This window comes from Mustela lutreola, chromosome 1 (genome assembly GCF_030435805.1).
Source record: "Mustela lutreola isolate mMusLut2 chromosome 1, mMusLut2.pri, whole genome shotgun sequence".
NCBI classification, from domain to species: Eukaryota; Metazoa; Chordata; class Mammalia; order Carnivora; family Mustelidae; genus Mustela; species Mustela lutreola.
In genome coordinates this window covers 204,651,357-204,795,535 of record NC_081290.1, presented here as the reverse complement: position 1 = coordinate 204,795,535, position 144,179 = coordinate 204,651,357, and the positions used below count along the sequence as shown (strand labels likewise).

Genomic DNA, 144,179 nt, shown 5'->3' with positions numbered 1-144,179 from the left:
AGGTTTTGTTATAATCAGGCATGGTAAGGCTACCAAATCGGAAAATTGTTGCCACTGAAAAGACAGTTGATATTTACAGTTCCTAAGAGAAAGGCATATGCCATACCACACAAGGCCACACAAGGAAGCACTAGAATCTGTCAGGAGTCAGAAGGGGCAAGAGGAAAACAACATGAACAAAGCTTTATTGTGGTTGTTGGGGGAAGTCATGGGTGAAGCAGGGTGTGCAGCTGAGCAGGCTGGGGATTGGATAGTTTGAGGATTTGGGCAGGCTCTAGGTTATAGAGGTGATCACTGCTAGTCCAGTACCTGGCCCTGGGGTGATTTAGGGCAGGGGATAGTATCTCAGACTGCAAGAGCCTGATAATAAATAACAGGCAGTTAGGAGTATGGGCTCTGGATTTGTTGGTTTGACTATCAAAGACATGCACTCGGGCAAGTTGTTTGCTATCTCTAGAAATTAGTTATTAGTTAGGGCCATCCCTCCCCTTACTAGTCACAAGGCTCCAAGATGTCAAAGCAAAATACAGGGGGAAAAAACAACCAATAACATGATTAACATAACCCTTAGTAATGAATTGCTGTTATTTGGATATATTTGCTTTTGGATTATAAAATACTGTATACTCAGTATTTTTTTAGATTTATTTATTTATTTATTTATTTGACAGAGAAATCACATGTAGAGAGAGAGGCAGGCAGAGAAAAACAGGGAAGCAGGCTCCCTTCTGAGCAGAGAGCCCACGGCAGGCCTCAATCCCAGGACCCTGAGACCATGACCTGAGCTGAAGGCAGAGGCTGAACCCACTGAGCCACCCAGGCACCCAAAATATTTTATAAGCAATATTATTGGCATTATTATTGCTGTGCACAGTCTTTCTACCTATAAGCTTCTTTTGGGCTCATTACTAACATAATGCTTTACGTGGTCAAGGGGAAACCTATAGGTATTCTCTACACAAACCTCACAAGGTGGCTCTGCATCTCACCAATCCCAGGGTTCTCATGTTCCAAGACTGAGGTAAAAGCATGCAGTTCTGCTATGAAAGCATCTCTACCCTCAGTGAGCTATTGGTTCTGTTTGGAAAAACTACATCTCCAAATTACCTGATGCTGCTGGTAAGAAACATACTTTCAACAAACCCATAGTACATTTAGTGTCTTGGGTAAAAGGAAGGAGAAAGAGAGCTTTGGGTTCCATGGACCAGGAAAAAAAAGCCAGTCCTCTTCTCTTCTCTTTGGGCCCTTTATTTTCTTTGTTCAAGAGTTGGAGGTGAGGGGTGGGGGAGATCCTCCTCAGTGTCTGAATCCCAGGACTCTGGCTGACCAGAGGCATATCTTTGGCACACCCCAAAGCAGTGTGTTTGACTCTAGAGATAATATTTTAACTCACAAAGCACAACACACTTATTAAATTTTTATTATTTCAAAATATAACACTCAACTTTGTGTGTTTGTTTTTGTTTCATTTTTAAATGTTGTCTGTAACCTACACGTTAATTTTAGAATGAGTATGGATTTTAACCTGCAATTTGAAAAACCTTTTCTAAAAGAACAATGCCTTCCAGAAGTCTCGATCAGAAGTTGTAGCCAATACCTTACTGATAGTTCTTTCAATTAAATGTATTTAGTGTTTTAATTAAAAATCCAAATGATATGAGTTTTGCCCCCAGAACAGGAGAGAAAAAGAGCTTCCACACCTGGAGACTCCCACCACGTACTCTTCAGTGACATTCCCTCCAGATCATCCCCATGCATATACAGGCGCTCATATGCATCTAATTTTCTACAAGTGGTCTACTATACACATTGTTCTGTGCTCTTATTTCATGCAAAATGTCATTCAGGCATGTTCAGTTTGATCATGATTTCTGAGAGTGACAATGTTTTGTTATAAGTTGCCATTATTCGTTCTACTAACTCAGTATTGGTGGGCATTCTGGTTATTTCCAATGTTTTGTGGTACTAGATAATACTTTTATGAATATCCTTGAGTACATATCCTTCTGCACTGTGGTAATTCTCTACTTACAGTAAATCTGAAAGTTGATTTGTTTCATAAGGTAAACACATAAATTTGATGCATATCACCAAATTACCCCCAAAATATTACAATAACATAACCCTTACTAACCAGACTGTCCAAATGCTCACAACATCTCTAACATTGGGTGTTGTCCAACTCTAAATTTCTTTCTAATATGATAAAGGAAAAATATCTAATTATTGCTCCTATTTGCATTTATCTAATTTTTAGTGGAGGTGAAAACCTTGGCATAGGTTTATTTGCTTATGTATCTCTTTTGTGTCTGTGTGCATGCAAATTACCTGTTCAAACCCTTCGTTCATTCTTCTGTTGGGTTGTTCTTGTTCTTGCTGATTTGGAAAAGGCAGTGATGCTCCATGGCTAAGAGGTTCGGCTCTATACTGCATAATGTGTAGAGCTGTCAAATCACTATGCTGTGTACCTGAAACTAATATAACATTGTATGTCAATAATATGTCAATAATAAAAATGTAAAAAGAAAAAGAAAAGATTGGGGGCAATTTCTCTGCTTTAGTCTTTTCATTGTATTTATGAAATTTCTCTGTAATTTTAGCTGTTCTATATTTTTGACTTATTGACTTAGTGTCTTAGTTCATTCAGGCTTTTCCAAAAAAAAAAAAAAATCAGGTCCAAAGCCAGACTTCCTCAGTTCAACCTCACTCCGCCTTTCTCAAACTATCTAACCTTGGCACTTGAGTAGTTGCCCTCTCCATATCTCCATTTATCTGCAACCTGGCATAGTATTAATATCCTCTTGCCAAAGCTGTTGTGAAGATTATATGAGTTAGAGAGTCTAACATAGATCAGACAGTGCCTAGCACGTAATAAGCATTCCATAATGTGATGTGAAGAGTAGGGTAAATTCTAAAGATTTTGACAATCGCGTAGCATGGGCATCATCAACAAATTAGGGCAAAAATCAGCTGTTGCATTGGAGCAGGATCCTAGAAGCATTAATCTCCAAATTCCTGGATGTTGGGAGTAGGGCTGGTCCGAAAGGAGCCAGAGACGGGGCATATGTCCGTCAGAGGTTCAGGGAAGCAGTTCTTTACCAGCTGGTGCAGAAGACGGGCAGTACCATGCATGGCGCTGTTCGGTTGCCCAGCCCCTGTTGGCAGGGCTCCAGCAGCAGCCCGCCACCTGTGAGGCAGGAGTCGGCTGGTTTTTCACTTGTCACTCAGCTTCCTTGGTGGTTTACTAAAGCTCTAAAATTTCAGGTGACCAGAATTATGAATCGTTCCCTTCATGTTTTGAAAGACCTTATCTGCCCAAAGATTATACATTCACTTGTGTTTTCTTCTAGTATTTCCCAAGTCTCTTAATACGTTAAATCTTTGAGAGTGAATTTGCATTTTCTGTCAATGTTCACCTTTCTAAACAGACTCATTCTTATTGCCAGAAATCATACGCTATGGATCGCAATTTAAAATATACATATATATGTGTATACATAATATAATGTATATTACTTAATATATACAGTATTATAAAATGTAAGTGTATATGGCATTATGAATATAGAATATAACATTAGTTTACCAACAATACAGAATAAAATGTCTTGAGTGCTCTAGTTGCTGGAGCATGTGCCCACCACCCTGAGGCCCATCAATGAGATCAGCCCACAAGTCACAGCTCCCTGCACCCTTCCCAGAACAGTTCCTAATTACACACTTGGGTGCTTATTTGATTAATGGTTATGTCTCCCACACACTTGGGTAAATTCCATGAGATCAAGATGGAATCTGAGCTCACCATTCTTACCCAGATCTGAAACAGGGAGTCTGAGTAGAGTCAGAGCACAACCAATATTTGTTGTTCAACTGAATGAAAAAGGATGAGAGGAGAAAGGGAACGAGAGGGAGGGGGAGAGAGAGACAGCCTGAGCCAGGAGCGGGGGAGGGGTGAGCGAGGGGGTAGGAGGAAGGAGGGCAGAGGGTGGGACAGAGAGAGAAAAAGAGGAGGAAGGAGGGCAGAGGGTGGGACAGAGAGAGAAAAAGAGGAAGAGGGAGAGAGGAAGAAAGGATGAAAGAGCAGCTAGCCCTGTTGACACATAACACCACAGTCTTTGCAGTCTCTGCTTCCCCACATCCAGCCCATGGCTCCACACTGCTTTTCCCAGAAACAGGTGCTCGGCACTGGTGGCTGGATTAAATTGGATACAGATGAATCAAAGGGGATTGTTCGGCTCCCTGGTCCCAAAGCACAGAAGCACTCTATGAGGACCTCACACGCAATCTCAAAGTCTAGTTGTTTCTCTCATCAGACTAGAAACTCTTAGAAGACAAGGGTCATTATTATGCACTGTTATATCCCCACCCTCAGCCTCAGGCAGCAGGGCATCCAGAAACCCCAGCTCAGAGCCCCAGCTGTAGGGAGATGGCTCCCCCACAAGGTTTTGGCATCTGCAGCCCAGCTCCAGTCTCATCACCCATGCCTCAATCCACACTAGCTATAGTTATTGGATGTGTAAATTACCATCAATGGAGTGACAAAGACTCAATTAAAGCAGCAGATCTGAAGTCAAAGCTGTCACCTCTGAGAATTCAGATCTGACAGAGATGACAATAGCAGCTCTCTGCACAGGTGAGTGCTCCAAAGCTAAGCTCTTGCAGGGGTCCCTTCCCTCAGCAGACTGATGTCACCTTCCTCCCTGCTCACACACCTGTGCAGGGGTCAGACCTGCTGGACTTTGCCTGCTTCATGTCCTGGACCAGGCTGTGAGGGCCTGGAGCAAGAGAAAGCCTTTTATTTAAGCATCCATGCTCCAGGCCCTCTGTGAATGTGTGCTCTAAGGGGAGATGGGGAGAACACTTGGCTGAGCTGTCACATCCAGAGCAGCACAGCGTCCTGAATAAGGAGGCCCTGGGACAATCCGTGCTCATCTCTGCTGCACACTTTGCTGCTTGTCAGCACTGGTCTGGGTACTAAAAACAAAAGAGTGAACAAGTCATGGGCCCATTAGCCAGCCAGCCACTCCTCCCTGGTGTTAACCCCAGGGTAACTGGCTTGCAGTCCCCAACTTCTCCTTGCTTCCACTCCCCACTCATAATATGGGACACTTTTCAAGAAGAAGGCAATGAAAGAACCAAAGATTGGGGGTTTCAGTACTCACCCCACTACCGTCTAACCCCTTTGGGGCTTCAGGCAATGCTCCCCTTGCACATTAGCCCCTCCTTTTGATTCCTGGTTTCTCCCATTCCAGCCAGAGAGGGTCACGACCCCCACTCCCTGCTCAAATGTCTTCCAAGGATCCTCACTGCTCTCCAAGTACAATTTTCCTAGGCTGGTGTTTCAAAACCTTCAGCCTCTCTCAGTTCCCAAAAGGAATTTTAGCCTCATCGCCCACCCAGCCCTCTCTGTCCCCTATGTACCAACCACAGCAGACCACTTGCCATTCCCAGGGAATAATACTCAAAATTCCCATCAGATTGAGTTGCCCCTTTCACGTGGGATCCCACAGCAATTTTTACCTCAGGGCTGATGTTATTCCTACATTTTACTTTTTCATATTTTATATTTTTATATTGCCATATTGTATTTTGCCCATTGGATTATGTGCTCTCCGAGGGCATTCCTTACACAATGCAGCTCAGAGATATGTACGTATTATATATTCAGCAAACGTTTCTTGAGTGGATGAATAAATACATACATAAATGAATGAATAAACCTACCTTGCCCACTTCTGTGAAAAGGGGACTACAATGAATGTCACAGTGTTAATGTGAGAAGCAGTCGTGATATACTGAATAAGAGTGCTTTGCAGTTTGGAAATAATTATTCAAAGTGGATGATTCCTGAAGGTGTCATTTACAGTGTTCCTCCCTCTCTGTGTTCTCTGGCAGCAAGGGTGGTGTGAAGGCACAGTTACGGAGGCCTTAGGGGGAAAGAAGTCATGGAAAAGCTAGGTGTTCCGTCTCACTGATGCAGTAGTTTGGTTTTGGTGTTCCAAACCTTAATAATTGTTATTCCATGAGGACACCATCTCTTCCTGGATCTTACCACTCACTGAGGCCTCCTCCATGTACAGGGATGCCTGGAAAATAGGCTAGAAAGCGGAAGAAGAGACACAGTGAGGCATAGACTCCACCCATGACTCTGCTTGGGGAGAGATGAGGCTTATAGGACATGATGCAGGTGTCACAGCCCACAGGGAAGTCTGCTTTTCCCCCACAAATCCCACAGAAGGGCCTTCCATCCCCAGCCTTCCTACCTGCTGGCATTGTCTTTCAAAGCCCCTCTAGCTTATATAAACGGCTACTGAAAAAGGAGGGACTATATGAGTAAATGGAGAAGACAAGACAAGTAGAGCTTGAACTCATCAAAGTTGTAAAGAAAATTCCTGACGTGAGGTGAAGCAGTTACGCTGGAGGCTGGAACTGATGGAGACCAGGCTAAGAAAACCAGACCTCGCAGTGCCTCTCTTCACCATAAAGACAACAGAAGTCTTTCCTTAGGTGGGAAATGTTCCTCCTCTGCTTCTGGGCTGGGGACACCTGCTCTTCCCAGAAACCTCTGGGAACATAGCGGAATAGGAGCTAGAGTACAGGGGGAAGTCGCCACCCCAGCTCTGGGGATTCCCTTGTCTATACGGGGATGTGGACGTGAGAGGAAACATCACACTCACAGAGACAATTAAATAACCATTCAGGGGTCTAGTAGACACCGCCAAGCTTGAGGAAAAGGAGGCAAGGTTATTTTGGCTTCATTTACCATGACCCACCCCTCTCTCTCAGGTTACACTGATAAACATTTATGAAATCAAATGCGTCTTACACATTTATCTTACGCATCTTAAGATCCAGAGAGCAAGAGAGCAGGCAGAGAAGTAAGTCTGAACAAAGGTGTTTTTACATGTGTTTGTAAGAAGAATAAAAAGAATACAAAGTAGCCATCCAACAGAAGTTTCAATTGGCTATGTCTTTTGGTCTTTAGTATCACATAAGTAGAGTTTTCTCTTTTATGTGAATTCATAATTTTCACCAATAATATCTTCCGAAAGATAACCCCATAGCAGAACATTGGAAGGAAAAGTAATCACACATCCTGGACATAGCCATTCATTTACCTGTGGTGTAATGACAGGCACCTGAAGCTCCCCAGCCTCGAGCCTAGACTGCAGGGCCCTCAAAGCTGGGATCGGATGGGACCACAGAACATGTCTTGAGGGACTATCACTCAGGAGCAGAACAGCATCTGTCAAAAGTATTGGACTCGTTTCTGAGACAGGCTGTTTTATTTCCAGCAATACATAAGATAATATGGGGGGTGGGGAGAAAGAAAAAGAAAAACTGAGTTCAATCAAATAGCAAAAGCAGAGGAAATAATGGTATTTTTCAATATTCTTGAAATTACATTGGCAGTCTTAAAGTGTTCTAGGGGTCTGCATCAAGCATGCCCCAAGGAACACAGCTGCCATCGCAAGGCTCTGAAGAACCGTCAACACAGTTCCTGTGGTGAAGAGCATTTCCCTTCCAAATGTAATGAAGGAAGACACAAGCACTACTCCCAGTCCTTCCTGAAGAACACATACAGTGGCTTAGATGACTGCATACCATTTCATTAGTCAAAAAATAATTGGGCAGACAAGTAATGTGGCACGTCCATGTTCTCCTACAATGCAAGCAGACGGCATGTTTTTAACCTTCTGGAATTTCCTTAGAACCAAGAGAATACAGTATAGTATTTGAGGATTGACTCTGGACCAGGCACTGTGTGAGGCACCAGGACCAGCCATGGTTCTTAACCTCAAGAGACTGCCAGGTCTATGAGGGGACAGGTGCACTAGCACGTCATCTGAGAGCTGTGTAGCAGGGGCTGGAATGGAGATACTTAGAGGGCCCTTCAGGAGCACCCAGCTGGGTCTCCTCTGTTGTATCCATGGAAGGTCATGTCTAAGCCAAGCTTGGACTCAAGGAATTGGCCAAGACAAGGGAATGAGAAGATTACAGGAAAAGGGAACCGGAGATGCAAACATCCAAGGAAGAGAGAGTGCAGTGCTTTAGGGGAAGTTTCATTTGTCTGGAAGCCTGGGCAGCAAGGTAGAGGGGAATGATATTGGAGCAGTGAGTGGATCGTGAAGGCCCAGAAGGTTGCATGGGACCTTATCCTGCAGGCAGTGGGAAGTCCCTGAAGGATTAGAACAGAGAGATAATGGGCATAGATTCACAAACTTAACAAGAGCTCAGGGGTCTGTGAGGAGTCTGCTGCTACAGACAGATGAGAATTGATGGTAGAACCAGAGTGGTGATATCAGGGCTGAAGAAAAGAGCTTAGGCTTGAGGGAAGTAAAATCTGCCCTCAAACTGGAACTTGATGTGTTACAGTAGGGACAGCAGTGACATGTGCCCTTGGGGAACAGGTATCAAGCAGGGCCGTACACCAAGATAAGGAGGAACAGGTTTGAACGAATAGGTATGGGGGGACAGTTTGAGTTCCAACTTGCTATTTGTCTGACCTGTGGTTTGACCTCTGTGCACTGAGTCGGCATGTACTGAACAGCACCTGTGAGCAGGGACCTGTGCTGGTCACATGAAGAGAAGATACAGCCCCTCTTGGAGTCCTCAGGCTTGCAGAAAACACAGCCCAGGGATTTTACATTCACCTTCCAAGCTGACCTCAGCTGGCCATCTCTGCTATGTATCCCAACTACCCTAGGTCATTCCCTGGACCTTCATGCTAGCTTGCTCTATGTGCTTCCGTGTCTTATTAGTATGTCCTGAGATTAGGCAGTGTGAAAGAAAAGAGGTTTCTGCAGCTTTGTGATTAATATGTTCAGAAATTTCCCCCAAATCCTCCCTTCAGTCTGGGATATAGGTAACAGTTCTAGAATGGGGACCTCCAGGTTCCTTAGTACCAGGCAACCAGACTCTCTTCCCCTGCTCTGTTCATCCCAACAGTACAAGAGCTCATACCATGTACACACACGCACACACACACACACCACAGCAAGTACACAGCTTCTCCTCTGAAACTGATGGCTACTTCAACAGATAAGTTTCCTGTTTACTCAGCACCCTTTTTCCTTGTTTCCTATATTGGAATCTTCAAGATCCCAGATTTGTAAGGACCTTACGTAACCTAAAGCAACCTCTCATCCATAGGGAGACAACAGGAGCTGATAACAAGCCCACCCCCACCTCTGCCCCCAGCTCTGCCCCCACTTCCTTTGTCTCTCAGGGGCCAATGCATTCTTCCAACCTATAGACCATATCCATGGTTCTTTCTCCTCCCAGGGCCAAAAGGAGGGAAAGGTGTTCTTGGGAGCTCTCCACTGATTATGTTGAATCAGCCTTACAACCTGTTAACAGGGACCCTTCCCAATTCCACTGCAGGCACAGTGCTGGCCTGAAAGCTACTCTGCAGATGGGCTCTCAAGCCTTTGGATGAACTGCTACAGGGAAAGCAGATGATTCATGCTGCTTGGCCGCCATAGCAGCTACTGCATGCTCACAGGGGCTAGCCCCGCCAATTTGGCTGGACTAAATCCCTGGTTCCCCCTTGGCTGCTCCTTTGGCCTCCTCCCATGCCTTGCCTTCTTCATCTCTCCTAGTTCAGACCCCCAAACACCTCTGCTGACATGAGTCCTCCTGCCTTTCTCCCTCTGGTTTAGGTAAGACCTGTGGTGCTTAGGAGAGCTCTGCAGACAGGGCAGCTGCACCTCCAGTAGGAGCTGTCTTCACAGGAGCAGCTATCAAGGGTAAAGTGCATTGCCCCCTAAAGGGAATGGGTGGGTGGAACTTTCCCAAAACAGTTCTTTTCCAGGCCTTCATTAAGGGGATATGGCAAAGGACTCCTCCTCTCTAAGATGCAGTTTGGGCTTCTTCATCTGTAGATGGGAGGTTCGAAGAGGCTTCCAGAGTGTAGAACAGGAGCAGTCTCTGTAGAGAGAGGCAAAGACGGGGAGGCACGGGTGGCAGTGTGCACAGGCACCCTACGTGGCCAAATCGGAGCTCATTCCCTAGCAGAAGCCTGATTTTTCAGAACACAGTTCCTCCCAACAGGGTCTGAGCTGCAGGGAGTACTTCTGTATCAAGATGTCTTTACACAACACAATTTGGAAATGGCCTGGAATGAAATTAAATGGCAGTTTGGTTACACTTTAATCACCACAGGCAGATCAAGATGCTGCTGTGATTACAACAAAGGAATCTATATTTATTGTCTTGTGGGGATTTGCATCGGAGATACAGTGATCTTTCTGCAAGGCACCCAATTTATTCATAAAGCCATAGCAAGGTGTTGCAACTGTGAATCCTTCAAGTGTGTCTTCCTCCTGCCTCCAGAGCCAGGAACTGGGGAGCAGAGCCCTGTCCACTCAGCAGGCTTCTCTGGATCAGGCCCTAGTCTAGAAGATTTGGAAGGAGTTGTGAATCCAGCCCCCAGCAGGGGAGTGTGGGGTGGGGCAGAATCACTTTAGAGCCAGCCTGCCATGAGCACAGAGAGACTGAGTGGTCTGTCACCACTAAATACAGAAGAGGAAAAAGTAAGCTCCTGAGTGAGAGCGCACAATGCTGACAAGAAAGACAAAGGCCTTTACAGGCTTTCCCAGGGCTTGGGTAAAGGGAACCTTCCAAGGTTCTTTAATTTTCCTCTCCTGTGCCCACGGGTAACTCGTGATTGAAAACGCCTGTCATTGAACAGACATTCATAAAACGCCTACAGCACGCCTGGCTATGGACCAGTAAAGGGTGGGAGGGTGGGGAATGCAGTTACAAGGGTGGTAAATGCCACCCAGCAGAGGACAGCAGGAAAGCTACTCCATGCAGGAGCTCAGAGATCCAGGGGCTGGGGCATGGGGCCACTGAACCAACCAGTGCCACCATGGGCTCCAGCCCTGGAGTAAGGTACTCCAGAAGTAGCTGGAGTATCCCCACTTTCAGCACAGCCTGACAGCTTGGGGTGGGATTACAGGTGGCTATTAAGGGGATACTGAACTACCAGGGAGCTTAAACCCCACTTAAAAGTTATCTACAGCTCCCCAGTGGTGCCAAAGCCCACTCAGACCCACTCGTGAGAGCCAGTCATGCTCATCTCTTCCAACTCCAACATGAGTGACCACACTGGGCAAGAGTATTTACTCCACTGAAACCAGCACACACAACGTACCAAGGCTCCCCCAACCCCAGCTAGGTGATAAACATTCATCAGCACAGTACCACACTCCCAAGTCTTAGTGGCTAGAATAAAGTGAACTCTGGTTGTCTCTAACCTAGTCTTAAACTGATTCTGACCCTTCATGTCCTTAGGCCAGTCAGATGTGATCTAAAAACAAGGCCACCCACCCACCCAAGGCATGAAGAGAAGATGCCATCTTCCCCAAGGATGCAACTTCCTGCCCATGTTGGGGGAACTCACAAAAGTGAACTCTCTCTCTCTCTCTTTCTCTTTCTCTCTCTCACACACAGACCACATATTTATTGAGCACTTCAACTGATTACAATATTCTTTTTAAAAAGAATTTAATAAATAAAGACTTGTTTTGCGCCTACTATTGTATAGATGAGGAAACTGAATCTCAGAGAGCCCTGGTCTAGAACAGATCTAGTTCCATAGCTAAATGTAGGATCATCCAACACTGTGGTGATAGGTTCTAACCTCAGGAGCTCCCTGGGAACCACTGCAAGGGCCTCACCATACCCCCAAGCAAGAATATGGCAGAAAACTGTTTTGTGGGCCACTGACACCAAGTTGTTGGATAACAATGAGTCTCCCAGAGCTAGGTCCTCATGGTCCTGGCCCCACAAGTGCACTCCTCTTGGTCTCTGGTGTGGGACAGGCCACCCATAAAGTGACAACAGGATGAGAGTCAAACTTCACCAGGTAGAGCCAGGTGCACTTCTCAAGGGGTAGCTGCCTCTTCAGTGGGGCCAGAGACTTGTGGGGGCAGCCAGACTGGAAGACTTTGGCTGCTCTAATGATGACTCCAGCATCCTCCCTTAGCCAGCTGAGAAGTTGGTGAGTATCTAAGCCCAAAAAGCAGCAATAGCCCTGACCTGGGTAGGGGAGCAGAAGAAAGCACACTATGCTAGGAATTAGGAGGCCATGTGTACATCCCTGGGAAGCTTCTGGATGTAGAAAGGATTGAACTGAATATCCCTGAGTTCCCTTCTAACTCACATTTTGTTGCTCAGATTCCTCCTACTTCCTGTACTCCTATCATCAGGCTCAGGAGACAAGACCCAGGGGAAGAATCCATTGCTGCTTTAGGCACTGGCAGCTTTCCTCCTCTCCCTCCTTGGACCTCTGCCCATGGACAGGTACAGCTCCCACCCCCTCAATGTGATTGAGCCATCTGAAACCATTTGGCAGAATTATTGGCTAAAGAGTGCTAAACAGGCATCGGAAGCTGAACACTTAAGACATCCAGGGTGACAGGAGACAACAGGCTGTCTGATCTGTTGTTTAGCAATAGATTGTAATTCTAAACACGGTGTTCGTTATTCCACTGTGTGGATTCTAATTAACTGTCAGAAATACATTGTTGAGGGGATGATGGATTATGCTGGGGAAACTATTAATACAGCTCATTCACTTCTGCCCATGTGCAGCCTGCGCCCAGAGCAACTGACTCGGGAGACATTGAGCTACAAAGAGATGGCGACTCCATGCCTGACAGCACCATCACACTTGAACAGGCAGAAGTCACTGCTTCCAGGACTTTTGGGTCCTGAAGATATGAGGGTAGCATCACGTGATGGCCCACTGAGCTATAAAAGATGCCCAGAGCCTGAAGCAGCAAAGGGCACAGTCAATGAAATGGAAATTATTTGGGATGGATATAGGGGTCTGTACATGGTAGTGAGAAGGTGTGGGGTTTACAATGAGAATCACTAAGTAGAGTCAACCTGGCATTCAACAAGCTGTGCAAAAATAGTCTGCAGTAAAAAAAAGTTCTCTCTACATATAACTCCAAAAGACTACCTTCCTCCTCCTGTTTCATATTAGTCATACTGTTCAACTCTATCCAATACATGTTAAAAGATTGTATTACTCTGGGTTCTGCAGAGGAAGAGAACCAATAGGGAAGAAAGAGGGATTTCTTTAAAGGAATTGGTTCATGTCTGCAAACACCAAACCAGCTCTACAGGAAATATTGAAAGGGGTCCTCTAAGCAAAGAGAGAGCCTACAAGTGGTAGATCAGAAAGGAACAGAGGCCATATACAGTAACAGTCACCTTACAGGCAATACAATGGCACTGAATTCATATCTCTCAATAGTTACCCTGAATGTTAATGGGCTAAATGTCCCTGTCAAAAGACACAGGGTATCAGAATGGATAAAAAAATAAAACCCATCTATATGTTGTCTCCAAGAAACTCACTTTAAGCCCAAAGACACCTCCGGACTTAAAGTGAGGGGGTGGAAAAGAATTTACCATGCTAATGGACATCAGAAGAAAGCAGGAGTGGCAATCCTTATATCAGATCAATTAGGTTTTAAGCCAAAGACTATAGTAAGAGATGAGGAAGGACACTATATCATACTCAAAGGGTCTGTCCAACAAGAAGATTTAACAATTTTAAATATCTATGCCCCCAACGTGGGAGCAGCCAACTATATAAACCAATTAATAACAAAATCAAAGAAACACATCAACAATAATACAATAATAGTAGGGGACTTTAACACTCCCCTCACTGAAATGGACAGGTCATCCAAGCAAAAGATCAGCAAGGAAATAAAAGCCTTAAATGACACACTGGAACAGATGGACATCACAGAAATATTCAGAACATTTCATCCCAAAGCAACAGAATACACATTCTTCTCTAGTGCACATGGAACACTCTCCAGAATAGATCACATCCTCGGTCCTAAATCAGGACTCAACTGGTATCTAAAGATCGGGATCATTCCCTGCATATTTTCAGACCACAATGCTCTAAAGCTAGAACTCAACCACAAAAAGAAGTTTGGAAAGAACCCAAATACATGGAGACTAAACAGCATCCTTCTAAAGAATGAATGGGTCAACCGGGAAATTAAAGAAAAATTGAAAAAAATCAAGGAAACAAATGATAATGAAAATACAACGGTTCAAAATCTGTGGGACACAACAAAGGCAGTCCTGAGAGGAAAAATATATAGCGGTACAAGCCTTTCTCAAGAAACAAGAAAGGTCTCAGGTACACAACCTAACCCTACACCTAAAGGAGCTGGAGAAAGAACAAGAAAGAAACCCTAAGCCAGCAGGAGAAGAGAAATCATAAAGATCAGAGCAGAAATCAATGAAATAGAAACCAAAAAAACAATCGAACAAATCAACGAAAGTAGGAGCTGGTTCTTTGAAAGAATTAATAAAATTGATAAACCCCTGGCCCAACTTATCAAAAGGAAAAGAGAAAGGACCCAAATAAATAAAATCATGAATGAAAGAGGAGAGATCACAACTAACACCAAAGAAATACAAACTATTATAAGAACATACTATGAGCAACTCTACGCCAATAAATTTGACAATCTGGAAGAAATGGATGCATTCCTAGAAACATATAAACTACCACAACTGAACCAGGAAGAAATAGAAAGCCTGAACAGACCCATAACCAGTAAGGAGATTGAAACAGTCATTAAAAATCTCCAAACAAACAAAAGCCCAGGGCCAGACGGCTTCCCGGGGGAATTCTACCAAACATTTAAAGAAGAACTAATTCCTATTCTCCTGAAACTGTTCCAAAAAATAGAAATAGAAGGAAAACTTCCAAACTCATTTTATGAGGCCAGCATCAACTTGATCCCAAAACCAGACAAGGATCCCATCAAAAAATAGAGCTATAGATCAATATCCTTGATGAATACAGATGCGAAAATACTCAACAAAATACTAGCCAATAGGATTCAACAGTACATTAAAAGGATTATTCACCACGACCAAGTGGGATTTATTCCAGGGCTGCAAGGTTGGTTCAACATCTGCAAATCAGGCAATGTGATGCAACACATCAATAAAAGAAAGAACAAAAACCATATGATACTCTCAATAGATGCTGAAAAAGCATTTGACAAAGTACAGCATCCCTTCCTGATCAAAACTCTTCAAAGTGTAGGGATAGAGGGCACATACCTCAATATCATCAAAGCCATCTATGAAAAACCCACCGCAAATATCATTCTCAATGGAGAAAAACTGAAAGCTTTTCTGCTAAGGTCAGGAACACGGCAGGGATGTCCATTATCACCACTGCTATTCAACATAGTACTAGAGGTCCTAGCCTCAGCAATCAGACAACAAAAGGAAATTAAAGGCATCCAAATCGGCAAAGAAGAAGTCAAATTATCACTCTTCGCAGATGATATGATACTATATGTGGAAAACCCAAAAGACTCCACTCCAAAACTGCTAGAACTTATACAGGAATTCAGTAAAGTGTCAGGATATAAAATCAATGCACAGAAATCAGTTGCATTTCTCTACACCAACAGCAAGACAGAAGAAAGAGAAATTAAGGAGTCAATCCCATTTACAATTGCACCCCAAACCATAAGATACCTAGGAATAAACCTAACCAAAGAGGCACAGAATCTATACTCAGAAAACTATAAAGTACTCATGAAAGAAATTGAGGAAGACACAAAGAAATGGAAAAATGTTCCATGCTCCTGGATTAGAAGAATAAATATTGTGAAAATGTCTATGCTACCTAAAGCAATCTACACTTTTAATGCAATTCCTATCAAAGTACCATCCATCTTTTTCAAAGAAATGGAACAAATAATTCTAAAATTTATATGGAACCAGAAAAGACCTCGAATAGCCAAGGGAATATTGAAAAAGAAAGCCAATGTTGGTGGCATCACAATTCCGGACTTCAAGCTCTATTACAAAGCTGTCATCATCAAGACAGCATGGTACTGGCACAAAAACAGACCCATAGATCAATGGAACAGAATAGAGAGCCCAGAAATAGACCCTCAACTCTATGGTCAACTAATCTTCGACAAAGCAGGAAAGAATGTCCAACGGAAAAAAGACAGCCTCTTCAATAAATGGTGCTGGGAAAACTGGACAGCCACATGCAGAAAAATGAAATTGGACCATTTCCTTACACCACACACAAAAATAGACTCAAAATGGATGAAGGACCTCAATGTACGAAAGGAATCCATCAAAATCCTTGAGGAGAACACAGGCAGCAACCTCTTCGACCTCAGCCGCAGCAACATCTTCCTAGGAACATCGCCAAAGGCAAGGGAAGCAAGGGCAAAAATGAACTATTGGCATTTCATCAAGATCAAAAGCTTTTTCACAGCAAAGGAAACAGTTAACAAAATCAAAAGACAACAGACAGAATGGGAGAAGATATTTGCAAACGACATATCAGATAAAGGACTAGTGTCCAGAATCCATAAAGAACTTAGCAAACTCAACACCCAAAGAACAAATAATCCAATCAAGAAATGGGCAGAGGACATGAACAGACATTTCTGCAAAGAAGACATCCAGATGGCCAACAGACACATGAAAAAGTGCTCCATATCACTCGGCATCAGGGAAATACAAATCAAAACCACAATGAGCTATCACCTCACACCAGTCAGAATGGCTAAAATCAACAAGTCAGGAAATGACAGATGCTGGCGAGGATGCGGAGAAAGGGGAACCCTCCTACACTGTTGGTGGGAATGCAAGCTGGTGCAGCCACTCTGGAAAACAGCATGGAGGTTCCTCAAAATGTTGAAAATAGAACTGCCCTATGACCCAACAATTGCACTATTGGGTATTTACCCTAAAGATATAAACGTAGTGATCCAAAGGGGCACGTGCACCTGAATGTTTATGGTGCAACATTTTTAAAAGAAAGTATATGAGAACTAAAAAAAAGATTTGAGAGCTCTTATGGGTCTTGCAACTATGTAGACTAACCAACTTTGACTCTTGCTTTGGGAAGTTTGCTAACACAGGCCTGATTCATCACGCCCAACAGTTTGGTCCCTGCAGATTAGAAAAGTCCATCTATACTGTCCCCTTGGTGGTTTTCTAGGCCATTGATACCAGTCTGTAAGTTTGGAGACTGAGGCTTTGGACCTTTGTACATGTGCAGGCAACAAGCCCAGTGTCATAAGTCACCTAGCTGAAGATACCGTGAGAAGTTGCGATGCATTCCTACAGCAGAGGTGCTGAAATCCGGGGGCAAATGTGCCTTCCATATCAATGACACATTCACATTAAGTAATTGCAGGGCTCTTGCGATGTGGCTGTCACTGGCCCATGAGCCCACACCTTGCTCCATGTGGTCCACGCAGCAACAATGTCAAGATGGCACTACCACCCCCCATCTTACAGGTGATATAACCAAGGATCAGAGAAATTAATCAACTTGCCCCCGTTTACAATGCATCAGTGAAGAAAGTGGGCAGTAGCCCAGGTCTGTCTGACAAGAACAGTGTTTGCTCTCAGCATGCCTCTCAGAGGAGATGGTAGTGGTCTGCCAGCACTTAGAGGGCTCTTCTGTGTAGGGAGTTTGGATGATCCCACTAAATTGCTGGGGGAAACAGCTCAAGAACAGTAGAACCTTACAAGGGAAGGGCTGGATCTGAGGGCATGGACACCCCCAGCACTACACTGGTATTTCCGCCTATAAGATCTGGGCCAGGCCTGCACTTTATTACCCATCCCAGAGTTGTTACAGGGCTAGGTGAGATGCAAGGGAAAGAGTGCTGTGTGACACAGTGCTCCACTCTGGACAAGTTAACATCCCATTCACAGAGTTCTGGGGATTACATCTCTGATTCACCCTCCTTGAGCCCTTGGTGAGGAGATTAGCCCCCACCTCAAACAAGAGAATACTTCAGGTCAGTAGTAGAGAAAGGAAATCAGCGTTCAAATAACCAAAGGATAATTAATGTTTTATTTCCCTGGGTAAACACTATGAAATCCTCATTGATGTTAAATATGTTAACTGGACAAATTGTATCTTTCGAAAAATGGAAATTTGCTCTCTGATGATGCAGAGTTTATCTTCCTCTCGCCTGCTGGATATCACAAGATCATTTCTCTGCGATATGAATGACCCCAAGGGAATGCGTAGCGGGGTCTCAGATTAAAGGTCTATATGAACAAAAGCCTATAGTGACCATATGTGTGTAATGGTCCCCAGCATCAGGCTGGTGAGCATGTCCCTTCTCCTTCTTCGAATGCAGTTCTCACAAAGACAGTCTTACTTTAAAATCCTGAGTATGGTTTGCCCCTGGCCATTTACTCAAAATCGGGTGAAGTCTGCAGCCCCAATATCTATGTAAAATAATATCTAGAGGGCTTGTTTACTCAGGACCTAAGGAAGACAGCAAAAGCATTTACTGAGAATGCTCTAGCCCACACTGTATAATGAGAAATAGGTAAGAGTTGATTCTATAGGGTTACATACAGAAGCTATAAAGAAACACTGTGGTTTTCGTCTCCAGCTCTCCCTCAATGTAAAATACTTTGTATATTTATCAGAATCTCTCATATGGTCCTTTGTTTGGCAGGAGAGTCTAATCCAGTGTGGACCTCTTCTGGGAATGCTGTGCTGGCATGGCCCCTCCTTTCTTCTTTCTTCACCAATGCACAGACCATATCAGCTGATAAAGTGCCACAGCTTTACCAGCTGATATCAATCAAGGGCTTGGCCCACCTCCCTTTCCTCTGCAAATGTCACAGCTTTTGTCTTTCCATACTGGGAACCCTAAATTTGCACCTGTGGTCTTAACCCTTCTGGGTTTCTGCTGGTCCTGAGCAAGGACCACCCCACCCACCAACAACGTCACCAACACCTCTCTCCCTCCTGCCTATTCCTAAATGATCCAAAATAAGACACAGAAGACCTGGATTTGATGGCTGGAAAGGGGATCTTGGGCAGGGCTCTTTAGTTTCTCAGAGCTTCAACTCCCTCATTTGTAAAGTCAGAATAATTAGATTAGCCCTTTGCCTTATCCCCATGATGGTTTGGAGAACAGTGTGTGTGTGCGCGCGCGCCCGCGCGTGCATGCACACACGTGCAGGCATGCTTTAAAGAGAGAGCATGAGCAGCAGGGAAGAGCAGAAGGAAAGGGAGAGAAAAATCTTAAGCAGACGCCACACTCAGTGCAGAGCCCAATGCGTGGCTCAATCTCATGACCCTAAGAACATGACCTAAGCTGAAATCAAGTAAGATGCTTAACCAACTGAGCCACCCAGGTACCCCAAGAATATCTATATTAACAATTGTTTATAAAGACATGAATTACTATCACCAGGGTTATTCTCATTATGTAGACGTGGATTACCACCACTATCACCATTGTCATTGAATGATGGTAACATCAATACTGTCATTTTTTTCCTATGGAAGTCACATCTGATGGCTGAGATAAGGCCTTCTGGGTTCTTGACCTAAGGACTCATTCAACAGAATTTATTAGGTTCCCATGTAATTGGGACAAAGCTAGGCAGAGCACAAGCAGAGAGCTTCTACCTTTGAGGAGATAAGGGTTTGACCCTGAGGGTATACAGGAGCTAAACTCTTTGTGATGGGATTAAATATCATAGAATTCAAATGTGCTGGAAAAAGTTGAACCTCAGAATCACAGAGCTCCAGTCTCCACTTTCCATCACGAGATCTAGAACAATCCAGCACGACAACTATGCTGGTCCAACTCCTGGCATGGAAGTGATGGCTAGCTCAGGAATGCATCCTTGGAAAAGCTCTCCTCCTTTCCTGTTTCATTTGTCCCAGCGTCTCACCCTGGTTCCTTGGTATCACTATCCAAACAAATGGTCTGTATCCAAGACCTTTTCTCAGGCCCTGATTTCAGGGAAAACCTGGACAAGACAAGGACTATAGTGTCATGAATTTGGACTCCAACTGCAGAGAAGAGAAGGCTCATGTCATTGGAATAGGTGAGTTGTCAGAGAAAAAGGAGCAGAAGATGCAGGCTCTACATAAACTTTTGGGAGAAATCCTATTAATAGGGCAAAAAGGGAAAGGACTGGCTGGTCCTGACAATGTAGAGAATAGACCTTCCAAGAGAGATGCTGGAGCTTTTGGATGTTTGACAGCCTTTGAGATGCTTCTCTGCCTAGGAGGCTTGAGGGACAGCCCAGGCAGTCTGGCTTTCCTGGATATTTGCATTTCATCCAAATAGCTGATCTAGAAAACAGGGTCTGTTCACTAACCTGTTCCCTACTGTTTCTTTAAAAAACAAAGCACATTTCTGCTACTGAGGATGTTCCCTACCCATAATGCAAAGAGATAAAAACCAAAGGGGGAAAATCCAAAGATTTAAAGGTAGCTAGACAGAAGCTCTTGAATCTAAATACATAGAAGACTTGGTTCCCTGGCTTTTCCACTCAGGCTCAATCCCACTTTCCTACTACTTTTCATTCCCCAGACAGACTTCTCCAACAGTGATAAAAAGGAACCCCCGGGTGGTAGAAGGGAGCAGAAGAATGTGGTGTCATAGACACACGAGACAGGAAGAGGAGTTGCCAGAATAAAAAGCGATTATCATTGTCTGATCACGCAGGAGGCTGAGGGAGGGGAGGGCTGAGGAAATGCCACTGATCCAGCTTTTCAGTTTTTGGTGACCTTTAAGAAAACAGGGCCCAGAGGGTGTGAAGGTGGAGACCAAGAGGGATGGGAGGGCCAGAAGGAGCACCAGAATCAGATAAACCAGGCAGTGAGTGAGAGGGAATAACAACCAGGTGTAAGGGTATATGGCAGAGATTTTATAGAGAAGAGGGGCTAAAGAGACAAAGCCAGGAGGAGAGAGAAATGTGGAAGATCTGGGGGACAGAGGGCCTACATGGAGAGAGTCAGCTGAGTCCCTGCTTACCTCCTGCCAGGTCCAGCAGTCTCCAGGTGGAAGAGAGCTGCCTTCTTCTTCACCCACACTATACACCCCCATCACCTAACAGTGTGTCCAGCATAAGCTGGGCAATGACCAAATATCTACAAAAAATTAGGAGGCCAGAAAGAGACAGAGATGAGGAATGGAGAATTTGAAATACAAAAGAACGGAAATGGAAATTTCCACTGAATATCTCAACTTTCTCAGTACAATCAGAGGAAAATGTCATCTGCTCAAAATGAGACAGATGGAAGAAGCGCTAGAGGGTTAAGTAACGTGGAGAAGATGTAGAACAGCCTCTGGAAGCAATATGCTAAGCAGAGCTTCCCAGCCAGGGGGGACCAAAGCAGGGCCATGTGCCATAAGTCTGTGAGCACCAGCCCTGAGGACAGAGGGCCAGGTTGGCCCTTGCAGCCCCAAGTAGTGCAGAGGAGATTCAGAAGAGTGGTTCCAATAATCACAGGACATGGGGCACACACTACGCATTGGTATGCTCAGAGTACGTCTGAGGAGGGGCTGGGTCACATGCACATCTTCTCCAGCAACTCGTGCTACTGGTCAACAAAAGGGCCCATAGAAGTATCTGTTCTCCTGTCACCCAAGGGTTCCAACTGCAGCCAAGGTACAGCCAGTTGTGGTGGGGGCATGAGAGGCTCAGCAGGAGCCTGTGGCAGGTGCATATGTAGTCAAAGGGTCTGTATGTATATGTCCACATACCATTGCAGCTGATACGCCCTTCAACAGTAGATGAACTGGATGTTCTAACAGTGCACGCACATTCTTTATTTTGGAATACTTGATATGAAAAAGATAAGAAATCTATTTAAAATATTACAAGAAATTCCAACATTACTTTTGTCAGTGAAAGAAAAGGAAGAACCGTTTGATCCTTTAAATATAATTTCAAATGTTGTAAATTTTTGAGTGGTTATAAAAAAATGGTTTTAAAACTTTTATCGCCTACTTGTATGAACAATTTCCAGTCAATGGTACCTATCAAGAATTGGAAAAAATTATCACCAAGTCTGAGACATCAATTGCATTGTAGCTATTTTAAGCACCAAAACAGATACATTAAAAAAGTTATGTTCATGGAAACCAGTTCAACTTTCTCATTTAAAAATTTTCATGGATATCTAGAATTCTTATACAAATTTATTATTTAATTTATTTCTTAGAATTGTATGTTTTTTTCCATTTTATTTTATTTTATTTCTTCTTATGTTCCAAAATTCATTGTTTATGCACCACACCAATGCTCCATGCAATATGTGCCCTCCATAATACCCACCACCAGTCTCACTCAATCCCCCACTCCCCTCCCCTCCAAAACCCTCAGTTTTGTTCTCAGAGTTCACAGTCTCTCATTTTTTGTCTCCCCCTCTGATTTCCCCCATCTCACTTCTCCTCTCCATCTCCCAATGTCCTCTATGTTATTTCTTATGCTCCACAAGTAAGTGAAATTATATGATATTTGCCTCTCTCTCTGCCTGACTTATTTCATTCAACATAATCTCTTCCAGTCCCATCCATGCTGATACAAAAGTTGGGTATTCATCCTTTCTGATGGAGGCATATACTCCATTGTATATATGGACCATATCGTCTTTATCCACTCATCTGTTAAAGGGCATCTTGGCTCTTTCCATGGCTCTTAGCAATCGTGGCTATCGCTGCTATGAACATTGGGTACAGATGGCCCTTCCTTTCACTACATCTGTATCTTTGGGGTGAATACCCAGTAGTACAATTGCTAGGTCACAGAGAAGCTCTATTTTTAATTTCATAAGGAATCTCCACACTGTTTCCCAAAGTGGCTGCACCAACTTGCATTCCCACCAACAGTGTAAGAAGGTTCCCCTTTCTCCACATCCTCTTCAAAACATGTTGTTTGCTGTCTTGTTAATTTTGGCCATTCTAACTGGTATAAGGTGGTATCTCAGTGTGGTTTTGATTTGAATCTTCCTTATGTCTAGGGATGATGAACATTTTTTCATGTGTCTGATAGCCATTTGTATGTCTTCATTGGAGAAGTGTCTGTTCGTGTCTTCTGTCTATTTTTTGGCGTGATTATCTGTTTTGTGTGTGTTGAGTTTGAGGCGTTCTCTATAGATATTGGATATCAGCCCTTTGTCTGTACTGTCATTTGTGAATATCTTCTCCCATTCCATAGGTTACCTCTGTTTTGTTGACTGTTTCCTTTGCCGTGCAGAAGCTTTTCATCTTGATGAAGTTCCCAAAGTTCATTTTCACTGTTTTTTCCCTTGTCTTTGGAGACATATCTTGAAAGAAGTTGCTGTGGCCAATGTTGAAGAAGGTACTGCCTGTGTATCCTCTAGGATTTTGATGGATTCCTGCCTCATGTTGAGGTCTTTTATCAATTTTGAGTTACTCTTTGTGTATGGTGTAAGAGAATGGTCAAATCTCATTCTTCTACACATAGCTGTCCAATTTTCCCAGCACCATTTATTGAAGAGACTGTCTTTTTTCCACTGAATATTTTTTCCTGCTTTGTCAAAGATGATTTGACCATAGAGTTGAGGGTCCATATCTGGGCTCTCTACTCTGTTCCACTGGTCTATGTGTCTGTTTTTGTGCCAGTACCATGCTGTCTTGGTGATCACAGCTTTGTAGTAAAGCTTGAAATCAGGCAACGTGATGCACCCCCCACCCAGTTTTGTTTTTCTTTTTCAACATATTCATTGCATTCTTTTTATATTAAAGTTGATGAGAAATTAAAAATATACAGTTCTGTTGAAAAAGAATTTTACATTTTCAATTTTTCATCAACTTTAATATAAAAGGAATGTAATTAATATTTCACCACATATATAGATACCACCAAATGCCTCTGTTGCTCCAGTGCACCATTCAAATATTATTTTCTGTGTATACCATGACATGAAAAAGAAGCAAGGTCAGGAAGCATTGTGAAAAAAATCAAGGAGAAATGAATAAAAGATGATATATATGCAGTGGGCCACTCGAGCCACAATTCAACTATCTTCCCAGCAAAGCCAATTTCTGAAGAGCAAACCCCCAGGAGGGAATCACATGGAGGACCCAGAAGGAGGTTCAAAGAGCAATTGCGGGCAACATTGCAGGGTTGTTCACCCTACTGGGGAGCCTGTATTTGGGGTTCAAATCCAATCCAGGTGAACAAGTCTTTCTAGGGATGTCCCGGAAGCATCCTTCCTTGAGACATTACCATGCATCACACAGACATGAAGCTTTTCCATTTTTAAAGTGTTTCTTCTCACCCTGGATTTCAATCATCTGAAATGTCACTGTATTCCCTGTTCCAACTGTGACTACAATGTGCCACATAGACCTTGTAAATTATCCACTCACGGACACCAAGTCTAAGCCTGGAAAATCACAGCATGAGGTTTTGCTGCACCATGCAGCAGGAAATGCTGGACACAGACTTGAGTTCAGGTCTGTTTGGGCCACTGATCAGCTTAGGGACCTCTGGCCTCCTGCATTTCTTTCCCATTCTCATATTCCTCATTTATGAAATGTTTTACTATATGATCTTTAAGGTCCTTTCCAGGCTTGACATTGTCCATTTCTGTGGTAACCAATATCCAAAAGATTTAAATATTGATTCATACCACCAGGTTAGAAATGCCATGATGCAACCCCCTTGACGGGAGCTATATTCCTGCACTATTCCCAGCTAGATCTCTGGTGCTGAGAATCAATCTGGGCATACAGTAGGGACACAGTAAGTACTGGGTAGATGGGTGGATGGATGGATGGATAGATGGATATGCTTTCTAGGGATATGTTCATGTCGGAGTCCTGTTAAGATACTGTAAAGTTCATTCATTTGAAAAAAAAAATCAGTAGGGCATAGGGAGTCAGTCCATTGTGGACTAAAGTAACTTGATAGTGGCATATTTAACATCAGAACCACACTGGGAAAAAATGGACCGAAAGTGGGGTCCATTTTTGGATATGAAGACATATCCATCAGAATTCCCAGACCAATTTTAGAAGGTTTCTAGAAGGACTGAAGATTTAAAACCCGGTTAGGAGGATGAAACTCTGCTGGACAGTGGAAAAGAACATATGGCCTGCTTTGAAGAAGTCATTAAAGGCTGAGTTGAAGTTCAGGCCTCACTGATGGGTGGAGGAGGCAATAAGGAGAACCAGTACTTCAAGTTGAACAGTCCAGTCTGAATTTAAACAGTGGCCACAACTTTCTAGCCCTTGGCCCTCCTCTGAGTCCTCATAAGAATGGTAATGCCCAAAAGGTGCCTGCCTCCTTCCACCCTCCCTAGAGGAAAACGCTTCCATCCTCTAAAGTCAGCACAGAATGCCCCGTTAGAGGTTCCCCCATCCTGTGTTTTGCCTACAGCAGCGAATATCTGCCCAACTCTTGGGGGCTTCTGTATTGTCACCAGGGCTGGTCTGGGAAATGCAAAGACCTCAAATGACTGGCCTAAACAAGGTCCTTATGAAGGTGTTCTTCTTGGAGTGGCATCACCCACTCCTCCCCAGGTAATTCCACTTTCATGGAGGGGAGAGGTGATTCCCTCCAGATGTTCCAATCATGTCTGCTTTGCTTACCTGTCTTCTCCTGCTGGACTCCTGACCCTGGGTCACTCACCAAAACACAATGTCCTTTATCCTTTGCTGTTCACCTGGCAACCTCACCCTCTCTATAATCCACTTCTAAGTCATGAGGAGCCCAGGCTTCCCAACCTCCAATTCTGTTCTGTCTGATGGCATCACACACCTGAATCATTCAGAGGATTGCCTACAAGTTATGGAATGCCATTCCTGACCACTGTATTTGCTCCCTGTTGCTGTGGGACCAAATCATCATAAAATTAGTTGCTTAAAGCCACATATATTTCTTACCTTATAATAAATATTCAGGAGGTCAGGAGTCCAAAGCAGGTCAGTGGAGCTGTTTTCAGTGTTTAGAGGTGCCCTCATTTCTTGACTGATGGCTCAATCCTCCATCTTCAGATCTCTCTGTGACTCTCTGACCCTACTTCTGTAATTGTATCTCCTCTATCTCTGACTGTCCTGCCTTCTCTTACAAGGATCCCTATGATCACACTGGGCCCATCCAGATAATCTGAGATTATCTCCCTATCTCAAGATCCTTAGTTTGGTCAACTGCACACATTCTAAGGGCCAAGGAATTAGAATGTGGACATCATTGGGGGCCACTGTTGCCTACTATTATGTGGCTCTGGAGGCTCAAAATTACTCAATGGCCTCCTATTTTAAAGAAACTAATGCCCTGACAAGACCTGCACAATCAAGTTCCCAGTTACCTCTTTAATGTCAATATATACTATTCTCCCTTGCTCACTTGGTTCCAACCACATGAGCCTCACCAGGATTCCTTAAGTATGCCAGGTCTGTGCTCACCTCAGGACCTCTTTGTGGAAAGCCCTTCTCTCACACATGCACATGGTAATACCCTCTCCTTCAAGTATTTGGCTCAGTATCACCTCAGTGACAACTTCTCTCACCACTCTTTTTAACATTGTCACTCCCTCCCTCCTCAGTGATGCCGTGGCATTTGCTATCTCCCTGTGCATTGTCCTTCTTCACCCTTATCACCTTCCAGGATGCTATATACTTCCTTTTCTCACTTGTTTACAGTCCATCTTCCCTCATTAATGAGCTCCATGAGGGAGTTTTTGTCTCTCTTGGTCTAACCATAACCCTAGAGGCATCCAATTGTCCCCAAAACTCAGTGGACACTCAATAAACATCTGTGGAGTCTCATTATTCATTCAAAATAATCTCTTAAGCACATACTGTCAGGGCCACTGGATCCTACAACTCCAGGAGGCATCGTCCACCTCATGACCCATGGACTAGTCCATCTGGTGGGAGAAGCCCCTGAGCTTTGTGTTCCAGGCAGGAAACAGATATGAAGGAAGGCCTCTGCCCTCACAGAATAGGACATTTAGTGGGGGAGGTTGATAGAAAATCAAATAACAGCAACGTAATGAGGCAGACACTAATTCAGGCAAGTATAAAATATCATGAGATTATTCCTCACTTCATCATCTTGTGTATGTGCTAACATCACAAGACACCATGCATGTCCTCAGCCTTAACAGCCTCCTGCAGTAAATAGCTGGCCTCCTTCACAAGGCCCAGATAGAAGATATGTGATGACTCAGAAAGTTTTTCCAACAGGAGTACCGTAAAGCAACCCAATATCGCTGCTGCAGCCTGTCACGGAACTGGGTCAGCCCATCAGAGGCCATCAGTCACAAGGCCACCCATCAGTGAGAAGCTGGATCCCCACACCTCCTGCCCCAGCTCACCAGGAGCCATGGAAGACAGCCAGAGCCTGGGACTGGTGGTGGCTCCCAGCCCCTGTGCTTGTATAATTGAGTAGACCCAAATATATGAGAAGGACATTTGTCATTTTTTATGAGGGCACCTCTCCTTTTGGCTTCAAAACCCACATTTCTCTTTCTTATCTCCTCTTGGAGATACAATACACAGTTAAAATGAAAGCAATTAATTGAGGCCTTTTCCTAATACTGAAGCTTTTTTGTAGTACCAACTTAATTATTTAATAGCATAGAAAGCAAGTTGTACAGTGCACAACAGAGGGTGCGATGCACACATGTGAGAGGCCCCATTGGGAGGGGGCCTCTCAATGACTCCTCAAAGTAAGGACACTCCTGATTGGGCTGCCACTGCCTTTGGAAGGCCAGAGGCTAAGTCCAAACCTGGAGCGTTCCCCTGTACAGCCAAGGAAGCCTGTCATCTGAATCAACTGCTCACATTTCTCCCACTAAATGGACTTCTTGGGGATCCTTCTTCTTTCTTATCCCAGGAAGGTGAGGGGCAGAAGAGCCTGCTGGACTCTGCTCTTTCTGATCCTACCAAAAGAAAGATTGCTTTGGAAGACATTAGTGAGAGAAAAAGGCAGAGCCAATATTAAGCTTGTGACCAATGCCCCACATAGACCAGTGCGTTCTTGGTCCCATAGTCCCCAATGGCCACCAGGTAGCAAGCACAAGACTTCAGAAGTGAATTAGCCCTAGTTAGACAGAATTCCTGGAGTACTTAGGATCATTTAGGATCACACACTTAGGTTGAGGCAGACTTTAAATAGAGTCTGTGTACTGAAGATTACACAGTCAAAGTAGTTGGGATAACAAGTCCTGCTCACTTGGATACATATACAACTCTGGGAGGCACATAGGAAGTGGCAAGTAGACAGTTGGAAGAGTAAATCCTTGGGACCCAAAAAATGCAGAGGCCACGGTGAAGCAGTCATAGAATGGCTTCCTGAGGACATGAAGTTGGGCTTGCTCTATAATCAGGACTTGTCAATGCACTCCAGTGGGGGAGAGTCATGCCATGTGCACAGGCAAGGCACAAATGTGCCATGTCAGGAGGACAACCCACAGAACCCTCTGCCTAGGACAGCAGACTTATGCCAGCAAAGTGCAGGAGGCAAGTTTACAAGGCAAACCAGAGGTTCAGTTGGTTAGCATTCTAACCCAAACCATCTCCAACATCGGTATGCCCACAATACCACCATGCCACTAACCACCTACCAGTCTGGAACATTCACTGTATCCAAGCACTATCTAAGCACTTTTCAGGTCCTAAGGCACTTATTCAAACCAACCTCATGTACTAGATACCATTTCATACCCATTTACAAACAAGAAACCTGAGGCCCAGAGAGGGCAAGTAACCGAGCCAAAGTCATACAGCCAGTAAGTGTGGGAGCTAGATATTGAATCTGGCCCCAGAATCCACCAAGTTGTTTTTATTCCCAGTGCCTTTATTTATTCAGAAGTAGCATCTTTTTAATCATTACTCTATGTTGTAGCAGTGTCAACTTGAAAACAATTATCCATTGTCCAACTCCACAAGTCAAAACTGTCCTGTTTCTTTTTTTTCTTCTCTTCCCTTTCACTGAGTGAAATATTTGCTCTCGTACTGGCTTTCCCCTCTGCCCACTCTTAGCACCTCCTTAGGACCTCTAGGCGTCCCCCCTCCAGCAACCGAAAGATTAATACCTGACATATTTTTAACTGCTGTGATATATTGCCTCTTGCAGACAAGTGCTGATGGTGTCCAGAGGGAGTGATTACTTATCCCTCTTGAGTACAATAACCAGGCTCCAGGTGGTACCCAGGAGGAAATGGGCCTAGATGTAAGTCAGAGCCAGCAGCAGCCATGTGAGATCAGACCCAGGAGAGAACATCTTCCGCAGTGGCAGCTCAGTGCCCTACATCTCCAGGTGCCTGCTCTCTCCTGCCATAGGAGGGACTATCGTGGACACTGTAAATGTGGGACCTTCGGGGTTGGTGACAATTTTGATGGGCTGCGCTAAAAAAAATCTGTAAAGATGGTTAAGATTTAACATGACTGACTGCCTAAATGCTTCTTTTTATGTGTCTATAAAAATGATATCATCAAAGGAGAGCCTTGGGACGATTAATCTGCCTGCAGTCTACAGGGAGCCCAGGCAGAGATTATTGCCCAGGGCTGGGAGGTGTAGCCAGAGGGCCTGAGTCAGGGCTGTGGATCTTGCAGGAAGGAGGTGGGTGGGCAGGAAGCAAGAAGGAAGAGTCAACAGGTCACAGATACTGGATGGACAAGGGTGAGGGGCAGTGGGGTTCACTGATGACTTGGGTTTGAGAAGTGACCAGGAAAGAGGTTTTATTTTGATTGTGATGAGCTGCAGCTACAGGCCAGCCTGGAACTTGGGGAAGAAGGAAGAGACTGTGTCTCCCTTAAGTTTGAGGGGAGAGTTTGAAGGGGGAGTTCACGCCTCATTCCCATGGGCATACTCTGTGCCTGCCCGAGGCTTTGTGCTCTGGAGAGGAGGTTTTGAAATTGCAGGGAAGAGGATGACCCCTGTGGGAATATGCACAGAAAAAAGAAGGGCAATGAGGAGAAGTCCTCCAGGCTCCCCACCCCAGCAGGTAGGGAGCCAAAGGGAGACCTATTAGGGGAGTAACAAGTGGACCAAGAATCGCTGTGTGCTGCAAGTTCCAGCTGGCACAGGCTGCCCAAAAAGGACAAAACCAGCCCAGTCTACCACTGCTGGGGGATGGTCCATCACCAGCTCTGCAGAGGTGACCCTTCCAGGGGATGTACTGACAGAAATGATCCTTTTAATGATGGTCCATTCTCTGCACAAGAGTGAGAAGATCAATGGTGGGCCCATAGGCCACCCAGAAACCAGAAGAGGGCTGGTGCTTGTCCTCTCTCTGTGCAACTCTGTCACCTGTTCTCAGACCCTAGGTCTTCTTTCCTTTTTGTGGATTGTGCTGGGATCTGCCTACAAGGTCTATTTCTTTCACTTGCTTCTTTCTCATTTTTTCCTTAAATTCATCTTTAGGGTAAACAAATCCACCATCATCCCCCCTCCCCACTTAGAAAGAGAAACAAGAGTAATCCCTGTGGCAAACCACAGAGCTGGGAAGGGTGCTGGGAGCCATGGAAGGGCCACTCTGCCCAAAACCAGCTGGAGGTGAAGCCGGTGGGTGGTCACTCATTTCCAGATGGTGGGGGCTAAATATTTCCTCAATGTGCCTAACAAGCTGGATCTTGAGGTTCACCCAGGTTTATGAGGACTTGGGGGACAGAAAGGCCACCACCGTTAGGAACTGAAACTGTGCATCTTTTAGTTCTTGGGTCATGAATATGAGTTGTCTAATCTGATAATTAGAGTGTAGAAGCCAGAAGCACACTTTCTCATCAGGAATTTTTCCTAAAGCTTCCAATATGCCCCTTCCACCCACAATCCCCAAAATAGGATGCTCCAGCAGAGAGCAGACCTCCAAATCACTGACCATTGTAAAGGAACTCTGGTTCTCACTAATGCTGCTTTGGTGCTTCAGCCAAGAGCAGCAAAAGCCTCAGGGAAAATGCGGAAATTAGATGAAGGCTTTCTTATCTCTGGGTGGTTTAAGAAGCTAGTGTTACCCAGAGCACCGGCTCTCACATAGTGAAAACTTTAAATTTCTGGGACCGAAGAATCTGGGCCTCCCAACCCAAAAGCATCTGGGAGGTCCCCTGACCCTGAGTTGTGACTTTGGAGACACTACTGCTTACCAGGCTCACAGCCCAGAACCCATCTAGTCCCAGTCACCAAAGGTACAGTTCTGTATTCTGTGTCTGCCCAGAATCACAGAGCTAGTTCAGAATGTAGGAGATAGAAATGTCATGCCACTCCAAATGCCACAATGGCTTCCCCAGAACCAGTGGGGTGACAAGACCCACTAGCTGGACAACAGGGGTGAGACAGACAGTCACCTCAGCTCTGTAGGAGGACACTCTGCACCACTCTGGGAAGAAGGACCACAAGGGATAGAGACTGCAAGGGGTTTCATCCAAATTACCTGACTAGACTCCCCAACTACTTTCATTTCATGGGTAATGAAACAAGCTCCAAGAGGTTTAAGTGAATGGCCCAGGTAATAAGGGGCAAGCCCATGTTCTGACTCAGATCTGTGTGACCTTGTGGGGAGGGGATGGCTCCAGGAATAAAGAGAGGGGTCCCTCAGCCAATGGGATCCAGAAAAGTTAGCACTGCCTCAGAAGTATGATACAACCTGAAGACTTCTGTCCACCCCAGGGTGGTCTTTCTAGACAGGTCTCTGGAAGGGATGAGGCGGCGTCAGCCCCCTTACCAATAAACCTGGCTCAGGAATCAGCCTGGCATACCCAAAAAAGAATGGGGGTCTGTGTTCCATCTGGACTCCCCAGAATTTTACCTGACCCTAAATGGACATTATGCCATCCATTTCTTTCTCCACAGGGGTAAATTTGAAAGGAGCAGGAACTGCGTGGGTTGAGAAACCAAATTTCTATTCCCAACCCACCTGGCTTTGCTTCCTTAAGGAGCCTGAAGCACTGCCATCTGTCTCTCTTCTGCATGTTCCCATCCATCTACTGTTGCTGGCTCTCTCCTCATCCCTGTGCCCTGTCTCCTTCTCTGAGTGGCCTGGATCTACCTCCAGGTCCTTCTACAACTCAGTCACCCAGCAAAGATTTCTGCCAGAACAACATGACCCAAACCCATGGCATCAGGGCTCTTCCTATGAGCCAGGGCTGGCTGGGGTCTGAACAGTAGCCTGGGGGCTGGGACCACTCCAGAAGCACCTGTGCCTATGACCTGGCAACCAGCCAAGGCCCCTCACACCAAGGATGGAGGGGAAAGTCTGAGAGACTCTCTCCCTGCAGGATCTGCTTTCTCACAGAGGCAGGCTCTCCAATGGCTATGATGCCTCAGCAACTTTAAAAAGGAATTATCTCTGTGCATGCTTCTTTCTGAGAGCTGCTAAGACCAAAAGAACAGGCCTAGTCGAGGTGGGAGGGACGGGTGGACAAGAGACAGAAACTGTCATGATAAATACAGCCAGTCAGACAGCATGACTCTGCTGAGCTAGAGTTTGGGGGGTTTTGTTTTATTTTTCTTTTCTCTTTGCTAACATGCTTCATGAGACTACTGTGGAGCACAGACACCTCCTCTCACTAAGATGTTCCTCAGGAAAAGGGAGGGAAGAGCTAAGGACTCTGAAAAGGGTCTGAATTAGCCACCTAGGCTGATAGCAGGCCCAGAGCTTGGACCCCTGACTTAAGGGGCAAGTCAGAGTAGTAAGTGGGGATTTCCAGCCCTCTAGGTTTATTCAGGCATTTTGATCCCAATTCTAGTCCTGTCCACAGCTGAATGTGTCATATAGGCAGGCAGGCAAAGGGGAAGTAGACCCAGACATCTGCTCCTGCCACCTGAGGCCCTCATAGGGCATGATGAACCTGGGTGGAAGTCATATTTCCTGTGGGGAAGCTCTGTAAGAGCAGGTCACCTGGGTACAGCAGCTGGACACTGTCAGAAGACCCTCCTCCAGATACAGACAAGGGTTGGATTTAAATCTGGCTGTCCTCTTTGCAAATCACAAGGGTCTTCCTCTATAAACAAGAACAGCTCCAGAAAGAAGTCTTCCTTCATGAGAGGGAAAGGGATCAAGCATCTACCTCATTCTGACAGACTTCTATCAGGGGTGGTAATATTGATGTTACTACTAAAGGTATTAATACATATATTGGAATTAATAAACATTTCACATTCATTAAGTACCTGTTACATGCACAGTACTTCTTGTGCATAAAAACAAGAGCAGACCACAGTCAACCCATAGCCTTTAACACACTGAAACATCCTCAAAAAGCACTCACTCATTTCCATTCATTCCTTGACTCACTGACTCAGCATTTAATTGTATCACCCATGAGGCCCCAGCACACAGCTGGGCACCTCGGGAAATGCCAAGATAAGTCAGATACACTTTCTAGATTTACCAGGAATACACTCTGGTGGATAAAAAGGAATTTTGACTCACAAAAAAAAGCAGAGAGGAAGCCCAGGACTTTTGAGCTGGGTCTGGGAGCCATTTAGTAGGAGTTCTGCAGATGGGAAAGAGAATGGTCATCTTCTAAGTAAAGAGAATAACATTACACATTGGAGAGGGGAGTTGCAAACACAGTAACTAATAACGGGCAATAAAGGGCAGAATGTGATAAATGTCAAATGAGTGTTTCTGACAGTAAATGCCAGACGAGTTAGAGAAAAATGCCCATTTGAATTGGGGTGGTAAGGAAAGACAATAAAGGGAGTGAAGTTTTTAACAGGATCTTGCAAAACAAGCAGGCTTTGCTCTAGCAGCTAGAGAAAAGTGAGCACATTCCCGACAGAGGGTAAGGTTAATGGTTAATGAGGGCCAGTTATAAGGACATCTGGAACCCATGACCACCAAAGCAGGAGTTTGCTCATGGATGTAGCAGGGGTGAAATGTGAAATCCAAGGGGAGTGGCTTGAGGAGAGGGGCATTTTCCCCATTCAAAAGTAGAAGATCCTAGAGATACAGCGCTGGGATGCCTGGCAATTTTGGATAGGCATGGAGAAGGCAGGCCAACCACCAAGTTCTGCTCAGCCAGCTCCTGGAGGTGTGCCCCTTGCCCCTCAGCCACTGAGAAAGCAAGCACCCTTCTTCCAACATCACTCATACCATGTGGAGCGTTTGCTGCTCTTGATCCAGAAAGAGGTTTTTCTATCAAAAGCAAAATGGAAACCTCAAGGTCTCTTGAACACAGTTTATCTTGAAAATACAATTTTCCACTTTGTCTCTATGAGTAAGGACTCCCTTCTTCTTCCCTTATTGCTCTGGGCACTGTCTTCACAAGATACACCATTTCTCTTGAAGCCCTGGGAGCCCAGATAGCCGCCTCTTGTTGTTGGTGCTACGGCAGCTGGCTGCCCGGTGGCCAAGCCTGAAGACTCCCCAGCAGTTACTGGGGGAACATGGGAGGAGAAAGCAGAGTTTAAAACTCTGCAGCCTGACTTCCAAAGAGAGGAATAAGGCAGGAAATGAAGACCATATATAATCCTTCCAGCCACAGCTAACAGTTTAACAAATTTCCTCCTACCATATTTTTACAGATTTTATACTGCCAATGTTATGTTATACGTACAGTTGTATATTCATTTTCTTAAGCACTTCCCAATGTCTCTTTGTAACACAATTGTCTGCAGATCTCTTGACTGGCTCATTCTTGGAATTCCAGCTTAAATGGCATTTCTTCCAGGAAGACTTCTCCGACCACTCTCACCTCAGGTAATGATCTCTCTTGTGGGCTACCTCAGTCCTGACCTCTTTTGCCAGAGGCCTTACCAACAGTATAAGAACTTCCTTGTTATGTGAGAGCCATGATGACAAGAAATACGACTGTTTTAATAGTTCATGCCTTGTATAGTTCCTGATACATATTAGGCATTTAATAAATATTTGTTGGATGGATGGGTGGATGTCATTCTTTATATTTAATGGTCACATAATATTTTATTGTGAGGATATACTATAATTATACCATACTTGTTAAACAGTTCTGTTTTTCTTTTTTCTTTTTTCTTGTGGTTTTATTAAGACAGAATTGACATATAAATTGTACTAGTTTTAAGATTACCACCTAGTGATTTGGTGTACGGGTATATTGTGAAGTGATTGCCACAGTAAGTTTAGTCAATATCCATCACTTCACATGTTACAATGTTTTTCCTTGTGATCATGAACAGTCTCAAATGTCTCATTTTGCTTCTTGCCTCCCGCACTAAATGGTTAAGTTCACAAAGCACAGGAGCTATGTCCATTCTATTCACCAACATGTCTTCAACATCAAATATAGGATTTAGAATATTACCAGTCTTGAAATTTATTGAATAAATTATTTTAAAAAGAAATGAACATTTGGGTTGCAATTGTACTAAACAACAGTGAGATAAATATCCTTGTGGATGAATCCCAAACACAAAGGAGAAGTGTTTACTTAAATTGCTTGGACATATATAAAGGCATTTAATATGTGTGTCCGCACTATTTTAGGTAAAGGCAGCACCCACTATGCTCCTATCAGCAGGCAGCATAAGAGATTATATGCAGGAAATCCAAACTCTACCTTTTAAGTCTCTGTAAATGTAGTTGGTGAAACAGTATCTCATTTATGTCAGTTTGCATTTATTTCACTCAAAGAAAGAGTTAACATTTTTTAAAGGTTTCTCAGGCATTGTTATTGGGACCCACCCATGTATGATTTTTGCCCATCTTCCTACAGAGATCTTAGTATTTTTCTTACTAATATAGGCATGAGTTCTTCAGATCATTTATTCTTTGTTTTTGATAGCTTTAACTTTTCCCATTATATTTGCCTTTTCATTGCCAAATATTTTTGATGCATGGAGTTTTGAAAATGTAACCAAATCCATTGTTATTTATCTCATCACTTTTATGCCTAGAGTACCCTTTTTCATTTAAAGGCAAGCATGGACTTAAATTTTCTTCTAATTTCAATGTGGTTTGATTTTTTTTCCTATTAACATAGATCTCTTTTGATATACAGTATAAAGTGAAATTCTTAGCTGCTTAGTTTTCCCAAAGAAAAAACCATTTCTTCCAACAGTGTTCAATCACTCACCCCTTCCCATACTGAGATGCCATACCACCTATATTATTTAAAGGCCTTTACCTGGGTTATCCTGTGCTATAAATCTCTCTCCTCCTCCTTAACTATTACACAGTCTCAGTGATGATTTACAATATGTTCTAATGCGTGGTAAAACAAATACCTCATTCAACTTCTCTGTCATAATTCTTAGCTATTTGCACCTGTGTATTTTTTCAAATGAACTTAAATTTTATTTTTGTCAAGTCTTTTCCACCCCATGAAAAAAACTGGAGTTTGAGGAAAAATTAAACCTATGAGTTAATATGAGAAGAATTGATATATTTATGATATCCAGTCTTCCCATTTTCCTTTCTTACTCAGGTTATTCCTGAATGTGCTCTGCTCTATTTAGGTAGGGCATGAGGGCAGGCAGTGGGTTGTGCTATGACTCTAGGGAGCACCCAGCCTTCTTGACAGGATTCCCTCCCCTGGAGGCAGAGAGCACAGGGCAGAGCTATGCCCATCCTGGTGTGTCGGTATGAGCTCCATATACCAATTATTCAGCTAATTTACAGCCCAAATGAACATTTTGATCTGAAATAATTTGGTAATTTGGACCAAAATGAAGATGAGAAATAGGATGCAGAAAGTAGCAACATCATGGCATAATTACAAAAAAAAAATTTTTTTTAAAGCACTCGTAAACATGAATCCTATTCTTAGCTCTTCTGCCTACCAGCTGCATAACCAGAGACATCACTTCCCCTCTCTGGGCCTTGGTTTTTGCATCTGTGAAGTGAATAGGTTGGATTAGATAATGTTGAAATTCTTTTTCTTCTCTGGATTTCTTTTTTTTTTTTTTTCAGCATAACAGTATTCCTTGTTTTTGCACCACACCTAGTGCTCCATGCAATCCGTGCCCTCTCTAATACCCACCACCTGGTTCTCCCAACCTCCCACCCCCCGCCACTTCAAACCTCTCAGATTGTTTTTCAGAGTCCATAGTCTCTCATGGTTCACCTCCCCTTCCAATTTCCCCCAATTCCTTTCTCCTCTCTAACTCCCCATGTCCTCCATGCTATTTGTTATGCTCCACAAATAAGTGAAACCATATGATAATTGACTCTCTCTGCTTGACTTATTTCACTCAGCATAATCTCTTCCAGTCCCGTCCATGTTGCTACAAAAGTTAGGTATTCATCCTTTCTGATGAAGGCATAATACTCCATAGTGTATATGGACCACATCTTCCTTATCCATTCGTCCGTTGAAGGGCATCTTGGTTCTTTCCACAGTTTGGTGACCGTGGCCATTGCTGCTATAAACATTGGGGTACAGATGGCCCTTCTTTTCACTACATCTGTATCTTGGGGGTAAATACCCAGAGTGCAATTGCAGGGTCATAGGGAAGCTCTATTTTTGAGGAATCTCCACACTGTTCTCCAAAGTGGCTGCACCAACTTGCATTCCCACCAACAGTGTAAGAGGGTTCCCCTTTCTCCACATCCTCTCCAACACATGTTGTTTCCTGTCTTGCTAATTTTGGCCATTCTAACTGGTGTAAGGTGATATCTCAATGTGGTTTTAATTTGAATCTCCCTGATGGCTAGTGATGATGAACATTTTTTCATGTGTCTGATAGCCATTTGTATGTCTTCATTGGAGAAGTGTCTGTTCATATCTTCTGCCCATTTTTTGATATGATTGTCTGTTTTGTGTGTGTTGAGTTTGAGGAGTTCTTTATAGATTCTGGATACAAACCTTTTGTCTGTATTGTCATTTGCAAATATCTTCTCCCATTCCGTAGGTTGCCTCTTTGTTTTCTTGACTGTTTCCTTTGCTGTGCAGAAGCTTTTGGTTTTGATGAAAATAAACTTGGGATTTCTTCTCTGAATTTCTACCAGCCAACTTGCAAACTATTGTGGCTACATTTCTTACTGGTTAGAAAAATTTGGAAGATCTCATTCATTGGTTCCTAACTCCAGTTACACAAAACACAGTTTAACTTCAGCATTATTATCTGTGATCTTTACAGTCAAACCTAAGACACCTACAAGACATTGGACTGGATTCCTTGAGTGTTTGCCCCCATGCTGAGTCAAGGCATGGGGACACGAGTCAGAGGATCATGACTGGATAACAGTGATCTGGCCAATTTCCTTTCCTCCATGGCCAATGAAATGGGACCAGCATGGGGGCCACAGCCAAAGTGACAGAGCTTGGGAGGTTCTGAGAGGAGCAGGCACAGGGGACAGCTTATTACTACAGGACAGTAGTATGCAAAAAGTACTGAGTGCCATGGACACTGTAGTGGGCTCAAGGTCTTCAGGGTAAGTCTTCATACTCCTACAAAGGCTACAGTCAGATCCCCAGTGACTTCTAGTGACTTCTAGGGTAAGGACCCATTCCTCAGGTCCTCACTGCTGCAGAGGTGAGTTCTAGTTCTAAAACATCCATCAACACAAACAAACAAGGCTTTTCAGAGGCCCTCCAAGTAAAAACCTGACTAAAATAAGTAAATAGATAAAATAGCCTACTCCTCTACAAAGCTTTATTGCATAGACCTAAGTAAGCTCCCAATGCCTGAACCCACAGTATGCGTAGTGCCTGAATCAACCAAAGGGCAATTGATAAGGACCATAGTCCTATTCCAGGGCCAGAAGTATCTAGGGACACCTTTCGAAGAAGCATGATATGGTGAAGTTGGATGTGAAGCTTAATCCCAGCTAACCATTCAGCAGCTATGCAGCATTGGGTATATTGTTTAACTTCTTTGAGCCTCTGTCTCTTCACCTATAAAGTGGGTTTAGTCATTCAATGAGTTGGTACTGGCAAAGTGCCTACAAAGGAGAGGTAATCAATAAATGTAACTTTCTTCCTTTGCTCTTAAACCAGAAGCAAAAATAAATTAGAAATAAATGTGGTCAAAAACATTTCACATACCAGCTCCCCACATCTTAACCATGTAAATTGGACCCTCTGCTCAACCTTCCCTTCCTCACCAGTGAAATAAGAACAATGATGTGCACAGAAAACGGGAGATCAGTAGAGAGATGTGAATGTTCCTTACCAAAACGTGCCTTGAGAAGGTAAGGGAAGACTCTGGTTTTTAAAGAATGGAGAAGGGCACCTCTCTGATGACCCCATGGGGCATGCAGTTGATGTACGGCTGCATGTGGGGTCACTTCATGGTAATTAGTGCCCAATGCCCATCATTAGACAGATCCAGCAGGCAGCCTGCGTCTCTGAGAGGAGTCTTCTGCCTGCTGAAGCTAATGATGATGTTGCCGTGTTAACCTTCCCCAGGGGTGTTCTCCTTTGCCGGGCAGCCAGAAGATGAGCTATTTTCTGGCTTGGCTTTGCTCTCACAGCTGGACAGCTGCCTCTGGGCTGGAACCACAGGACTCTCCTACAGTAGTTTTCCTTCACTGCAACGTTATTGTCGAAGAAAATAGGATCAGAGGATTCAGATACACTCCCCGACTCTCTGAGAAAAATTAATGTAGATGGCATGTCCCTCAGGTCACTGGGCATCTGCAACTTCCCATGTGTGGAATGCCTTCTCCCAGTCCCTCTCCCCTAGGACTCCCCATTCCCCTTCAAGTCTCAGTTTGAAGGGTCCAGAACCTACCACATATATTCTGTTTATCTATTCTCATACTGTTTATCTGTTCTCGTTCCTAGGAGTGTAAGCTTCTCCAGGGAAGACTACACCTTATTCATGTTTGTATCTCCACTGAATGGCTCATAATAGACATTCAGCAAAAGACAAATTTAAACAGACCTGAACTCTACCAAAAGTCTATGCACCAACGACCTAGAGCTGCCTAACAGTTAACTTCAGGGGGCAGGGGCAGTGGGCAGGAGGGAAGTTATGGACACTAAGGAGGAGAGGGACTGCCAGGAAATTGGATGCTTTCATGATGACCCAGAAATACCATCCCACAGTGGGAGCAGAGGGCCTGCTTTTGCAAAGAGATCCCTAAATTTGGAGTTCTACCTATAATGACCATATTTTCAAAACCAAAATCTTAAAAATTAAGATAAAAATTAAGTAGCATATGGCGACCCATTTAAGGAATCCAATTACTGAAGTGAATATAATCAATTGAAGTCAACAGTTACAAAACCCAGTACCCAAAACTACCAGAAATATCCTCTTAGGGGAGGGATGAATTAACTTCATTATGCTTTGGGTTGGGCTGTGACAAACCCATCCTAAGCAAAACTAATAAAATACTGATTTTGGCTCCCAGGCAACCCTGAAGCAAAAGTCATAAAGGACTATAGATTCACCTTCCTAATGCCCAAGGTGAAGAAATATAACTGCAGAGAGAAGAAGTAACCTCAGATCCCATCTCAGGTGGCCAGACATATTAATTTGACTAACTGAAGGACCAAGAAACCTGGGTACTATTCAAAGCACTCAGTCTGTTGTCTTGGGCAAATCACTTAAAGCCTCAGTTTCCAAGTCTAGAAAATGGGTGGGTGGGATCAGTCAGTGGTTTCTAACACCTTCTGGAGCTCTCCTGAGGCACTTGGAACACTGTGGAGGTTCTCCAAGCCCTGCACCCACCCCACCCCATCTCACCCCCAGCTCACGTGGCTTCCCTGAAGCAGAAACAGCAACTCTTTTACCTTTTTTTTTTTTAAATTCTGGTATTCATTTTTTTTTTTTTTTAACAATCTGAACTTTTAATTCTATAAGGTTGAGAAATCACAGAAGGTTTATGATGAGAAAGGAGGTTTTGGGAAATTATTTTTAACAGCTAATGTTTTGGGGGATATACATATTATTATTATGTTCAGTTATTATTTTATTATTTTTATTACTGTTTTCTTTATTTTTATTTTTTTTATTTTTTGTTATTATTATGTTCAGTTAGCCAGCATATAGTACCCATAAGTTTTTGTTGTAGTGTTCAACAATTCATTAGTTACATGTAACACCCAGTGCTCATCCACAACATGTGCCCTCCTAAATACCCTTCACCTAGTTACCTCATCCCCACCATGGCCCCTCTCTTCTGTAACCCTCAGTTTGTTGCCCCATGTTCAGAGTTTCATAGTTTGTCTCCCTCTCTGATTTGTTCCCAGTTTTCCCTCCCTTCCCCTGTGGTCCTCCACCCTTTTCCTTATGTTCCACATGTGAGTGAAAACATATGATAATTGTGTTTCTCTGCTTGACTTATTTCACTCAGCATAATCCCCCCCCCCCCAGTTCCATCCATGTCAATGAAATGGTGGGTATTCATCCTTTCTGATAGCTGAGTAATATTCCATTGTATATAGGGACCACATCTTCTTTATCCATTCATCTGTTGAAGGGTATTTTTTTACCCGTTTTAAATACTGGAGCATTTCATACAATTTTGTTTGGAAAAATCAAGTATGTACACCATTGGACTGGAATATCTCTAAGAATCTTTCTGGCTCTTGTTCCTCTGGTATCCTCAGTGGACCTGGAGAACAGAGCAGAGCCTGGCTAAAGTCAGTATCCTGGGCAGCCCCATGAGGAGACATCCTTGCAGTAGGAGGTGGAATGAAAGAACCAGGATGTGAGTTAACGCTTTCCCCACAGAGCCAAATAGCTTCAACCAGAAAGACATGGGGCCTATCGCCCTCCTGCTATAGTTATGTGCATTTGAGCAAGTGCTTTAGCTTCCCTGACATTTGGTTTCCTCATCTGTTAACTAACAAGAAAATGCTTCCCTGAAAGGTCAGTCTGATACATGGAAGCACATGGGAGAGCCTTCCTGGGGGCAGATCTCCTTCCTCTCCTACTGGAAGGAAAAAACACTGGCTTGCTGCCTCTAAGAAATAGCATTCCTTTGTTCAGAACTCTGTTTTTGGTGTTTTTCTCTATAGAGGCTTAATTGGGAAGAAAAAATATATAATCTTCTTGCATTATTAGTAAAAGCATCAGTTAATCCTGCTGTGAAGAGCTGCAATTTACTTAGGAGGGGCTGAGAAACAGTGAGTCCTCCAGAACAGAGCCATCATTGGTTTATAAACCCTCCAGGCTCCTGGCTTCTATCTGGGCACTCCACTGTCCCTACTAATATGCCAGGTGCAAGGGAGGGCAGGGAGTAGTATGACCCCACCCTGATAGACATTCACAAAAGGGAAGGTGAGCTGGGTCCTCCCCTCACTTGGAGTGGTGAGGTCCCTCAGCTAAAGATAGTTAACACCCAAAAAGCAGGCTTGGATAGGGGTGTATTAGTACCTGTAAACCCTGTGTATTGTATGCTCAACAGCAATTCAACCCTCAGCCTCCTAAAAGCATCCCTGTCTGTTCCCTGCTCAGCAATTGCTTTCCTCTAGAGCTGTTCCTCTAGAGCTGGTTCCCCTACCATTTACCCAAACCCTTGGACAGACTAGAAACTTCAGTTCATACAGAAGGTGTCTTTCTGCAGCCACGAGACCTTTCTGTATCAGAGTCTGATAGCCTGACCTTCTCCTGGGTTCCTCTGTGCCAAGCTCCCCTACCTGACAGGCTTTTAGCCTGAGGCTTTGCATAGCCTTTGTGAACCACCTGGCTGGTTTCTTTGCTGCAAAAACCTGCCTTATTGGCTGCCCTGCACTGCCCCATCTCTCGACCTCACCATCCCCAGATGTACTTGCTGCCAAGAAAAAGCCTCAGGTCCTGGAGACCTTGGCTCTAGAATCTGCCCAGTTCCCTTTGAATATTGTTAAGCCCATCATCATGCCTCATTTACCTGAGGATCAAAGTTCTTTATCACAGTGATGCTAAACTGACTATGTCAGACTAATTCGCTGCAGAATTACTAAGAAGTAATCAGTTTAGACACAGCCATACATGCAATCAAAGACATTTAGAATTAAGAAGATTCTTAGACCCGGCTCATCTAGACCAACCACCCCATTTCAGGGTTAAAAAGACTGAAGGAAGGATAAGTGCTAGCAGTCACACAGCAAGCCAATCACTTATAAAGGTAACAACAATTCCTCTGGACCCTGCAGTGTGATGGAGATGGGTTAGGTATCTCCTGCTTGGAGACAGGAGCAGGACTAAATGGCAGTTGTGGAGACCAGGGCTCAACAGCAGGAAAATGGAAATGACATTTGGCTAATGGTGTGCTTCTCTGGCACCTTCAAGGTCAGTGTTGATAGAACTTGGGTCCTAAGAGATAAAAGGAAGGTTCTGGAAAATATTTGGTCCATGTCAGTGCCTCCAGTCATCTCAGTGTGCTCACAGGCTCTCTTGCAAGCAATTTGTTTCCATTCTCTTTCCCTTGTACTCAACTCAGCTAACATGGGCCAAAGAAATGTACCCAATGAACCCATAAACAAAGGTTAATGAAATCTGGGTTCCTGCATTCCTGAATGCTCATGGACTGTGGGCATCAGGACAAGTACAAGAGAGAGAATACACTCCTCTGGGTGATCCCCACTTTCCACTTGGTCCTTGATCTAGAGCGGCACTCCCAGGGAGGTAAGATGAGGAAGAACATCAAACTTGACCAAAGGAATAGCTTATACCTCTGGTCTTTTGTGTGTGTGTGAGGGGCCCCAGACCCCCAGGGCCTGATGGCTGTGTCCATCTAAGTGAGTTGTAAGACAGGGAAGGAATTTGAAGCCCCACATGCAGAAGGATCCTGCTCAGTCTGCAGCTTGCACTCAAAAGCTAAATGACACGTAATTCAGTTAAAGGAGAAGGAAGCAAACCTCATCACAACAGTTGAAAACATGAAAACAACAAATAAACAGCTGCTTTGAGCCTGCTACAAGGAGGCCAATTTGATCTTTGCAGAAAGAAAAGTGCCATCTTGCATGTGCTTGCGCGCGCGCGTGTGTGTATGTGTATGTGTAGGGAGGGGCAGCTCTCTTCAAGAAGCTGCAGCTGTGAGCAGTTCAGAGCACAGCATTAACCAAGTTCCTGGAACAATTTGCTAGATTAGAACTATAGCATTCATAGCACACAGAGTAGGGTCCTGGGTTGCAATACTAATGTACTTGCTATAAAGCCCCCACCACACACACGCACACACATTCTCCCTGCCCTGACTGGGCTAGAAGAGGAGGTATTTGGAGTCTGAGAGCCAGCAGTCCTGGTCCTGGAAATGCACTCCCACATTCCTACCCCCCACCCCCGCCCCTGGTGAACTGAGACAAACTCTTCCCACTCATTGCGTATGAGGCAAACAGCCTGTCACAGAACCATGAAGCACCAAGTCAAAAGGCAGATTCCTGGGCCTCCTCTCAAATTAGTAAATCAGAATCTCCTAGGGTTCTATGAGTCTATTTGCCCAGGAACCTCAGTGTTTCTTTGGTACACAAAGGTTGAAGGTGTACTGAGTGACATATTGTCCAGGAGCATCAACTAACTATTGGTATAATAATTCTACATAGTGAAAAGAGACCCACAAAGCCTCAGTGGCTTAAAACAAGTCATTTGTCCTCACAGATGAGCAGGTCAACAGGGGCAACTCAGCTTCGAGTTATATAGGTCTGCAAGTGGGGGGTTCCAGGGCCAGGCCAAGGGGGCAGAAACTCATCTCACAGCCATGGTAAAGGTAAAGAAGAAGAGGAAGAGGAAGAAAAAGGAGATGGAGAGGGAGAGGGAGGGGGAGCGGCAGGGAAAGGGGAGGGAGAGGAGGAGACACTAGCTTTTAGACCACTTTCTTCAGCCTGCATCTAGGATTTGGCTCCTTATGCATGTCCATGGATTCGTGAATATCACAGAAGGAATGTAGCCTAAAGCCACTCCATTTCCCCCTCATCCCTTCACAGGAATGAGGAATGATGAGACCCACTGAATCCCTCCCAAAGCTCCTCTCAGGGTGGATGTTAAGGATGCCAGTGTGCTTAGAGATACTCATCTCCCTACAACTGAGAGAGATGTGGTGAAAATGAAGACATACGTTTTGCCTTTCTCCAGTAGATGCCTAGGTGGGAGATTTTTGTCAGTCTCACCTAGAACTCATTGAGCTGTTTCAATCTTCAGACTCAAGTTTTTTGACAAACCAAGACAATTTATCTGTATTATTTCTTAATTTATCGCTTTTTCATCTGTTTGGATTTCTTCTTCTGGCACTCTTGCTATTTATTTGTGAAGTGTCCAGAATTTGTCCTTCAGATTTTTTTCTTCTTTCTTTTCTCCTCATATTTTCCAGCTCTTTATATTTTGCTTCATATTTCAGGCTTTTCTTCCCTTTGATTTCTAAACCACTAATCTACCTCTCAGAAGTTGCTGCCTTCTTCTTTAATTTAGCTACTGAATTTTTCAACTAGGAAAACATGAGTTTTAGTCACAGAAAGTTTCCATTACGTTAGTTTTAATCTCACTTGTTACCCTGGTTTGGTAGTTATTAAGGTTAGATTTCCCCTGTGTTCTCTAGTACAGCCACCTGCTCTGGGCATTCTGATTGTTCTCTCTCATGCTGAAGGGCCCCCTTCAGTGTGCTTCAGTTTTCCATTGCAATCCACATTTACCTTGTGGGTTTTGCTAAGCCACTGAGGTTTCTTGGGTAGTGACAAACCAGGATTCCTGTGAGTCCCAGGGGAAAGCTGTCAGTCCTCCATCAAGGTTCTGAAGGAAGGCTGTCTCCTTCAATCCCTGTGGCAAATGGAGTAATACTTGCAGCTTCAGGGGTGGGGAGGGACTCTGAGCATCCCTAGAACTTCCAGCAGCTTCTCTGGATCCAAGCAGACTAGCTCTATCTAACTGACTACTCAAAATCTTCCCTGAAGTACCTAATATTCATCTCAAACTTAATGACCAAAACAGAACTCTGGGTTTTTCCTAAGAAATCCGATTCCCTGCCCTCTTGTTCTTTGATTCACGAGCTTTAATCTCTCCACTTCCCTCATCATGCATTTCCAAAACCTATCAAGTCTTCTTGGTTACTCTAGGTCTAATTACCACATCATCCTATCAAGATATTGTTTCATATGTCTACAGTAGTCACATTTTCTTTTTAGGATGTACAGTCCTAGATTTTTACTTCCTGCTTCTAGTTCTTTATTCCAATATATATATATATATATATATATATATATATATATATATATATATATATATATATATCTCCATATATCCCAGGCCTGGCATATAGTTGGTGTTAAATATATATAAATATATATAAATATTTAACACCAACTATATGCCAGGCCTGGGTTAGGTGCTTGGAAAGTGAATAGCAAACCAATCATAGTCCTTACCTCCAACATACTTTTTGTATATAGGTAGGCAAAATGTACATGTAAACAGGAAATATGTACAGAGGGCTAAATTCTATATAGAAATAAAGGACAAGTGCTGTGGGAATGAGAAGAAAGGATACCCATTTTCTGATATATGTTAAGGGATCCAATCCTTTATTTCTTCCCTATACCTTTAACATTTCTTCCTATTCAATAGGAGTCCCTAAGAGCCTTGCATTCTTTCTGTCTCTAATCTCCATGATGTATTTCCCCCACCTCTTTTGACTGTTAACTTCTTCCTCTCATATATCTCTTCTATTGCAGCCTCTTTTCCCTGGTGAAAGCTAATGATACCAACTATCCTTACCCTCATGGAGCATCACTGAGAAGACCACCTCTTCTGTGCTTTTGCCTTTCACAGAAGCTCAGGGAACACATTTTATCACCTTCTTTTATCTGCTACTCCTATTTCTACTATCTGAAGGTAGCTCAGCTTAAGAGAAGAAGATCAGAAAAACTTAAATCTAAAACTTGAAAAGGATAAAAGACCTCAACATGAGGCATTAATCTATCAAAATCCTAGAGGAGAACATTGGCAGTAATCTCTTTGACATTGGCCACAGCAACTTCTTTCAAGATATGTCTCCAAACGCAAATGAAACAAAAGCGAAAATTAACTTTGGGGACTCCATCAAGATCAAAAGCTTCTGCACAGCAAAGGAAACAATCAATAAAACAAAGAGACAAACCACGGAATGGGAGAAGATATTCACAAATGACAGTACAAAGGGCTGATATTCAAGATCTGTAAAGAACTCCTCAAACTCAGCACACACAAAACAGATTATCATGTTCAAAAATGGGCAGAAGACATGAACAGACACTTCTCCAAAGAAGACATACAAATGGTTCATAGACACATGAAAAAATGTTCCTCATCATTAGCCATCAGGGAGATTCAAATCAAAACCACATTGAGATACCACCTTACACCAGTTAGAATGGCCAAAATTAACAAGACAAGAAACAATAAGTGTTGGAAAGGATGTGGAAAAAGAGGAACCCTCTTACATTGTTGGTGGGAATGCAAGTTGGTGCAGCCACTTTGGAAAACAATGTGGAGATTCCTTAAGAAATTAAAAATAGAGCTACCCTATGACCCTGCAATTGCACTACTGAGTATTTACCCCAAAGATACAGATGTAGTGAAAGGAAGGGCCATCTGTACCCCAATGTGCATAGCAGGAATGGCCACAATCGCCAAGAGCAATGGAAAGAGCCAAGATGCCCTTCGATAAATGAATGGATAAAGAAGATATGGTTCATAAATACAATGGAATATTACACCTCTATCATAAAGGACGAATACCCAACTTTTGTATCAACATGGACAGGTGTGGAGGAGATTATGCAGAGTGAAATAAGTCAAGCAGAGAGAGTTAATTATCATATAGTTTCACTTACTTGTGGAGCATAAGGAATAACATGGAGGATATTAGGAGAAGGAAAGGAAAAGTGAATTGGGACAAATCAGAGGGGACATGAAACATGAGAGACTGTGGACTCTGAGAAACACACTGAGAGTTTTGGAAGGGAGTGGGGTGAGGGGATGGATGAGCCTGGTGGTGGGTATTAAGGAGGGCAGGTATTGCATGGAGCAATGGGTGTGGTGTATAAACAACGAATCTTGGAACACTGGAAAAATAAAATTAAATTTAAAAAAAAAAACTTAAATGTAGCTATTTCTGGCTCTGCCAGCATTATGATTTTATGCAAGTTTCTGGACCTCAGTGTCCTTATTTGTAAAATAAAAAAATTAGTCAAGAACTCTTTTGGATGAGACAGTGTCTTCTAAACTTGACATTCTATGAGTTTATAAAATGTGTTTACTATGAATTTAATGGAATGTAGGACTTTTATATTGGTGAAAAGAAATAAAAATATGGATATTATCACAGCCTTCAAAATTTTATCCTGTCTTGGACCCATGACAGAGACTTCACCACTTAAAGTGAGCTTAGTGGACCCATGGCATAAGTATCAGTATCTGAATCAGAATCTGTATTTTCATCAGATTCCAATCAGAATCAGGAAATTCCTACATACTCTAAAGTCTGAGAATCACTGCTCTAAAGGACATGGCCAAAGAACTTTTAAAAAGGCAGATTTCTGTTTCAGTAGGAAGAACTTTCTAATTTGGAGACAGACTGAAGATGGAATGGAATGTCTTAAAGGGTAATGGGGCCTCTAGCATTGGGTTAACACAGAAACAGGAAAGACACCTCTCTGGGGTGTTGTACAGGGGAATGGAGTGTCCTATGGTAGTTTAGATGGATGGCCTGTGATTTCTTCTAACTCTGAGGTATAAGGTTTTTAAGTGTAACCTCTGCACATTGTGTTTGTTCTATCCAGGAGTAGAGTCAGAATATAAGCTCACTACTCTACTTAGCTGGTTTTGAGATACCATTACTAAATACAGATGTCGTGGTAGAAGACAGCAGAATGGGGCAAAGGAAAGTGACAGAGGCCCATCCTGATTGTACATTATTTCCTTCCCTCCCAGAGACCCTTTCTTGGAAAGCTACTGGGCCTAAAAACCCTTTTATTGCCTAAAATACATAAGACCCTTTTCTCCCTTCCTGGTCAAGGGTCTGGACTCCTAATTTAGAGCCTAATTTTTGTTCAGATTAGCCCATATCATAGATAGAATTAGAAGCTGGGTGATGATTTAGAAAATACAATCAATTTAGTCCACTTGTTCTTGCATGACAGCTCCATCCGATAATGAAGAATTTGATCCTCAGGCTCTAGGGCTGACAGTGAACCATTATCCGTGGGAGTAAGGTTAGTCTGACAGAACACAGGAGCCAAATGGGTTCACCTAACAGAGGCTCCCAACCAGGGCCAAGAAGGGAGGTTAGTGATCAGATTCTACCCAAGGGAAAAAACCTGAGCACAACAGGACAATTACCTCTATGAGGTCAGATCCTAAGACAGGGCCAGGTAAAGAAGACAAGGCATCCATCTGTGCCTCAGTATCCTTATACCTAATTGGTGGGTAATGAGACCTACTTTACCCACCTCATGGAATTACACTTAGGAACAAACAATATAATTTATATGAAACCTCATTTACTCATTCATTTGTTTTTAATAAAGATTTATGACATCTGATATTCATTAGACATCCAGCAGGTACCGAACACTGCTAGTTAAAAGAGCTGATTTAATGAATAAGTCACAGTCTGAACTTTCATGGAACTCATGTGAAATTATACAGTTACCTAATAAATAGTAGGGATGCTGGTGATGAAAATGATGATGACAATGATGATTAGGTATTCACCCCAGAAGATTCACCCCAGTGCCTGATTGTAATGTACAGTGAAAGACTGTTTCTTCCACTGCTCATCTTGGCTATGAGCTATGAGATATTAAAATGCTTTTATACAAAGCAAACAATATACATATTTTATGAAATACATTTCTTTGCCTGTTTAATTGTGGGACCTTCAAGAGAGGTAGAAAGATTCACCATTCACCACTGAGAAGACTGGATTGGGATTTAGCTTTCAGTCTCAGGGGAGAGACTAAAAGTAAGAGGAGAAAAGTAAGGAGAAAGTAAGGAGAGACATTGTAACGTCCTGGTTCTGCAGGCCTGCTGAGAGTCTGAGCATGCAGGAGGATTGCTGTCATGCATGGCCTCAGTGTGCCTCGTTGTAAAACTATAATATACACTTTCCCATTGTTTAAGTTTTCTTAAGCCTGATTTATTACAAATGAATCTACTGAAACTCACAAAAATGAGTTTACCAGAGAACAAGGAACAAATTCATTAGAAATGGCCTATTCCAGCATCTCTGGTGGTCTTCCTAATTTCTTTCACTGTGAAGACACTCTCATCCCTCCCTTTAATCCTTAAAAAAGACACTCCAGTGTCCTCCTTCCTCCCCAAATTTGGGAGTCTTAAAGGCGGTTTCAAATTGGAAATATGCTGAGCCTCCTTGTATAGCAACTGTGGAGTTCTACTAGGTGGTCTGTGGGTGACCATAGCTAGTCTAGGCCTAGGAGAGGACTCTGCAATTGCCCTCACTACATCAATAGGCTAGTGTCACTTAACATGGTGGGTTTACCAACAAACTGATGACCCACAGTTTGGGACCTCTTTTCTCAACCTCAGAGTTAAGTCATGGGAAGCCTGCTTTCAAATTCTGCCAGTTGGGCCAACAGTGTGTTGAAAGGAGTGTATTTTGATTTTGGACACCCTTTGTGCAGGACTTTATTATAACTTCACTACACCAAAAACGTGGCATCAGTTACACAGAATTTGTCTTTATCCACTATGTTGTATCTCCTTAGTTGTCCTTTTTCCTTATTAGACTGCAAGCTCACTGAAGGTAAGTAACATGTACTGCCCAAGACAAGCACCTAGCAGGCCCTCAGTAAATGTTAGTTAAATGGGTGAACAAAGGAGCGGATTTTTTTTAAGGAAGAACTAAAAGAAAAGAACACATAGAAACTGACTTTTAAAGACATATAATCCTAGAAGTCAAAAGGATTTTAGATATCACCTACTTAGCAGAAATGGCCTTCTCTATGTCCTACCACCCACTCAAGGCAAAATCACTAATGGGTCATAGCACACTGTCCTGCTTACCACAGATGTAGTTTCAGAACACTTCACATAACACTTCACACATCCACAACCAAACTCAATGAAATTGACATGCAAAATAAAATTGATTTGCCATCCCTGATATAGGTCAGCCCCCTCATTTGGAACATGGGCCCTCTTAACCTTTTCCAGTCAGTCCCCAAATATGTTGTTTCCACTCTATGCCTTATCTAGCAGTCATTTTAAAAAAGAATCTGTCTTTTTCAAAGAAACATAGCTACAGGGCCTGGAAACTGGGTTTTATGTGGATGTCAGCCTGGCTCCCACAATGTGATGCCGTCCTGCCAAGCACAAGTTGGGCTTCCAGAGTCCTAATATTGCTTATGTCCAGATGCGAGAACATATGCCGCTCATGAGTGGCGCTGGCCTCGGTGCTGAAACATAGATCTGTGTATATGAGACAGTAAAACCTACGTTATTGAGGATTTAGGGTGTTTGCTTTGCTGAATGAGGGATTAGAGATCAGAAAGCCCAAAATGACCATCCATTTGCAGAAAATCAGAGCTGGAGAATTAGAACTATCAGATGTGTGCTCTAACCCAGAGGGTCCTATTAGAACTCTCCCTAACTCTCCTTAGCCCCCTATCCATCAATAGGCTATGTGAAGACAGATCACCAGTTCCCCTACAGAGACACTGAACGCATGCAGCCAGGAAGTAGTCATCAGGTGAAAGGCAGTTTTCCCAGTTACACGCCTGGGAGCAGGCATCTGTGGGTGGGATACCTGGTGAGCAGCCACAGTGGCCTGAGGGCTAATCATCAGAGCAGGAGGTTCAAGACTGGCATCTTGGGGATCTTACTGAACAGCCTGCTGCTGAGTAATGTTCAGGCTTTCAAGCAGCCTTGCCTCCACCATTTCTCACCAAAGTCTGAGGAAAAGCTTGACACTCAACATTCAGCACCCTTTCCACTCATATGTCCATACCTTCTCTTTGCTGCCCAGAAATCCCGACAGAATTTTTGCTTCTTTGACAAAACCAGAAGGGATGTATTCCTCAATCCCTCAGCTTCCCATGATCAACGAGGCTGTCAGAGAGTGTTTAGTGTTAGTTCCTTCTTTTCCCATCTTCCATAACACATAGATCAGGCCACACGCCCACACTGGGCAACAAGCATCAGTGCCCACTGATTCTGAGTATCCCCTCCTCACATGGCTCCAGGAAAGAAAAGAAGAGAGAGGAGTTTAGAGAAATTAAAAAGAATAAAATAAGGGGGGAAAAAGAAAGGAGAGGAAAGAAAGGAAAGGGAAAGAAAAGGAAGGGAAGGGAAGAGAAAGGAAATTCACAGGCCTAAGGAGTCTGGAGAGGGAGGAGAGAGTTGTGTGTCTGATACCCTGAGCACAAAAAAGGATTTCTCAAACCTTTTAATCCCAAACTTTTCTTTTAGATTATGCCTGATCAAAAATCATTACTTGAAGTCTGAATTTCACCTACAAGTGTTAGACTCCTTTTCTTCCTCTCTTATCCAAAAGAAGTCATGATACCAAGCATCATGGACAATAAGAAAAATTTTGGAGGTCATTGTCCCTCCTACATTTTGTCCTGGTCAGCAGCCTTGCCCAGGTCTCAGCCTGCCCTCCGGACAACCCATTCTTCTTCTTTCTTTCAGAAGAATCCAGTGATAGGGCACATGGGGAAAAAGCAGAAAAATCAAAACACAGAAACCCCAGGTTTGAGAGGACTGCCAGACTGAAACAGGAACCAAATCTTTTATTTCTCTATTTTTCAGCACCTACTAGAGGTCCTGGGACAGAGCAGCCTCCCAGAAACTGAGATGAATGATTGATTGAATGAATGAAATCAAAACATCCATAAGGATAGACTCTAAGTCCTTCTTTATGTTTTTCAAATTTCAAAAGAAGGTGAGAGCAGCTCAGGAGGAGGAAGTCACTTCTGCAAAAGCTCTGCTAACACTGAAGGTCTAAGATGTCAGCCCATCAACCTGGCTGTGGAGGGGAGTCTAGGCAGGAAATTAAGCAACTACATCCATCATATTTATTGAACAACTCCTCTCTAAAAGACACTTGTAAGGGAGGTCAGTCATGCACACAAATCCTCAAACTCTGAAAGGGAATGTTCTTCTCACTTTACATTGCTCTCTGCTTACTCTCCACACTCCAGCTTCACTTGCCTTGGTTTTGTTTCTCAAGCATACTGAGTCTTTCCTGCCTCCTGACTTTGCCTGTTGCTGTTCTCTAGGACTGAGCCTCAGGTCTCCAGCCTTGCATGCTACTGGCCCTACCACCCTGCAAGTTATAGCTCAAATTTGACCTTTTGACAGAGGCTTTCCCTGATCCTCCAATGTAAAAAGCCCCTCTCAAGATTCTCCCTAGCTCTTTGTCGTGTGATTTCCTTCTTATATCTTATTCAACATCTGTGTTTATTTAGTGTATTTGCCTGTCTATTATATCCCTATCATATAAGCCCCTGAGGTATACTGGGATGATGAACAGTATGAGTTCTAGAATTAGACTGCCTGTACCAAATGCCAACTTTGTCACTTACTGAACATGTGACCTTGATTAAATTATCTAAATACTATGCCCTGGATTCCTGACCTATAAAATGCAATTTATAATAGAACCTTATCGTTAACAGTGCCTCATAAACAAATGTCATGAAATTTGTTAAGGCACACGAAGAATTCAAATATTGCCTCATACAAATAAGGAGCCCAGTGAAAGTTAACTTTTCTCATTGCTGTTATTTACTGCAACATCCATTATCTCTATCCTAGTGCCTAGCATAGAGTGTGGCATAAGAGGAGCTTAGAATAGACTCAGGATATCTGCTGAACAAATGAAAGCATGCATGCATGAATAAGAACCTCCAAGAAGCCTAGAGAAGATGTGATGGCACTGAGAGAAAGGCAGCTTACTTCCTTAGGAGGCTCAGGCAGGAGAAGCTGCAGGATGAGGACAGCAGGACCAGAGCAGACTCTTGGAGGAACTGAGGGAGTCCTTAGGTCTCACTGTGACTGACCCAGGCCCAGTCATAAGGAGTTCTAGAGGGACTTGAGAGGAATGGATTCTGGGGAATAGTTAGGGAGTAGTGGGAGAGATCACTTTATGTTGGTGAGGATGTAGAGAAAAAGGAACCCTCGTGCACTGTTGGTGGGAAGGCAAACTAATGCAGCCACTGTGGAAAACAGTGTGAAGTTTCCTCCAAAAGTTAAAAATAGAACTACCCTATCGCCCAGTAATTGTACTATTAGATATTTACCCAAAGAATATAAAAACACTAATTCTAAAGGAAATATGCATCCTTAATTTATTGCAGCATTATTTACAATAGCCAAATTATGGAAGCAGCCCAAGTTTCCATTGATAGGTGAGTGGATAAGGATGTGGTATATATATTCAATGGAATATTACTTGGTTGTAAAAAAAAAAAAAAAAAAAAGAAAGAAAGAAAAAAGAAAAGAAAAGAAAAAAGAAAGAAAGAAAGAAATCTTTCCATTTGCAACAACATGGATGAATCTAGAGAGTAAAATAACAAGTTAAAAAAAAAAAAAAAGTCAGTCAGGGGCCCCTGGGTGGCTCAGTGTGTGAAAGCCTCTGCCTTCAACTCAGGTCATAATCCCAGGGTCCTGGGATTGAGCCTGGCATCAGGCTCTCTGCTCAGCAGGGAGCCTGCTTCCTCCTCTCTCTCTGCCTGCCTCTCTGCCTACTTGTGATCTCTGTCAATTAAATAAATAAGTCTTTAAAAAAAAGTCAGAAAGAAACAAACACCATATGATTTCACTAATATGTGGAATTTAAGAAAACCAACAAAGAAAAAAGAGATAAACGAAGAAACAGACTCTTAACTATACAGAACATGGTTACCAGAGGGGAGGTGGAGCAGGTATGGATGAAGTAAGAGAAGGGGACTAAATGTACACTTATCCAGGGGCTCCTGGGTACCTCAGATGGTTAAGTGTCTGCCTTTGGCTCAGATCATGATCACCAAGTCCTGGAATGGAGCCCCACATCCTGGGATGGGCTCCTGGCTCTTCAGGTAGTCTGCCTCTCCCCCCCCTGCTCATTCTCTCTCTGTGTCCCTCTCTCTCTTTCTCTCTCTCTCTCTCTGTCTCAAATGAATAGATAAAATCTTTGGGGAAAAAAAAGAGTACACTTATCATGCTCATCATGATGAGCACTGAGTAATGAACAGAATCGGTGAATACTGTATTGTACACCTGAAACTAATACAAAACGGTATGCTAACTATACTGGAATTTAAAAAACAGATCCCTTTAGGCGTCTAAAGCCGTACAACTGAACCTTCCCCATAGATGCAGGGTTTTGAGAAGGCCAGGGTCAGCCTTCTCACTGTAGCTCAAGAAGAATGATGTCTGTGCTGGAAAGGAAGGGAGGGAGAAGGGGGAGGGGGAGGGCTGAGAGTCCTGGAGACCAAAGGACCATTTCCAGTTTGTTATGGGGAAATGAGAATGTTCAAAATCCAAAGCTGACCAGAGGCCTCCTGATTAAGGAGAAGAGCTTAAAGGTTTCCTCTCCTTTCTCTCTCTGGGCCACGAGCTCAACCACCCAAAACAACACACGCACACACATCCAGTGAAAGCCATTGCAGGGACAAGTCATGTGTGCCTTTCAGAGGTTCCGGGGCCCTGGGGAATTCACCCCAACTGCTCTATGCTCTCAACTCCCCCACTCTGGTGAGGGAGGGGCTGCAATAACAGGTGAGCACACGCAGCGTGTGGTAGGTGGGGAGAGTCTTCCTGGACCAGGACTTCCACATCAAAAGGGGGCCTCAACAACTAGACCACGAAGCCCAGCCCTGGATCCCAGATAGGCAGAGAGCAGCTCAGCTGCTTTCTGTTACCTCTCTGGGGTGGTTGGTGAGCTGAGGAGGAAGGGTGGTCAGAAAAGGAAGTACCATTATAAACCAGGGGAAGGCCAAAACTCCTGCTGAAAGAGAGGCCTGCAGAGGCAGAGGGAACCCACAAGGGGAACAATTAACTGATAAGAGTAAACTAATTGCTATTCATATTAAATTAGGGCACAGGTGATTTGGAGAAAGCCTACAGACCCTCCCAGATGTTTTTGGGGTTTTGCATTGCAGATGATGGTTTTATGGAATCCTTCTGGGAGTCAGATTACAGGAGCTGGGCCAGGAACAGAGCAGGGACAGAGCTCCTATCCTGTTTAACTACACAATAAACACATAACAGCTTGTCCCAGAGGACAGACTCAGACTCTGCATACTAAACATTTTGGTGGCAGGCTTTGGGGGCCTCTAAGAAGAGGGGCTCACTTACTCCTGGCAAGGAAGAGGGGGAAGAGGAAGAGCAATCGTTCAGGGAGATTCAGGGGCTGCTCCAGATGTTTGGAACAAGGGCTTAAATCATGGGTTGCACTAAATCCAGATGTGGAAGGGTTTCCACAGATCTGCAGAGGCCAAGCAGGAGAACAGAGAAGAGAGTAGAAGGCAATTATAACAGCCCCAACCAGCCTGTGGAATCTGGAGTGTGTGTGTGTGTGCACATATATGTCTATCTGTGTGGCTTTTCAGGTATGCACATCTGCATGCATGCATAAACGCACTCCAGGAATAGAAGAGTTGTGCATGTCTGCATGTGTATCTGCCTCTGTGTGAACATTTTGTATCTATATAGCTGTTTGTGTATTTATATGTGTTCACGCACTTGGGGTATTGCCAAAACTTCCCACTGAAACTAATAGCAGGCTGTTTTCTCTTCACTGAGGCTTATCATGCTAATTTTAATCCCACATTATTGTTTTAAGTTGGCTCTAAAAATTAATATTAAAAAATTCTGTAAACAGCCTGGGGCTAAATTGCAAGACAGGTCCCTAGAAAGGGGTTTTATTATCACTATTGTTCTTATAACAACAGTGAGGTTCGTGAAGCTCACCACCCATCCTGTTCCATCTGGTTAGCCTCCCCTTAGTGAAAGGGAGAGCAGCTAAGAACACCTGCAGACAGTGTCCAACTGGCTACAGCCCGTCAGGACCAGACGGGACTGATGACCATTTAGTCTAACACCTGGTTTTATTACTGAAAAGAATGGCTGTGAAGGACTGACTACCCAGTCACCCAGGTAGTGTCTTCACAGTCAGCCTGAAGCTCTTCATTGCCTGAGCTGTGCCCTGTTCTGGGGGAATTGATGGCAAAAATGGATGTAACCCCTGTCATAGCCTCACACAGTCCACACACTGCTGATCCTGATATCCTCTGTGGGCTTCAGTCTCCTTATTTATAAAATGATGGGGCTAGAACCAGCAACTCTAAAAGGGCATTTCTACCCTACTCTTTGGTGATTGTATATCCAGGACCAGCGGCTTTAACTAGGGAGATGGGCAGTTTGTACTCCATGCAAACTCATGGCCACGTCCCTCCTCTGCACTCTCTTGATCTTCCCTTTCCTGCTCCAGTTGGTGCGGTGGGGAAGTAGAATGTGAGGACAAGGAAAACTTGATCTCTGAAAAGTTTCTCTTAGCAGAGTCTAAGGTGCAAGGGTTATTAAAATAGGGGAAAGAGAAAATAGAGTAGGGGTTGCTGTAATTCATACATCATTAAAAGAATGAAGAAATGATCCTGTGTTATAGCAGAAGGTACTCAGGTTAGATGTGGAAGAACTTCCTTGACAGCAAGGAGAGCTGTTAGACAGTTAAGGAAGAAAGAATAGGAGGGAATAAGAGAGTGGGACAGCTTCTCAGAATCAGCCCAGCGTACATAGAAAAACTGCCCGGTGGTACTACTTTGACTCAGCAATGCCTGACAGTGGGTCTAGGGATGGTGGAAGGAAGAAGGCATCAGACCTTGTGGGAGAGTTAGAGTTCCTAAAAAACACTGACATCCTCTGGCCCTGCTGTAACTAGAACCCCAGCTACAGGAACTGGCCTCTGCTGGGGCTGTGAAGAGAAAACAGGGTGGCCCTGACTACAGGTGTCCAGGAAGACGACAAGCCTGGGTGTACAAAACCTTTAAAACATTTATGAGGATAGCTTCTAAGTCTCTGGCAACTTGACACAAGAGCACTTGGAAGTATCTCCATAGCTAGCTACCTGCCATGGCTATATCTGTACCCCATACATACATGCACACACATGTGCCTATGCAAGGACTCCCTGGTTACACACACCCCCAGCCCACCCAGGCTGCCTTTCCACACAGGCAGGAAAACATGCAGGGGCATCTTTGCCCAGGGAGCCCTGGGGAATTACTGGATAGCCTACTAGCCCCCTTCTCTCCATCTCTGCCCCTTCCTTCCCAGCTCCCTCTCTACCCCACGCATTGCCTCCCTGCTGTCTGTTTGGAATGTCCAGGGCACTGTGGGAGGGGGAGAGGAGGCTAACCCTCAGCAGCTGGACATGCCCTTCGACAAGGCAGCAATGCCGACAGATGGGGCCATTCTGTTGGCTGGTACCTGAGGACTCCCATCTCTACCACACATAGCCCTGTATCCAGGCAGGTAACACCCACCCCCACCAGCTATCTCCTACTCCTGGGTGCCTGAAGCCGAGCAGGGAGCCGCACCCTCCCCACTCCCCAGCTCTGCCTCCCGGTCCCAGAGAACCGCCCCCCAACTGCCCAGCCCGGAAACAATCACCCTTTGAGAAAGGCTGCCAAGCTGGGCGCCAGGAACAGCCAGGATGGAGGCGGGGTGGGATGGGGGTGCAGGCAACGGGCCGGGAGAGCTTTAACTCTAGAGAGTCGAGGCCCGGTGTGGCTCGCCACCCCCCCCCCCAACCCCGCCCTCGCAGCCCCTGCTCTAGCGCCTCAAACCCGAGCCGCCCAGTCTAAGAAGGGCTTCTGTGTAGGGGGCGGGGGGGCGATACCAATCACGGGGGGTGCGCCACCTCCTTCTCGCGCCCCCCGCCTCGGCTGGCTAGGTTGGTGCCGCCCATTAGCGGCGCGGGTCCCGCCGGCAGCTAGCGCGCGCTTGGGGGCGAGGGCGGGGAGAGTGGGGGCGGGGAGCAAGGGGTGGGGGCGGGGCGGCAGGCGCTGTCAGAGCCGCGGCTGCACCGGCGCATCCGCTGCCGCCGAGGGGACTCCGCGCCCGCCGGGTCGGCTCGGCTCCGGCCGCCCCGCGCCTCCCCCCTCGCCGCCCCCCGGGCCTGCCCCCCTTACTTCCCCCACCCCGTCCTCTGTGCCTCCCCCGCCCCTACTCCCCCACCCCCCGTCTCCCAGCCTGCGCCCTCCCGCGCGCTCCCAGGCTCCGGCTGCAGCCTCTCTGAGCCCAGGAGCCGGGCCGGGGCGGCGGGCGGGCGGGCGCGCGGACCCCGCGGCTATGAAGTGGCCCCCAGGGGCCCGGAGCCCGAGAGCCCCCGGGGAGGGAGGTGCGCGCGGCCCAGGGCAGCAGCCGAGGGGCGCCGGGGCCGGCGCATAGGGGCCGCCGCCCGCCATGGACCGCGCCGGGGACGATCCGGACTCGCCACCGCAGGTCAGTGCCCCCGCGCCCCCCGCGCGCTGCCACAGCGCAAAGAGTCCCATTATGCGTCCCCATCAGTACCCACGCCATGTCCTCCCGTGCGTGTGTGTGTGTGTGTGTGTGTGTGTGTGTGTGTGCGCGCGCGCGCGCGCGCGCAGCGGGGGCAGCTGGAAAGGGGCCGGGAACCGGGCCGGGGCCGGGAGGCGCATCCGCCGAGGGGCTGCGAAACAAAACCCCGTTGGTGCCTGCCCTCCTCCGGCCGGCCTTAAGGGGAAAGAGAGCTGGTTCTCGGCAGCTTCCAACAACTGGCCCAGGCTCCGAGCTCTTGCGCCCCTTTCCACCTCAGCAGGTGGTTCCTTGTCTCGCGGAGGAGTCAGGGGTAGCACACCCGCCGCACCCCTGCTCCCCAGCAGCCATTCCCAGTCGCTCTATAGCCGCAGGTATTGGCAAGTTAACTCTCTTCGGGGAACCCAGCCTCTGCCACTCTACTGGGGAGTCTGAGGGGCTAGAAGGTGGTAAGTGTGGCAAAGGGCTCTTGGGCCCATCGGTGTAGCCAGGAAGGAGGCATGACCAAGTTCACCACCCACCCTGGTGCACCGGACATCCTGATTGCTCTGAAGTCAGAGCGTTAAACTTTAGAAAAGGAAGCTGAGAGGTGAGGCAGGATAGAAGAAAGGAGAAAGCCATAGGATCTCACAGTGCCAGAGAAAGGAGGTGACAGCTTAGGTCAAGAGACACCCCTTCCCCCACACACATATGAATACATAAGCAATCTTGACTAGCCTCCCCTTCCCCTACCTCCACCCAGCCAGGCCTACCATCAGCCATGAACTAGTCTGATGAATTCTTGTAGAAGCTGGAGCTAAAGGATTCCAGGGATTTCCAATTCACAGGACTCTGAAGGGGACCTCTGCTGACAGTTACTAGCCCTATGCTGGTGGGGCAGCTCTATCTGGATAGAGGAAGCATTGGGACCCGGTTGGATTCCGTGGCTTGCACTGTAAAAGGATTGGGTGTGAATGTCCTAGTGCGTAATAGCACTGTGAAGTTATTATGTGTTTCTGTGGAAATGGGAAGCACACAGCTTCTTAAGTTGGGGCTTATGGGGGTGTGTGGCTTCACAGGACTGATGCTCTAGTGTTTTCTAAGATTTGTCTTCTGTGCCCCATGTCACCCTACCTCTGCCAATAGCCACCACAGAGATTGAGACATTTCCTCCCAGAACTTGATTAACTGGTGACCATTATTACTGGACCAAATAACAAGTTCCCCGTCTATATGGAATAAAGACCCTTCCCATGAGACCCTCAAAGAAACTGTCCACTCTGCCAAGTCTGTGTCCAGCACACCCAAAGGTTCTGGAGTTGCATGCCATTTCCCTCTCTGCCCCTTTTGGTGGGAACAAGAAAGCTTGCCAAGGTTAATGGAATAGGGAGGGTAAATGAATTTGTGCCTCATTCAGCCCAGGAACCATGTGGTTTGCTGTGCCCTTTTCTCTACCTGATCCTAGATGCTTGGAAATCACTCTGTTTTCAGGCATGTTGGAAGTTCATATCTGCTGGATTGAATATATGCATATAGGTTTCCGGGTGAGCAGGCACTAACTGGTCCACCTGAAGCATGGGGCAGGTAAATCACTGAGGTTGGACAGCTCCAACGACAGGATTGGAGCCTGCAGCAGAGACCATGGGCTCCAGAGGAGCATGGGGGGAGAAGGGGGTAGCTCAGTTCCTTGTCTCTGGCATCTGGATAGACCTGGATTTACCCACAGTAGTTTGAGGGGTGAGGGGAACAAGTCAGCTGTACTTCTTGTTGTGAAGCATAAGGTGAGGAGGTAGGACAGGAGCTTTACAAGTGTGAGGAGTGCAAGAGGATGAGCTGATTGGGAGTTGGGCTCAAAGATAGGGGAGATCGTTGGTTCAATTTGGCTAGAAAAGAGGAATGAGCAGGCCTTAGAGATGCCTGAGAGCTCCTGTCTGCTGACACTGGAAGAGAAGCTAGGCAGGGCTCAGGAAGAGAAGGAATCCGAGAGTCTGAGGCAGGCAGTGGAGCCAGCCTGAGACAACAGACAAAGACACAGAGGCGTGCTCACAGAACGATGGGGTGGGGGGCCCAGAGGCAGAGCTGTGGCTTGCCCAGTGGTGCTGTTGGGGCCAGTCCAGGGCCCTCCCAAGCTCCACAGTACCAGCAGTCATCCACCAGGGCAGAGTGGAGGGGTCCTTAGAGGAGCTGTCGGACAGTCTCCTGAGGAAGGCCCTTTCCAGGCCTCGGATGAATGCGAGGGAAGGTTCAGAGGGATGCTTAAAGGCAAAAGAGGGCTGGCTGTTGGATCAGTGTCTTCAGGAAGACTTTCTTGCCCAGGCTCACCCCCCAGTGCTGAGGGCTTCCCCCATCTCCTGGCCCCTGCCCCACTACCCCTCCTCATACTGGGATGCATGGAGTGGGGAAGGGTGTGGACTCTGGAGAGACTGGCTCTGGGAAGAAGGAAAAGAAAAGCCTCTTTCATGATGCCCCAGGCCTCCAGACAAGACATTTGGAGACCCTGCAGAAGAGCATTGGGGGCTGGAGGGGTGGGGTATGGAAGTAGTGCAGTGCAGGGCACTGGCTCTCAGCCAGTTCTGGGGGGCCCTCCTTGACCAGTTTAGTGGACTTTGGGAAAAACTGAGCCCTCTAAGCCCTGGTTTCCTAAAAACCTAACCTGAGGAAGCCTCATCCCACCAGGCTGTTTTTAGGTGAAGTGCCAGATAAATGTTAATTTATGTACTTATTTTATATACCCTCCCCCACATTCTTCCAGGATTTGGATGGCTGCAGAATTTGGAGTAGCAATTCTCGGGCCAACCATGGAACCAATTACACTGGGATGGTTATAGTCTCTCCATCTCCCACGCCACTCCACCCCATCTGCTTTGCCACTCCTCCAGACTCTAGGCCTTCCCCAGGCCCACCTGGGATGTGCCTCTGTTGCTTGGACACTCTCATGTCTTCTTGGAACAACAGCAACTGCAGTGTTTTCATGTCTAATTAGTGGTCAGTGTAATTGTTCCAATTCATCAGCTAGTGATTTCATAAAACAATTTATGCAACTTAGAAGAACTCTAGCTCTGTGACCTCTTATTATCCATGGTGAAAAATGGCAAGGTGGACAGATGTCACTCAAAATTCCTTTCACTTCCATAGATGTTGACTGAGCACCTACTGTGTTCTAGGCCTTGGGCCAGTGCTGGGAACATAAGGCATCAAATAATCCAAAATCAGGAGTTTTTATTTAGCTTTTGGAAGGGTTATGTGGGTTGCTTTTTTTTTTTTTTTTTTTTTTTTTGCAGCTACAGCAAATTTACTTTTCTAATGAGGTTCAGCTCTAGCCAATATTAAAATGAGTCTGCGCTCCCTGCACATACCAGCTGACAGCAGGGCAGGCAGCCTCCCAGCCAAGTGGCTGGCAGGGATTAGGGCTTTGCCACCAATAAGCCCAAAAGTGGAGAGTTTCAGTCTGGATCACCAAGAGTTGACTGGATTTAGGGATAAACCTTGCCCACGGGGCTACATATCTCACAAAATATTAGAGGCATGGGCAGGGCTTCTTCTTGTATGTGTGAGCTGTAAGCTGTTCTTATCTCTTTATGATGGGAAGAAGGCTGGAAGGAACAGAGATAAAACAGCATGGTCTGGATTATTTGGAGTGGAAATATAGGACCAGACCTGAGGTTGGGAGCCTGGTTCAGCCAGCCCTCCCTGACTGGCTAGGTGTGGCTGAGCTCATCCTTTCTCCCTCCTTCTGCTTCTCTCCATCTTGCTTTTTTCCTTATGAGCCAGTTAGGCAATTGGGCCTCTGAGGCCATGAGTCTCTTTAGGCTCAAGATCCTGGGCTATTCATCTGACCATCATTCAAAAACCTCTATAGCCCAACGCTAGATGTGGGGTGAGCTGCTTTCCCTCCCATGGTGAGCAGTCTTCCATTCACACCAGCCATATTTTGAGAGCCAATGGCAACCATATTGGACAGCACAGATGCAGAACATTCTGAGCATCACAAAAAGTTTTACTGAAAGTGCCATTCTAGACTTGACATGGATGGTTTTAGCAAGGTGGCTAAGAGAATGGGGTTCTGGAACCTGACTGGCTAAACTCAAATACGGCTTTGCTACTTAATAACCGTGTAGTCTTGGGACATTACTTATCCTCTTGGTGCCTCGGATTTCTCATCTCTAAAATGGGGATAATCCCAGGGTGTTTATGAGGAGAGAATGAGTCATTACGGTTAATCATGATAATCACTCGGAGAATGCAATACTAAGTGCTTTGCCTAGCAATTTCTATTATTCATTTATTTAACAATTCACTTAACAAACACTTAATGAACAACAAACTTTATGCCAGCGTGATGCCAGGTGCTGGGGCTGTCAGTCATAAGCCTGTGATCTTGCTCCCTGAACCTCAGTTTCCTCACCTGTGATGGGAATGTGCCAGATAGTAACCCCTCACCACTGCCCCGATGAGATGCACTGAGATGAGTAATGTCTTCCTTTGCCCATGATACTTCTGGATAAGCAGGGCTAACATTTCTGGAAGTGGATACAACTTAAGTTCTCTTTTTATTGGAACCACTCTCACCAAAAAAAAAAAAAAAAAAAGCATTTCCTAAGCCTAAGCCTCCATAAGTTTGAAATAAAAGGGGCAAATGCATCTTGTTGAGTGGGGAAAGAACCAACTGGCGGGGGGCACCTGGGTGGCTCAGTGGGTTGAAGCCTCTGCTTTCGGCTCAGATCATGATCTCAGGGTCCTGGGATCAAGCCCCGCATAGGGCTCTCTGCTCAGTGGAGAGCCTGCTTCCCCCTCTCTCTCTGTCTGCCTCTCTGCCTACTTGTGATCTCTGTCTGTCAAATAAATAAATAAAATCTTAAAAAAAAAAAAAAAAAGAACCAACTGGCGGTGGGGGTGGGGGGTGGCTCTTGCCTGGGCTCACCCCCTCCCTGGTCTGGAGGGAAGGAAAGCTAGGAGGCCGCTGCCCTGGGCTCAACAGTGGAAAGAGGCCAGGAGGGAGCAAGGCCCTTGGCTGGACAGGATTTAAAAATCAGCTGGCCGACCCAGTGACTCGCCACAGCTCTGTCAGCAGCGCACTGTGTGACAGAATCTTGTAGAACCTCATCTTCCTCATCTAAAATATGAGGAGTGTGAACCATGTGAACATTGCCCCCCCTGAATGATACCATTTACCTTGGTAAAGGAAATGTGTCTGAGAAGCAAGAATTTGCCATGTGTAGCCACAAACTATTGGATGAACACTGAAGACTATCTGGGCTATAAGGCTTTACACAGAATTTAGATTCTGTGACTCTGGGTTACAGAGTCCATCTGTAACTAACTCCATCTGCATCTAACTCCATCACTTGTTGATTCCTTCTTTTTATAGGTAAGAAAACCAATGCCCAGAGAGGTTCCAGGCCTATCTCAGGTCACACAGCACTGTCGTGCCTTTTCCTAGACTCTGACCTCAGTCTCCCACCTCCCTACTTTTCCCTTTCTGTTAGGCTGCCTGTCCTTTTGGCAGGACAGAGATGCACAACAGGGAATCAGGAATTGCCTCACCTGGGGCGTGGGGTAAGAGGCTGACACTTGAAACCCAGCTCCTTTCATCCAGTCTGGGACAAGTCTTCTCTCCCCTTCTCTGACAACTGGCCCAAGAAGACGAACTTAAACTATCTCTGACAGGACCCCAGGGAAGGTCAGATCCTTCCGGCCACCGGCAATGTGTTAAAAATACATAGAAAACTTTAATTAAATCAGTGAATCATTAACCTGCTACTGTATGTCCATGTACACTCTGACCAAAAGAATAAGTTCAGCCTGGAAATCATCAGTCTGAGAGAGCCATCAGGGGCCCTCCGTGGCTTGACACTGAGGTTCTGGGGCCACCTGGCTCCAGCTCAACCCAGACCCGAAGCTTCTGGGTCCCTAATGGCTGATTGGGGATGTCCTATGGGATGTGTTCTGAAGCCTAAGGATATCCAGGCATCTTTCTCAGCCCACCTCCCCATCACCAGCATCCTGATGCCCTTAGAGATAGATAAGTGCTGACTTCTGGAGATGTTAGCACCCTGTCCCCTGGAAGTTGTAGTTAATAGGATTATACGGCCAGGGTGAGCAGACCACATGAAGCTTTTCAAGGAGACGCCTCTTCTTTGTGGCCATCCTGGGCACATATTTATTTCTCCCACTCACTACTTCATGCTCTCTTCTCCTCTACCCGCTTCATGCACAGAACACAGACCAGGAAGGACCACCCTAGGTGCAATGGCAATGGCCAGCCAGCACTCCCCCAGGGGCTGCAGAATCCTTACTCCAGGGCAGCAGCTTTCTCCCACCCCAGCCTGCTTAAGTGAATGTAAAGCCTCTGGGCAAGTTATTTTCTTTTTCCATCAAAGCTTCTGAACTTAAGCTGAAGTGTTACTAGCCTAACTCCATCATTTGTCGATACCAGCTTCTTCTCCCACTCATAAATCTCTCTCTGTCTCTCTGGAAACAAATGCCCCAGCTTCTCTGTCCCTCCCCAGGCCCCATGACTGGGCAACACAGCAGGCTGCTCTATGTGTGAGTGCGTGCACGTGTGCATGTGTGTATGCATTCATGTGTGCACACACTCCTCCACCACACCTCACTCGGTCATAGCAGCACCTTTGGAACCTCTGTAGGGTTCTCTGTGCATGTTTCCTCACGGCAGCACTCCCCCGTGACAGCCACCAGGCAGGTGCACCCAGCAGCCCCACTTGGGACTAAAACGAAGGGGCCCATTCCAGCCCTGCTGCCAGGAAAGCCCTCTGACCCACCATCCCCTCTCCCTGCCTAGTATGCAGGCCCTAAGGAATGTGTCATTGTTGGCAGATCTAACCAGACCTTCTGGACAACCAGTTGTTTTTGGTGTGAGCAGTAAAACACACGTGAAAATTACCAGCTGAGCCATTTCTCCGTGTTCAGCAGTATTAAGTACATTCATATTGACATGCAGCCGTCTATCTCCATAACTTTTTCATCTTGCAAATTGGAAAGTATATTCGTTAAACAGCAGTTCTCCACTTCTCCTTCCCTCAGCCCTGGTAAGCACTGTTCTACCTTCTGTTTCTGAGTTGACTCCTTCCAATAACTCAGGTAAATGGCGTCGTACAGTATCTGTTCTTCTGTGATTGGCGTCTTTCATTTAGCGTAGTGTCCTCTAGGCTCATCCATATTGCAGTGTCGCTCAGGATCCCTTCCTTTCTCAGGCAGAGTACTACTCCATTGCACATGTACACTGCATTTTGTGGTCAGACAATTGACCAGTTCTTTGGTGCCAAGCCATGGAGCAAGAAGTGCTTGATAGTGGTGGTTCTCCCCATTTGACCTTCCCATTCAGTGGGTGTCTCAGTATAAGGGCCCAGCAGAGACCTCTGTGCTCTGAGTTAACCTACATGACAAGCATAATAGGAGCACAGAGAGGAGAGAGACCCATTTTATTTGAAAAGAAGGGTGTATTTTTTGGACCTCTGGTTGCTCCCTTCACTGCCCAGTGCTGATGGAGCCTCCTCAGTGCCCAGCCCCTGTGAGGCATTCCCCAGGAGAAATGTACCTGGCCCAGTCCTGGAAGCTCAAGTGGGGAACTGTTCCTTGAGGAACAGTATGGAGAAAAACATTCCAGGCAGAGGTACCTTCCAGGGAGGTAAGGTCAACACCCTGTCACAGACCCCTCCCTACCTGCCACCTTCTCAGGACCCTGAGAAAGAAATCTGTCCCCAGATTTCTTCCCTGGGGGCAGGAGCCCTTGGTGATCCCAGAGAGCCCCTGTGTATGTGGCAAGCCTGCCTTACCACCTGCCTTTGCATTGTGCAGGCTCCTTCTTGGTGATCTGTAGCCCCCCTGCTGCTAGCTGTATAACATACAGCCTGTAAAACACAGAGATAGTGTCAGCATAATCTACCGTCTGGGGGACTGAGATTTAGGGATCCTCCATTCATCACACTCGTGCCAGCCTGCCCATGGTGGGGAGGGCACACACTGCCCACTCTAGACTCACAGGCCTGCTGAGGCTGGTCTCGCCACACTCCCCCCCTCCACCTTCAATGCCTTCCCTTAACTAGTCTCCACCCAGGCAATAGGGTGAGCTAATGCCAGGAGGGATCGAAGGGATATGGCAGAAGTAACAGAGGAAATTGGGCAGCCTCCAAGGGGGGAGATGAAGCTTTCCAGGAACCTGGCCTGCTTCCAGGGGAGAAAGGGCAGTGATGACAGGCCTCAGGGGTCAATAGCACCAGCCCCTTGCTGACGGTCAGCTCTCAGCCCCAAGGCTGCTAGAGTCTCCATGTCCTGACATCTCTGGAGACAGAAGAGAAGAAGGGGCATCTGACCTGAAATCCTCAGTCCTTCCCTGAGCGTGTGTCTCCGAGAGTCGGGCAGAGACCTGGGCTGACGTCATGGGGGGAGGAGGGCAACACAGGGACGTGTCCCAACACCAGGGCAGGCCCGGCTGTCTACTCCTGGCACAGCCTTTCAGTTCTGTGCTCGGCTTCTGAATCTGTAAAAAAGGAACAAAGAAAGCACTGCCTTCCCAAGGGAGCTGTACTGAGAGACGATGCTGGGCAGCTGTATATGAAAGAGCTTGGTAAACTGCGAAGAGCCTGCAAGAGGGGTCAGAACAAGGCCCGAGTGCTGGGTTTCCTAGGCATGGCCTCTCCCCAGGGCCAGTCTGCCTTCTCCAGGCCACAGCAGGCAGGCGCCTCTCTTTATCATCCTGCTGTGTGCCCGTGTGCCTGCTTTCTGTGGGGGCCATTCTCAGCACAGCCTCATCCTTAGAGGGAGGAATCTGCTAGAAACACTGTCCCAGAGGCCGATTGTGCTGACCGGACAGGAAGGAACTGAGATGCCCCCTCTCTCTTCCCTTCTCTTTTAGGCACTTGGATTTAGCTGAATCTTAAAACAAGTTGTAATTACTCTTTTACATTACATTATCTAACATTTTTAGTACTCATCGTTTGTAGGCCTCACGCTGGATGTTTTCCGTGGTTCCCTCACTTGATCCCAAAAATAGGTCAGTAAGAGTTACAGATAAGGAAATTGAGTCACAGGGATATCAGTGCAATTTTTGCTTTGTGTCAGGGCCTGGACCCTATGAAGGGATCCAGAGGTAAGTAAGGCCTGGTGCCCCCAGAGGAACCCATGGCCCAGGAGCTGGAGACACACATGAAAACCAAGAAGCGCCCAGAAGGTTCCGGAGCTGGACCTTGCTTTCATGGACATGGAGTGCTCAGGCCTGGGAAAGAGCATGGCCAGGAAAGGCTTCAAAGCAGGAAAGGCAGGCTGAGGGCATAGGGCTCAGAATAGCCTCACCTAGTCAGCACCCTCACCCAGAACTGCACAACATCAGCACCAAAGGAAACTGAGGCAGAGAGCAGCCTGGACAGTATGAGGGCAGGAAGGACAGTACTGTGGGGACAGATGAACATTGGCTGCTCACACCTTCTCCACAAGATGCCTGAATCCCACCTTCACCCACAGTCCAGGAGGCTCTGTATGGCTATCCCTGCCCACCCTTGTCATGGACCCTCGGTCCCTGGGCCAGACCCACCGGGTTACCTGGCCTGCTTCGTTCCAGTCCCCCAGGCCCTGGTCACGTGCCCTGCCCACCAGTCTGCAAGGGTCTGATGGGTGCCAATTCAGTCATTATGACCTGTTCCCTGCTCCATCCTATGGGCCCTCAATGGAGCCAGTACTTGGCACCTACCTATCCCAGCACTGGGCTTGTGTCATCCTCCCTGGGCCTCCCCCGTAGTCAAGTGCTGATGAGATGAGGGCTGTGTCCTCCCAGCAATCAGACCCCAGGAGGCTAGGATACTACAGTTTTTCTGGGTTCTGGAATGTACCCTAACCTCAGCCTCAGCAGGTAGCAGGCCACCCCCTACTGCTCAGGCAGCCTGGAAGAAAAGGAGGGTCATAAAGCAGCCTGCATGGCCCTTGATACCACTGTTCCACTAGCAACTGTCGATTTGCGTGTCCTCCCCCACTGGTCCCTGCTGTTCATCTTACATCAGAATCTGCTCAGTCCTCCACTCCTACTCCCCTCACTCCCTCTCAGCCAACCAGGTGTTTGTGGTGTCTTGACCCCATGGGTGTGTGCCACATTGAGGCAAGACCCCACCTTGTGTCCCAAACTGCCCCATACCTTTCACAGAGCAAGTGTTGCAGCAGCTGAGCTGAAAGGCTGAAGAGGATTTTGCTATAAACGTGGGATTCAAGGCAGGACTACTGTATCCTCGTGTGGCCTTGACCTGTGCTAGGGTAACACACATTGCCAGTTCTGCTCCCCTGTCTCCAAGGGGGTGAGGCGAGGCCAGGGCTGGCAGAGGATATGGGGAGGTGTTCCCAGCAACAGTGAGAACCCCAGTGCTCCCAGAGCTTATAATGCAGAGGGTGGAAGAGCCGTTCTGGATTTGCTCACAGCACAAACCAAGTGTGTTGATCCTTTGCAGGGGTAAAGACCGATTTTGGGAGTAGGCAGAGGGGAGAAGGACTCTGTACACAAGGTTCATTCCCATGACTGGGTGACAGTGGGCTCCAGTTAGGGGACCGTTACCCAGTGTGCCCAGGACAGTCCCTGAGCGTGCCTATTGTTGATGCACTGACTCATCATCACAGTCTGAAAGGTCCTGGTTTGGTAGTAAAATATATGGCCCCCACCTATTCTGATGGACAGGGCCAAGGGGCAGGACTGAAGCACAGATGCCCAGCATGGGCTCAAAGACCAGGAGGATGAGCCCTAGTTTCCACCCAGCCCAGCACAGAGGTGGGAGAGTGTCCCCCAGAGGCAGCCTGCAGGGAGCTTGGACCAGGAGAGAGAAGAGCAGAGAAGAGGGCTACTGCATCCCAGGGAGCAGGTCTCAGGCAGGAGTGAGGCTGGGCTGCTGTCAGACTGGACCCAGGATGCCCGGACATTCAACTCCTCTGTGCCTCAATTTCTTCATCTGCAAAGCATCCATAAAGCTTTGGAATTACAAGGATTTATTGATTAAATGAGATGACCAATGTGAAATCATTTGGGAAGTTGCAAATCAGTACTGAGTTGTGTTCCAGGTAGTTTCTAGGGAACTGGGGCTGCCCCTACCCACAGCCCCACAGAGAAAGGGAATTGGCCTGTCTATATCTGTGTTCTGAGATCTGAGGCCATTGGAGACCAAGGGCCCATGAGGTAATCCTTCAGTTGAGCAGAGACCCAATCATGGGATTCTCCAACAGGGCTTAGAAGCAATAACCAAACCCAGCCGAAGGTGTGCTCGCATGTGCCCATGAACACACGTGCACTCATTAAGATGGGGTGCTGGCTGTGAGCGCCGAACTGTGTGCACCTGTGTGTGAAGTGAGCTGCTGCCCTGTGAAATCACTCTGAAGGGGGCTTCAGAGTTTGCTGGCACAGCCTTGATGACTTATTCAAATGGGAGACTCAGCCTGGCTATTCTCCTTAGTGAAATGACAAATTTTCCACAGCCAGGAGGATGTGGAGCAGGAGGCCTCAGTCACCTTCCCCAGTCATGTAGCGTAGAGACGGTGGTGAGTAAGAGGCAAGAGGGCCCCAAACACTGAACTGGTACTCAGACTTCCACAAGGCAAGGACCTGTGTAGGACCCTCTCCTACCATATGGGATGATGGCAGAGGTTCTAGCAAGAGGGACAGCAGGGGTCAGAGGCCAAGGTGAAGAAGCATGGTTGCAGACGGAAGGAAATAGGGGGATGCTAGTTTGTGAGGGCCAGGCCTGGCTTGCTCTCAGGACACCTTGACTCTAAATCAAGATCTCTGTCCCTGGGGCTGGCCCAGATGCTGGTCCTAGGAAAGAGCAGTTACCATCTAAATGAACCAAGCAGTTTTACCTGCTTCCAGAGCTTTCCCAAGTTTGCTGCAGGGAGAGGAGAAGGCTCTGGATGGTAGAAGTCAGAGACTGCCCTGGGTAGGAGATAGATAGGAAACAGAAGAGTTTCTGTTTCTGTTTTTGTTTCAGTTAGACTGGGCCACACGATAAAGAGCCTTGAATGCCAAGCTAAGTAAGTTGCAGTTAGCAGGAAAGACAAAAAGCTTTGAGTGTGAGCAAGTCAGTAAGGGGGGAGGGCCCAGGCAGTGAGCTGGAATCTGAAGAAAGATCACAGTAGGTGGCTAGGGGAGCAAAGATATGATCTGGACCTGCATCAGAGGGATGTGCCCCAAGGCCTAGGGGCAGGCCAGGCCAAAGGTGCTAAGCCCCAGCTGATGCAAAGAGGAGGAGGGATCTAGGGCATTCCTGGGACTGGCTGAAGATGAATGGCAGAAGGAAGGGATGGGGAGCTACTCTAGGAGGAAAGATGATACTCGAATTTTAGTCATGTATTTGAGGTCACAGTGGACTATGCCAGACAATAAAAGAGACAACAGTTCCACACTGGAGATGAGGAGCCTGAGGCTGGAGAAATCAAAGGTACTTTTTAATGGCCCCATACTGTAGAAGGCCAAGGTCAGCCCTTGAGACAGGGAGATGTCCCTTCTGCCTAGCCCCCACCTGTCCTCACTGTCTCCTCCTTTGGGGGTGATACAGGGCTTTCAGGGCCTGTGGTTTCCACGCTGCCTTCCAGCTGCCAGAAGTTCAGCTGGAGGGAGTTGGAGGGAAGCAAGGCCAAGCAGACCCATCTCGGGCCCTTTCCAGGGCTACAAGGTTGGCAGTTGTAACTGCTTCTCTTATTGGCACCAACCCTGTGTCAGATAGTTTATACAGATTTTGCCTCATCACCCTAAAAACCCTAGTGAGGGAAATACTGTTTTTATTCCTGTTTTATAGTTGGAAAAACCAAGACCCAGAGAGGTCACCTTGTCTAAGTCACACAGGAGGAGGAAGGACTCTAGAATTGTGCCCAGGGCTCTCGGGCTCCGGGCGTAGGCTCCCACTGCTTCAATATCCATCTGTGTGCCACTTTGCTGGGCAGAGGAGAGCAAAGGAAGATGGAAGGGAGGCAACAGAAGACTGTGACTGTGGTTAGACCCTGCTGTCCCCTCAGCAGCCATGGGGGCCAGACAGGAGCTGAAGGTCAGATGGGGATCTGACCTCCTTGTTTTGATAGACAGACTCTGAGGTGTCCCCTGATGACTCCTGACTCCTGTTGTTCTTGCCTTTGGATAACCTCCTCCCCTTTTGTTGTGTATGACACCTGTGACCAGCCTCTCGCAGGAGAACGTGGCAGCAGTGGAGGCCTATCCCTCCCATAAGTGTGTAGGACTCTGTCTTGTTAGTTCAGTGGCTCTAGATCCTCCCCTTGCTGGCTCAATGGAGCAAGTGGCTGTTTTGGAGAAACCTGTATGGCAAGAAACTGGGAGCAGTCTCTAGGAGCCGAGGGCAGCCTCTAGGAGCAGGAAGAGTGACACTCGTTCCCATGCCTGAAAGGTAGAGGACTCTGCCAACAGCCTGTGCTTGGAAGTAGGTTCCTCCCAGGTGAGCCCTCCAGAGAATAATGCAGCCCAGCCAGCACAGTGCAGGCTTGGCGGCCCCTGGGCTGTGTGTGCCTGGGCTCCTGAGTCACAGAAACTGAAGAGAGTAGATGAGGGTCACTTTAAGCGGCTGAGTGTATGATAACTAGTTAGATAGCAGAAGAAAATGAAGGCACTCAGGAGCAGTGACCTTCCTTTCAAAAAGTTGGCATGGCTGCCGGAATGGGCCTGGGATGAATATGGAAAGAGAACAAGCAAGGAGGGCAAAGGAGGTGAGGGCGTTGGCACTTTGCAGGCCCAGAGCCCTCTCCTGGCCCCAAGGCCCCAGCCAAATGCCGTGCCAGAAACTGGGCTGCACGGCACTTTGCAGGAACTGCTTCCCTGTCCCATAAACTCCAGAGCTAGCCATGACCCCCCGGCTCTCCCCCAGCCTGCAGGCAAGGGCCGAGCAGCTATGTGCTGCTGTTTGCCAGACTGGGACTCTCCACTGTCCTGCGGGTGACCAGGACATCCCTGCTGACTGTCTTGCCCACCCAGCCCTCCGCTTTTAGCCCTCACATCCTGCCGTAGGCTAGCTCTGAACGGGGGTGCCCCATGGGCCTTGGGCCACTGCCCAACTCTCCACAACCCTCCATCAGGCCTGTGTCCTTCAACAGGCTGTCTCCCAGGCCACTGTGCACTCCCTGCTGTCCCCACTCTTGAGGGAACAAGCTGGTCATCTGTGTGCTTGGGCCCCAGCCTCTGCAGGCCACAACTGAAAGTAGCAACCAATGTCCCCACAAAATAAAGCATTTTTTTTTTTTCTCTAAGGGCCTCCTGCCTGGAGGAGGCTCTGGGATGTGTGGACGCCTCCCTGCCTGAAGCCCACAAGCTATACAATTCAAGGAACTTCAGTGAAACCCGCTGGGGACCATCTCTTATTATGCAATGAACCAGAATGGACTTGGCTTTGCAAAGTACCACGCGAAACCAAACCCCAATTTTTATTTCTTACTGAATTCAAAGGCTATCTCAGAAAAACCAAAAAGAAAAACAAAGGAGTTACCTAAAAGAAACAAACCATAAGTTGCATTTTCTGACACTGCTGGGCTGGAAGAAAACAAAGCGTATGCTTTATGCCAAGCCTGAAATGAATGAACTCTTCTTTCTGCCCAAGCGCTTGGATTGGTTTTCCTAGCTAGAAAGGGACAAGATGGGGGAAGATATGGAATCCATGCCTTCCTTCCTTTCAGAAGTACCCGGGAGCGAAAGCCAGCAGTGGCTGGGCCCCAAGGCAGGACACAGACCTCCCCAGGGCCTGGATCTTCCTCTCCTCAGTGATGCACCATGAAGGCAGGATGAGGGAGCTCCTCCTAGGACCCTGGGCCTGACCACCAGGACAGCAGGCCAGTGGTGGGCCCCAGCAAGCTCAGGAAGCCGTCCCTGGGGCCGAAGTGCCGGGTGGAGAAGGCAGGAGGCAAGCACCAGGTCTGAAGTGAGGCGAGCTGCATGGACCTGGAGGGGCACGCTGATTCAGAGTCCAAAGGCCTGAGCGGGAGCTCTGCTAGCAGCCGACTCAGCCCTGGGCCAGTCACATAGCCCATCTAAGCCTCCGTTCCCTTGAAGATAAAATAGGGATACAGTTTTCCTGCCTTCCTCACAGGGCTGTTGGGAAGATCAAAGGAAGATGAATCCTGTTGGCCCAGCATTAGGCTGTTACAGGGAAGGCTTACAGTCCCAACCAGGTGTCCCACAGGACCTCACTTCACGTTTTCTGAGGTCATGGGGACAAGAGAGGAAGAAGAGGAGCAGGAAGCCTGCTCACTGCAGCTCCTTGGACACTCCCCCGATGAGTGTCCAATGCCTGTGTGCTGCCCCTTCCCCAGCAGGAGCTGGTGGCTGGAAGCCAGGGCCAGGTTGGGGGATGGAGAGTGGGGGTAGCCGGGACCGGGTCGTGGGGCAGAAGACTGGGGCTGGGTTAATGAAGTATGGATTGACTGGCCCAGGTGCTGATTAGCTCTGGCATTGGGCTTTTCCTGAGCAGTGGCAGCAGAATCAATACTAATCCCTTGATCCCATTAGGGGCTCCTGCGGGTCTCAGGGACAAAGTCTGTGCCTCTCTTTGAGAGGCGTGCTGTCTGGGGCTAAAGGGTAATGCTAGATAGAGCCTTGACCAGCATCCCTCCCACTATCTTCTTTTAAAATTTCCCCTCTCTCTGCCTCCTGTAGCCACATCCCTGTTCCCATGCTCAAAGGTCTGGTGCCTTCCCTAGTCACTCTGGCTGCCCTAGCTCTCTCCGCCCACCCACCCCCTCCTTCTGGGTCCAGATCAGTCAGGCTGGCTGTGCTTCTGTGTGGGGAGGCCTCAGCATCTGCCTCTCAGCCCCAGTGTCTCAGGCTCCCAGATGACAGAGGACAGCTTTTTCCCCTCACACATGCAGCAGAAGCTCTCTTAACAAGCCTTTCCTCGACTGACTGCGCACGTAACTGATGTTCTCCACCCCATCTGTAAAGCACAGGAATGGCTGCCTGTGGAAGCATGGTGCTGGACCTCCCCTCTGGCAGCTTGTACCAGCTGAGCCTCATGCTTACGGAGAGGCCATAATGATTGCTCCCAGCCTGTTTACAATGGTCATGCTTGCTGTCACCATCATAGGATATTATAGGAACCACATATTGCAAAGAAATAAATGTGTTGTCTCTATGAAAACTAAGTTGAATGCTCTCAAAAGACTGCATAAGATGACTCCAGGGGGAAAGTTCTCCAAATTAGGTGAAGATGTGTGTCATAAAAAATGTCATAAAAAAATCTTAGAGGGTACAGCACTTGAATTGCTCACCAGGTATCCTTCAGGGCCTGGACCACTTCAAAGACATCAGCACTGGAGGGCGCAGGCAGTGTGTGGTGGTGAGGAAGATGTCAGAAAGGCAACATGGAACTCAGCTCAGCTGTCTCCTGGCTCCTAGGAAAGGCTAAGGCCCTGTGTCAAAACAAGCTAGCCAGTGCTGAGTGGTTTGGATTTGGGGAAAGTAACCACATACAGGGCAGTCCTGGGAAAACATCACCTATTGAGCTCTTGGCACTTTAAAAGTTACTTAAGTTGAAACATATATCATATGTGCGTATTTTGAAGGACTCTTCACTTTAATGGATTCCTTTGACTAACCAATTACTGTTCCCAGTCTTATTGGGTGACATGGCTTTAACATCCTCCAGAGACAAGTGACTTGGATTGTTTCTGAGCTTGTTTGTAACTAAACTCCATCAGACACGCGCACACACACACACACGTGCGCACACATGCACTCTGCAACATGAGTACTCATCACACGTCACCCTGAGTGTTGTTAAGGGAGCCTCAAAGACACCTGTGTAAAGTCCCTACCTCCCTCTCTCTGGGCTGGGAGATCCTGGAAGGAAGCCCCTACCTCCCTCTCCCATGCTGCTGCTTTGCTTTGCCGATAGAACCTGACGCAGTGCCTGCCCACTACAGATGCTGAGTTAATATTTGTTGAATGTAATTAAATAACGCTCCTCTTCAGGGACTAGGGGCATTGATGTGGTTTTCGTTTGAACACCTGTAGGCTCAGGAGGAAGCCTTTCTATCCACTTGGAATCATTCAGCCTTGAAGCCAACCTGGCCTCCAGCTCTGCCTCCCCAGGCCCAGCATCTCCTGCTCCGCCTGACTGTCTCTGTCCCATTCTTGGGCACTTCCTTCAGGATCCCAGATGGCCCCTGGTTCTCATACACAGACCATGACACCCTTAACCCCAGAGACAACTTCTTATAAATAGGTCTTCCCAGACATGGACACTCTCCGTAGCTATTAAATCATGACTATGTTCCATACAAAGTTGTTAGTTTGGCTTCCTGCCTTGAATGCCCACCTGGCCCCACTTTTCCCACATAAGGCATTTCTTCTTTGTCACAGAGGCCTAACGGTCTCAACCTCAGGTTGAAGCTGGTCACGGACAGGGGTGACCAGTGTCAGATGGAGAGTCACGGCCCCAGCAAGGCCCCTGCAGTTTCCCATCAGCCACCCCTCACAGCCTCCACTCAACGCTTCCTCAGGCAACCCACTCTTCCTGACCTTGCCTCCTCCCCTCTGCTGGCCTCTGGGTGTGGCCAAGCACCTGTTCCATCTTTGTGTTGATTCTTGTGCCCTAGCCAGTGAGGGCCCAAAGGAATTCTGAGGTCTGAGCCTGCAACCACGGGCAAGCTACTGCCCTCCCCGCAAGGCACAAGCAGAAGAGCAGGCTGTGGCGAGGTGGTCATCCTTGCACTCCCATCTCCCACCCAAGCCCAGGTCTGGGGTAGGAGTAGGTGCAACTCCCAGGACCCTCCCCTGCCCCAGGTCCCACTTTCCACAAACCTGCCCCCTGCTGGCCAGCCAACTTTCTCCAAGGCTGAGGGCTCTGTGCGGCTTAATAACTGCCTGGTAATTAGCTCCACGATTTTGCTACTATGCTTATAATAGCCTCCATTAAAGTTATGGGGTTTTCAAGCCGTAATGGCTTCCAGAGTAATTAATGCACAACTGGGTTTATTGCTAAGTTTATTTTTAGAGCTTTTCTCCCTCATTCCCTCCTCCCTTTCCTTTCATAAATGTTTTGACCAAAAAGACTAGATAGGATCAAAATTATCTCCAGAGCCCCCTTACACCCTTGCCTACATCCTAACTCCAGAACCCGCTTCCTGCTCCCACCTCCAGGGAAATTCTTGGACCCCACGGTGGAGGCAGCTTTTGCGAAGAAGGTTGGCTCTGAAGCAGCTCTAGACCAGGGTCTTTGTGTAGACCTGTGCTCACCCTGCACCTGAGCCGGCTTTGAGGCTCTGGGACCTGGAACCTCTCTTCCTATAGTCCCACTGACAGCGTGGGGGCAAAGGATCAGCACTTAGGTCTGGCTTTACCATGACCTGATTACAGCCTTGGACAAGCACTGATCTTCTCTGGCCTCAATGACTTCCTTGTGAAATGGGGTTACAACGGTAGCTGTGGTCAGAGGTGCCATGAGGATTGAGTGTAATGTGTTGAGTGTCATTTCTGAACATCACCAAGTGCTGCCTAACAGCTTGTTATTACGAACGACAGCCCAAGCAGACAAGCTTGGGGAGGTTGAGCAAGTGCCAGAGGTAGGAGGCTTGGGATAAGGGGCTCCCCAGAGGGGGAAAATTTAAAAGCAGGCAAGTGCAGGCACTGAGCAGGCTGAATTTGCATGCAGTAGATTGGCCCAGAGCTTGCCTCTCTGGTGCTTTCTCCACTCTGGACTTAACCCTCCCCAAGATGAAGGACATTTGGAAAAGCTTCTTTTTTAATCACTAAGAATCCGAAGGAACTCTCCCAACCAGGCCTCCTAGGAGCTCCCCTGTCCTCCATCAAATGTGGCCTGAGATCACCCAGCCAAACTGAGGCCTTGACTCAGCTCTTTGTAGCCTTGTCCGTGGCCTTGGAGTTGGGGGCGCAGGCTGGGGGTGGCAAGAGGTCACCCCACTTCGTCCTACTGAGCACACAAGAACCAGATAAGCCTCCTGGGGTAGGACATTGGGTTCTGTCACCTGATGGGGGCCATGAAAGAGGAGTTTTAGAATTATTCTCCCTGCTCTGTGTCCACATCGTTTGTCCCTGCCTGTAACGTTTCAGCCTGGGGGACTTTCCATTTCCCTGAGGAAGGTGGGGCCGCCTGTTTACCACCTGCCTCCAAGGAAATGGTGGAGGGAGAGCAGGCCTCTCGTAGGTAGGTGGCTGGCGGGGACGTGCTGGCTGAAACAGCGGTGCTCTTCACTGGAAGACATACTTCTTCCACAAGGTGACAAACCTATTTGGAGAGAGGACCAGACAAGGAGAGGAAAACACACTGTTTCCCAAGCTGGGTGGGTGGGGGTCGGACAGAGGTTCTCCTTGACCTTGGCTCTTGACACTGCCAGAGGGGGAGAACATGTGCTACCGGGGCTGGACTAGGCAGCTGCCATTTCCAAGGCATATCACTGCCCAGGGCTGGGCGCTAGAGGCAGTAGGCATGCCAGAACCAGCCAAGGGCTGCCTGGATCTTGCATCTTGCACAGGGCTCAGCACAGAAGGAGAAAGGAAAGCAGAGAATAGGGTGTGACAGTCTCCACAGTGGTCACGAGGGCTCTGTGCCTACTGTCCTTGTCACACAAGACAAGGCCCAGAGAAGGATGCTGCTGACAGACACTCACTCTGCAGAACTGAGGCTACCGGGCTCATCCTACTTACAGAAAGGGAATCTCTCCTGGAACCCCGTTGTTTGCATTGTAAGTGCTGTCTCCTCAGCATATGGCAGCCTCAACAGGGACCCTCTTCACCTTGCTGATATCCAAGCCATGTGAAATTCACAAAAATTCCCAACGTGATGTTGACAAAGGGAAGGCACTTGCTGCGTTTCCTTCTGGGGCCTCTCCCCAAAAACATCTTTTGTTGGCCCTCACCCCAAAGTTGACCCCTTTATCTAGGCTATGAAAGAAACCATCTGGACACATGTGGACATCAGAGTAGCTAACAGGTCTTGAGTTACTCAGTCAAGGTACCAGACGCCATTCTGTGGCCTTTGTGGGTATGAACTGATTTAATTCTCAAAACCTTGTGAAATAGGTAGTGATCATACCCCGTTTCACAGATGAGAAAACAGAGAGGCGCAGAGAGCACCCATAACTTGGTAAAGAGCATATGGCTTATTGGTGGCAGAGTTGGGATTTAAAACAAGGCACGTGTGTCTCAAGGTCATGCCCGTAACTTCTGTGCCCTGCTGAATCATGTAACTGGGCACCACCATGTCCCCATGCCTGGGGGGGACAGAAGTTCATTTCATTCAGGCAGGCAAGCTGGGGCAGTCCTCAGGGAGATGGCAATCCACACTCGACTGGGAAGACCCCAATGCTGTGAGCCCCACAGCAAGGCCCCAGGTCTCTGGCCATCCTGTTCTGCTCTCTCTTGCAGGTGTCCACTTCACAGGGTTCCTGATCGTGCCCTTGGACAGCCACCCCTTCTCAGTCTCTGGTCTGGCCAGACTCCGCAAACCTGCTTCCGCAATGGGTGGGTTGTGAGTGCTGGTAAGACCTGCTAGCCAACATTCGGCTTCTCTGCTCTCCCTGTGCCTGGCCTGCCCGGCCCATTCCTATTCTTTTCTCCCCTGTGCTCACCACTGTCTGCTGCCGTCGCCCCTGGGGCCACCCTTCTCCTGACCTTGCCACCACTCAGGTAACGAGGAGCTGTGGGCCCAGCCAGCCTTGGAGATGCCGAAAAGACGGGACATCCTTGCGATTGTCCTCATCGTACTGCCCTGGACACTACTTGTCACCGTGTGGCACCAGAGCACCATCGCGCCTCTGCTCACCACGCACAAGGGTGAGCCCCCCCAACCTCTGGCCCCAAGTCCCAGCCAGGCTTCTGTTTTAAGAATGACCACAACCAACAACGATGGAGCTCATGGTTTCATTTATTAGGCAGCTGGGAGGTCAATGACCTTACCTTTAGGGATGTCTTGGTCCCTTTGGGAATATGAAGAATATCCCCACACATATGTATGCCCAGAAACACACACACATGCACAGAGACATGTACAGAGACACACATGCAGAGACCCCACACACAACTCTGCATCCAGTCTCAGGACGTGTAAGAATTGGTTGCTCTCAGCTGTGGGTAGCGAAGGATGAATGGACAGGATTTCTGGCCTGTGTTTTAAAACTCTTCAGGGAGAGCATAATGTTTGGTTCTTTTTCCTGCTTAGGCAACTCTGACCTACCCAGTCCTACCTAGTGAAAATAGGCCTGGTTAGAGAAAAAGTCCCACAAAGCACTCGTGAATGAACAGGCTGGAACGAGGTTCTCCTGGCTCTGAGTCCAGAGACTTCCCACCAGGCTGCCTTTCCTTCTCATACTGGGCTCCCTGTGCCTGGCCCCTTCGAAGTGCCCTTCATCTAGCCTGTCCCCTCATTCCTTGGTCTCTCATCTCACACTCTTCTACCCTCCAGTGTACTCCATGCACACACAGCCTCAATCCTCTAAGGCAGCAGTTATCCTATTGAAACGTACATCACATTACAGGATAAAATAAAAAAGCACCCAGGCCCATCCCAAAGAGCCATTGGATCCAGGGTAGGGCCTGCAGATCTAACATGGAGCTCATAAGCCCAAGTGATTTGGATGCCGTCAGTAGTCAGAAATCCTAGTCACAAGCCAGGCTGCTTCACAGGTATGCAGTGGGTCCTGCTCAGCCCCAGCAGTTCCTGAAGCTTCCATGAGGAAGACTTTCCAGGCTGAAGATCAAGGAATTCTCACTGCCCAATGCTGAGCACTTAGAGCCTCTCCTGACATTTATCCTCCACCATCTATCTTTGGTGCTCTTCATTTTGGAATTGTTATCCCACAACCACATCATTCCAGAAGGGTGAAAGCTACCATATGCAAAGTGACATAATATCATGTGGATTCCATTCTTGGCAGAGCTCTAGGGTCAGAGGTGTCCGAATGTTTTGCTAAGCACCGATGCTGCTGCCTGGGGTTGTGGAGCTGGCATTCTGTCTCCTGAGTATACCAAGAGGGGCTGAACGAAAGCCTCTGAAATCATGTCAGGGTGGCTGGGAGGCCTTTGTGACTCAGACATTGCAGAAGCCCTGAAGACAGCACAAAGGGCTAAGATCACACTGTGGCCAGGTCAGAAGGCATAGAGAACCTTCCCAGGGCCCAGACCCACCTGTTTGGGAGGACTTAAATGGAAGAAAAAGCGGGGAAGATGGCTTTGAATCTTTCTTCCCATGCCTCAGTTTCACTGACTGCAGAATAAATAAACCCTTATATATCTTGATCAGAATCCCCAACACCCATCTCTCTTACCTCAACTTTGTTGTTTTCCCAGTTTGACCCCAAAACCCTTCCAAAATGTCGACTTTGATCAACAGAGGCTGAGCCAGTCTCCTGACATGTGCGTTCACACCCTTGGGGGCATGGTGTCTCCTGCCCCAGTTGCAGGTTCCATCACTGTATGTCTTATTGTACTGTTGACCTGTGTGAACTCCCTAAGAGCCAGAGCTGGTACCACCTCCCAGAGCCCAGCGGCACACCTCATACAAGCACCATACACACCCCATCTGCTGACAGTGATGGGAAGAGGAGAGGTGACAATGGCTGACTCCCAGCATCCTCTCTAGGACCATACCTCTACCCCATGGTGAGAATGCTTCTTTCATCCCTTCTCTGGCTGCGTGAAGCCATGCAGACACAGGGCTGGCAACTGTTCTCGCTCTACACACGAGGAAAGAGAACATGCCTAGCAGTGTTCTGAGTCTTTTACGTATATTGACTTAGTCCTAGAGTAACTCAGTAAAGTCAATGCTATTATTAGCTCCATACTACAGTTGCTAACATTGAGGCATCAGAAGCTGAGGAATCTCCCCAAGGGCAGTAGTTAATGATAGAACTGAACAGAGTCTGAGCCCAGGCATTCAGATTCCGAAGTATGTCCTTTGACTTTTACCACCTCCTGCTGAGATGCTGTGAGAGCAGTGAGGGCCACACAGTTGTTCAAACAAAAAGACTTAACTTGTAGAGGAGGGGCTCATTAAAAGCAAGAATACCAATGGCCCTGATTTCCCCTCTTGATAGAACTACTAGCATCAGTAATGAGGAAAATGTCCAGGATCTAGAAAAATGTTGGTTTAGAGCTGCCCCAGCCAGAACAGGTTGCCTTCAGGAAGGAATGGGTTCCCCGTGGCTGTGAGTGTTTCACCAGAGGCCAGGGCTCTGCAAGGTTCCACACACTGTCCCTCGTGGTGTCTCGGGGAGTAATGCTTATACGCTAGAAGGATGTTAGCACAGCTGGGGTCAGTGGTACAGCTAATCTTCCAGACGGTTGAATGAGTCCAGAATGTACAGATAGGGAGATTGACATGGAAGTAGCAGAAGAGCTAAACCTAGGTTTCCACTCTGTCTTTTGGTGTAGGCCAAAATTTAAGAACATCTAAAAGTACAAACAATGAGTTCAGGATTCACAATTATCCTGACAACCATAGGCATAACCCTGGAAGGAAATGTGATACTTAAGGATGAAATTCTACACCAGGTTTCATAAGACCAGGAAGGGGGTGGCCCCACTTAAGTAGAAATTTGTGAAAAATGGGGCTGAGCCAAAGTCAGGCTCATCGAGTCCACAGTGTGATGTGGCTAGAAAAATCCTAAGGCTGGGCTGGGCCTCTGTGGCAGCTACACCAGTGCAGGGGGCAAGCGCAGGCAGCTCTGGCCAGATGGGGAGGGCAAAGCACTAGAGTGGGCAGCATCCCGACACTGTGTCATATAAAACCCAAAACATTTCAGAAGTGGGAAGGCAGTCTTGGAATTTGGCCAGCCACGCTCAAATAGCTACAGAGCTGTCAAATGTGAGAAGGAGGAAGAGGTTATTTCTGTGCCCTTTCAGGAGTCAGAACTAGGAAAATGCCCGAGAGAATTCCAAGGATGCAGCTTTCTCTCTTAGCTTAAAAGCTAGAGCCCCAGGCAGGTTTCGGATGACAATCCTGCAGGAGTGGAGGAGAGGTTTGTCTTAGCGGGATGGGTGGCCTCCTGCCCAGTACCTGAGGCCAGAGCCAGGCCTGCGCGGTCCGTCCCCACACCGTGTGTCTCCCAACCCCACAGATGACGGCAGTGACCCCCGGCGCGACGCGGCCCCGGGTGCTGACCCCCGGGAATACTGCATGTCGGACCGTGACATCGTGGAGGTAGTGCGCACGGAGTACGTGTATACACGGCCCCCGCCGTGGTCGGACACACTGCCCACCATCCACGTGGTGACGCCCACCTACAGCCGCCCGGTGCAGAAGGCTGAGCTGACGCGCATGGCCAACACGCTGCTGCACGTGCCCAACCTGCACTGGCTGGTGGTGGAGGACGCGCCGCGCCGGACCCCGCTAACCGCACGCCTGCTGCGCGACACCGGCCTCAACTACACGCATCTGCACGTGGAGACGCCCCGCAACTACAAGCTGCGCGGCGACGCCCGCGACCCGCGCATCCCGCGGGGTACCATGCAGCGCAACCTGGCCCTGCGCTGGCTGCGTGAGACTTTCCCGCGCAACTCCAGCCAGCCGGGCGTGGTGTACTTCGCCGACGACGACAACACCTACAGTCTGGAGCTCTTTGAGGAGGTGTGGGACGGGGCAGAAGGCGGCGGGGAAGTGGTGGGGAGGATGCCGGCTCAGGGCCTCTGGTGTGGGGCCCCGGGACTCTTCCTGAGGGGCCCTTTGGAATGGGTACATAGAGAAAACTTGGGGTTTGGCCGGGTTGGGGGTGGGGGCGGGGGGAGGATGCGGGTGCCAGTGCCAATTGGGGTCCGTGTAGACTGCGGGTAACCAGGGAAGAGATGAAGAAAACTCGCAAGTCTCATTTGTCACCACTAGTTAAAGGGAAGAAAGTTGGTGGTGGTGAAGTTCTTAGACCAAAGTCTTGGCCTTAGAAGCATTGTCTCAGTAAAGGCCTCGAGTGGGGTCATTCTATGTGGAACAGCTTGTCCTTGGTGTTTGTGAGTCATAAGTCTGGGGCAGGGGAAGGAGTCATTCTAGACTCTAAATTGGAAAGATGGAGGTTTTGCAGGAGAGGAAGCTGGACTGCAAGTCTTGCAGAGAAGAAGCATGTCAGCTGGGTGAGAGGTCAGGCCTTGTTTGCAGTGAGGCAGGTTTCCCTATAGGTGCCCCCCGTGGAGAATGCATCTGGAGACAGGGCTGGGCTGGATCCCCTGGTACGGCTTCAGATGGCCTGTCCGCATAGAGTTAATCGAGTTCCCCTTCTCTGGGGACAGGTTCCATTCCCCATCAGCAGTGCCACCTGCCCTGACTCTGGATCCCCTCTTGTAGATGCGCAGCACCAGGAGGGTGTCTGTGTGGCCCGTTGCCTTCGTTGGTGGCCTTCGGTACGAGGCCCCACGGGTCAACGGGGCAGGGAAGGTGGTCGGCTGGAAGACAGTGTTCGACCCACACCGACCATTTGCAATAGACATGGCTGGATTTGCCGTCAACCTGAGGCTCATTCTACAGCGTAGCCAGGCCTACTTCAAGCTGCGGGGTGTGAAAGGAGGCTACCAAGAAAGCAGCCTCCTCCGAGAACTTGTTACCCTCAATGACCTGGAGCCCAAGGCAGCCAACTGCACCAAGGTAAACCCTCCCAGAACTGACACCTATAATGCAAGCTTTTTCCAGCCCATCCAAACCCTCCTTTAGATCAGAGGGAAGGAAATAAAGACCTCAAAACAGCCCCGCAAAGGACCAGCCTAGAGCCATGCCTTCCTAGAACACCCTCCTAGGAAGGTAGTTTATCCCACCCAAGGCTGTCACACTAAAGTCAAGCAGGGAAATAGAGAGAGTCAGTGAGCAGGGCCAAGGGTTACCTTTCCCCCAAAACCTCCACACAGCAAAGCTCTGCAACTGCCCTGCCAGAAGTGTGTGCACATATGTACGAACACGTGCCTGCCTGGGTACATGCACACACATGCATGGGCGCACACACGCATGCATGCACGTGGACAGGCACACACCACTTCTGGTTTGGAATTCTCCAGCTAGAGCCTAAACTATCACTAGTTTTGATCCGAATCCTCCGGAAGAAATTCTTCCCTCTCTGGAGAGACCTATGAAGAAATACAGAGGAAGACAAAAAGCAAGAGGTTTTGGAACTGATCTATTTTCTGTAGCTATACACCTTTTGTTTCCAACAGATATTTTGAATGCCTCATATGTACAAACAGCAAGAATGTGGGGGTGGGGGAGGTAGGTGGGAATAATAATAGAGAAAATCTTGATGGAACGGGGTCAGAACAGGAGGGGCAGGAAAAGTACTCGCAAAGCGTAGGAGAGAGCAGGGAGGTGGTGGGCTGAGGTCAGGGGGGCCTGCCGCATGCTGTTTCATGTCTCTGGACACACAGATCCTGGTCTGGCACACACGGACAGAGAAGCCAGTGCTGGTGAATGAGGGGAAAAAAGGCTTCACTGACCCTGCTGTGGAGATCTGAGCCCCAGGATTCAGGTATGGCAGGGACGAGGGTAAACCACACACTCGATGCACATCAAGTTTGGATGCAGAATAAATCTGCAGAGGCTTTTCCTCTCGTTTTTAATTGTGGGAGGACAGGGCAGAAGGGGGCAAGAGCGGAAGGGGCATAGCTTCAGCTTTCCTATCATGTTCACAACTGCCTGCCCACAGAAGACCGCGGAAGGGGCATGGCTAAAGTCCTCGTCCCGTTGTGCCACCTGGAAGTTCACAAGAACCAACTTCCGTCACACAGCTGGGTCCTTCTGCCACCAGCTCCTTGGAAGGCCTCACCTTCTAGACATGGCCTCATGACAGCCTTCTGTCATTACTGCTATTATCTTGGCCACAGCTCCAGTCCCGTTGCAGGGTGGTGCTATGTAGACTCTTTCTCCGAGGCTCTGTCTTCCCCTGTGGTCTTCAGCCATGCTTCTGTGACAGGGACCCCTCGCTCCCTGCCTCCACCTCATCAAGCACATCCATGTGTTTCCTAGTAGTAACCGTGTCGTGCTGAGCTGAAAGCAGGGACCCTAGAGCCTAGTTCAGCCTCTAGGCCTACCACTTTTCACCCTTTGACTTAACTTACTTTCTCTCAGTCTGTTTTTTGATCTGTAAAATGGGTTTTGGGGGGCACCAGAAACAATCTTTGGTACCCAAGAAGTCATATAGGTATTGCTATTTTTATTTGATTCTTTAAAACTTTCTATGGAAGTAGATCACAGGATCTATCTATATTTTAGAGGTTAAGAAACAGTGTTCAGAAAAGCTATATGAAGTGAATTGTGCCAGCTGATTCTCCAAGTCAGGAAGTTTCTGTGGGCTTTTCTATGTCATTACAGAGGTGAGAGCTCAGACAGCGGGATACACCTCTGTCCACTGGTCCCAGAGTTAAGCTTCAGCTTTCCTATCATGTTCACAACTGCCTTGCCCACAGGAGATCACAAGGTGTCAGTCTGCCTGCTTTGTGTCCTGAACCAAAAAATCAGCTTGACCAGTGTGGCTGAAAATGCATCAGTCCAGAGCCCTGTTCCCTGCCTCCTCACCTGGTCACCAGAAGAACCCACCTGCCTCTCAATAAGGGATCCGCAAAGGACTCTGAGGGTTGGGCTTTGCAGAGCTCCTGGGTGAACTCTGATGGTGGCTCAGGATTAGGAAGTTTGGCCAGAACGGCTGCCCCTCACCTGCCTCCCCACATCGAGCCTCACCCATATTCCTCCTCTCCCCTTCACAGGAGCCTCCTTCTCAGATCCTGTGCCTGGCCTTCCATCTTCTCCCCATGGCTGATGGTCCCTCCGAGGCAAACTCCTAAGGAATCACCATCATTCTACTTTCTATTCTGGGAGCTTCAGAGAGAGCCCAGCTTGATGCCAGGACAAAGGACGGAGAACCTAAAGCACAGAAATCCCAGACCTGTTGTTCTCTTCCATCTAGCATGACCAGGGGCCCAGCTGCTAGTCAAGCCATGCCAGCCAGCGAACCAGTGCCCCAGCATGCCTCCCCAGAGCTTCCTGCACTGACAGGGCCTGCGGGAGCAGACGCAATGGGCACTGAAGCCCTGGAGTGAGGCCAGGCTGGGAGAGAGGTGAAAAGACCCCGGCTGTCAAGTGCAGTGTGGCCTTCCCTGGCTCCCTGCTCCTGGGGCCCAGCATGACCGCACAGGCCATCCGGCCAGGGAATTCTGAAGACTGGAGAACAGCCCCCTGCCCAGGCATCAGGAACACCCCCTCCCCTCCTCAGAGAGCTGCTCTCAAGTAGACATACCTCTCTGGCTTTCCTCTGGTTCTCATTTCCAGAGCATAAGTCTGTCTTTGATCCCAACTGATGACCACCCTGCATGAGGGGAACCTGAGCCTGCCATCAGGCTCCCCCATACCTCAGGCTGTGGTAGGAGTGGAGCCCCTTACTCTGGCCCCACATCCCCAAGCCTGCTCCTTCCAGTACAGTGAAGGAGGTGGGCCCTTGAGCCAGCACAGGTCATGGACTGACCTGGACTAAGACCATGCAGGTTCCTGTCTAGACACTGCCTCCCCACTGTCCACTGGGCTCCAGGGCCCCTCGCCTGGGCTGGGACTGGGGAGATTAGGAGCCCTCTTTCTGGAGCTCTTGAGAACCACAGACCTCAGGGGCTAACGTGAGCCAGGGGTGGACAAGGTGGAAAGAAGAGGGAGGTAGGGGCAGGTAGGGGCAGCTCCTCTGGTTGGGAGAGGTGGGAGGGAGGGGTAAGGGCCTTGGGTTAACAGAAGGATTTGTGGGAAAGGGGCAGAGATCATCTGGACCCTGACGGGAAAGGAAACCTGAGCACACACTACTTTGGAAAATCATTCTATTTTAAACACATAATGGGAACGAAAACCTCCCTTGTCCCTAAGTTGAGAGCATGAGGAATAAGCCTGCTGCTTGTCCTCCTCTCTCCCCAGTTACCCACCCCCAAGAGCAAGAACAGTGTGCATGTGTTGCCCCCTGTACCAGGAGAGGCCCCTGACAGGGACAGGCCTCTTCTGATTCTCTCACTCATGCTCCTGAAAGTTGGAAGCACAATTTTCCTCCTAAGTGGAGGAAAGGGAAAGGCCTGAGCCTACTGAAGAGGTGTTTATTTTTTAACGCTAACAGCCCCCCCACCCCCCCGTTTAAACTCACAGGACCCGTCTGAGGACTGCTGAGAACCCACTCCTGGGTGGGTGGGTAGGAGTCAGTCCAGCAACCTAACATTCAAAAAATAGCCTTGGCTGCCGATTTTGAAATGGATTTAACTTCCCACAGCATTTGTGAAACCATCCAGTGGGATCCTGTCTGTGAGAACCCTGAGACACCTTGTGAGACGTTCCCCAGACTCTTACACTTTCGATGGTGGCTCTGGAATCAACCCCTCGGAGCCAAGTGGGGTGGTGCGGGAGGGATGGGAGGAGATGTGCACAGGGCACCCACCAAACGGGTGAATTTATGCCCAGGCACGGCACTGCCTCACTCACCAAAACCAGCCCTGAATGCTCAGGTCAGCCTGGCTGGTCTTAGGCCACCTTCTTAGCCAAAAACCCAGGACTCATTTTTCAAGAAATTGATAATGAACAACAAAATGGGATATCCTCTCTCGGTTTTTGTTTTTGTTTTTTTGGCAGATGCTATTTCTGTTCTTTCCACCTAATAGCCTCTCTCTTAGCTGCATGTGTATTTATTTATAATTATAATCCTGGTGGACTGCAGCTTTCATCTTTGTTGGGAATGAGTTTTTTCCAAATCAGAGCTGGGTCCATTACAACAATTTGTTTCCCAGACCCAGTCTGTTCCTGCTCCCCACCACAAAGGAGTGAGGCTGGGGGCTCAGAGCCCCGAGAACAGAGCCTGTGGGGGAGGGCAGAGCCCATGCAGCTGCACCATCTGGTCTGTTTTAATTTAACTGTATTTAATTTGTTTCCAAAATTAAAAGTCAAACATGGTTTTTAACAGCCCTAATCTTCTGCAGCCCTGCCTTACTTTATTCTCAGAAACTGTCTTAACTATCCAACAAGTATTTATTTGGCGGGCATTATTCTAGGATCTAGTACAGAGCAGTGAAAAACCAGAGCACTTGTCTTCATGGTGCTTCCCTCCTTGGGAAACAAGACAGATGGACACTAGGCAAACTGACAGTATTTCAGATGTGATCTGGTCTAAGGAGAAGTATGAGGCCAGATGGGGGTGTCAGAGTGTAGCTGAGGAGGAGCTGATCTCCTCTCCAGGGCCATCAGAAGAGCCTCCCTGATAAGGGGACAGAGCAGAGCTGCAGTGCGCAGACAGGCACTTACCTGGGTCAGAGCTTTCTGGAAAATAGAACTTGCTCCCATGGGGAGAGTACTTAGCATGTTTGAAGATCAGCAAAAAGGCCAGTATGCCTGCAACTGACTGGCAAGGTGGGAAGGGGTAGATGGGAGGTGGGATGGACGCAGTTGATGGAGGGTGCAGAAGCTGTTGGCTCTGGGAACCAGGGCAAAGCTTTTGGCTTCTCTCCCGAGTGAAAAGGTAACTGGAGCCATTGGAAGGTTTGGAGCAAAGGGCCAACATGATCTAACTGACCTGTAAAGAAATCACAGCGGGCAGGGCAGGCTAGGGGAGGCAGCCAATGCTGTGACCCAGGCAGGAGGTGATGGTGAGTCAGAAGAGCAAACCTTGCGGCACTGAGAAGTGGTCAGGTTCTGGACCTGTTTGAGGTACAGCCAGGAGAGGCAGCTGATGGTGTGGCTGTGCCATATGAAAGAGAGGAGCCAAAACTAATCTGAGACAGAGTATAGAACTGCCCATTTCCTGCTACCCTGCTACCGGCGGAATGCAGGAGGAATCCCAGAAGAGTCATGGGAGTTTGGTGTCACATGCAGGAAAGAAGGTGAGTGGACACTGAGTGAGCCTGGAGGTAAATATCAGAGAGCATGAATGTTGAGGCTGTTTACAAACCACCAGTCAGTGAGGCCACCCACAGTGAGTGTGGACAGAAGGAAGTAAAGGCCCAAGGAGCAGGCCTGGAGACCTTCAGCATTTAGAGGTAGGGGTTGTGCAGAGTCTTCTAAAGACCCTATGATGAGGCCATCCAGTAGGGAAGGCCTGGACAGACCATGAATAAATGCTGGAAGATGAGCTTTGCCAAGGGGCTCTGATAGAAGTTGCAGGGCTAGCTGACAGATAAGAAGATCAAGAACAGTAAGTTGGTGCAAAAGGAGCAATGCAGCCCTGCACAGATTTGGATAAAAGCAATTCAAGAGGATTCTTCACTTTACAAAAGGATCACAGTAAGGTTCATTTAAATACCAGTTCCCTATAACATTTTCCAAGAGAAGCCAACTTTTACATACACCTTTGTAAAATCATGCTCAGGTGTAAGGTAAGGCACAATGACACTGCTCCCCAGTGTTGGCCGTGCCCAAGCCCTGGTCTTATCCACGTGTTAGCTTTGTGCTTTCCATTCCAAGGCAATTCAGGAATAGCAGATGAATTTGTGGCACAAGACTGGGGACTTTACCAGTGGCTACGCACCACAAATGCCCCCTTCCTTAGCCAAGCCCAAGATGCGAGCCATGGGGCTGCTGGGAACCTCATGGCCTCCTAGTCTCCAAAGGTCTTTATGGGCTCCAGGCACAGGCACCATCCCAAGGAGGTGTTGGCTTTCTAACTTTGATTACTATTGAAGATAATCCAGTGGCAGTGCAATACAGATGTGATGTGTGAGGAAAACTCACCCACTAATGGAGAGCTCTTGGCTGTCCAGCAGATTCTTACCACCTGCCCACCAGCACCAGAATGGCTTCTGGCCAATGACTTCCCCTCCCCAATGGCACTTCCAATCCACAGTGACACTTCAGGCAGAATGAAGGTCAGAAGGGAGGTGGTAAGGAACCAGGGACTGGATCATCCACTAACCGGGTAAGTCAGTGTCAAGACTCTGAGTGCCAGTTGAGATAAATAGGTGCCTGACCCTACAAGGCCTTTGCCAGTGATGAACAGGGGCACAGACAGGATCAAAAAAGTATCACCAAAAGGGGTTTGATTGAATTCTGCTTTATTGCAATTCAGAACAGTGAACCTGAGCTAACCCAATGGATTCAATCCCTAGAACAAGTGCCTCAAATTTGGACAGACAATTGCAAAGGAAGGCTGCCTCTCCTCCCTACTGCTTAAGTTACAGGAAGTAGAGGGAGCGAGACTGAGCTGGAGGCAAGATCTGGGTTAGGCCTGCAGGCCCCGTGGCTACAGCAACATTCCAGGGAGACTACCTGCCCATGCCCCTGGATCTGGGCCTTTAGATCAGGGTGTGGTTCCTACTAGGCTCTGCATTCCCTCCTCAGGTGATGCTTCTCACTGAGTAAAACTGGAAAGACCTTCTAATTCAGGAAGGTAAGTAGCTGAGTATTTCTGTTTCTCCTAAGTTTGGCTTGTCATCCTGTCAGATGCAATTAGAGTAGAAATGAGAAGGAGAAAATGTGTGTGTCTCTCAAACGAAGTTTCTTCCAGAATCCCAGAGAAGACTTGGAGGGTTGAGAAGAACAAAGCTGATTCAGGCAAGACATCCACCTGCTTCCCTATCCTCTGCAAATGGTGACAAATCTTCTCTTTCAGATGAAAAGGGCCAGGAGGGGTGTGGCTAAGCACAGGTGAGAACATCATAGGAGCAAATCTGTGTCTAGAAGTCATGCCCAACAGAGGGCCCCAGGTGTCATCAGTGGACATCTGATTAGACAGTCCTCCCTAGAAAGGCATCCCTCTGTCCTCTCTCAGAAGAGAAGGGAAGTAGGGAACATCCCATCAACAAAGCCCAGTCAAGAAGCCACTTAGGTAAGAAGTAAGTCCCTCCTTCCTATCCCACTTTTCTTCTTCAGTTCTTCCAAGTTTAAGGTCTTGAACTGAGCTAGTGGACCCTGCTGAACATGTGGCTGCCTGAGGACACTACTTCAGGAAACTCTCCTGCATGGGTGGGTTGTGAGGCCACAGAGCACCAGGCTCTGGTCAGCTGAGAGGATGGTGGTGCTCTCCTGCTTCCCACCACCAGGGGGCGCGGGGCAGTGCTGCTCATTCAAGGTACTGGCTCCTGCCTAGGTGGGGTGTTTCAGTGAACTGTATCACAGGGCCTGCCATCTTCTCCTCAAAAACAATAACCTGGAGGGGAGAGAAGTGCTGATATATGACAGCAGCAGAGGTTTGTCTTGGATCCAGATGACAGTGCCTTAGGGGAAAGGACTGAGAACCACGCTGGAAGGAACAGGGACCCACAACTCATTGGCACCAAGGAGGGATGCAGAAGGGGCTGGCTAAACCTTCTGTCCCCTCTCCCACCCTAACAAGCCTAAATAGACTGTGATCTGGGCCTCCCTGGGAAAACACTGTGGTACTGGGGAGGGCTGAGACGAGGGAAGAAGTTGCAAGTGCTCCAACCTGGTTGCTGCCTTGGTCCAACCAGGCACCTGGGAGGTAGAGGGTCTCCTGGGGTCCAATGTTCCAGTAGCGTCCAAGGTTTTGGCCATTGATGAATACAACCCCCTTCTCCCAGCCCTTTAAGCAGAATGGGGAAAGGATTAGTTGACCACAAAAGCCACCAAATATAAAGTCACATGAGAAGACAGAGACGGACACATGCCATGCGCTTCTCTCAGCTTCTAAGATATCAGTGTGAATGAATATTTCAACATCCATGAGGTTAACACATGGGTATTCTATCTCCCGAATCCACTAGCTCTGAGCCTCCTCAGCAAGGTACCCAAATGCACACCTGGACCCTGAAAAGTACCACCCGGTGGTTCTTCTGCTCTGAGTCTACTCCCCCACCCAAGGAAGGCCCTAGAGGCCCTTCAGAGAGGCCAAGACAGAGAATTTCTGGGTTCAGGTGGTATAGAGGGCTCCAGCAAGAACAGGTAGAGGGCTTGGGCTCAGAGCTCTCTGAGGGAAGACTGGAGAACCCAGGCAGGAAGGAGATACAAACCTCCAGCTTCATAAAGGTGTCAAAAGGGGAAAGGGAAATTGACAAGGCACCCAAAAAGAAAGCAGGGAATGTAGGTACTTCAGGGATAGGGCTCCACTTGTCAGCGCTGAACCTATGAATAGAATGGAAGACAAGAAAGAAAAGAGGACACTTTCTCAAATTTGGACTCTGTCCCAAATCTAATTATAAAGGCATTCCAAACCCCACCCCCAACCTATTAATTAATTAAGGTATCACAGAAATTTCCTAGTCTCTAGCGCTGGTACTGCCCCTACCTTGGGCAAGTTGCTCTGGGTCTGTTTATACTTGAGTGGGAGGGTCTAGGGCAGAGCAGTTCTCCAGGCCTTCCTGGCTCTTACTGCACATTATCCATGGCTTCACACACTTCATGGGGTGGGGACTCACCTCTGAAAGAAGCTCTTTTTCATATCCAGGCTGTAGATTCTGAATTTTTTCAGGGGAGAATCATTCAGATAGATATTTCCAATTAAACCTGTGGGAAGGAGGCAAGGAAACATGAATGAGGTCAAAGGCAGGGGCACAACTGACCCAGCTAAGGCCCTGCACATACATGGAGAATTTCTGAAAAGTTCCAGTTAGGATTCCTCCAGAAGTATATACTCCCTACAGAGCTCTTCTTATGGCATAAAACTTTCTCTAGGAATCCCAAAGGAGAAAAGAATGAGTAAAAAGCAGTGTTTGCCAGGACCTCCCAAGGATTTGCAGAGAAGAAAAATTCCGAGGGTAGTGAGAGCAGAGGCCATCGCTGGGTGAGAACAATCTCTAGTCTCTCTCTGAAGGGGAAGCTCCCTTTTGGGGATAAGAATTCCAACACAATAAAATGAGGCCCAAAGGGCAGATAATCAAGAGGTCACAACAGTTCTAACTTAGCTTCAAGGTCAGATTCAGTAGGGTCCTGGATTAAACAGACCTAATAACTCAGCCAAAAATCTTCTACATGACCTGGAATTGAAGATAAATTAAATATTTATATTGTGAACAGATAGCAACATGACTTGGGTATCTGAGTCTAAGGATACACACACACACTTGCATAGTGATTAGCTAGTGGCCTGGGGAAGGGGCCAGCAATATTAGTCCTGGAGCTGCTCCCATGGTACTCACAATCATGGAGCTATTGAGTTTTTTGAGAGGTAATTTGAATAGTCTGGGGATTGCAAACGGGTCTCATGGAGCCTGAAGAATCTAAAGTTGCAGGTACAGGTATGGATGATGTGGGGTGTGTAACTTATAAACACTGAACTGTTCCAAGGGATAAGTACTCCACAGTGAGAGTCCAGAGCATATCTTATCCAGGAACGTAGTGAAGCAAAGACTTAGGGCAGGGTGAGGCTGGCAATCCCTTCCCACAGACAGAAGAGTGAAGGAAGTGAAGATAGCCCTGAAGACAGAGCTCCTTAGGAGAAGAAGCGAAGATCCAGAGAGGAACACTCAGGGATTGTTTAGGGAAAAAAGAGGGTAAGCCTGGACAGTGTTAGAAACTACCATGAAACCTATCTGGAGAGAGCCAAACCCCAGGACCCAAGAAAACCCCAGTGGCTAGGGCCACAGTGCTTCCCAGGCAGGAAAGGAAGAGATGCACAAGTTTCCTCATTACAAAGGCAAACACCCGTGAGAGAGCTGGGAGGCCACCAGCATCTCTTACCATAGTAGTATTTATTTGTCTGAATTCTTTGTTATAACTTACATGAAACCACCTACATTTTGACAGATGAAAAGGAAGAGGCAAACTTAAGCAGAGAAGGTTTAGAAGGCCAGGAAAAATAAAATGAGTTGGAATATTCCTAGGAGAGCACTCCATCAAGAGCATTTTGTTTACTCTATGTACTACCACCTCCTCCCCCCCACAAATGAGATCATCAGTGGGTTTCCACAGTGGGTCAAGAAAAGAAATTCTGGGGCACCTGAGTGGCTCAGGCAGTTAAGCATCCAACTGTTGGTTTCAGCTCATGTCATATTCTCAGGGTTGTGAGATAAAGCCCCGTGTCAGGCTCCATGCTCAGCACAGAGTCTGCTTGAGATTCTCTCCCTTTCCCTCACTCTCTTCCCCTCCTCTCACTCACATGTGTGAATGTTCTTTCTCTCTCTCTCCCTCTAAAATAAATACATAAAAACTCAAAAAAAAGGAAAAAAATCTCAGTATGGAGACCCAAGAAGGCAGGGGTCCTATGCCAATTTTGGCTTCCTGGGAATCCCCTTGCTTAAGCTTCACCACCTCTAGCTCAGCCCCAGCAGAGAGTCCTCTGTTAAAGCAGACTACAACCCAGGGAGGTCTGGAGAGGTTTTTTCAGTGTTCCCTGTGTGTTCACCATGGACATGTAAACAAGATGCATAAGGAAGAGGTCAGAACTCACATGGGTCTTTTAAGAAGGCCCATTTCCACCTCTCTCCAGTGGGCTTCCATGAGTTAACTCCATCCGATGGGCTTCAATGAGTTAGCTCCCTCCAATGGGCCTCTGCAACTTACCTCTCTCCAGTGGGTCTCCATAACCCACCCCCTCCAGTGGGTTTCCATTATCTGCCTCCCTCCAATGGGCCTCCACAAATCTCCTCCAGTGGGTCTCCATGACCCACCTCCCTTCAATGGGTTTCCACAACCCAGTTCCCTCCAATGGGCTACCATGACTCCACCTCACTACAGTCAGCATCTATCATTAGCTGGTGCACTGGTTTGAAGAATAGATATTGAGGCATTGCTGAGGACTAGAAGCTCTTTTCTCAGTACATGCTATGACCCACCTTTGCGTTGGTCATCAATGTTATTCCCGTAGTTGACTCGCCCGCGATTCTCCACCAAGATCCTCAGCCTGGTGTAACCCTGCCAGGAACATAGTGGTCGATAATGACCACCTGATTACCCAACCATAAGATCACAGCTGTACCTCAGAGTTTCTTTGTGGAACCCCAGCTCTTCCCTGAACTCTGGGGATGAAAGATTACCCACTGATCAGAAAGCAATGTTTTGCCCCTCTTTCCATCAGCATCTCTGTGGTTAAGGAGCCTCCTGTCTTCCAAGTCTTCCTCTTTGACTCCCACCAAACCTGCTCAAGAAGCAGCTGGTGCTAGCCATCACCCAGCTCCCCAGGATAACAAACCTGGATCAAAGGAATAACAATCTTCTTCTTTTCATAGTCCAAGAATCCTACAGACACTGTGTTCACAAATACCTGCAAATGAACAGACAGAAAGCATTCATGTGTCAACAGAAGGGAGGCATTTGAGGGATCTCCGATAAGGAAGGAAAGGGGTAACACTATGTGTGTGCAGTGGAAACCGGGGTTAGCCAAGCACAGAAGAAAAATGAATGCCCATGATTATAGCTGAAAAGGACGGCAGAGCTGATGGTGATTGGCCATTTCTACACACTAGTAACAAGCAGATATGTGAGCGTTGAGGAGAGCAAGTCAGATGCATTTGGTAAGGCTTGATGACTACAAAGTCACAGGAAATAAGAGAAGATGCCCCAAGATTAGAGGAGAATTTAATGGTATGGAAATTTAAAAAAATAGTAGAATAGACCAAGGAAACTAGGAGCTGGTTTGTTGAAAGAATCAGTAAGACCAATAAACCCCTAGTGAGATTTATCAAAAATAAAAGAGAAAGGACCCAAATAAATAAAATTGTGAATGAAAGAGGGGCAATCACAACCAACACCAAAGAAATACAAACAAATTTAAGAACATATTATGAGCAACTATATGCCAACAAATTAGACAATCTGGACAAAATGGATGCATTCCTAGTGACCTAGGAAGTGAACCAGGAAGAAGTAAAAAACCTAAACAGACCCATACCCAGCAAAGAAATTGAATCAGTAATCAAATATCTCCCAATAAACAAGAGTCCACGGCCAGATGGCTTCCCAGTGGAATTCTACCAAATATTTAAAGAAGAATTAATACCAATTAATACCTATTCTTCTGAAATTCTTCTGAAACTGTTTCAAAAATAGAAATGGAAGGAAACTTTCTGAACTCATTCTATGAGGTCAGCCTTACCTTGAAAACCAAAAAAGATCCAAAACCAAAAAAGATCCCACCGAAAAGGAGAATTACAGACCAATGATGAACATGAATAAAAAAATTCTCGCCAAGATACTAGCTAATAGGATCCAACAGTACATTCAAAGGATTATTCACCACAACCAAGTGGGATTTATTCCTGGGCTTCAAGGATGGTTCAACATCCACAAATCAATCAATGTGAAACATCATATTAATGAAAGAAAGGACAACAACCATATGATCTTCTCAACTGATTCAGAAAAAGCATCTGATAAAATACAGCATCCTTTCTTAATTAAAACTCTCCACACTGTAGGGATAGAGGGAACATACATGCATAAAAGCTATATATGAAAAACCCATAGTGAATATCATTCTCAATGGGGAAAAACTGAGAGCTCTTCCCCTAAGGTTAGGAACATGACAGGCATGTCCACTCTCACTACTGTTGCTCAACATAGTACTAGAAGTTCTAGCCTCAGCAATCAAAGAACAAAAAGAAATAAAAGGCATCCAAATCAGCAAAGAAGTCAAATTTTCACTCTTCACAGATGACATGATACTCTATGTAGAGAACCCAAAAGACTCTACCCCAAAATTGCTGGAACTGATAAAGGAATTCAGCAAAGTGGCAAAATATAAAATAAATACACAGAGTTCAGTTGCATTTCTGTACACTAACAGTGAGGCAGAAGAAAGAGAAATTAAGGAATTGATCCCATTTACAATAGCACCAAAAACAAGAAGATATCTAGGAATAAACCTAACCAAAAAGATAAAAGATCTATATTCTGAAAACTATAGAACACTTATGAAAGAAATGGAGGAAGACACAAAGAAATGGAAAAACATTCAATGCTCATGGCTTGGAAGAATAAATATTCTTAAAATATACATGCTACTTAAAGCAATATAATCCCTATCAAAACACCATCAACATTTTTCACAGAGCTATAACAAACAATCCTAAAACTTGTATGGAATCAGAAACAATCCCAAATAGCCAAAGTAATGTTGAAAAAGAAAATCAAAGCTGGGGCATCACAATTCCAGACTTCAAGCTTTATTACAAAGCTATAATCATCAAGACAGTATGGTACTGGCACAAAAAAAAGACACATAGATCAATGGAACAGAATAGAGAACCCAGAATTGGACCCTCAACTCTATGGTCAACTAATCTTTGACAAAGCAGGAAAGAATATCCAACAGGAAAAAGACAGTCTCTTCAGTAAGCGGGGTTGGGAAAATGCAACAGCCAGATGCAGAATGAAACTGACCACTTTCTTACAGCATACACAAAAATAAATTCAAAATGGATGAAAGACCTAATATAAGACAAGAATCCATCAAAATCCTAGAGAAAAACACAGGCAACAATCTCTTGATCTTGGCCACAGCAACTTCTTGCTAGACACATCTCCAAAAGCAAGAGAAACAAAAGCAAAAATGAACTATTGAGACTTCATCAAGATAAAAAGCTTTTGCACAGCAGTCAACAAACTAAAAGGTAACTATGGAATGGGCGAAGATATTTGCAAATGTCTTATCAGATAAAGGGCTAGTATCCAAAATCTATAAAGAAGTTATCAAATTCAACACCCAAGAGATGGAGAGGAGAAGGGAGTTGGGGGAAATTGGAGATGAACCATGAGAGATGAACCATGAGAGACTGTGGACTCTGCACAAAACTCTGAGGGTTGTGGAGGGGCGGGGAATGGGAGGTTGGGTGAGCCTGGTAGTCAGTATTATGGAGGGCACATATTGCATGGAGCACTGGGTGTGGTGCATAAGCAATAAATTATGGATCACTGAAAAGCAATTTAAAAAATAAATAAAAATTAAAAAAAAATTCAACACCCAAATAAACAAAAAAATCTGGTCAAGAAATGGGCAGAAGACATGAACAGACATTTCTCCAAAGAAGACACACAAATGGCCAACAGACACATGAAAAAATGTTCAACATCAGAGAAATACATATAACCACAATGAGACACCACCTTACAGTGGCCAGAATGGCTAAAATTAACAAGTCAGGAAACAGCAGATGTTGGTGAGGATGCGGAGAACGGGGGGATGTAAACTGCAGCCTCTCTGGAAAACAGTATGGAGGATCCTCAAAAAGTTAAAAATAGAGCTACCCTATGACCCAGCAATTGTACTATTAAGTATTTATCCAAACGATATAAACACAATGATTTGAAGGGGCACATGCACTCCAATGTTTATAGCAGCAATGTCCAAAATAGCCAAACTATGGAAAGAGCCCAGTTGTCCATTGACAGATGAGTGGATAAAGAAGATGTGGTATATATATATATATGACTCAACCATCAAAAAGAATGAAATCTTGCCATTTGCATCGATGTGGATGGAGCTAGAGTATACTATGCTAAGCAACATAAGTCAGTCAGAGAAAGACAAATACCATATGATTTCCTTCATGTGGAATTAAGAAACAAAACAGATGAACATAAGGGAAAGGAAAGAAAAATAAAGTAAAATGCAAACAGAGAGGGAGACAAGCCATAAGACACTCTGAACTATAGGAAACAAACAGAGGGTTGATGGAGGGAAGGTGGGCGGAAGGATAGGGTAACTGCGTGGTGGACATTAAGGAGGGCACTTGAATATATGAGCACTGGGTGTTACATGCAACTGATGAATCACTAAATTTTACCTCTGAAACTAATAATGCAGTGTATATTAATTAATTTGAATTTCAAATTTAAAAAAAAAAAAGAGAAATCACCCCTACCTGTCCGCGGTCACGCACAAGACCACTAAGGATGCCCGATGAAGCAATGGTGGTCTCATACAGAGTGTACCCAAAGGACTGTCCATTTCCATTATTTACTGGCAGGTTTTCCATATTGACTGGTTTTTCAGAATTGACTGGCTGCATAGAGGAGAGTATGGGGAGATAAGGCTAGGCAGAGGAGAAAAGAGGCAGCAACCTCACCTTGAGACTTCTGGGGGAGTGCAGGGTAGCAGACAGATCCCCATCTGGGACTAGGGGTTTGGGGGAAGAGGACCTCTAACCTTTTCTTCTAGTTTGACCTCTCACTATACAAACATGGAGAGCCAATCCAGTTGATAGGCTCTCCAAGCTCCAAAATTCTGATTTTTGACTTCTCATCTCATTAGCCCTAGGGCTGTCCAGGGTCAAAGGGATGGCAGATGTGTGATAACAATAGAATGAAGCCTGGAAATGTACCAGACCTGTAGCCTTTCAACCTGCCTTCATTTCTGCATCACTACACTCCATTGGGTTAGCTCCAGGGGTGCACCCTCTTCTCAGAGGGGATACAGCCCATTCACATGCCTCTTTACCCTCCTCCCTGTCCACCAAGGCTGGAGAGAGACTACTACCTACTGTATTACCCAGTTTTTCTTCAAGTTATTTTTGTTCCTTTCCACTCCATACTCTAACACAAGTTTATTCTCTTTCCTCTGAGCTCTAAAGTCAAAGTGGACCTTAAAGCTATCAAGTACTTGTTTTCTCTCTCCACAGTCCCATTAGCCCACCTAGCGACAGTCCCAGCTTCCCTGCCCCACGGCACTCACCTCCTCCATGTACTTCAGGGCGTCCCACAGTGACAGGTATAAATATGGTCTCAAGGGCTCATATGCAGTCTTGGGAAGAAGGTCAGGTTGGGGAGGAAGAGGGACACCTGCAATACAGACAACAGGTTCATCCCAAGAGGACCCAAAATCACTGCCACCTCCAACCTCCCCAGGCCCTGGCTCCTTTCTGCAGTCCAATGTGCTCCTTTATCCTAGAGCCAAGAGGGAAACATTCTTAGACTGCTTGGCCTTAGACTTAGGAAAGCAACATGGGGCAGGGGGGTGCCGGGAACTTGACTTCCTCATATTCTCAGGAGTCTTAACACCCATTGGAAGGTGAAGGTGGTGACACACAGACCATGATAAAGAAGACAGTCTCTCAAATTTGCCTGTCTAGGGACATTCTTACATACAAGTCAACTGGAGTTGAGGTAGGGTAGTGAAGAAGTAACTCTTTAGGGAGTCGCAGAGCAAAAAGGGCCCAAGTTGGTGCTTGAGTCTTCTGTCTTCAGGTACCTGAGAGAGAGCCAAAGAAACCTCGGAGCTTGAAGTACTTGGCTGTGTAATCCCCAGCCTCTGTCAGCACTGCATCATAGTCTGCAAGACACCAGAATGCTGTCACTGGTCACCTGTGTCACAGAGCAGTGTCCACAGCAGCAAAAAGAGAAAGGAGAAGCTGGGTACGGCAACAGGGTCCTCACCCCAGCAATCTGGCAGCAACACTTTTGGTGTGAGCCATCAGTCCAAATACAATAAGTACTAAACACTATGAAATATCACCAACAGTGCCATGGCCATGGCATGACCCACAATTTCCTGCACCTTGCCTGACTTCAGGGGACTGTCAACCTAAAGGGTTCAGAGGTCACACATTTCAAGGGCCTGAGTAGGGAGAAGAGGCTGCCTTCATCAAAGGACCTTCCCTCACCCTGGCTGTACCTCTCACTTCCTCCAGTGACTTCCAAAGGCTCATAGGCATGTCAGTGGGCTTCAGTACCTCCTACTGCTCTAGAAGTTTAAAACTGATAATCTCAGCAAAACCATCCCTTCCTCAGGCACTGTAGAACCAAATGCATTAAAGGTGCCAGACACTGCCCCTAAAGGACTCTGCATAAAAAGCTCCAAACATGCAAATGTGGGGTGTTCCACGAAGGGCCAGTGTTGGGGAATACTTGCCGTAGCTGGTGACATCAGATTTATATTCATGAAAGTGCATGGCTCCATTTATGAAGCCAAAGTTGGTACCTCCATGGAACATGTAGAGGTTGATGGAGGAGCCAGCATCGAGGATGGCAGACACTGTTTTTAGAACTTCTGCAGGAGGAGGGGAGAAAGGGCATGTGCAGAGTGAGTCAAAGTTTAGGACGAGCCACAAGTCCTGTTGACGTCTCAGCTTTCCTGATCTCCCCCCAACCCCATCAAATTCAACTCCCTAGCTCTGCCCTTCAGCTTCCACTAGAGCTGCAATCACAAAAGATGAAGGGTATGAAGAGAAAAGGGCCAGCAAGCACCAAAGCCCCCGAGCTGAAGCCTTATAGTTGTTTGTTCCACCATGGCCAAGTCTCCAATGACTATGGTCTGAACAATGGCAGCCTTCTACCTCCACACTTCTCAACAATTACTCACACTTGGTAAGGTGCAAAAGACTGGACTCCTAATTGCAGCTGTAATTTCTGACCACCTCCCCAATCCCACCTCTATTATAGAATTAACCAAAGATGTGAAAGATAACATCAAAAGAGAAATATACAGTATTAACATACACACACACACACACACACACACAAGCAATCAGATTGACAAATATTAAAAATTAGTTTAATAACCAGTGTCGATAAATCTGTGGGAAATACGTATTCTCATTTAATAATAGTAAGAATTGCTGTAATCTTCTGAAAGAGAAGATTAGTACATATATATCAAAATTGAATTAATGCAGCATTCCACTGGTTAGGGAATTCTATTGGTTATCCTAGGGCACTAATATGCAAAACTGGATGTTCAAGCATGGTCGCTGCAATGGCATTTAATTAACAAAAACCACTGGAAACAACCTAAATGTTCATCAATAAGAAAATGGCTAAATAAATTGTGGTTTAATCACCAATACTATAGGGTTCTTTCTGTTCTTTAAAATGGTGATGGAATCTCTCAGAAGACTGTTCATTTGTGTCCATCAGGGCACAAGCAAGTAACAAAGAGCAGATAGGACTGCAAGTGTCCATATCTCTGTGTGTGCATATAGGGCTGCAGACAGACACACAGAACTGCCTGCACAGTATACAGCTGACCCTCAAACGACATGGGTTTGAGCTGCACGGCTCCACTTATGCATGATTTCTTACAGTACAGTGCTGTATTTTTTCTTTCTTATGATCTTCTTCATAACCCTGTCTTTTCTCTAGCTGGCTTTATCATAATAAGTATATGACACAGATAACATACAGAATATGTGTTAATCAGTTACATGCTATCAGTAGGTTTCTGATCAATAATAGGCTATTAGTTGTTAAGTTTGGGAGGAGTCAAAGTTATACCCAGACTTCAAGTGTGCAGGGGGTCAGCACTGCTACCTGCCACATTGTTCAAAAGTCAACTGTATGTGTTTTCTCTGGGCTCTGGGCTTTTTATTTATTCTTCCTATATTTTCTGTATTTGCTGGATGTTTGCAATAGGCGTGCACTGCTTATCTAATTATAAAAACATGATAAAGCAGTGTTAAGGGTCCTACCATTCACGCCAAATGTCAGGACACATGACTCTGGAATATCAACAGCTGATTATGACATGCAGATAATCCAGGAGCCTTGTACCCTACAGCTCATTTACATCAATTAGCAGGTTATTTGGAACTGATTTTTATTTCATAGGTCAATACACATGCTGGATTTAGGTACCGCAAAGCACTCACCAGAAGAATCCAGGATGTTGTGTGGGCCTCCCCACGAGTCAAACCACCCTGTCCAGTACTCCATCACCATCTTGGGCTGAACCCTCTGAGCACCACAAAATGAGAAGTTAGCTGGCCAAAAGAGGCAAATGGGGAGTTTTTCCTTCAGGGAAATCCCAGCCCTTCTACCCTCCCAAATCTTCCCTGACCACACACTCCTTGCTGTAAGAGCCATCAAAAGCAGTGCACAGGTGAGGACCAAAGGCATCTGCACCAGCTTATCTTCCACATGTGGCCTCCACACTGCAGGTAGAAAGTGGAATGAACTACCCAAGCTGGTGCAGGAGACCCTGAGGCCTTAATGTGATTTTAATGTTACATACGGAGCTGGCAAGAGAACACAGGGATGTAAGCCTGCATCAGAATGCAGCATGTACTCTGGGAGACTTTTCCTACATGGCTTTCTGAATGTTCTAACAGGATAATTCCATTTCTGACAGGCACCCCAGAGATGCAGACCCCTCAGCTGCTGTTTCCCTTTAGCTGGAAGAGTCAGAGGGCTGTAGAGTGTGCCCCTCTCTGAGGTCTAGCTTAAACATAAGTTTACAAAACTGGATAGGAAAATCAGGGAGTTATTTAGCACAGTGAGTCATAGTACAGGCCCTGCAGCCTCAGTATCTGGCTTCGTACCTTGGCTAGGATGTTTGATAACAATTAAGTCCTTAATATTACTTCAGAATACTGCCTTTGGTGCGGGGTTGCCCCAAGGATGCAGAAACAATTTCCAGAACCATGCTCTACTGTACTGTTACTGTGCTGTGTTTGCAGGAGCACCGGAGCATCAGGAGGGAGATATAAGGACTAACATGCTGGTGTTTCAGGTTCCGCACCAGAGAGCTGTCCTCATTCATCAAGTACTTCCTCCGTTAGTGATGGCCTGACATTTAGAAGGCAACACATACAGAGCAACAAAATCTGGTTCAGACTCATGGGGTAGATTTATTATCTGCTGAGTAGGAGATACCAACCATGCCAGAGGAAAAGCCAAAGTAGTCACAATAATTTTTTTAGCAAGGTTGGTGGCTGTCTACCTCCCAAGAAGGGGATATACTGTACAATGTTTAAGTCCCTAAGGGAGAAATAGATTCTCTGTGCTACATGTCAATAGTCTCCACAGCTAGGAGGGGGCTCCCTGACTTGATGGTGCCAGGGTCAAGTACTGGGGTGCCCACCAGTGGCCCAGGTCACTGCCTTGCATGTTGTGGTTAAGAGCTGAAGTTCTGCCTCAGTCAGACTGTGCTCTGCCTCCTCACGTGCCACTTACTGGGTGCTCTTTTTGTTATCAAATCTGTCTCCTTAACTACACAACCAGCTGACCTGGTTCCTGGGAGAATTACATGAAATAATGCACATAACCCCTTTAGCACATGGTGCCTAGCACTTGGAAAGTACTCAAGAAACACTCATGTTAATTATCTCCATCACCGGACATGCACAGGAGGGCGCAGTGGGGTGCTGTTGGACATCCTGAAGTTTAGCAGAGCTGCGCCTGTCCTGTTTGATCATCCAAAGCAGACTCTGATCGAAGTCCCCTTCCTTGACGAAAACAGACAGCACTGAACTGCGGACAGAAAGGCCGTTTAATGGAGCCTGTCTGTCAGCAGGATGACCCGGCCTGGGTACATAGGTGTGGGGCCCCTATCTAAGGATGACCATAAAGGAAATAGCATGAAACCTTGCTTTCCTGGGTGCTTTCCAAATATTACTTCATTTGATCCTCAAACAACCCCATGAGTAGGTACTATCATCATCCCCACTTCACAGAAGAGGAAAGAGAAGCACAGAGAGGTGACAATTTCTATCCAGTGGGCAGAGACTGCTCACAGTGTCCTTAGACAGCACTCAAGTACGATCCTAATTAGTTGCTGGGCAATTGTTTCTTTTTGTTTATCTCCCCAGGTAGGTCACAAACCCCATAAGGGCAAAGACCTGCCATCTTAGTCACCACAAGGTAACAGGGCCTAGCCACATTCCACACACAGAGCTGGCACTCAGTCAACACTGGAGGAAGGAAAGAAAGGACAAAGTAGCTAGACCTGGGCCCTCTGGGAGAAACTGTCTCTCCCTTCACTGGCCTAACAAAGTCTGCCTGGCATCAGGTCCCAACCTGTCTCTTCTCTTCCTGTTCACCGTCCTTGCACATTCCACTTATCCTCCTAAACTCAGGTAGTAGCCACATCATACACACAGGTGGCCCTCATGCTCCACAGCTTCACACTCCCCTGGTGATTTCATATGGATGTGCCTTTGGGCCTACTTCTGCTCCAAGAAATGAACAGGTAGAATGGAGATGCCCCAGCATCTCTGCATTTATGGGGGATACTCATGTTCCAACAACTCCACAGTAGGCCTGGGGAATCAATGCCTACACATAATAGGTGGTGACAGTTTGGGGCATTCACACCCTTCAGTAAGACACAGTGAGAAATGGGGCCCCAGCTCTGTGAACGGGCTGCCACTACCATGGCCAGATCCCATTGGCCTCCTAAGGAGAGACAAGTGAACTCAAGAGAACAGAAATCAATCAGAATAGGATTTAACTGTAAATTCCCATCAACTTGAAGGATGTGAACCTTATACTCAGAAACTCCTCTCTCCTGTGACCTGGAAAGGCCCAGGTCTCCCATCTTGCTGATGACAATGATCTTTCTAGGCCCAGGGGGGTCTTACGGGTTAAGGTCAGACACACACAATATAGGTCAGGAAAGCTTCTCTCCTCAATCCCCAAATGAGCATATCTTGGGCTAATGGAGTCCATAGAATTCTAGTCCAGAGCCTCTATGAACACACCAAGCCTAGGCCTCCCAAAAGGGCCCCTTTCTCAAGAGGCAAGAAACCACATCCATGCATCAGTCTATACACCACCACCTTGAACACTTACACTCCTACAGCGCTTCCCTACCTGAGGGCATGGCAACACAGGGGCCACAAAGGTTGAGCGTCACAGTGCAGAAGGTTGGCTGAGAGGTGAAAGTCTGAGTGAGCCCAGAGTCCTTCTCTCCCAGAGCCCTGGGTATAGTTGCAGGTACCTCACAGCACTGTACAGTGCTGACAGAGGCTCCACTTAGCTCTAGGACTTTCTACACACACGCCAAGCAGAGCAAACAGCTGCCCCTGGGCCAGACTTACCTGCACACTTAAGAGAAAGTTGGTTAATAACTGCAGCTCATGGTGTGACTGCAAGTTGATGGTGGCCAGCACTGTGAATGGGAAGGAGAAAGAGAAACAAAGCAGGTCTTAAAGGCAAGGAGACTTTCTGAACTAAGCCAGACCTTTCCCAATTTACCGGCAAAATAAATTAACCTTGGCATTGTTTCCCACCTCCAATTAGAGTTTAGTTCCTCAGATGTCAAGAGATTCATCTTGTTTCTCTCAGAAACTCCACCACTCAGCACAGAGCTTACAGGGCAATCATTCACTAGGCATCTGTTCTTGACTAATGTAATTTTTACAAGCAGAGGGTACATTTCTGGTAATTATTCTTTCATAGGAGCCTAGATTCTGATTTTTGTTTTGCACCTTAAGCATCTAGTGCAAAGTAATGACCTAAATGAATACACCAATGAATGGTAACCCTTTTATTTCTTAAATGAGGGCTAATTTTCTATTCCATCCCACAATGTGTCCATTTTTTAGTTTAAAGTTATATTTTAAATGGCATCAGTGAAAGATATGCCCAAGAAGGATATGCTACGTTTGGCCTACCCCAGCTGCAGAACTTGGCTTCTGAGGCTCCTTGCCTGCCTGTTGTCTGCTTGGACAGCAGGCCTCACATGAACTGGGTTTGGCCTGAGCTCCAGCAGGTCTGGGAATGCATGAAAGAGACTGAGCAAGCCTGCCAAGCTGGCTACCCTGATACTCTCCTATTGGACATAAGCTACTGATTACCAGTGATTAAAAACAAACAATACCTGAGGCTCCAGGAGGTTAAATAACTTGCCTCAAGATCACACAACTAGTAAGCAACAGAGTAGGGCTGCAACCCAGGCCCATCGGACACTGACCCATTGTCCCGCGATTAGCACCATCCTCCAGCAAGCCACTGGATAAGACCCTATATCTAGACCCCTCCTCACCTAAAGGAGGAACCTCAAAAACAGGAGGCCTGTCTGAAAATAAGCAAGCAGAAATCTCAGAAGTGAACAGGATTAGCATGGCTAACGACTTGGCATCTATTCCTAGTCTTCCTGAATCCTCACTAATATAAAAATAAAGGAATCCAAAGGTGGAAGACCATAAAGAACAATATCTAGAGAGGAGACAAAGCAGAGAGGAAGTTTCAAGAAAATCTCAGGAGGCTGCAAAGAGCAGTGGGTCAGCGAATGGCCCAGGAGAGTGGAAGAAGCTTCAACCAGCTCCCCACCTCCAGCTGCAGTCCTTGTCTCACATCCCAGGCACTGTGCAGCCAGGAGCACACTTCCCTCCCCTGCTTCACACACTCCTCAAACCTCTTCCCCACTGGAGCCCTACCCCAGGGGACCACATTCTCTGGGAAAGCTGAGCCCCGGTGTCTCCAGGTTGGGATTGGCACAGCAAAGTGTGAAATAAGGGATGTGCTACGGATCAGTAAGGGCCATATCAGCCAAAGTATTCCTGTCCATATCTTCTGCTGGCTCCCAGAATATCTATAGCAACAGACCAAAGGATTTGTCTCTGCAAACACTTAATAGAGCTAAAGACAGTATCTCCAACCCCCAACATTTGGCCTTCCCTCCTGGAAAGAGCACACCCCAGCCCAATCACCCCACTGGGAAGCACACCTTCCCCAGCCCCTTCTGGCACTCAGCTTCCAACTGGCCATTTAGTGCCTCCTCTTTAAACTGCTCAGTCAAGAGCCAAACAATTGAGAAAATCCCCTCACATGGAAGACTGAGCAGTCTTATATATATATATATATAACATATATATGTTATATATATATATATATATGTATGTATAAATTTATTTACTAGTTCTGCTGGCTGTCCAGCAAAACTATATATATATATATATATATATATATATATATATATATATATAAAAATTAAAATATCCTCTAAGCAAAGTAAGAAAGATAGTGTCCATTTAAAAAGTATGCCATGAGAAAAGAAATATATTCAAGAAAACAAGACCCAGGAAATAAGAGAAGGATTACATGAAAGAACTTGAGGAAGTCGCCCAAAAAGTGGAACTAAAGGGCAGAGATACATCAAAAAGATAAGCAACTTAGAGAATAGATATGACAGTCCAATCTACAAATAACAGGAGTGATCAAAAGATAGAAAAAAGAAAGGAAAGCATACCAAAATAATGCACTAACTGAATATCCCACTGACAAGTACCAGAACTGTGTCAATTCAAATAACGCACAAAAGTTCCACAGAAGAAAAAAAAAAATCCCATACCAAAGAACATCATTGTGAAATACCAGGATACCGAGGATAAAGAGAAAATCCTGTTATTTTCTAGAATGGGAAGGAAACACACACACCACCACCACCACCACCAACAACAACAACAACAACATATGAAAGGATCAGGAACCAGAATGTCCTTGTACTTCAGCAGTGACTACGGGTGCTAGAAAATCTGGGCATAGTGCAGAGAAGGGATGGGGCAGGAGACCCAGAGCTCAGCCTCCCTTGGGTGAAACCAGTTAGTGGACTTCCATCAGGTCAGGGGGTGGTGGGGTCTCAGACCCACCGGACTTGACACAGAATCCGATATATACAGTATTTGGAACACGTGTGACAGGAGTTTGGGAAATCTTTGGTAAAGGGTTTATTTTATTTTTAAAAAGATTTATTTATTATAGAGAGATCACAAGTAGGCAGAGAGAGAGAGAGAAGCAGGCTTCCTGCTGAGCAGAGAGCCCGTTGTGGGACTTGATCCCAGGACCCTGAGATCATGACCTGAGCTGAAGGCAGCGGCTTAATCCACTGAACCACCCAGGCGCCCTAAAGGGTTTGTTTTAAAGAGAAGGTGTAGGGAACACCTAAAATTAATGTAACATGTGTCAGCTGTGTTAACATGTGTCAGGATAAATAACACCGAAAGTGAAAACTAACCCCACCGAAAGCGAGTCACTTCACAAATACTGCCCCGAACACCTCGCACCGCCCATACCGCACCGCCCGCACCGCAGTACCGGGTCAGAACAGCCAGAAGGCACAAGCCAGGGTCGCGGCGGGGGGGGTGGAGGGGGAGTAGGAGGAGGGGGACGGGGATGGAGGGGAAGTAGGAGGAGGGGGAGGGGGAGAGGGAGGAGGAGGCAGCGGCGGCGGCGGCAGCATTTCTGGTATCTTTACACTTTAATTACGTTTTTAAGTAATTGAGTAAAGTTCTGCCAACAGCAGGCAGAGCTCAGGAGGTCAGGGCTGGGGTGCAGGGCACCGGGAGGGAAGGGCAATGGGGGGGCGCCGATGCCGGGGGTAGAGGAGGGTAAGGAGACGCAGGGGCAAGCGGGGCGGGGCGTCGGGGAGGGAGGCGGCACCGAGAGGCGGAGGCAGGGAGACAGACAAGGCAGGGGCGGAGGCGCGGCGTGGAGGGGTGGAGAGAGGCGGCACCGAGAGGACAGAGGCGGGGAGGCGCAGAGGCGAGGAGACCGGTAGGGGGCGAGGAGATGGATGGGGGCGAGGAGACGGTAGGGGGCGAGGAGACGGGTGGGGGGCGGTAAGGGAGGGGTGTGGAGGCGGAGAGGTGGGGGACGGGGGAGGCGTGCGGGGGGGGGGGGGGGGGGAGGGGTGGGGCAGTGGGGAAGCGGGTGGGGGGCGGGAGCGGGGAGTAGGGCACAGCGAGGGCGGGCCTTGGAGGAGGGCCTGGAGTCCCGCGGCCGGCCTCGCTGACTCCCTCCAGGCCCCGGAGGCCTTGCTCAGGACCAAGCTGACGCGCTAAACCTGTGCAGCAGCCTCCAAAAGAGTCTTGCCTGCCGGCTCTGGCCGCAGCCCCTCCCAGGCCCCCCTGAAGGACTGGGCCGTCGGAGGCTTTCGAAGCGGCCAGAAGGGGACAGTGCCATCGCGTGGAAGTGGCGGGAATCGCTGCTGGTCCTTGAGAAACCCAGTGGGTTTGGGGAAAGGGACTGACTTCTCTTGCGGGTTCATCCAAGTCACACCCTGAGTGCCCCCCGCAGGCCGGCGCTGGCCTGGGGCTGCAGAGATGAAAGGCCCTATCTGTTCAGTCTAGTAGAGGGGAGGGCGACGCCGAAGCGGTGGCTTCGGGCCAAGGAGTAAGCTGGTGGGAGCCCTCAGGAAGCATCAGGCAGCTGATAGGAGGCCCTTCCACCACCACCGTCTTTACGAACATGAATCATGTCCAGGCACAGGGGCACAGCCAAACAAGAGGGAATCCAGGCCCTTGCGGAACTTATGGCCGTAAACAGGTAAATAAAACAAAGAAACTATCTAGAATATTAGAAGGCAAAAAGAAAGCAGGGCCAAGGGGCTGGGTGAGCTCCAGAAGCAGCTGTATTTCAAATGGGTGCTCAGGGGAAGCCGCACTACGAGGTGACCAGGCAGAAAAGTGGGAGGATAGGGAACAGCCATAAATAGCTCTGCAGGAAGGCTGGGGGTGTCCAGTATGTTCCAGAAACAGATAGGAAGGGGACCAGGAGACACCTAGACAGGTCACAGAGGTCAAAGGCCAAAGGAGGGCCTTTGAGGACTTTCTCATAACTTGTGCTTCAGTCTGAGGAAGGCAAGGTAAACCTTCAGTTAGGGAGAGGCCTAAGGGGATCCAAATGACATTTGCAAATGCTGTCATGTTGAGAAAAAGTTATGCAGGTGTCAACAGTGAAGAAAGATCAGTTCAGTGCTGTTGCAACAATGCACATGAAAATGATGGTTATAGCAGAAGTGGTAAAACTTACTTGGATCTGGATAAATTTGAAGATAAAACTAAAGATAAAAAGGATTAGCTGTGCGTCACGCATACACAAGCAGAGGCTTGAGAGTGCCTACAAAGTTTAGGGCCTGGGCAACTGGGGGAAATGGAATTGCAATTTACTGAGAAAAAGACTGAAAGTGGGGCATGCCCTGGGAGGGAGACAGTTCAGTTCCCGGCAGGTTCCACGATACCAGCAGACTTTCTGGGGTGCTGTATGCAATAGGCAGATGTACACGTGAGGCAGGAGTTCAGGAAGGTCGCTCATGGTGACATGCATCTTACACTCAACATTACACATGTCAGATTAAAGACACCTAGATCATATCACCAGGGTGGTGAAAGTAAGGAAAGGAGGAACATTCATTCCAACGAGTGAGAGGTAAAGAATTTAAATATCAGAACTCAGGGACAGAGAAGTGACTGGCGGGAGATATCAGGTGGGAACAGCCTGTGAGGTCAGAGAAAAACCAAGAAATTGGGTCTCAGACACCAAGGAAGGAAAACACTTCAAGGGAAAGAGACTGATGGTTGCTGACAAAATCAGAGAGGTCAGAGGCGACAAGGACAAGCATTTAAATTTGAAACATGGAAGTCCCTGGCAACCCTGAAAAGAACAGCGGCAGTGAAATGGCAAGGATGGTTACATGACGCCCACGGTTTAAGAGAGATGGAAAGGAAACAGACTGGGGCAGCCAATGAGCATGGGCATGGAGAGATCTCTTGAAAGGAGAGCAGAGAAACACGGCAGCCTCTGGATAGGGAAAGGAGTTAAGAGTTGTTTTAGAAGAGAGAAATAACAATATGTTTATATGCTGATGGGAATGACCCAATAGATAGAGAAAATCTGATGACCTAGGGCAAAAGCAGGAGTTGCTGGAGCAATGTCCTTGAGTAGCTCAGGGACAAGGGGCTTAGTGCACAAGGGTGAAGCTGGGCCAGTGCCTCTACAGTAACAGGAAGAGACTCAGAGTAAGGGGAACAGATACCCTGTACTACTGTATACTTATTGCCCAGCCAGCTGCCAAAACCACAGGGGCTACATTACCCCCTGGACAGTGGTCAGCCATCTCCATGATTTTGGCAGGGTTTGACTAAGCCACCCTAACAGGACACCCCATCCTGATTCATCTGCTCTGCCTTCTCTGCAGACTTTCAAAAAGACCTTCCTTTAGAATGACCAACTTACCATTCCCATCTTGGAGTTTGCAGAGCACTATTAGTGTCCTGAGAGAGTGCTCAGCAGAAGTGGGAGACCAGAGATCCGTCTGCCACAGATCCTCCAACCCTCTGAGGCCCAGAGCTTCGGGCCCGATGCCATGCAAATGGGAGAAGCTCAGACATCAGGGAAACTCCACTGGTGGCCCAGGCCATTTGGGGAAGAATACAGAGTGAGGCCAGGGTACTGCTTCCCACCCTCCCACCGCACAGCTTCCAGGCAGGCACCTCCATCCATGACTCCCTTTTGCAGGCCATCCTTGTTGTCTGAAGTCAAGAGCAACTCCACAATACCTCGGTCCTCCAAGGCCTGTGGGGGAAAAGAAAACAAGTCAACATGTCGTTCCTCAGAGTTGGGAAGAGACAGTTAGAAAAGAAAGAAGGAAAGTTTCAAAATAAAGTATTTACTTCACCACAGAATGTAGACAGAAACCTATCCTGTTTATGTTCAACATGTTCAACAAAGCTCCTATCAGCTGAAGTCGAGCTGAGGCAGGGTCAGGGCTATCAGACTCTGGCATCCCTTGGCTGCCACAGATCTGGTGAGGGACCAGTTCTGACTAATGTGCCGTTCCTAGACAGGCCTATGCAGAGGCCAGCTTGCAGGGGGTCCATGAGCAGGTCAGGACCTCCTGACCCTCTAGCTACCCCACATCAGAAAGAAGCAGCCCATCCCTCCCCCACACCGGGCCAGGGTGGGCTCTGTTCAACATAGTCACATGCCCAAGACATGCTGCATGTGCCTAGGAGAACAGGAAGATCTCCTCGAAAGTTGTCAATCAAATGAAGAAGTAGAAGGAGCACACACTGCGCTGAAAGGCAGTAACCATTTTACTACTCAGAGTAACTGCTACATTTATGAACCACTTACAATCATGGCAGGCCTTCTGCTAAATACTTTACATAGACTGTCCTATTCACTCTTCGCAATAACTGTACAGACAGAAACAACAGAAGCTGCAGAAGTTCAATTTGTTAAGCAGGGTGAGATTTTTATTAAAATCTGGACTCAGCATCTCACAACTCCCAACCCAGTCATTTGCCGATATATAACAGGCTTTGCCTCAGTTCCTACTTTACACATACAGCCTCGTGTTGGTTGGGAGGGTGTAACCTTCTTTTACAGCTGTACTATTTACACTTGACTTTTCACAGGCATTAATTTATTGACTGCATACCATAAGGGGTAATTACTATTTCCTGAGCACCAGTGAACTGTCAAACAGAGTTAGGGGTCTTGTATCTGTAATCTCACTTCATTCCCAGAGCAGCCTTAGAGAAAGGCATTCTTGACTCCACTGAGCACATGATGAAGCTAAGGCTCAAAAAGGTCAGGTGTTTGACCCAAGGTCATCCTATGCTGATGGTGTCTGTATATCTGCAATATCCAGGAAAAGCTGCATGGCAGCTCTAGGAGGGGATCCTCCCAAGAGCTCAGGATGACGGAGGATGACAGAAGCTGCAGCTTCTCTTTATCCACCTGTCTCACATGTGGATACCTTCCCCAGACACCAAGGAAGTTGAACCGGAGAAGCCCCTGAAGGATTGCACTCTCCTCTCCACCCATCAGCAGAGCTCTCCTTCTCTACAGCTCAGGACTCAGTAAACACCTTCTGGAGAAACCCCAGCATTTGAGAGACAGTCCAAGGAGTTACAGTGGGAGAAGCCCTCCTATCCTGAGGCCTGGCTGAGATCTCTCTAGTTAATTCAAAGGCAAAGAGGAAGCTGGAAGTGTGATCTAAATAGGCTGCAGTTGGGCTTAACTATCAGAATGGAAGCTAATTCTGGAGCTCCCCTTCCCAGCTTTGGGAATGCCTCTTCCTGGAGACAGGCTTGCTCCCTAGAGACAGGGCTTTCTGCAGGTGATAAGAAGGGGGAAAGACTACATGAGAGCCTATAAGCTGGAGCACTTGAGCCTGTGTGCAGGGACTGAAGTAATTTCCAAATGGAAAATGAATCTGCCTATGACAGCAGAAGAGATGCTGACATCAAGGGCCAAAGCTAAAGCAGCTTTAATTAGGTGGATTCCCTAAGGCCACTTACCATTTCCTCAGCCCACACCATGGCCCGCCCTTCTAAGTACTATAAAACCACTGCCAATAATCTATCAAAGTCTTATTTACTGACTACTTACTATATCGCTAGAATAGTCCTGAGCCAAGTGATCTCACACACATGCACAATTCAGAGAGGCAAATTCACTCATTAGTCCCACTTCAAAGAAGAGAAAATGGAGGTTTAGAAAAATTAAGGCATTTGCTCAAGGCCTTAGCTACAAATGGATAGAACCCAGAGCAGAGTATATCCCTGTTGTTTTAAGTGTCATCTAGCCCTGCCCTACCCTGATCTGCCACACATTAAATCAGTGGTTCTCAAAATAACCCACACATTGGAATAAGAACCCAGAGATTCTTATTTAATTGGTACAGTACATGGCCTGGGCACAGGGATTTTTAAAGTGATGTTCACATGTTTAAAGTGATGTTTAATGTTCACATGAAGCTGGGAACCCTTGCATTAGATGCTAGAATGAGAGCAGCCTCTGCAGAGAGACTTCACTTGTCATCACACTCAATGAAACCCATCCCTTTATTTTCAGCCACTGCGATACCATATATGTACTACAATCCACAATTAGACTCAATTGATAAATGGTGATAAAAGTGATGACACCACTGAAATAAAAGTACGGTGAAAGGATTCACCGTATGTGAAATATGCTAGGTGAAAGGTGTTAGAAAATTAATAAATGGTGCTAGGAAATGTAGTATTAATATGAGAAAAGAATTAGACCAACATCACATCATAGCCCATACTACATTTCAGAGGAAGGAATATGAAGAAATAAACCAAACTGACTCTTACTTTCTTGATGTAAGGCATATAGGCAGGGTCTTTGTTATAGGAACCATATTCATTCTCCACCTGCACAGCAATGATGGGGCCTCCATGCTTATACTGGGAAAAGAGAAATAATCAAAAGCTGAGTTTGTAGTGGAAACTGTACTAATTTCACCACACTTATCACCAATTACCAGCAAAATATTGCATTTGAAAAGAAGTCTCAAAAGATTTGGTAATATAATTGAGAATGATGTCAGTAGGACACAAGAGTAGGTAGAGAGTTCCAGGTCCTCATTCCCTTATGGGAACATCAAATAAACAATTACAGGCCAACTAAAATAACTTTTTAAGAGCTCTGGAAACCAGTTAAATGTTTAAGCAAATCAAGAAAAACGCATGTTTAAAAGCATAAGAAATCTCCTGGTGTTTTTCTTCACCCTTGCCCCACCTCCTCGCCGGCATAGCATGGCATAGTCAGAAAAAAGCAACCCAATCCCCAGTTCCCTCCCTGAAGACAGAAGGAGAAAAATGAAACTTGTTTGCAATATTCTGGACTGTCTATAGGCTTCCCAGTAGACTAGTTTCTGTCTCATCTGACTTGGAGCTCATACAGGAAACAACATAGCTTGGACCTCAGGTTGGAAGCTATACAAGGCAATGAAGATCACAACATGTGAAAATTTCAGGGGGGGTCTAAAGGCCCATGTATGCCAGGTGCAAGGGGTTATAGGTAGAGGAATATGATAGAACACCTAAGGCCACAAAAAAAAAAAAAAAAAAAAAGAAAGAAAGAAAGAAAGAAAGAAAAGAAAAGAAAAACTGAGGTGAGACTCTTTGGGAAATTAAGACATGTAAAAGCAGCCAAGGAAAATTAGGAGGGTAAAAAAGGTGGCACACACACAGGCAAGACTAGACACATGTCCAGAAAACATCTGAGAAGATCTAAAGCCATCACCCCACTGTGATCTTAATGCTTAGGATCCTGCCGACTTTCAACAACAACAACAACAAACACAGGCAAAGAAACAGCATAACATAGCTCATTCAAAAGGATAAAGTATAGCTCTAGAAACTGTCTTTAAAGAACACACACTGGACTTACTAGACAAAGATTTTAAAACACACACACACACACACGCACATATATACACACATATTTTTTTTTTCAAAGAGCTAAAGAAAACTTAGACAGAGTCATCAGGAAGAAGCTATATCAGCAAGGTGAAAATATCAATAAAGAGAATGTATTAAAAAAATAAAATTTCTGGAGCTGAAAAATAACAGTATCTGAATAGAAAAATTCACCATAGAAGTTCAACAATGGATTCAAACAGGAAGAATAGGAAAACTTGAAGACAAGTCATTTTAAATTATTTCATCTGTAGAGCAAAAAGTGACAGAATGGGGGAAAAGTGAACAGACCCTGAGGGACATATACAACATCAGTAAGCAGATAAATATACACATTGCAGAAATCCCAAAAAGAAGAAAGAAACAGGGCAAAGAGATTATTTGAAGAATTAATGTCTGGAAACCTCTCAAATTTGAGGAGACATAGATATAAAATCTGAGAATCTTCAGTTAACTCCAGGTAGCATTAACAAAAAGACCAAACCAAGACACATTACAATCAAACTGTCAGAGCCAAAGACAAAAAGAGATTCTTGACAGGAGCAAGAGAAAAGCATGTGTGAGTGATCCCCAATAAGACTATTAGTGAATATCTCACCAGAAATCTTGCAGGGCAGTGACAGAAGGATGATACAATTAAAGGGCTGAAGGGAAAGGTAAAAAAAAAAAAAAAAAAAAAACCTATCAACCAAGAATTCTACATCCAGCATAACTGTCCTTCAAAAAATGAGGGAGAAATTAAGACGTTCTAAAATAAAAGTTGAGGGAGTTTGATAACACTAGAATAGACTTATGAGAAATGCTACACAGACTCCCTCAAGTTGAATGAAAAGATGCTAGACAGTGACTTGAAGCCACAGGAAAATACAAAGTTCTCCAACAGAGGTGAATGTCAAAAAGAATGAAACTTTGCCATTTGCAACAATGTGGATATAATTAGAGGGTATTATGCTGAACAAAATAAGTCAGTCAGAGAAAAACAAATACCATACAGGGAGGTAGAGGTGTAAAGGAGTAGTTTTTGTGTGTAACTGAAGTTTAGTTGGCACCAATATAAAAATAGAATGTAATAACTTTAGGACAGTATCTGTAATCTCCATGGTAACCACAATGAAAATACTATAGAACATACACAAAAGAAATGAAAAGGGAATTAAAACTTGTAATTCTAAAAAATCAACTAAATACAAAGGAAATTAGTAATGGAGGAAATACGGGAGAGCAAAGCTATAAAACATAGAGAAGACAAATTAAAAATGACCAAAGTAAATTCTTCCTTAGCAATAATTCCTTTAAATATAAATGGATTAAATTACCTAATGAAAAGACCTAGATTTCGACTCAAACAATGCTATAGATCAAATGAACCTAACAAATACATAGAGAACAGTCCATCCAAAATACACATTTTTCTCAAATATATACAAATGGAACATTCTCCAAGGCAGATCATATGTTAGGCCATAACACAAGTTTAAATCATTTTAAAAGACTGAAGTCATATAATGTATCTTTTCTAATCACAACAGAATGAAACTAGAAACAACAGCAAAAAGAACAATGAAAAATTCACACCTCAAATTCCCAGAAATATGTGGGAATAAAACAACACACTCTTAAAAACAACCAATGATTCAAGGAAATTAGGAAATATCTTGAGACAAATGAAAATAAAAATTCAACATAACCTTACAAGATGCAGCAAAAGTGGTGTTAAGAGGGAAATTTATACCAGTAAACACATTAAAAAGGAAGAAAGGTCTTATGTCAACATCTAACTTTTCACTTTAGGGAACTAGAAAAAAGAAACAAACTAAACTCAAAGGTAGCAGATGGAAGGAAATAATAAAGATTAGAATAGTGACAATAACAGGTAATTTAAAAAAACAACAACAACAAAACCAAGAGTTAGTTCTTTGGAAAGATTAACAAAATTGATAAAACTTTAGTAAGACTAACTAGCATAGCAACATTATTCACAATAGGCAGAAGCAACCTAGGTGTCCATTCATGAATGAATGGATAAAATGTGATGCAGACATACAAAAAATTATGATTCTGTCTTAAAAAGGAAGGAAATTCTGACACCTGCTACATGTGCTACAACAAGAATGAACCTTGAAGACATGCTAAGTAAAAGAAGCTAGTCATAACAGGACAAACACTGTATGATTTTACTTATATGAAGTACCTAGAGTGGTCAACTTCATAGCAACAGAAAGTAGAATGGTGGTTGCCAGAGGTTATGGAGAGGGGAGGTGGGACGTTAATGTTTAATGGAAAGTTTCAGTATCAGAAGATGGAAAAGTTCAGGAAATGGATGGTAATACTGTTTGCACAACGATGTAAATGTATGTGAACTCTACACTTTAAAATGGTAAGAGTAGTAAATTTTCTGTTATGTATATTTTGCCACAACAAAAAATAAAATAATTATGTTATACCCAGAATTTTTTTTTAATTTCTGGTATACTACTTCCATATTTAAGAATGCTTCTGAGCCATATTTCTGGATGACCTTCCCTACAACCCCTGCCTCTACCTCCAGCACCCAATCTACTACAACCTACTGAATCATCTCAGTAATCCCATCTTCCTTGCAAAAATCTAGGCTAATAATTTCCTGGCTTCTTACTTCTTTCATGATTAGGGTTTCTAGGTTTAATTAAGAAGTTAAAAAGTACAAGATAGTCAGCTAAACTTGATTTACAATGAATACATTTTTATGTAAATTATGAATATTATAATGTAGGTACATCCCATGCAACATTAAGGACATATTTATATTAAAAAATATACTCCTTGTTTAGCTGAAATTCAAATTTAACTGAGCACCTTGTGTTTTATTTGCCTACCCTATAAATGGTCAAGGAATTCCTTTGGTCTATGTGTGCTCTGAACATTCCAAACGATTGACTCAAAAGCATGGTTTTTTAAAGATTGTATTTATTTGTCAGAGAGCGAGAGAGAGCACAGCGAGGGGAGCAGTAGGTAGATGAAGCAGCTCCCTGCTTAGCAAGGAGACCAATGTAGGACCCTGGGATCATGCCCTGAGCCGAAGGCAGCCATTTAACCAACTGAGCCACCCAGGCGCCCCAACTCAACAGCAATTTTTGTAGATGTATTAATTTTTTTTAATAAATTACTAATTTCTCAGCACGATTCTTCTAATTTTTATATACTATTGGATTAATTATTCCCATTCCTACCTTTTGATTGCCTCCAAATATTACATGCAAGGATAAGATACTTTCTCCCCAAAACTGATTTTTTGTCACCTATGTTTTGAATAAAATGTGTATCACACAGCACTTTTTTGGTAGGTAACCAAAAGATGTACCTTGAAAAGTCATCAACTGTAATTTTATAACCACAAAAAGTCCTGCTGTCTTACAGGTAAGGGCCCATCCATTTACGCTCTTCTCCATGTAGGACTGAGCCAGTAAGTACGTCACTGGTACTGGTACTGGGACACCAGTTGGTGGGTTTTTCAGTTACCAAGACATCACATGTGGCAGCTCTGACACTGGGAGGATGAATGTCAGTCCTTGTGCCTGTCTATCCCTTCAGCACTTTGCCACCTAAGACAACACTGAAATATATCTTTTAGAAAACAACTATTACAAACCCCTCCAATTAAAGATCTCAGGCAGTGGAAAAGAAAGCATTCCTGTGTTGAAAGGAACTGTGAGCCCCTAGTCTGAGAGGTCACCTAGGACTATTTACTCCCAGTAGGAGACAGCTGAAGATCAAAGAGGAAGCTCCTTGCTTTTACCTGGAGTGGCACCACCCTGGACATCAGGTGATCAAAATAAAGGTCCACTGCTTCCGTGAAGCCCTTGTAAGTTGTTCTCAGCCTCATGCCAGAGTCTTGGAGTAACCAGCTTGAATAAAAGGAGGGGGGGAATTAGTTTCACTGTCTGTGGGTTTATTCTGGATAGGATGATGGTGGGGGAGAAAAGCAGCTTCAGAGTCCTGGGGAGTGAGACCATTCCCACCCCACTCAGCCAGGAAGGCGGATTGTGCAAACAGATCCAGAGAGATCTGTTTGCTCCAGCCCTGCACTCTGCACTGCTTCCCTACAAAAAGACAACCAGCACAGCTAGGGATTTTATTTCCAGCTTTATGGCTATATAGATAGGTCTGGCTGCCAGGCAGTGTGAGAAAAGCTTTTCACTGAACGCAAGGCCCAGCGTTGAAGCATTTACTCTAAAATCTCATTACAAATTAGTGAAGCCAAAGGGGTTAAGGAATCACTGGGGCCAGATGCAACCTTCCAGTGTCACCCAGAAAACCAGTCCAGACACAGAGGCCATCAGAGGCTAATCCGACTTCTCCCCCTGCTGTCCTGGCTGGCGGGGGAGGGGGGCACATTAGCATCAGCCTCCTTAGCTCTTCAGACCTCAGCTCAGGGGATTTGCTGGTGAGGAAGAAGGGGAATGTTTTCCACAACTTGTCCATTGTCATTGCATTCCCCAGATCATATTATTCCTTCCAGACCTGGAGTCAGAAAGTTTTCCTTCTCACTTGAAATTTCTGAGAAAACATTTATATTTTCTTATAAAGGCTCTGAGGGCTCTCCTAAATTGGAAGCCCTGAACAGGTCAGAAAATGATCAATTTAGGTAGGTAAAAATGCCTGAGGAAAGAGCAGCTTCCTCGAGATGGATACCTCCACCCTCCATCTCACCTAGAAGGGTCTAGCTTCTCGTCAACACTGGGTCTCTGCTTATTTGGGCCTCCCTAGGGTGTGTCCATATGCCAGGATATGAATGGACAGTGCTGCCCAGGAGGAGGGCTAAGTGCTGGAACTCCCATTGCTTCTGAGCTAACACTTAAATTCTGTCCTCCTGGCAGCTCCAGCTGAACCTGAGGACATCGCTGACACAGAGATTTCTAATCCCTAGGTGCAGGGGGAGGGCACTCTGGCTGTGTGCACAGCCTTGTCAAGGGCACAGAGACAGGGAGGTGATCCTAGGGATCAAAGGAAATGGAGATAGAGGCTGCTTGGATCCCTAGGGTAGGGCTGTGTTGCGCTGGAGAGGAAAGAGAAAACAAGGCCTGGGCTGGTGGCTGTGCAGTGGGGAGAGGCCATTCCCGAAGGAGACCACAAGGCAAACAGGACCAGTCTTCCTCCCTCTTGGGGCAGCATGGGGTAGGGAGAAAGTGGATCTAACCATCTGGAACACCCTAAAGATAGGAAAGATTATATCTATTAACAAGAAAGTCTTTTTTGTGGAAAGTTAATGGCAGTAATAATGAGGACAAGGAATGAATGCGGTACCAGGTGATTACTGTCCAGATTTCTCCTCCAACCCCAGACAACTCTACTGACCTTAGTGGAGACTATGGATAGTCTCCTATCCATAGTCTCCTAACATAATTCATTCAAGCCTGAAATTTGAAGATAAAACAAAAATATTAATTTGTTTCTCTTATACTTTATCAAATAAAGTGACATCATTTAAAATGGCCTCCTTTGGTACCACTTATTCTGAAAAAGAATTTCAGTACAAAATGAAAAATATACTTTTGTAGCAAAATTAAACCTACATTTGTGATCACTATTTTGCACAAGCTCAGAGGACAGTTCAAGCCACAGCTGGAGCCCCACATAGCCCCCACTCACCTGGGCAAGCCCCCGAGGTCAATCTCACTGCAGATATAAGGGCCTGGACGCAGAATCACCCACAAACCGATCTCCGCAGCCATCAGCACAAAGGCCCTAGGGAGGTCAGCGTCAGCAACTCTCAAGACACAGAGGAGGAGGGTGGAGACAAGTCCAGCATCCCAAGGTGGTGGAGCTGCCCAGCTCCTCTCCTCCCTGCCTTCAGAGGCCCTGGGAGCTGGGTTCTCACCTGCTCCCAGACTAGGACCTTCTGCCCAGCCCCACTGGGGGCATAAGGATGAAGGGTATTAGACAGGGTACGGAGGTCCTAACAGTGAACCTGACCCCAACTGCCTTGCTACCAGAGAGGGGCAACCCCTGTCCCAGCCCAGGTGGTTGGACCACACTGCAAAGCAGGACAGACACTGGGGTTTAGGCACTGATGGGCTATAGTAAAGAGGTTTGGACTCAGAGTAGGCAGACCCAGACCCCCAGGAGCAACAGGTTCGTCGCGAGACAGCATGTGGGTCCTGAGAATAAGGATCCTGACCTGCCTTTCTCTGGTTCTCAAAGCAGAACCGAGATGGTCCCATGGTTCCTAATCAACCCCAAGGGGTCACCTCTCTGCCTCCCAACCCCAGGCCAGGCCACAGAAGCAGCAACAGCACTTACTCCAGGTCCAGGTTCCCAGAGAAGTCAAATTTGCCTCTTTCTGGTTCATGGAGGTTCCATGGAACATAGCTGTAATAGAAGATATTTACAGGATTGAGCTTTTCATTTATTCTAGTTTGTCGTCTAGATTACCTCCTTTATCCCTAAAATGTCTGAGGATATATTAGGTACATTGTTGTAATGGTGTCATGATTGTAACCAAGAACTAAGTGAAGAGATCTAGGGACCTTAGAGAATCCAGGGCCAGTCCCTGGATGGGGTGTGGGGGCTAATATGTCATCTCCTTAGGAAAAGCGAGAGAAGGCCAGTAAGATTTCGGTAAAGCCTAAGATGGGACCACCGGTCAGCTTGAGCATGCACTCCACTCCCCGACTTCCTCCTCCCTCCCCACCTCTCTCGTTTTTCCTTCATCAGAGGAAAAAAAAGTAATTTATTAAGAGAAAGAGTTAAAAGTAAAATAAGAGGAAACCTCAGTGGTCAGTCCTATTTTTACTGATGCAACCAAAATTCCAAAGAATTCTTTCCTTATATTCTCTTGAAAAGATAAGAAAATAAAATAAGTTCTTTAAAGGGCCCAACTCAAGAGGCAGAGATATGGGGTGATGTATGACAGTAACACACATCAGTAACCAGTAACAGCTGGTCCTCTCCTGGACCCCCACCCACCCCAGCTTCCAATGGAACGCTCTTCAGCTGCAAAGAATGTGCTCAGGTATAGGGAGAGGAGGTTTGCTTGCTTCAAACTCAGACTCAGGAGTTCTGTGTTTGAGAAAATACAGATTACCTAGCTTTAATAACATAGAATGCTTAGCTTGCCATATTCCCACAAGATTGAGGAGTCCTGTGATGTGTGAATGTACCCATAGGACCAGAATTTACATTTGTAAATAAATGGATCCTTTTAAGTAATCTTTCTGGAAAATTATATACATTTGTTTCAGCTATGTTGTGATGGCCCAGAACATTCCTGTAATTCTTTTTAGAAATTGTCTACAAAGCTACCTCATAAACTGTTCAAGAAAATCTATAATCACATATTTCTGCCTGAAAATGCTTTCCCAAGGAAGCTATTTTGAAAAAGATCTTACTCATTTGCTGAATAAACTGAGGGGTGGTGTGCTTGTTTAAATATATCTATATCTAGCTAGCTAGCTACCTAGGTAGCTAAATATCTATATCTAAATATATCTAAATATATCTAAATATATCTAATATATCTAAATATAGATATATAGATATCTAGCTACCTAGATATAGATATATCAATGTATATAGATATAGACGTATATATATTCGATAATTTAATCACCTCCTACACCTACACTCACCTCCTTCACTGTATACCTTTGTATGCCATTGCTCTTTCTATTCCTCTAAAGCTTATACATCCAGCCTGTCTTCTCATCCACACAAACGGGGAGCGCTGTGCAGGTGAAGGAAGGCAGTTGTTATACCTGGCAGTCCTGTGCAGAGGACTGGGCTCCTCCTATATTTTTCCTCACAAAATTCAGCCCAAAGATTCTCTTCAGGGACAGCTCACATTCAGGATCTGGCAGGGCTGATCCTGCCAGATGGAGACCCACAGTCTGGGCTGCCTTAAAGAAGCCCAAGACACAGATGCCACAGATGCCCATGCTTGGTGGTGGGGTGGGGCAGCACTCACGTGGTGAGGGTATTCAAGCCACAGGCTTTCATCTTCAGCAAGCGGTCCCTCCAGTATTCCTTGGGCACCCGGAAATAGTGCATGGAGCCCCCAAAGATCCAGAAAGTGGAGTCCTCCAGCATGAAGTATTGGCCATTGGCCTTAAGCCCTGACTGCCGGTGTTTTAGCCATGCAGGGATCAGATTATACCAATCCGACCTGCAAAGAGAAAAGGCAGCTGAGACTTGGCTCCTTCTCAACAATGAGCAGGGGTACAGAGTCTTAGGAGAGAGGCTTTTTCTCCTCCTCCACAGGCCCTCCTTTTTTCTAAGAGGTCCTGCTTCCGAGGCCTTCAGAAAAGGCTCCCTACCCTCTGATTTAGTCAAACGTTAGAAGGAGTCTTTCTTTAGTACACTCATCTGCACCCCACTGCAAGGGAAGAGCAAGCTGAGGCCGTTGTCAGGGACAAGACAAACACAAAGGTCAATGAGGAAACTATGTGCTAACAGGAGAGAGGACATGGTGGGGGCACACAGCATTGAAAGGGTATTCGCAGGGGAGTACAGGGTACCCAGGACAAGTGTGGCACGCAGGTTCCTACAATGGCCAGCTCTTCCAGGCCATTCGACTTAACATCAAAGCAACAGCTACTTCAAATGGTACCTCTGAGCCACCCCACGGTCACAGCTGCCCGGCTTGAGGTGTAAATACCTAGAAGGAGGTTAGAAACAGCATCTGTTCATTGACCAACTTTCCAAGTCTTAATTATTAACTAAAGATTAAGTTCAAGAGATAATCCAGCACAACAGAGAGCCCCATCTGGGAGGGTGGTTGGAAAGTGTTAGTCCCTAAAAAATCAGGTCTTGACCGAGGGGAGTCCCCTCAAACTAATTCTCATGATTAGAATTCCCTCCCTCTCTTATCCCCAATCTCTTAAGGCCATGGAAGAAACCCAGCAAGAGATGCTGGGGGAGACCAGAAATTGAGGAGTTTGAGGACAGGAAAGCGCAGTGTGAGTCTGAGAGGAAAGCAAATTTCCCGGATCTGCCTTTTCTACACCCACTTTTCATTACAATTCCTGACACTAGAGGGCGTATTGCCCCCGCAGGGCTCTTCTGCGTTAAAAAAAGCTCCCTAAACTGCTGCCCACCTGTCTTTCTATTCATTTTGTAACACTGGCTACAACTGTGCCACTGAGAGACATGCTCTGTTTAAGGCCCAAATTGCTCCACTCAATCAATATTGATAATCACTGACTGGAGACTGTCATCTCTTAGAAGAAACAGAAATGCATGAACAAAAATTAGGCTGAGAGTTTCCATCTTGATTCTGGATTCAACAATTTTCTGTGTCCTTCAAAGGGGCAGCTCCTTCACAGAGCTCTGGTCTCTCTGGGGACCAGCAGTGCAGGTCACGGGGGCACAGGGCACATGCATGTTGCACATCCATAGATGACTCTCCCAGTGTGATCATGGGATGAGCCATCCCTTCCACTCTCCATCTCTGCCACAGCTCTGTCCTTTTCCTACGTCCTTTCCCTACATGCCAGCCAGCTTCTCCTCTGCCTACAATGCCAAGTGCTTCAGCTCTGAACATAAACTTGCATACGCTACACTGCAAAACAGCCAGAGCCCTGCGATTGATGGGGGGGAAAAATGTTAATGGCATTTAGTGAAAATCCAGTGCAGGTGTGCATGCTCCTCAGGAAGCTGGCTCCCATCCTAACAAAGCTTCTCCAAGCCACAGACCTCATGGTCCTATACGGCATTCTGACACATACAGTCTTTCTACACCTCAGTGCACACTCGGATAATTACAAGTCGGTGTCAGAGTGCTGTTGTAAGGCAAGCACAGAGATAAGCCCAAGGCTGGCCTCTGGGGCATATGACCCATGGAATCCTCCAGATCCCCATGCTTAGAAGGCTCTCTTGCAAAAAGTAGTTAAATAAGCCATAGAGATCTAATGTACAGTATAGTGAATATAGACCGTATTGTACTATAAATATGTCACGTGATAAATATTGTTAGAGTGGCAATCACATTACAATATATAAATGTATCAGAGCACACACTGTATACATGGTTTCAGACACTATCTCCATCCTGAAATTCTCAATGTTTTTTAGACAAAGGCCCTACATTTTCATTGTGTACTGGGCTCTACAAATTAGGTAGTCTGGCTTAGCAAGGGCAGAGGACAGTAGCTGAAATAAATATACATATATACACACACACACATATGTAATTGTCAAATGAAGAAATTATCTAAATTATCCAGGTAGAGTCAGAGAAAGCTTTGCCAAGAAGATGACACTGTCACAGGTTGGAAGGCAGACAATATGAGAGAGCAGAAATTATCTAAATTATCCAGGTACAGCCAGAGAAAGCTTTGTCCAAGATGACACTATCACAAGTTTGAAGGCAGACAATATGAGAAAGCAGAAGGAACTAGGGGCAAAAGCATTAAAAAGTGAGAGCATATCTACTCAAGGACTAGCAAGCAGACAGGTGAAGAGGCTGTGTGAGCATGTGGATAGCCTGGGGCCCCTCGACAACACGGGCCTGGCCTAGCACACACCAGTCCCAACCGCCAGCTACTAGTCTGTGACCGGTACAGAAACTGAGATACTGGGGCGCCTGGGTGGCTCAGGTGGTTAAGCAACTGCCTTCAGCTCAGGTCATGATCCAGGAATCCCAGGATTGAGTCCCTCATGCATCTAGCTACCTTCTCAGTGGGGAGTCTGCTTCTCTCTCTGGCCCTCCGCTCTCCATGTCCTCTCTCTCTCTCCCCCTCTCTCATTCTCTCTCAAATAAATAAATGAAGTCTTTAAAAAAAAGAAAGAAAGAAAGAAAGAAAGAAAGAAACATACTTTTAGAGCAATACATGTCATTTTGTCTGTTGAAGCTCATCATAAAAGACTGGGGCACATATTTTGTGAATCTTTTCATTTCCTTTTTCTAGTATCTGTTTTCAATGTATTCGATAAAGTAACATTGGGGGGAAAAAGACTTTTAAAGAAGAAAAGGAAAATGATGCTGCAGCACAGAGAGAGTGAGAAGTACTACTTGAGACCAGAAACAACAGTCTGTCTTTGGGCAGTTGTGATCAGAGCTGAGAGAACAAACATATTGACCCATTGGGTTTAACAGGCTTAGTAACCAAATGGATGCAGGATGCGTGAGACCAAAACGGTGTGAAATCGCTTCATCAGCACCCTTCCTAGCACTTGACTGAAGTCGGCCAATAGGACAAGAGGGAGGTTCGGGTTTAGCCACAGCTGTTTTCACAGCTGGCCCCATATCTGAATCACCTGGGAAGCTTAAAACTAAGGAATGCTATAAACATTGGGGTACAGATGGCCCTTCTTTTCATTACATCTGTATCTTTGGGGTAAATACCCAGTAGTGCAATTGCAGTCACCAAACTGTGGAAAGAAGCAAGATGCCCTTCATCAGACAAATGGATAAGGAAGATGTGGTCCATATACACTACGGAGTATTATGCCTCCATCAGAAAAGGATGAATACCCAACTTTTGTAGCAACATGGACAGGACTGGAGGAGATTATGCTGAGTGAAATAAGTCAAGGAGAGAGAGTCAATTATCATATGGTTTCACTTATTTGTGGAGCATAACAAATATCATGGAGGACATGGGGAGTTAAAGAGGAGAAGGGAGTTGAGGGAAATTGGAAGGGGAGGTGAACCATGAGAGACTATGAACTCTGAAAAACAATCTGAGGGTTTTGAAGGGGGGGAGGGTGGGAGGTGGGGTGAGCCTGGTGGTGGGAATTATGGAGGGCACGTATTGCATGGAGCACTGGGTGTGGTGCATAAACAATGAATTCTGTTATGCTGAAAAGAAATTTTAAAAAAGAAAAAAAAAAACAAGGAATGTGCAGGCCCCACCCCTGACCAATTAATGATGGTGGAGGTGGAGCCCAGGGATTGGTGGTATTTACAAGCTCCTCCACAGACCCCATGAGGCTGAGCCCCTGGAGGGTTTTACAGGAGGGCTTAGGGCAAATCAGGGGCCCCAGTGGCCAGAGGTGGGAGAACAGGAAGTGCCATAGATTTCACTACTTGGAAATTTTGTCGACAGCCACTCATGGGCAAAGAAAATTAATTTCACCCCTTCCTTTCTACTTCCCACAGCCCCCAGGACCCAGAACTCCTATTGCTCCACAGGACTGCAGTTGTGTTATACTACAGTTCAAACGTCATTTGTGTATAACCTGGGGACCTCGTTACTATTTTCTCAAAAGAGAAAAGTTCCACTTTCCAAGTGACTTAGAAAGGATATTTCAGAATACAGCTCTAGGGGCACCTGAGTGGTTCAGTTCATTAGGCCCTGAGATCAAGATCTCGGGTCATGAGCTCAAGCCCCATGTTGGGCTCCACACTGGGCATGGCAGCTACTTAAATAATAATAATAATAATAATAATAATAATACAGTTTTTCCAAGGGACCACCTATATGGGGAAACAAAAACAAGAACAATATCTGTAAGAGGAGGATCTGGACACGAATCCTGGCCCTACCCTTGTAGCATGGCCTCCTTGGGTCAGTGACACGAGCGGTGTGGGAATGAGTTTCTTCCTCTGTGAAACGGGGTGAATGCCTGTCCTAACTGCTGTGAAGATCAGATATAAATGGAATACTCTGTAATGTGTTATAACAGAGTTTGTCACCATTTGAAATAAGTTTATTTTTGCATGCTTTGCATATTAGAGAATAGCCTCAGTGAGGTTCTTTTATGTCCTTAACATGGAATAATCCCAATCTTTCCATTCTTAACCATTTAATTTACTGTCTAATCACATTTTATATGGAAGATTTTGTCCCATCATATTACAATTTCTAAAATGTTACAACGAAAAGTTTTATCCACCAGGACCCTGTCAAACCAACCCAGCCCCCTGACCAGTGTCAGCAAACCCCAGGTATGGGCCAAAGCCACCCTGCCTCCTGTCTTTGTGCAGCCAGCAAGCTACAAATGTCTTTCACTTTTTTTTTTTTTTTTTTTTTTTTTTTTTGTCTTTCACATTTTTAAGTGGTTTGAAAGAAACTAAAAAAACAAGATTTGGGGACACAAAAAATTATATCAACTTCACATTTCACATTTCGATGTCCATAAATAGTTTTACTGACACCCCACCATGCCCACTCTTTCCAGTCCTGACTGGCTACTTTGGGCCACAGTGACGTTGCTATGATAAAAACATTGTACAGTCTGCAAAGCTGAACACATTTACAGGAAACTTTGCCAACTCTACCCTAAAGGATGAGGCCTAGGATACTTAAATGAGGCTTCAGGTCCCCTATGACCACAGTCTGGACCTCCTAGCCACCTCCTTGCTCTGGCTCTTCCCAACCCCTCCACCACTCCACCCCCCTTTCCTTTGGCCACAAGCTCCTGGTGTTCTGGCTGTGTCTGAGGTTTCTCATACCACACGCACAGAAGAGTTTGGTGTCCCTTAGTTTTCATCACATCTGCTCCAAGCACACACTCTGCCTTCTTGCCTCATGTACTCACTAGGCTTTATGTACTCTCCCCTCCTGACACCCCCAGGCATTCCCTCAGGAGCCCCACCCTCCAGGCTGGCCCCAGGCTAGAATGAGGAAGAACTGATGGACAGATTCTCTTCTTAAACTCGGGGAGTATACTGACAGTCCAAGTGGTGAAAATACACACAGGCACACATAAAATTTCATTATTTTTAAAGACAGTGAAAATACAACTTAGCAATCGCTCCACTGGGCAGCACTCCTTATTCACTGGCCAGAGCTTCAAAGGAACAGTCTGCAACTCACCAAGCTCATATCACTGACCTTAATTTTAAGGTGTCTCCCAAATGCTGTGAGAGCCTCCCTTTCCTTTCCCATTCAGTGTAGAGGTATATACAGGGCTGGAAGTGCTCTCTGTGACCCCTTGTTCCAACATAATCTCTGCTAGTAACACACTCTCCCTAATCTGTCCCCTAGCTAATCATTAGGAAATCTCCTTTGGGCAGGGGGGTGTTGTCTCCAGATGTGGTCTGCACCTGCAGAGTATCTTCATCTGGAATTTGCTACAAATGCAGAAACTCAGGCCTTAATTGACACCTGAATCAGAATCTGCATTTCAACCAGACCCCAAGGTAAAGTTTGAGAAGCACTAATCCTTATTTTGTCCTTGATATATGTATTTATCATCCCTTCCTGGATAGAGCTTCTATTTGCTACTGTCTTTATGTGCTATCATTTTCTAGATTTTAAAAAAAATATATTTCCTCTCAGTGCTTCTTAAGAGGCATGAAGCTAACACTGCAAACAACTAAAGCTAGCTCATATCAAATACCAAATTCTGGAGAATTCAACTGTTTCCTTTCTGAAAATCTTCTGGTAGGTTACTAAATGAGTTTTTAATATATTAATGAAAAGGATAAATTCATTGAGAAAATGAGGATGATAAATGTGGGATTTCTCCAAGGAATTCACTGTGAGGAAATGAGATAATACACATTAGAACTTTATAAACGAGAAAGCACCATGCAAATAGTTATTAATACTGATAACAGTCATTAGTACTAGAGATCATAAATTAATAATAACCCCCATGCTTCCTGAGTTACTAACTCAGTAATAACAAAATAAAGAAAATGGAAACTGTTTGGTTACATCAGGTCAGAGAGACTTTCCTTCTAAATTAGGCCTGTTACCAAGGAGGTAATCAAATCTTCAAGAAACCCTTATTTCTGTTGCTTTTCCCAGTGAGCAAGTAATTCATGTTGAAACTTTTTTCCTTTGGATTGTAGAAAGCTTTTATTAGAAAGCTTTTATTTATTTATTTAGATTATGGGAAGTTTTGTTTTTTGTTTTTTGGGGTTTTTTTTTTTTTTTTAAGTAATCTCTGCCCAATATGAGGCTCGAACTCAAATCTAGAGATCAAGAGTCACATAATCCACCAACTGAGCCAGCCAAGGCGCTCCTTGTTGAAACTTTTTTTTATGAAACCAGGGCATCTGCCTTCTTTCTAGCTGAAGCATATATTACTTTTTCCTGGAAATTTTGTTGCCTTTATATCTTTGCTTCATTGTAGGCTAAGTAAATTTTCAGTCTGAGAATAAACTTCTTCCTAGAAGAAGCCACATGTGTCACAATTTCTGACAAGGCCTCACACCATGTAACAAGACCTCCACATTCTGATTGCTACCATCCCTTTTGGCAGGTGATAAAGGTTGTGCAAGCTATAAACTTAACAGGTTACAGCAGAAACTAGGCAGAGGACCTGGGGCCTGAGTTCCCTATGGTGAGGAATTGACATTAGGCAGTGACTAGGAGGTTGTTGGGGGAAGAGGGACCAATCCTTCTTATGCTTTATCCCTTTCGTGGATCATGATGACAAAGGACACATTGCAGGCTCCACACAGGCCGGATTGCACCTGACATGATCAAAAGTGCTGGGTTAATCTGCTTGAATGGAAAAAGGCAGATAAGCTGGTGACAAGCTTACAACTTCTTTCATGTGAAATGGGCCCCCGAACTGATTCTCAGCTCTCAGAGACAATCTTTCAGGTGGGGTGGGAGAAGAGCCAGATCAGTTACCTACTTGAATGATCTCCTTGAACAGAGTGCGCTCATCAAGGTGGGTCTGAAATGGCCCTTGCCATGCCAGAAGGCATCTCTGTGTCACCTGTACCTGCAAATACTGCTTAGTAATGAGGGCCATCGTAGGATTGGGAGGCTTCACTTGGAGTCACAGCCATCTCCTTCAGCTTTCTATCATGCACACAATGTGACCAGATTCAGACAAGCCAGTATCCACTCAAACAGATGTGGTAGAGATACCATCATTAACTGAGGCATACTGGCCTCCAGCAGAGACCAGGCAATGCCCAGGCAATTTTAAACTGGCCATGGATATGGACAAGCTCAGTACATGAGGTAGGAATCTGCAGATATAGTTCTTCAATTTACAGAGCATAAGTCTTCATTTATCCTAAAGATTGGTTCTTTTGTCACTACACATAACGTATAATTGAGAGATAACTTACAAATCCAATTTCCAGGTGCACTGTGATCCTATTAGGGCCGCCCTATGCAGAGGTTCACCTTCATCTGAGTCCAATGCATCATATTAAAGATACTGATCAAAAAACACTAACATTTTCATTCATCCAGGTGGTCATGCCAGAGACTATTATTTAGATGGCAGTTATGTTAAATTGCCCAAAAGATATCATCATACATAGAAATCTCCTCACTTGGATCTAAAATACAAATTTTCTAGTCATCAGTCCAAGATTCTGATATGGTTACAGGTTCCCATGAGGTCCCATTTTCTTGGGTATTCCATTCCCTTCAACTGCTCCCTTAGGGATGTTTCAGCCTTAACAGTCTTTAAGCTGTACACTCCTCCCTCAGCAGGGGAACTTGAGGGCCTAAGGAAGGAGCAGACCCTTCTTTGGCCCAGGCCAGTACTCTTAATGCCTCTAATCCAGAATAATGGCTCTTGGATCAATCCTGGAACCCCAAAAACTTCAGCTCCAGCAAAACAGAACTCTGTCCTTGTAGCTGATCCAGCTTCCTAATTGTGATCCTTGGCTTGGGGCCCAATGCTTTAGGCTCCTGCTTTGCTAGGACAGCATGAAATACTTCCAAAGGGCTTGAACCTTCCATACCAAAAGCTAGTATACTCGTTTTGCAGAGATGTGAGGTCATTTTGCAGCATTTTGCAGGTCAATGGCACTACTGCAACCTTCATACCTCTGTCCTTCCCTCTGAAAAGGCTTCTTGGTAAGCCAGGAAATGGCATAGCACCCAGGCTCCAGCAAGTCAGGCCAAGTGGCTGCCTACATGATCCAGGGACATGCTCTGGACCATTTAAATACTATAGGAAGTTTATATGTGAATAAACACTAATTAGACCAAAACCTTGAGACGCATGGGTGAAGCAACAAAACTGCCCAACCACGTATTAATAATAGTAATCAACCACATTTTAGTAAAAAAAGTATCCTGATGTTATGTGACAGAAATTTTTCATTTGGGGAAAAATTTCCATTGTGGCATCATCAACAAAAAAAGGATTATATCTCAACCTAGAAAGGGGTGAAAATTCTGCTAGATAACCCAAAGGACTCTACTAATAGCAAGACTCTGCTCTTGAGATGCTTGTGGTATCAGAATAAAATTATTTCATGAAACAGGGGAAACATAAATATGTTCAATATTTTTTTAAAATCCACCACATGATACTTATGTACATAGATACAGAAGAGATGGACTAGTTCTTAAAGATACAAAGAACCCATATACATGCAGATTAAACAGTACCTCCCCTTCAGATGACAGAGCTGAGAATCTCCCTCACATTGATCCACAAAAATAGAATGTGCTACTTTACTTATTTTAACTTATTTTTACTTACTTATTTTAAACGTCTGTCAGGATTTAAAGTGAATATCTCATATGGTCAGCAATTCTAGGAACAGAAATATACCCAACAGATATTCATTGCAACTTTGGGGTTTTTTTGTTGTTTTTACTTTACGTTATTTTGTTTCAATTCCAGTGTAGTTAACATACATTGCAACTTTGTAGTAGCTAAAAGATTGCAAACAATCAATGCCCATCAATAAGGAACTGTTTGAATAAATTATATCCCTAATGGACAATGGGGTAATAAATATAGCTGCCTTCTTATATATGCACAGAATACCCCTGAGAGAAGCCATTATTAGTAATCACCTCTGGTGGGGTGGAGAAGGGTGCCTAAGGGCCAGGAGTGGGGGTTTATTTTTCTCCTTATATTATTTGAATTTTAATCCTTTTACATAGATTACCTACTCACAAAATAAACTTTGCAGGAAAACACAGCATGTTCTTGAAAGCAAAAATGCCACTATCTATATGTGGGAGTATGAAAGCAGTGAATCCCATCAACTAAGGATCTCTACTTAGTAGACCCCAGTGAAGAGTTATTTCATTACCATTAGCCTCTAAAAATACCCCTGCCCTTCTTTCCCAGGAGAAATCTCACACAACAGGAACTCTTTTTCAACATGACCTTTAATATCCAGAGCAATAGATTTAAGCAAGAAATAAAACTTAGTGGGGAGGAAGCAGCAGCAGAACTGTGCTGGATGATGGGGGAGGAATGAGGAAGAGGGGGGCTGGCCTCCAGAGTCTGTTTCAGGTGCAAAATGCTCTGAAAAGACCTCTCTAAACTCCAGCATCTCCTGAATCTTTATTAGAAGAGCATTCTAGGTGATACAGTGGAATTCAGTCATTTCACCAAAGATTAAGTGCTTTTATTTCCTTTGCTACTTCCTTGACCCAAGGTACAGATAACTCTTTGGCCAACCTTCTGATACTTCTGCTGCCAAGGCTGTGTAGCTTTTGCCCTGAATCTCCTGGGTATCCCAGTCCCTTTAATCAGAAATACAGCAATAATGTCCATGCTCTTGATCTAAGACACTCTGGTCCCCTTCGGTTGGCTAGTATGGCAGTGAAAAGAATCCCAATGCCAACTCTATCTTCCCAGCACAGGGTGGCTCAGACATCTTACCTCTCTCTTTCTCTGACTAAGCCACTGCCCAGGTAGCCATGTTTCTCCAGTTCTGTCAGAGAAATGACTACCTGCTGAAAGACACTTCCCAGATGCTGAAAACTTCACTACTAGAAGATGAAAGGAACAGTGTTCAAAGAGTTTGAACATTCCAGGGAATATGACTCAGGCCTCAAGCAGGGTAGAGTCCTAAAACAGGTAAAGCTCATAAAATCAGTGACCTCACAGAAGCGCAGGAAGAGAGACACAATTTGCCCACACATCTTGGCAGGCAGGACTGGCCATGATTTGGATCAAAGGTGACCAGGTCATGTTGCTAAGCTATCCACCTTCTCTAGAGAGAAGATGTTTATAGGCTCTCCTCTTTTTTCCTTCAGGAAGAGTGTGGGGTCTAGAATTCAAATAATGCTAGTATAGGAGCACTGAGTGAGGTAGAGCTGGGCAAACAGATGAACTTACCTTTGAGAAGGCATGATGCAGGGTGCCTACCTTGCCACTTTCCTCTCCTGACTTTTGCCAGCTAAAATATCAGGTATAAGAGATGCAAAGTTAATTGAAATATTGCTCAGTGATGCATTTATATTAAGTAAAAGAATCACAACCATGCCTTGATCATATCAAGTAGGCATTCTTGCGTCCATGGAGTGGGAGGAGGAAAGACAAGGAAAGGCAACCAGATTAGACATGGTTCCCACTGATATGCATCAAAGATCTCCAAATAATATACGGAGTAAAAGAAGCCAAATCAAAACAGAGTACATACTTTAGGATTACATTTCTATAAAACTCTTGAAAATGCAAACTTATAATATATGGTGAAAGCAACAGATCAGTGTGCTTAGGAGTTGGGGAGCAGAGAAGGGCTGGAGAGAGAGATGCATAGGGGCAAAAGTAAATTTCTAGGGCTGATAGATATTTTCACTCTCTTAATTATGGTGGTATTGTCACAAATGGATATATACACCAAAACTTATCAAACTGTATAAGCTAAACATGAACAGCTTATTGCATGACAATTATACTGCAATAAAGGTAATTTCAGACCACTGTTCAAGCTAAAAAATAGCAAAGGTTGAAATCATCCTCAAAAGTCATCTTGGTCTTCCTATTTCTCAGATACGATATAATCAAACAGCTTTGATTGACCGTGAACCAGCCCAAGGTAAAGTTCATGGGAAAAAAAAACAAAAAATGGATCCCAGAAGGCCCCTCCCCCAACCAAATACCTGCCTTCTGAGGTACAGGAAAAGGCTGATCCTGGCAGCTCAGCTCCACAAACCTGCCGCTGAGTAGCAAATTCCCATGTGACCTATATTCCCCTGGCCATATCCACATTTCCAGCAAAGGTTGGGAGGGGTTCTCACTTCCCTTTCAGTTAATGATGGTCAAAACTAGAGCAAGGCAAGAAGAGGAAGCAACAAAGAGTGAGTTCTTCTCTGCCCTCCAGAGATAATCCTTGGTTTCCAGCCCATGGCAAACAGGAGGAATTAGGCAAAAAGCCCAATACCATGAAGGTGATAAAATTTAAAAGATGCCCAAAAGACACATATTCTGAAGGACCCTAAGAGATGGCCTTGAATAGGGGTCAGAGCTTCTCTGGCCTCTATCTTACCTGCTGAGAAATGAGAGATATCAGGAATAACGATTTTAATAAGTATCTCAAACTATTTCCTCAGGCTTGAATTATAGCTGTTCCCAGGCACCTCCATAAACCCAGGAGTGACTCCTGTTACGGCCACTCTAACCCAGGCAGGGACATGGTTAACTCAGTTATGAGAAGCTCAGGCTTCACAGCCAGTCAGTTCCCTGACACCTCATCTTCTTTCCTGCCAGACACCAGCAAACACCCAGCTTCCTTCTTATACCTTTTCCTGTGGAATATTAGGGTGCACTACCTGGCCCAACTCAAGCCCCTCAGAGCTGCCCCTCAATGCCCCTGCATAGACTGCCATATCCTTGACCTCCAACAATGGACAAACCACATGCTACTTGCGCAATTCTGGCCTTTCTCTCTGGGATGTGGGCTTCTTGATACCCTGCTGTATTAAGTAATCCTCCTGGGCTTTGCATCAGCCTTGCATCAGGAGGAATGCTGAACATCCTACAAGAGCCAGGAGCAGTCTTCAAAGAGGAATGGATTAGAGATCACTGACAAGATGGAAAAAAGTCTTGGGAACAACTCAGGAAACAAAATGCCTCTTTCAGTTTTCTGGACCCCCGAGTGAGAAGAGCACCATTTCTTTCTCTCAAACAATATTATGACACCCTCGTCAATTCCAAAGCCAAGAAGAGGTAAAACAAAGACACGTAAGTCTGAAAAAGGTGGAAGTAGAGTCACTGAATGTGTTCTGTGCCAGCAAAAACATTCAGATATTCATCTCCATCAAAAACTTCCCTATTTTCCAGAGGAAATTTAGAGAAACTAATAAAGGGGTTTAGCAGAAACAAAAGATAAAGCTGAAGGGGTGATGTGTCTGCCCCATCACCTGTTTCAAAGTTAACTTGCAGTGCCAAAGCATTTGATACTCCTGGTCTGCCTTCCCAGAAACACTGGAGGTTTTGAATATGAAAAGTGCCAACCATCGACCTGAAAAACATGGTCAGGACAGTAGAATCCTATAAATAGATACAGTTTATGAAAGTTCTGGGCCACGGCACCCACTGGCTGTGGGTAAGTCCTTTTGCCATTAACACAACCACTTGCCACAAATAACAGTTTGTAAAAGGGGGTTGGGAAGGAGTGAGCTGATGACTGACGAACGTGGGAAAGTGGAGGGAGAAGACATATCAGTCTTAAAGTGGGGCTAATAAACCCAGAATTGAGGACCTTGAAGGACCTGTGGGACAGCAATCTCATGACAGTGCTGGGCAGGCGATATCAACCACATCTGTGAGCCTTGGAGCTCGGGCTTCTGATGAATAGAGAAGAATCCCAGCAGGCTTGGCAGGAAATGTGGGGACCCGGGAGAACAGCAGAAGTGGGCTCCCCAAGGAGGACTAGAGAAAGAGCAGTGATCGGGGGACATCTGACAAGAGTCCTGAAGGCTAGCTCTGCTGCTCTTCCCAGAGAGCTGGGGGTATCCACGAGAAAAGCAGAGCCCCAGGCATCACAAGCTTCGAGAAAGTGGGGGAAGTTCTAGGGCACAGAAGCCTGGGGACTGAGAGCACAACGCCTGGTGTCACCCGGGAAGCCTGGATCTCGAGGTAAGAGCAGAGTGCCTAGTGATGGAGAGGAACGCCAGACCCAGCAAAAAGGAGGCCGAAAACGCCTTTCCAGTGGGGTCTCGCGATTCGCGGGACGCGGACACCTGGGGCTGCCTCCCTCAGGTGAGAAGGGAAGCGAAAACTGTGGGTGTGGAAGGCTGAGATGTCAGGAGTCCGGCAGGTGTCGGGCGGGGCTCTCTCACCTGCGGAGCACCAGGAAACCCACGATCACCAGCAGCAGGAGTCCGAGTGCGCGGCCCGGTTTTCGCCCGATGCTCCACTTGCCCATCGCGCGTTCCCGCGGCGCGCAGAGACCTCAGCTAGCACTGTAGCCAGAGCTCAGCCGCGCGCGGGAGGCTCGGGGCCGGTGGGGGGGGGGGGGGGCGGGGCCGCACTCTGGTCGCCCGGGCGACCGGACCGCGTCCCCCCTCCCCTGGCCCACAGGCACTCATTGGCTGAGCCCTTGGGCCCCGCCCCCCGCGCTTCAAGTTAAGCGTAGGCGGGGGCGGAGCCTGACGGAGGCGGGGCGCACTGCCTCCCCAAGCAGTTTCCAGCTCCGAGAAGGTTCCCGGGAGGCTTTCCGGGTCTCCTCCGTCAACTCCCCCTAGTCTCAGGGAGGCGCTGGTTGTCTCTATGTTCCTTCACGTGGTATGCAAACAGGTGCAAAGATACTGGGCTCCTGTTGCCCAGTCCTTGCGGATCGTAGAGCACACCCACCAGCGCTCTACATTAGCAAGCATGTATTGAATGCGGTGCCTGCAAAGCCGACACAATGTTTTAGAACAGTTCAGATTTGGAAGAAAAACATTTTGAGGTAGTGAACTACCATATGAAAAGTCAGAACATTGTGAAATTTCCTTTAGACATGTTTTAGGACAGTGTGGTTCACGTTTGAACAGCGTGGGGCGTGGTGAGGTGAAGAGGAAGGAGCACCAAAATATTTTTTGCCTTTAGTTTCCACAAGTCTTGTTCTGGTCCTGACTCCCAGTAATTTCGATTTTTCATCTTAAAAAAGTCCAGCTAAAATCCTTACATTTTATGAAAGGACAAATACAATTCCTATGGGTACAGAATTATGTCACAAAGGATATTGTGTAATATTTGGACAAATTTATGCTTTCTAACAATCACACACCCAATTCATCCCAAGAACAAAATTCAGATTTTACTGAAAGAAAATCTGAAACATTTTCTAGGAAGGCTAATGTAATTTCAGAGCACCCGAGGTTCTAGAAAATATCCCCTGTGGTGTGTTTCAAAGATTGTTTTAAATTCATTTGTCAGAGAGAGAGCACGCACAAGCAGGGGGAGCAGCAGGCAAAGGGAGAAGCAGGCTCCCTGCAGAGCAAGGAGCCCAATGCGGGACTGGATCCCAGGACCCTGGGATTACAACCCCAGCTGAAGGCAGCCAGGCAGCCCTCTAACGGACTGACCACCTAAGTGTCCCTGTTCCATGTTTCAAAACCATTTCCTACACATGTACATAGTTTTGAACTTGTAAAGCTGATAGGGACAAAATGATATTTTACTTCTCAGAACAAGTTCAAGTTGCAGAGTTTGGTGTGAAGGATCCTTTTACAAGCATTAGGCAAATATTTACTAGAGAGAAAGTTAAACCAAGGAGAGGAAAAAACAACCAAACAAGGGTAGGGGTAGGAGTAGAGATAGCAGGGCCAGAAACATTCTTGGAGACACTTAGAGAAGTAGCTCTCCTTTCACACTTTATAAAATCAGTACTTTTCTCCATTTTTTTAAAGACATGATAGTTATTAGGACTATGGTGAAAATATTCTGCTATAACTGAGAGAAACGCTAGCCCATGAGATACGGAGAAAGTGTCAAAGGTTAGCCCCCTTTTTACCTTTGGAGACCTGGCACATACCCAACATTCACCCTTCTCTCCTTGTGATATTGCTGGGCAGTAGTACAATCAGTCACACATCAGGGTATCCTGAAGTTAATAATCAATACCATGGGGCTAATTATACACTATATGTTAATTAAAAAATTAAAATTTATTAAAAAAATAATCAATATCAGCATCTCCATATTTTCTTCAGATATTAGTAAAAACCTGATAATATGAGCTATAAAACCTCTGAAATTCTTGGGCCATCCCTGTACCCCTCATTCTTATTTATGAAAAAAATAAAAATAACTTAGGTCTTTAAAAAAAAAAAAAGTCATTAGGGGGCGCCTGGGTGGCTCAGTGGGTTGAAGCCTCTGCCTCTACCTCAGGTCATGATCTCAGGGTCCTGGGATAGAGCCCCGCATCAGGCTCTCTGCTCATCGGGGAGCCTGCTTCCTCCTCTCTCTCTCTCTCTCTGTCTACTTGAGATCTCTGCCTATCAAATTAATAAATAAAATCTTTAAAAAAAATAGTCATTAGGGGCGCCTGGGTGGCTCAGTGGATTAAAGCCTCTGCCTTCGGCTCAGGTTATGATCTCAGGGTCCTGGGATCGAGCCCTGCATTGGGCTCTCCGCTCAGCGGGGAGCCTGCTTTCCTTCCTCTCTCTCTCTACCTGCCTCTCTGTCTACTTGTGATCTCCATCAAATAAATAAAATCTTAAAAAAAAAAGTCATTAGCCCTTAACTTCTGGGAAGCTCAGAACCATAGATACAGCTACCCACAATTTAGGAACAATTTCACTTTATCTGGCTTTAATGATACCACAGAGAGTGTTACAAAGATAGCACTAGTCTGAGAGATGTTTTGCTGAGGAGTTGAGACTTTTGGTTTTTAAAATATTAGCAAGATACTCCTTCAAAATACTCCTTTCCAAAATATGTAATGAATTTAACCCAAAGTAGACAATGACATACTCAAATCCTGAGAACAGAAGCTACAGTTAAATGAGCAGGCCTGGTAGAGATGTAAAAACTGTGCTCTGGCAAAGTGTGTGAGATGAAAACAAATCCCTGATGTTCAGGAATCACTACTCACAGGCTACCTTTCTGGCGTCATTGGTTTAGAAAACATACAAAACTTTTTTTTTTTTTTTTTTTTTTTTTTTTAATGAAGTCCTGTTGTCATCCTCAGCCGACGACTTTAAGTTAGAGCTCCAACAGACCCAGAGAGCTCAGCTCTTTCTTTGAGAAGTCACGTATCCCATATAGTATACAAAGAACTCCAGAGGGGAATAAAAGCTATAGTCATTCAGAATCAGTACAGTGGAGGCTCTCAAGAAAAATAATCATATCAAACTAACCTTATTGTCTTTTTTAATAGGTAACAAACAGGTTTATAGATCGATTGTGTCTTATTTTTTCGTGCACTGTGCTAATGCTTTAAGAGTTATGTATCTGAGTTATGTATCTGAATTTTAGAAAAACATTTGATAAAATCTTTCTTAAAGTCATGAGAACAAGATGCAAAATGTGGCTTCTGTGATACAGCAGGTCCTTGGGCCCCTGGACCATGGTACAATCAGCTCTTTTTCACCTTCCTCCTTAAAGATAGACACTTGCACCAGCCCTCCCCACCCACTCACTCCAGCTCTTTTGCTCCAGGTTACATGACAAAACTAGTCATGATGCCAAGTTGCCGAAGATTCTTGAGCAAATAAATTAAGAACATGGAGGAATTTCTGGGAATGAATGAGGACAATTTCAACCGTAGATAGAAAATAGAAAGTCCCAAGAAGGTGATTTAGGCCTTGGAAAAAGAAAAAGAAAGCAAATCCAAGTTAAGATAAATAAGTACTCTCACCCCAAGAGATATGTCAGTGGGACTGAAAGGGACATGTCTGCACTGGGGAGGGATGCACTGAACTTCATCATTGGCCTTTGAAGTCCAAAAATATCGCTTTTCAGCCTCAGCCTTTGAAAGGCAGAAAGGCCAAAGACCTAATTCATTGAGAAGTAAGCAGCAAACGTTTAATGACTACTGTGGGCTGAACACTGTTTAGGTGCTTGCAGTACATCAGTGGGAAAAAAGGATGAGGATAAAATATAAATTTCCCTTTGAAATTTATATTTTAGCTGAGGAAGAAAGAAAACAAAAATTAACAAATTAATAAGTAAATGATAAAGTTTGTCCAGAGATAATAAATTGCATGGCAAAAAGAAAGTAGATAAAGGAAGGAGATTGTGAGTGTGTGTGGCAGGGCGGGGGGAAGGGAATGCACAGAGGAGGCCTTACTGAAACCATGTTAACTGAGCAAAGATCTGAAAGAGGTGAGAGTTAACCATGCATGCAAATAACTGGAGGAAGGGCTAGGCAAGCAGAGAGAACCCACAGTGCAAAGGCTCTCAGGCAGGAGCATAACAGAGTGTTCTGGGAACTGCAAGGTCCGTGTGGGAAGTGAAAGGGAGGGGGAAAACGACAGGCCGGGAGGACAGAAAAGTACAGGGGCCTAACGATGGAAGGCCTTTCAGAGGACTCTGAAATGAAATGGGAGCCATTGTGGACTTTGGACATCAGTTATGCTTTGAAAGACTCCCCTGGCTCACCAGGCGTGGGTAAGAGCAGAAGAAAGAAGACCAGCTTTGAGGCAGCAATCCCAGTGGAATATGATGCTGGCTCACACAAGGGTGGTAGGAATAGAGGAGGTGGGAAGTGTTGGATTTCTGGAAATAGTTTGAAAGCAGAAACTGGAGGACTGTTGTGATTCTAGGATCATTTGTGAGGTGAGAGAAATAAGGCGGATTCAAGAATGACTCCAACATATCAGAAGTACAAATTGGGCTGGTTGAGTTTTGAGATACCTGTGAATGTGCTAGAAGAGATATCACATAAGCTATTGAATGCACAAGCCTGAAGTTCCCAAGAGAGGTCTGTCACAGAGATATAAATTTAGACACTGACATAGAGTTGGTATTTAAAGGCAAGAGTTTGAGTGAGCTCACCAATGAAGTAAGTGCAGACAAAGAAAGAGAGGACAAGGATGAGCCCTGGGGCACCTGACACTCAGGAGAAACCAGCGAAGTTGAACTAAAAGGAGCGGCCAGTAAGGTAGGAAGAACACTCAGAAAAGATGGCATCCTGAATGCCGAGAGAGAAGTTACCAAGGAGGAAGCAGTAATGGCCTACATTACATGGTGCTGACAGGTCAAGTTAAGACTGATAATGAATCAATGGATTCAGTACATGGAGGATTTTGGTGACTAGGATGCAGGCAGCTTAGGTGGAGGAGGGGGTTAGGGGCAGAGAAGCTGACTGGAGGAGGTTGATTTTTTTTTTAAGATTTTATTTATTTATTTGGCAGAGAGATAGCACAAGTAAGCAGAGCAGCAGGCAGCGGAAGAAAGAGAAGGAGGCTCTCTGCTGAGCAGGGAGCCCGATGTGGGACTCAATCCCAGAAGCATGACCTGAGCTGAAGGTAGCCGCTTAACCAACTGAGCCACCCAGGCGTCCCTGGAGTAGGTTTAGAAAGGATGAAGAATCTAAGAGTGAAAGGGGAATCAGTAATTTGAAGAGTAGCTGGTGGTTCTTAACTTGGAGTCAGGGATAGTATTCTATCTTCATTTCTATTTTGGATAGAAACTACCACATACTTGTACGCTGATAGTGATCGTGACCAAAAGAGATGAAAACTGTGAAGCAGCAGAGCCTTTACAGAATCTCTGGAGCAATGTCCTTGAGTAGGTGAAGTGGCTAGCGGCTGGTGACCGAGTCAGCATACATCAGCATTCTCTGTGATAGAATGATCACTTAGGTTAATTTCGAATACAGACAGTACAACATTGTCAGAAATGAGAAATGGACTCATCATTTGAATTTGTTGTTAATATCTGATTATTAACTCTACATTTGAGATGTGACATGAAGTAAAACATTGAAATTTTATTGATAAGTTTAAGCAAAATAAAGTAATAATTAATGATTATTATGGAAACATTACCATAATGTACAGAATTATTCTAAGAACTTTCAAAGACTTAAGCACATAGAGAAGTACATTAATAGCCAGTAACAATATTAAGAGAGTACATTAGC

General features: G+C 46.0%; 2 protein-coding genes and 1 long non-coding RNA gene across 5 annotated transcripts; 2 read left to right on the top strand and 1 right to left on the bottom strand.

The window, feature by feature from the left end:
• Nucleotides 1–58,937: 58,937 nt before the first annotated feature.
• B3GAT1 (beta-1,3-glucuronyltransferase 1) lies at nt 58,938–88,980 on the top strand. 3 transcript variants are annotated; one of them, XM_059185743.1, is made up of 7 exons: nt 58,938–59,067; nt 79,460–79,572; nt 79,721–79,867; nt 83,149–83,657; nt 84,363–84,659; nt 85,427–85,527; nt 86,762–88,980. In XM_059185743.1, the coding sequence occupies exons 3-6, from the start codon at nt 79,756–79,758 to the stop codon at nt 85,511–85,513; spliced, it is 1,005 nt and encodes a 334-aa protein (XP_059041726.1). In that variant the 5' UTR covers nt 58,938–59,067; nt 79,460–79,572; nt 79,721–79,755; the 3' UTR covers nt 85,514–85,527; nt 86,762–88,980. The 3 variants fall into 3 exon arrangements, with proteins under 3 accessions (XP_059041726.1, XP_059041716.1, XP_059041709.1); XM_059185733.1 differs by lacking the exon at nt 58,938–59,067 and having other exon boundaries at nt 79,460–79,555; nt 84,543–84,659; XM_059185726.1 differs by lacking the exon at nt 58,938–59,067 and having other exon boundaries at nt 79,460–79,555.
• A 2,057-nt stretch (nt 88,981–91,037) lies between these two features.
• LOC131838899 (beta-galactosidase-1-like protein 2) lies at nt 91,038–138,598 on the bottom strand. The gene is made up of 19 exons (XM_059185713.1): nt 138,445–138,598; nt 124,506–124,703; nt 122,843–122,911; nt 122,192–122,287; nt 120,339–120,447; nt 115,454–115,546; nt 112,817–112,898; nt 106,643–106,713; nt 103,475–103,559; nt 101,740–101,877; nt 101,080–101,160; nt 100,564–100,670; nt 99,755–99,895; nt 96,085–96,156; nt 95,729–95,807; nt 93,374–93,461; nt 92,969–93,080; nt 92,425–92,541; nt 91,038–92,148 (listed from the first exon to the last, which is right to left on the bottom strand). The coding sequence occupies exons 1-19, from the start codon at nt 138,528–138,530 to the stop codon at nt 92,062–92,064; spliced, it is 1,911 nt and encodes a 636-aa protein (XP_059041696.1). The 5' UTR covers nt 138,531–138,598; the 3' UTR covers nt 91,038–92,061.
• LOC131838914 (uncharacterized) lies at nt 110,247–113,008 on the top strand. The gene is made up of 2 exons (XR_009356742.1): nt 110,247–110,870; nt 112,522–113,008. It is a non-coding gene; the product is annotated as an uncharacterized LOC131838914 (long non-coding RNA).
• Nucleotides 138,599–144,179: the final 5,581 nt, after the last annotated feature.

Coding starts and splice junctions, on each gene's coding strand:
- LOC131838899 (XM_059185713.1), bottom strand. CDS start 138,530: ATGGGCAAGTGGAGCATCGGGCGAAAACCGGGCCGCGCACTCGGACTC. Junction 124,704..138,444: donor GGTTTCCTGGTGCTCCGCAG/GTGAGAGAGCCC, acceptor TTCTCTTTGCAG/GTCGGATTGGTATAATCTGA. Junction 101,161..101,739: donor ATCTGATGTCACCAGCTACG/GCAAGTATTCCC, acceptor GGTGTCTTGCAG/ACTATGATGCAGTGCTGACA.
- B3GAT1 (XM_059185726.1), top strand. Junction 79,868..83,148: donor TCTGCTCACCACGCACAAGG/GTGAGCCCCCCC, acceptor CCAACCCCACAG/ATGACGGCAGTGACCCCCGG. Junction 83,658..84,362: donor GTCTGGAGCTCTTTGAGGAG/GTGTGGGACGGG, acceptor CCCCTCTTGTAG/ATGCGCAGCACCAGGAGGGT.